The sequence below is a fragment of the Mixophyes fleayi genome, chromosome 4 (genome assembly GCF_038048845.1).
Source record: "Mixophyes fleayi isolate aMixFle1 chromosome 4, aMixFle1.hap1, whole genome shotgun sequence".
Classification (NCBI taxonomy): domain Eukaryota; kingdom Metazoa; phylum Chordata; class Amphibia; order Anura; family Limnodynastidae; genus Mixophyes; species Mixophyes fleayi.
The window spans coordinates 327317740-327461918 of NC_134405.1; the positions used below are offsets into that span (position 1 = coordinate 327317740).

Here is a 144179-nt window from a genome sequence, read left to right on the forward strand (position 1 = left end):
TCGGTAGATTTGCCACGTGGTTGAACAATTGTTTGATAGTTGATAGTTATTATATGCATAGTATAATTACTTGTGAAAGCCTCTGAGACATTATTACGGTTGTTGGGAACTTTCAATTTTCTGCGCAGAAAAGGTGTATAGTGTGCGATTTTGTAACGTAGATACACTGTTTATTATTCGTTGTGCTCAGTTGCTGTCTGACGAGGCGGATTGCCCAACTGAAGGACGGTATACAGGGCAGGTATACCGAATGCGAAAACCGGGTTTTCGCAAAGCGCTACCAATCGATCGCAAGGTTTGCTAATAATTAATATTGGTAGGCAGTGCGATCCGATCGCACCGTTAGTGCGAATTGGTGAAGCAGCTAGGAGGAATTATACTGGAAAGGCAGGTTGATTGTATTAACTTGCGCTCCCAGCGATAATAAACTCAGCAGATTTTTGTGGTTGAGCCAGGGTATCAAGGAGCTGATAGCCCTTGGGGCCCACAGTGATATTTCTGTATTAGGGATCCTCGCCAGGGGCGAGAAAAGCGAGTGAACGCGGCTAAAGGAAATACGTTCACCGAGCATTATAGATCTCTAGCGGTGAGTATAGCAACAGAGTTGAAATTATTTAGTGGAAAGAACAGAGCATTGCGGTGTGTCTGTATTTCACATTTGGCCGGAAGGAACAGAGCATTGCGGTGTGTCTGTGTTCCGGGTAGAAAGTATATTGTGCAACATGGGTGCTAGGCATACGCTAGAGATTGCCAATTTACTGCCTAAGGAAGGTCTTATTGAGTCAGCGAGATTTCTCATGTGTGCAAAATATGGTGCATACGCAACTGTGTATTGTGACACGTGGGTCGAAATAACCAAAGATTGTGATAGGCCTTTCCCAACAACAGGGAGTTTTAATGCAGAGGTGCTAAATACCGTAAAAGATAAAGTACGGTTGATTAAGTCAACGAAAGTGAGAAATGCACATAATCATTGTTTAAAATCGTGGCAAATGGAGGGTAACACGTGGCAGAGCAGCGAACGCACAGCGGAAGTGAGTGTAAGGAAAAACACGTGTTCAGCGGAAGTAAGCGTACCGGAAACAAGCATTCCGGAAGTGTGCGTTGCAAAGCGTGGCGAACTGAGCGCAAACACGCCCCCGATAAATTCGGTCGGGGCGGAAAGTACAGCCAATACCAAAAATGTAAAAACTGTAACTAGTAAGTTGTATGTTGTTTTAAGTAACGTTAAAAGTAATGTTTCAGGACAAAGAAGAGGAACGGTCCCACCAGCAGGGGCAGCTGCTGAAAGTGGTGAGAATAATGAAAAGGTTAACACAGGGGGAGACATCCATTGTACTGCAGCAGCAATTTCAGCAACTAGTTTCAGTGATTTGGTAGACTTACATCCTGTCTGCACAGCAGCAGTTCCCAATGGGAAAGCAGACAGGAATAATGATGTTCCCTTAAAACATGTAGCAAAGCATGATCCATGCACTAGGTCTGAAACATTTTCAATTTTGTCTGATTTCCCTGATCCTAGGAAAGATTTGACCAAATGTCAGCAGTTTATTAGATATTATGGTAATGTGTATGAGCCAACTAATAACGATTGGCGAGTATTATTGAAGGCCTGTCTTCCTCTCAATACTGATATACAAAAGTTCATTAATGATTGTATGTTGGAGGAGGATGAATCCTTAACCGAGGATGATAATCAGGACAATATTAGACATATAATCACACAGTTGGCTATATATTTCCCAGTGATAGTGGACTGGAGTAAAATTTTTAGTATCCGGCAAAAAGATAGTGAAAATGCAACAGACTATTTTTGCAGAGCTCTGATAGCAATGGGCAAATATACTGGGGTACCAGACATAAAAGATAATCCATATTACAGAGAGGTTGCTGTTAAAGTTCTAATGGATGGCCTCAGGGAAAACTTGAAAAGAAGGGTGCAAACTTCATTACCATACTGGAAAGGAACCACTGTAAGTGCTCTCAGGGAGTCAGCTATAGAACATGATAAAAGTATAAACAAACAGGAAGAGACACTAAGTGATAGGGTAATGATGATAAGTATCCCAGCACTAGAGGGACTGCACACACGACCACCAGAATACAACCCACATAACAGGAAACCCAGAATAGTGAGATGTTACAATTGCAGAGAAGAAGGACACATTAGGAAAGATTGTAAAAAGGAAGAGAAACAACACGAGTTGAGGAAGTGTTTTCAAGGCAATAAAATAGGACACCTAGCAAAACATTGTGCAGACATGACAGGGACGTGCTTCTACTGCCATAAGAAGGGACACATGAGTAGGAACTGTGTAGAGAGAATAATGAATACCTGGGTTGGAAATCACATAGACATCCACAAAGGAGGCGTACACTTCTCTCAGAGGTTCCCCTTTAATTGATTGCACACTCTGTAACAACTAATATTCTGGGGGAGAAATATAGCCGACTCTAGAGTTAAAATGTAGAAAGAAACTTATTTTTTTAAAAGTAATCTTTGTTGATTTTGTTTGTTCGTTTTATTTTGTCACATGCTTGTTTTCCTAAATCACTAGCCGACGGCAAAGAATAGAAATGTTTGTTTTGTTTGCTGTTTTAAGATAACTATCTTGTTTTTCTTTTCACAGATAAAGGGGACACAAAAGAAGTATAGACAAGTGTTTAAAAGGGGTGAGATAGAGAAATAGAAGAATTACTCTTGAAAGACTAATTAACAATAGACAATTGGAACACTCTTTTGTTTTAGGCTGCAGTGACTCATGATAATTTGTTTGGCTGAGAATCATTATCCAACAATGAAGTATGTACATACTTTGCTCCAAAATAACGTTTTATGTATTTCAGAGAAAATATGAGTCACTAAGAGTACATTTTTACATTTCTCTATTATAAGTTAGAAAAGTCCGTTGAAAAGGTATGTAGTCAATGAGATACCGAGTTCTTAATGAATAAATGACGGACGACACTGGATTGCACTGTTAAGAACCCCTAGTCAAGTATGGGGAGGGGTCATAGTTAGCAAATAGCTAAGGGGAACAGTGGAATGAATACAGCCATTTCCCCATAGAGTCAGAGTCCAATCCAGCTGTCATTTTGTTGTAAAAATCTCCCTTTCTACATGTATGTTTGTATTCAAACCTTTGTATTCCCATCATTCATTGCTTTCCTATTTCTCATTCTTTACACAAACGCTAGTCTCTCTCTCTCTCTCCCGCCCCCTCTCTCTCTCTCTACCTCTCTCTCTCTCTCTCTCCCGCTCTCTTTCTCTCTCTCTCCCTCTCCCTCTCTCTCTCTCTCCACCTCTCTCTCTCTCCCGCTCCCAGGGCCGCCGAGAGGGGGGGGGAGCGGGTACAGTTTACCCGGGCCCGGCCATGCCAGGGGGCCCGGGCCGGGCCCCCGCTGCTAATTAATTTTTTTTTTTTTCATTTTTCTGTCTTGCGCTTTTTTTTTAAACTCTTTTTTTTTTTTTTCCCGCGGGGGGGGGGGGGGTCTTGGGAGCTGGGAGGAAGAATAAATTAAAAAAAATAAAATAAAATAAATACTCACGTGATCGCGCGGCGCCGTGTCCCTCCTCTCCTCCATTCACACTGACTGTCGGGCGTGACGTCATCAAGTCACGCCTGTCAGTCAGTGAGGAGCGCCGCAGCCAGCAGGAAGAAAGAAGACAGAAGGGGAGACAGAAGAGCAGAAAAGAAAAGAAAGAAGTTGACAAAAGGTAAGTAAAGAAACGGAGAGGCAAGGGGAGGAAAACAGAGAGGGACAGTACTATAAAGAAAGGGGACAGAGAAACAGAGGAGGAAAAAAAGGAGAGAGCCACAGAGGAATAAAAAAAAATTGGGGAAAGAGGAACAGAGGAGGGGAAAAAAAGTGGGAGAGAGGAACAGAGGAGGGAAAAAAAGGAGAGAGCCACAGGGGAATAAAAAAAAAAGTGGGAGAGAGGAACAGAGGAGGAAAAAAAGGAGAGAGCCACAGAGGAATAAAAAAAAAATTGGGGAAAGAGGAACAGAGGAGGGGAAAAAAAGTGGGAGAGAGGAACAGAGGAGGGAAAAAAAGGAGAGAGCCACAGGGGAATAAAAAAAAAAGTGGGAGAGAGGAACAGAGGAGGAAAAAAAGGAGAGAGCCACAGAGGAATAAAAAAAAAATTGGGGAAAGAGGAACAGAGGAGGGGAAAAAAAGTGGGAGAGAGGAACAGAGGAGGGAAAAAAAGGAGAGAGCCACAGGGGAATAAAAAAAAAATTGGGGAAAGAGGAACAGAGGAGGGGAAAAAAAGTGGGAGAAAGGAACAGAGGAGGAAAAAAAGTGGGAGAGAGGCACAAAGTAAAAAAGAAGGGGGGAAAGCAGCATGGAGGTCGCAGTGTGAGCATAAGGGGGTACAGTGTAGTTGTGATGAAGGGGCACAGTATTGTGTGTGTAATGGCACAGGGGGCTTGTTGCAATGTAGTGTGTGTGAGGTAGGTGGCAGCTAATTAATGGGCGCTATTTTGTTTGTAGGGTGATGGTGAGGCAATTTAATAGTAGGGACTATTAATTTAAGATGGGGTGGTTTGGGGGCTATTGAATCTTGGGGTGAGTTTAGGGAGAATGAGGTCTATTTATTAAATGTGACTATGAATTATTTAATGGCAGTGATGGTTGCGGGAAATAGGTATTGCTGGGGCTGTTTGCAGGAAGGGATATAGGTTTATTTATTAAATGTGAATAGTATTATTTTAATGTTGGGGCTAATTATTAATCGTGGGTGCTATTGATTTAACGCTGGGGCTGGCTGTAATTTTCTAAATGTAGCCATTTTTTTTTCAAAATAGGTCCTTCAACATTTCTGGATCCGGACAAGCCACAACTAAAGAAAGCAGCAGCCACAGGTGGAGAAAGTGAGAAGAACAGGTAGGAGAGAGCAGCACAGTGTGTGAAATGTTGTGATTCTAGTAGGGACAATACCAATTTTTGGTGAATGTTGTGTCCAATGTAAGGTGTAGGCCAAGACTGAACTGTTTGTGTACACACTGCATTGTTTGTATACTACCCTGTGGTGGTAGATGTCCTGAAAGTCAGGAGTGCTTGAACATATGTGACGCTCCGGCGAATTGAGAGCCTAGTGGTTTTTATGTTAGCCACGCCCCAATGGCACGTTTGCCACGCCCCCAAATGCATGACCACACCTCCCAAAAATTTTGCACTGCCGTTTGGCTAGCCACGCCCCTGAATATATGACCATATACCTAATTTTTGGGGCTTACTTCACTATGAGGGGGGCCCCATGAATTTGTTGTACCCGGGCCCTGAATTCTTCTTGGCAGCCCTGCCCGCTCCCTCTCTCTCTCTCCCGCTCTCTCTCTCTCTCTCTCTCTCTACCTCTCTCTCTCTCTCTGCTCTGGTAGAGATAAAATCAGACACAGTCTCAACAATGGGGCTAAAACATATTTTTATGTTTTTACATAAGACAAATTCAGAGATACACACACTAGATTGACATAAGTTACAGAAACAGTCAGGGATTTTGTTTTCATGTGTATAGAAACTGCTGATTTTTTTTAAGCAGAAGGTTCTGTTGTGGAAATACGATTCATGTTTTATAGATTGCATATCTGTTTTGTTTTTTTGTTTTAGTTCGTGCCTCCTGTACAAAAATGTGCCTTTTTATGGATGCACAAAGGGTGGAGACAGGAGATTGCTTGAGGATAGGCATACAGATATGCATCTCTGTGTAGAACATTGGAGTAGGATTTTTACCACAAGATACGACATAATGTGAAACCCTAGAAAATGTAGAATTTTCATGTTTTATAATTTTCACTGTTAGACAGGCATGTACTGGATACTGTTATATTTGAAGAAAGTGTTATAAAAAGAGACCCCTTTGCCTTCCCCACTTAGTCAAGTAGCTGAATATGAGGTACTGAGAATGACATGTGAGTTGGCAGAGGGAAAAATCGATTGATATACATTGGTCTTTAGCATTTTTTCTAGTCTAGAGGGGGATGTTGAGGTGACTGAGAAATCGTTTTATAGCAATACCAGCACATGATTTGGACACTACATAGAGGACTTTATACAGTGACACAGTTACCAACTGAAGTAGCTGCTAGTAAAGTCCACACTTACACACACAACCATACATGGCTGTCACACCAGGGAGAACATAGCTGTCAAATAGACAGCAGGGTTTTATGTGACAGCTAACAAATCTATGTTTTGTTTGTCTTTCGTTGTATTGTTTTAGTTTTAAAAAGGTGAACACACACACACATGCACGCATACACATATTGGTTAATATAGGAAGATTTGTGTTACCCGAGGGATAAACTGTCTGGAAGGTGAAGAGATGTGGTGAGGAGTCTGGCGGACTCTGGAGAGATGGACAAGGTAGACCAATAGAGCCATCCCATATCCCTCCTGCTGATGGGTTTTCCTCCAGGTAAAACAAATACACGTCATCCAATTACCACCATGCAGGATCCTCAAGTATACACAGGTGTACCAATGAAAAATGTCTAGGTAGAGGTGTATTGAAATGTGTCTAATGTATTACTGTATCATACTCAAAGCTTTTGTTATTCAATGTGATAGTCCTAGAGTTATAATAGATGATAGGGGTATTCATGTTATTGATAATAGATGTATAATGTATGAGTAGGGGTAACAAATCACATACTTTCAATTAGCCATAAACCAGTGTGAACATAAAGTAGTGGAACTCGGTAGAATGAATTGAATAGAATAAGAGTTGGAACTTGATTGAAGTGCCACTAGTCCTTTCCCGCTACCAAGAGATCACCCCTGGGCAGACTCCTAACCTGTCAGTTTTTGAAATGTTCTTGACCCCTCGTGAGATGAGATTGTAACTGGGAGGCTAGGTTAGACCTTGAGAGAGGGTAAATAGTGAGACAGCAACCGAGAACGTCCAAAACACTGTTTCCTGAAAGGTCATACTAACTGTCATGATGTTGAATCAGGAGAGTAAGTTGTGGAGCAGTAATTTCTTAAGCTTAGGTTATTTGCCAGACAGGTACCAGGTGTAGGCTACCAGCCTCACGGCTTCAAGGGTAGCAGAGACACACTGGTGCCCATACCACCCACTGCAGAGGGGCCAACACTCAGAGAAGGGTCCAAGGGCACTCATGAGTCTGTACTGGAAGGCCTCGAATGCAGTTAGTAGCACCTGAGCCAAAGGCTAAGACTGTTGTCCAGCATGAAGTTGTAGTTTTTCCTGTTTTGTGTTCTCTCATTTCATTCTCTTCTCAGGGCGGTTAATTCTTTTAATTATTAGCAGGTGACAGAGACTGGTTCAGGTAATGATAAGGAGGTATTGGGGAGGAAGAAGTTAGTAGCATAATCAGTCCAGCCAATTACTCTAGTCAATTCAGGGGTAAAGGAAAATTTGGAAACCTTGGAGCTTGGAGAAAGTGCGAGGGGCTATTGTCTGAATAGCATTACGTCCGTGAGTATGGCGACCCCATGGTTAGAAAAGAGACACACCCAGCGATGCCAGTCCAGTAATATTCGGACTTGAGCTGGCATCCTTGAGAATGATTATCATTCTTGGGAGGGTAAGGTTTTAGACCAAACAAAGGGCTGGGCGTGCTCACACGTGCCTCAGTGATTATATCAAGTAGGATTAGTTCTCTTTCCACTAAATATTCTTGAGGTACCCGAACTATGGGTGGGAGGTCTAGGGGAAAAAGTAGGACACCTAGGTCCCTTAGTCTGAAGTCTCCCAATGCTTTGCAAGCCGATCACTGTTAAATCTGAGTATTGAGAGACTGGGAAGAACGAACAGACAATAGCCCGCCCACAAGTGTTGATGAAAAGAACTGGTGACATTATTAGATGTGTGTATATTAACGCAAGCTGAAGGAGATTGCATATGACATTATTGATAGACATAGGATGATGCTATTGATGAACATGAAATGTTTAAATGTATTCTGAGCTTAAAGACATGCGTTGGACAGAAGAACCTGTTAAACTTGAAGAACTGTAGTAGAGAATTCTGTATAGCTGATACACGTTCTACTGTACCATGTACCTTTCCAAATAATGTATTAAGTGTTTTATTGCACCCTTGAAGGGCATACAAAAGGTTATCTCCAAGCTCCAGAAGTGTACGGTTTATAGTAAAAGAAGAAGTTGTTTAGAAGATTAAGACTTTCTCTTATGATAACTTGTTTAGATCTACGAACAGCGTGGACATACACCAAGGGGGATTTGTATTACATAACAATGAAACGTGGTACTGAGATCCTGCTTATAACATCTTTAAGGTGATAGTTTATTGTACTATCAAAGGGTGGACTGTTGAAGTCGTATAATTGGATGAACGAAAGTATATTGGTTTAATATTGGTTTGCCGTGCGCATTGCGAAGCGTACGCCACGTGTTACGTGACGTGGTGCGTTCGCACGGTAAAATACGCACGCACACACTCGCATTACAACAGTTAGTTATTTATATAATTTCATATTGGTTCTGTTACACTGTAATTCAGGAGCAGATAGTATTCGGTTTATTATTAGTCTATATATATATATATATATATATATATATATATATATATATATAGAGATATATATATATATATATATATATATATATATATATATATATATATATATGTTGATTATATGTACATTGTAGTGTTATTAAAGGTTTAGGTAATAGGAAAGGTGTCATGCCTGATATCATATTGAAGCCCTAATCATCAGCAGCTGTCCGGTGCAGTCGGCGAAGAGATCGCACATTGCATACTTTAGTTATTGATATTAGAGAGTAAAACCTTTGTATGATACTGGCAATGAAAAGGAGCAGACCCCCTGGAGAGAAGACCCCCACCTTTGGATTCCTTAGATTGAATCAACCTATTACCTGTCTGGCCTGGACCCACCCAACGTCTGGACCTATAGAAACAATCTACGTCATCTCTATTGTTCACAATGAAACACTGACTGTATATATATTAGCTGCATCTCACTGGTGCCTCAGTCAACTCTGACACAATATTCTATACAGAATATTGTCCATCGGGTCCCGTGGGTGCGCATGCGAGCGCAAGCGATTGCATTGGTATGTACTTATCTTTTGGTATTGGCTGTGCTGTACTGTACTTTATCATAGCATAATAATGTAATGAAATTGTTGACTATTTACATCTGCTAAAATAAATCACTTTGTGCTTTGGACACACATTCAATTGATTGGGCAATGCTTATTTTAAAACGATAGAATTACTTTAATACCGTATTCATCAACTGAAGTGTCTTCAGATCCGCTCGTGCTGAATACGGATGTGAATATGCCCAATATATGTGCATTTTTTTTTAAAAAGACGCACAATATGTTCGTTTTGCATTCTTTAATGAATCAGGCACTCAATGTTCTCTATATGCATCTATAGCATCTATCAGGAACCCATTGTCACACCTCTGTCTTTTTCCAGGTAAGACATCTTCATGAAACAAAACGTGATATCAACAGCGAACTAAAATACATCTCTGAACTATTGGGGAGTTATCTTCACGTCAAATGTCAACTTAGGACAACTGTGAGGTCATCTGTACCATAATACATATACTCAAGAGAGTGAGATCACCTGCAATGCAATCTCCACCCACAGATACATGTGACCTGGATCCCATGTCATAGATATTTCCAAGACACAAGTTCTGTCATCTGCCTCTGATGGCAGCAGAGGAGGGAATCTTAGAGCAGATGATCAACCACAGGAGCAGGTAATTAATTACTGGTAACTTTCAGGCTAGACTCTGTATCTAGACCTGCAGAGGTGAGGTAATAGCTTCCTGGCATACTGTATATGGATAAATATAATTTATATTTGCTATGGCTACATATCAGGAAAGAGAGAAGGGGGAGCAGTAATAAGAATAAAAAAAAGGGTCAAGTAAATCAGGAAAGACAGATGAAGTTCCAGGTATCTGGAAAGACAGTATAGGAAGCAGGAATCGAGAATGACAGTAGGGAAAGCAGGGAATGGGAAAAAGTAGGAAGAGAATTCAGGAATTTGGAAGAACAGTAGGGGACACAGGAATCCAGAAAGACTGAAGGGCCACGCAGGAATCTGGAAGGACAGAAGGGGTTGCAGAAATCGAGTAAGACAGAAAAGGATACAGGTTGCAGGAATCGGGAAAGACACAAGGGAAAAACATATCATGAAAGACAGAAAGGCAATGCAGTACTCAGGAAAGGCAGGAATTGGGAAAGAAAGGGAAGCAGAAATAAAAAAAAAGTAAAAGGGCTCAAATAAATCATAAAACACAGATGAAGTTCCAGGTATCTGGATAGACATCAGGGGATGCAGGAATCGAGAATGACAATAGGGGATGCAGGAATTGAGACTGACAGTAGGGGAAGCAGGAACTGGGAAAAAGTAGGAAGAGAATTCAGATATCTGGAAGAACAGTATGGGACACAGGAATCAGGAAAGACTGAAGGGACATGCAGGAATCTGGAAGGACAGAAGGGGAAGCAGGAATCGAGTAAGACAGAAAAGGATACAGGCATTGGGAAAAATAGAAGGGGAAGTAGGCATCGGTAAAGAGAGAATAAATTCAGAGATCTGGAAAGATGAAAGGGAATGCAACAATAAGGAAAGACAGAAAGACCATGTAGGAATGTGGAAGGAGAGAAGAAAAACAGAAATAATGAAAGACAGAAAGGGGTGCAAGAGTTCACCGAAATCTGGACAAACACAAGAGGACACAGAAAAGTTGAAAGACAGAATGGGACACAAAATTCAGGAAAGACACAAGGGGATGCAGTAATCGGGAAAGACAGAAGGGGGACACAGAAATCAGAATACACAAAAGGGGACAAATAAATTTGAAAAGACTGAAGACAATGCAAAAAATGTGAAAGACAGATGGCTACACAGAAATCAGGAAATACATCAGGTGACCCAAAAATCAGGAAAGATGGAATGGGAAACAGGAATTTGGAATGACAGAAAGGGAAGCAGGAGTCAAAAGGGATGCAGACATTGAGAAAGACAGAAGGGTAGGCAGGAATCTGAAAAGACATAAGAGAACATAGAAAACAGGAAAGACATAAGGGGACACATGAATCAGGAAAGATATAAAAGGACACAGGTAATTTGAAAGAAAGAAAGGGACACAGTACCTAATAGATTATCATCATGCTTTATTCATACATACTTATTTACTGTTATATGTTAATTGCCATTCATCTCAAGTATCCAATCAGCTCGCCATGTAGGAGTATATTTGTGATTTTTGTGTGCAAATTTTATCACGTCAATTGCGCCCATTTCGCGTTCATCCCTCTATCAGGCCCAAAGTTCTATATATATATATATATATATATATATATCTATATCATATATCGGAACCTATTATCACACCTCTGTCTTTTTCCAGGTGAGACATCCTCATGAAGCAAAAAACGAGATCAACAGCCAACTAAACTACATCTCTGAACTATTGTGAGGTTATCTCAGGGCCTGATTTACCGGTAGGCAACCTAGGCACATGCCTAGGGCCTAGCGGCTCTCGGAGGGCCCAGCTGGGGGGGGGGCAAGAGAAAAAAAAAATTGCAGCCCCTCCCCTGACTCGCGGCACCCTGAGTCGCGGGGGGTGGCGGGAAAGTGATTGCCGTGAATCGGGGGAGGGGAGGGGGCGGGTGCCACGAGACGAGGGAGGGGCTAGTGTGGTGGCTGGTTTCCTTCCTCCCTCTTGTGTGTGGCCTGCTCTGTGTCACATGGGACGTGCACCACATGACAGGTGCCGTCCCATGTATGAAGGGGATGAAGACTGCACAGCTCCTAGATGAAAAAAGGTAAGTTGGGGAGGGGTAGGGTAGTATATTAAAAGTGTGTGTATTATGCATACTTGTCAACTCTCCCGGAATGTCCGGGAGACTCCCGCATTTTGTGAGAGTCTCACGGACTCCCAGGCGAGTGTGGCAATCTCCTGAATTCTGCCCACTTCACTAGGAAGTGCCCCACTTCCTAGTGAAGTGGGCAGAATTAGATCCCAAACGCCGCGATTCCCGGTGAATGACGCGATTTTGGCTGTCCCGCCCCCCTCACGCCCCCCTCCACTGGCTGGCTCCCAGAAGGGAGCTGAAGAAAGTCGGCAGGTATGGTCATATGTGTATGTGAGGGGCCACTGTGTGTGTGTATTATGTGTGTGTGAGGGGCCACTGTGTGTGTGTATTATGTGTGTGTGAGGGGCCACTGTGTGTGTATTATGTGTGTGTGAGGGGCCATTGTGTGTGTGTGCATTACCTGCGTGTGAGGGGCCACTGTGTGTGTGTGTGTGTGATTTATGTGTGTGTGAGGGGCCACTGTCTGTGTGTATTATGTGTGTGTGTGTGTGTGTGTGTGTATGTGTGTGTATTATGTGTGTGTGAGGGGCTACTGTGTGTATTATGTGTGTGTGAGGAGCCACTGTCTGTGTGTATTATGTGTGTGTGTGTGTGTGTGGGGCCACTGTGTGTGTATTATGTGTGTGTGTGTGTGTGTGTATTATGTGTGTGTGTGTGTGAGGGGCCACTGTGTGTGTATTATGCGTGTGTGTGTGTGTGAGGGGCCACTGTGTGTGTGTGTGTGTGTGTGTGTGTGTGAGGGGCCAGTGTATTTATATTATGTGTGTGTGTAAGGGGCTGTTTGTGGGAGGGAAATAGCTTTATTTTTTAAATGGTAACACTATTAATTTAATGTTTTGGTTGGAGGGAGGCCTACTTTTAAAATGTGGGTGCTATATTGATTTAACTGGTGCTGGTTGAAGTTCACTAAATTTCATGTACCCATTTTTTTTCCAAATAGGGTCTCCAACATTCCAGTATCCAGACAAGCAGCAAGTGATCTAAAGACACAGCAGCCACAAGTGATGAAAATGACGAGAACAGGTAGGAGAGAGCAGCACAGTCTGCCAACTATACTGAATCTGGTGGGATTTATATTATGAGGAGGTCTGACTTATTTAAATGTTGCACTATGGGATTCATGCAGAAGACTGACATATTAACATGATTATTACATTCCAGCACTTTTTCATGTATCTGTAGGTAGAGGGTTGCAGTCAGTAACTGTAGTGGCGGACGGTCTGTGACGTGGTAGTGATAGGAGACTGCTGTTTTTTCATTACTGGGCTTGCTAACCCTGAACTGCAGTTTCTTGACATGTTAATTATGATAAATACCTAAGTTTAGTTAAAGATAAAGTACAATTTGTGTGAATTGAAAGGTAAGCTGTGGTGGAAGTGGGGTGTATATGGTAGTAGGCCATACCGCTACTTCTCATACTGCCTTCATTGTAAAATAATAATATTCCATTACCTTGTTTACATTCCCATTACATTTTTCATACCGCCACTTCTAAACTTCCACTTCGACCACTGAGCTTAATATTCATCGTATGGAGTATATGATTAGTATAATTCAAAATTCTGCTAGATCCTTTGTCAAAATATGGGGTCCACGGTCTTTATTCTTTAACTGCTGGGACCACAGTGTGCTGTAGTGTAATGATAAAGGAGAGCACAGTGTGATGAGAGGGACAGTAATGAGGGGCCACAGTGTGATGCAGTGTAATGATAAAGGAGAGCACAGTGTGATGAGAGGGACAGTAATGAGGGGCCACAGTGTGATGCAGTGTAATCAGGGCTGCCAAGAGGAATTCAGGGTCCCGGTACAACAAATTCATGGGGCCCCCCTCATAGTTGAGTAAGCTAAAAAAAAATAATCAGGGTTGTGGTCATACAATTGGGGGTGTGGCAATGCACCATTGGGGCATGGCTAGCACATCAAAATCACTAGGTCCTGAATTCACCAGAGTGTGACACATGTCCCAGCACTCCTGACTTTCAAGACATCTAGCACCTACACTCACCAAAAATTGCCATTGTCCCTACTAGAATCACAACATTTCACACACTCTGCTGCTCTCTCCTTCCTGTTCTTCTCACTTTCACAACCTGTGGCTGCTGCTTTCTTTAGTTGTGGCTTGTCTGGATCCTGGAATGTTGAAGGACCTATTTGGAAAGAAAAATGGCTACATTTAGAAAATTACAGCTAGACCCAGTGTTAAATCAATAGCACCCACAATTAATAATTAGGCCTTCCTCCAGCCCCAACATTAAAATCATAGTATTCACATTTAATAAATAAACCTATATCCCTTCCTGCAAACAGCCTAGCAATACCTATTTCCCGCAACCATCACTGCCATTAAATAATTCATAGTCACATTTAGTAAATAGACCTCATTCTCCCCAAACTCACCCCCACATTCAATAGCCCCCAAACCACCCCATCTTAAATTAATAGTCCCCACTATTAAATTGCCTCACCATCACCCTACAAACAAAATAGCACCCATTAATTAGCCACCACCTACCTCACACACACTACATTGCAACAAGCCCCCTGTGCCATTACACACACATTACTGTGCCCCTTCATCACAACTACACTATGCCCCCTTATGCTCACACTGTGCCCTCCATGCTGCTCTGCCCTTCTTCACTCTGTGCCTCTCTGCCCCTTTTTTTTTTAACTCTGTGCCTCTCACCCCCTTTTTTTTAACTCTGTGCCTCTCACCCTTTTTTTTTTTACTCTGTGCCTCTTACCCCGTTCTTTTTACTCTATGCCTCTGACACCCTTTTTTTTCACTCTGTGCCTCTCACCCCCCTTTCTCCTTTCCTCCCCTTGCCTCTCCGTTTCTTTACTTACCTTTTGTTAGCTTCTTTCTTTTCTTTTCTTTTCTTCTGTCTTCTCTTCTTTCTTCATGCTTTGTCCTGGCTGCGGCGCTCCTCACTGACTGACGGGCGTGACTTGATGACGTCATGCCTGACAGTCAGTGTGAATGGAGAAGAGAGGAGAGGAGGGAGGCGGCGTCGCAAACACGTGAGTATGGATATTTTTTTTTTCAGCTTCCTCCACCAACGAACAAAACGGAAACATCCCCCCCACTTCCATACAATTGGTGGGCGTGGCAATGCACCATTGGGGCGTTTTCCCCTACAACACCACTATCCCCCCCTGTAATTCCATCTCCGCCACCTTCTAACTCATCAGACCCCCCCCAACATCTCCATCATACCCCTAACACTTCTCCCCATCATCCGTCCACCCATTTTCATACCTCCCAAATTTGAATCGCCAGGAATTGAGACAGGGGGTGTGATCTCCCTGCAATGGGATGGTCACACCCCCAGGGGCATTCCTAGTGCTTCTGTAGTATAAAACCTTTTCCAACACTTATTCATTACCACATGCCCCAGTGGCAGGCAAGCCATGTGACATACCTTTGAACTTTATGACCCATGAGACAAAGGTGTCCCGTCCCGGATGGTGGAATAGAGCCATAGAATCGAGACTGTCCTGCCTATATTGAGACAGCTGGGACGTATGAGTTTTTCATCATACCCTTCAATATATTTCATCATGACTACAGTTCCCCTGCTATTAATCATCCCCCCCATACACACACACCATCCCCAGAGCTAGTTTAATGCTGTGGGGGACTCAGAACACTTAATACAGGGGGGGTAGAGTAGAGGTTTTAACCATTCGAATCACGGAAAGGCTCTTTAACCCCGGGTTACAGTAGTCACTCTGCTGTCACAATCGCCAACTGGAATCCAGCAAATACTTTACGCGTTTCTCGGTGATCTGGCCGTTTCATCAGAGGTATATCATATAATGTTTTTTGAATATGTGCAATGGTCTATTTGTAATATTTATGAATATGTATGATTTTATATAATAAATTGAATTATTATTTTTAACTATTGGTTTACAGTTTTTGCGCTCTCATCCTCTCCTTTTTCTATGTTTTTATCTATGTTGAGTTTGTATGTTCTCCCTGTGTTTGCGTGGGTTTTCCTCCAGGTCCTCCGGTTTCCTCCCACACTCCAAATACATACTGGTAGGTTAATTGGCTGACTCTAGTCTGTGTGTCTCTGTGTGTATTAGGGAATTTAGACTGTAAGCTCCAATGAGATAGGGACTGATGCGAGTTCTCTGCGGAATCAGTGGCGCTATATAGATAAATGTTGATGATGATGACTGTCCCACCAGATTCAGGACAGTTAGCAGACTAATCTCTCCTACCTGTTCTTGCAGCTTTCACTACCTGTGTCTGCTGGGGACTTAAGCACAGTTGCTTGTCTGTGTCTTGTAACGTTGTGGCCCTATTTGGAAAAAAGACAGGTACATGAAATTTTAGAAAGTCCCAACCAGCCCTGGCATTAAATTAATAGCACCCATGTTTAAACTTAATATAGATGATCAATATGTCCTGGAAGTTGGATAAACTAATGCTTGTAGGCAGGCTGGGCTGGAGGGGGGCAGGGGGCATCTGTCCCTGGGCCGGTCCTATAGTGGGACTACCTTGGGCTGGGTCACCTCCATTTTTTTACCTTTAAAATGTTAGTAAAAGGCTGCTGAGTCGAGCCTTGCCCTCCGGGCTAAAATTTGCCATCCCTCCCCTGCTTGTAGGATAGTAAGGAGTTAACTAAATATAGCACATAAATTATAAAAGCTCAGATATTACTATTACTATATTGCAATATATTGTGCAATGTATCTTGTGATTTCTAAACATAAAGTTGCGGTAAGACCTAAAAGATGAAATATCCTGTTTTCATCGGTGAGTTCATAATGACTCATCATCTTGTAATCATTCTATTATAAAAGACACGAAGGATTAATCTGTCATTAGCGTTGCATCTTTTTGAGGTCTCCACAGCAATAATTAGGCCTCCCTCCTTGCAACCAGCCCCGCTATTAAATTAACGCACCCACGTGTAATAATTAAGCTTCCATCCCTGCAATCAGCCCAAAACATTAAGTTAATAGTAGTCCAATTTAATAAATAAAACTTTCAGAATTATTTCACTGTGAAAAGTCTGGTTGACAGATATGCACAACATTGAGGCCACTCATTGAGTCAATACGCTTATCATCCACTTTTCTGTCACTCAGGAACAAGATAGTAAGGCTTTTAAAAAAAAATGTTTTAATATATTTTATTACGATTGAGACAGTACATATGATGATGGTGAAGTCCCCACGCTCTTCCAAAGGACATACCAAAGTTACTGAGGATATGCTGGTGATATATTCCGGATTATGTATATGCCAATGAATCAGGGAAGAGATGGTCAGAGTTTCTGGATATTTCCAATCTGTTGCAATTTGGCAGCTCATGACGTGTAAAATTAAGATTAATTCTTGGCATGATAGTTGTTTGGACATGGGGTGAAGGATGTACTTTGGGTCATTAAGAGTAACATCTTTAATGAAATCACAACTCCAGTCTATAAATCTGTTGTTTTATTTAAGCAAATGTTTTATTGAAAATCTGTACATTAGTAAAAAAAAAGTTTAACAACATTAAACTAACGCTACACGCACGCAAAGGTACTAACAGTGTCATAAAATCAAATTACAATATATAAGCAGTGTAAATCAGAAAATATTGGTGGTTAAACATGCAATATAAGAATAAAGAAAACATTAAGAATTTTTTTTAATTCATTTTTTGTGAAGTGTCACAAAAAGTGGTCTTTATCATTTAAAAATAAGCATATATATTTATAATGTCCGAATATTAAAATATTAGTGGCTAGGCATCTGTACAGGGCATAGTACCATCCATTTCCCGCAGTCCCTCCGTTACATAAGAAAATCTCCACTGATACCAAGGGGTAAATGTATCAAGCTGAGAGAGTTTTGTGGCGGTTTTGAAAAACAAATCAGATTCTAGCTGTCATCTATTTAGCACATTCTACAAAATGACAGCTAGAATCCGATTGGTTGCTATAGGCAACATCTCCACTTTTCAAACCAGACGAAAAACTCTTAGCTTGATACATTTACCCCCAAATGTTCTCATATTTATTAGTCAAGTTACGACTAGTATACATAAACCGTTCATGTCCTACAGCATCATTTACAAGATCAATCCAGTCCTTTAGAATAGGGCCCTCCGGAGCCATCCATTTTCTGGGAATGATCACTTTACATAATATTAAAGTAATTCTATCGTTTTAAAATAAGCATTGCCCAATCAATTGAATGTGTGTCCAAAGCACAAAGTGATTTATTTTTTTTAACAGATGTAAATAGTCAATAATTTAATACATTATTATATCATGATAAAGTACAGTACAGCACAGCCAATACCAAAAGATAAGTACATACCAATGCAATCGCTTGCGCTCGCGTGCGCACCCACGGGACCCGATGGACAATATTCTGTATAGAATATTGTGTCAGAGTTGACTGAGCCCCAGTGAGATGCAGCTAATATATATACAGTCAGTGTTTCATTGTGAACAATAGAGATGACGTAGATTGTTTCTATAGGTCCAGACGTTGGGTGGGTCCAGGCCAGACAGGTAATAGGTTGATTCAATCTAAGGAATCCAAAGGTGGGGGTCTTCTCTCCAGGGGGTCTGCTCCTTTTCATAGCCAGTATCATACAAAGGTTTTACTCTCTAATATCAATAACTAAAGTATGCAATGTGCGATCTCTTCGCCGACTGCACCGGACAGCTGCTGATGATTAGGGCTTCAATATGATATCAGGCATGACACCTTTCCTATTACCTAAACCTTTAATAACACTACAATGTACATATAATCACTATATATATATATATATATATATATATATATATATATATATATATATATATATATATATATATATATATAGACTAATAATAAACCGAATACTATCTGCTCCTGAATTACAGTGTAACAGAACCAATATGAAATTATATAAATAACTAACTGTTGTAATGCGAGTGTGTGCGTGCGTATTTTACCGTGCGAACGCACCACGTCACGTAACACGTGGCGTACGCTTCGCAATACGCACGGCAAACCAATATTAAACCAATATACTTTCGCTCATCCAATTATACGACTTCAACAGTCCACCCTTTGATAGTACAATAAACTATCACCTTAAAGATGTTATAAGCAGGATCTCAGTACCACGTTTCATTGTTATGTAATACAAATCCCCTTTGGTGTATGTCCACACTGTTTGTAGATCTAAACAAGTTATCATAAGAGAGAGTCTTAATCCTCTAAACGACTTCTTCTTTTACTATAAACCGTACACTTCTGGAGCTTGGAGATAACCTTTTGTATGCCCTTCAAGGGTGCAATAAAACACTTAATACATTATTTGGAAAGGTACATGGTACAGTAGAATGTGTATCAGCTATAGAGAATTCTCTACTACAGTTCTTCAAGTTTAACAGGTTCTTCTGTCCAACGCATGTCTTTAAGCTCAGAATACATTTAAACACTTCATGTTCATCAATAGCATCATCCTATGTCTATCAATAATGTCATATGCAATCTCCTTCAGCTTGCGTTAATATACACACATCTAATAATGTCACCAGTTCTTTTCATCAACCCTTGTGGGCGGGCTATTGTCTGTTCGTTCTTCCCAGTCTCTCAATGCTCAGATTTAACAGTGATCGGCTTGCAAAGCATTGGGAGACTTCAGACTAAGGGACCTAGGTGTCCTATTTTTTCCCCTAGTGACCTCCCACCCATAGTTCAGGTACCTCAAGAATATTTAGTGGAAAGAGAACTAATCCTACTTGATATAATCACTGAGGCACGTGTGAGCACGCCCAGCACTTTGTTTGGTCTAAAACCTTACCCTCCCAAGAATGATAATCATTCTCAAGGATGCCTGCTCAAGTCCGAATATTACTGGACTGGCATCGCTGGGTGTGTCTCTTTTCTTTAGCATTACGTCCGTAAGTACGGGGTCGCCGTACTTACGGACGTAATGCTACTCAGACAATAGCCCCTCGCACTTTCTCCAAGCTCCAAGCTTTCCAAATTTTCCTTTACCCCTGAATTGAATAGAGTAATTGGCCGGACTGATTATGCTACTAACTTCTTCCTCCCCAACACCTCCTTATCATTACCTGAACCAGTCTCTGTCACCTGCTAATAATCAAAAGAATTAACCGTCCTGAGAAGAGAGTGAAATGGGAGAACACAAAAGAGGATAAACTACAACTTCATGCTGGACAACAGTCTTAGCCTTTGGCTCAGGTGCTACTAACTGCATTCGAGGCCTTTCAGTACAGACTCATGAGTGCCCTTGGACCCTTCTCTGAGTGTTGGCCCCTCTGCAGTGGGTGGTATGGGCACCAGTGTGTCTCTGCTACCCTTGAAGCCGTGAGGCTGGTAGCCTACACCTGGTACCTGTCTGGCAAATAACCTAAGCTTAAGAAATTACTGCTCCACGACTTACTCTCCTGATCCAACATCCTGACAGTTAGTGTGACCTTTCAGGAAACAGTGTTTTGGACGTTCTTGGTTAGTGTCTCACTATTTACCTTCTCTCAAGGTCTAACCTAGCCTCCCAGTTACAATCTCATCTCACGAGGGGTCAAGAACATTTCAAAAACTGACAGGTTAGGAGTCTGCCCAGGGGTGATCTCTTGGTAGCGGGAAAGGACTAGTGGCACTTCAATCAAGTTCCAACTCTTATTCTATTCAATTCATTCTACCGAGTACCACTACTTTATGTTCACACTGGTTTATGGCTAACTGAAAGTATGTGATTTGTTACCACTACTCATACATTATACATCTATTATCAATAACATGAATACCCCTATCATCTATTATAACTCTAGGACTATCACATTAAATAACAAAAGCTTTGAGTATGAAACAGTAATACATTAGACACATTTCAATACACCTCTACCTAGACATATTTCATTGGTACACCTGTGTATACTTGAGGATCCTGCATGGTGGTAATTGGATGACGTGTATTTGTTTTACCTGGAGGAAAACCCATCAGCAGGAGGGATATGGGATGGCTCTATTGGTCTACCTTGTCCATCTCTCCAGAGTCCACCAGACTCCTCACCACATCTCTTCACCTTCCAGACAGTTTATCCCTCGGGTAACACAAATCTTCCTATATTAACCAATATGTGTATGCGTGCATGTGTGTTCACCTTTTTAAAACTAAAACAATACAATGAAAAACAAAACATAGATTTGTTAGCTGTCACATAAAACCCTGTTGTCTATTTGACAGCTATGTTCTCCCTGGTGTGACAGCCCTGTATGGTTGTGCGTGTAAGTGTGGACCTTACTAGCAGCTACTTCAGTTGGTAACTGTGTCACTGTATAAAGTCCTCTATGTAGTGTCCTAATCATGTGCTGGTATTGCTATAAAACGATTTCTTAGTCACCTCAACATCGCCCTCTAGACTAGAAAAAAATGCTAAAGACCAATGTATATCAATCGATTTTCCCTCTGCCAACTCACATGTCATTCTCAGTACCTCATATTCAGCTACTTGACTAAGTGGGAAAGGCAAAGGGGTCTCTTTTTATAACACTTTCTTCAAATATAACAGTATCCAGTACATGCCTGTCTAACAGTGAAAATTATAAAACATGAAAATTCTACATTTTCTAGGGTTTCACATTATGTCGTATCTTGTGGTAAAAATCCTACTCCAATGTTCTACACAGAGATGCATATCTGTATGCCTATCCTCTAGCAATCTCCTGTCTCCACCCTTTGTGCATCCATAAAAAGGCACATTTTTGTACAGGAGGCACGAACCAAAACAACAACAAAAAAACAAAAAACAAAACAGATATGCAATCTATAAAACATGAATCGTATTTCCACAACAGAACCTTTCTGCTTAAAAATCAGCAGTTTCTATACACATGAAAACAAAACCCCTGACTGTTTCTGTAACTTATGTCAATCTAGTGTGTGTGTGTATCTCTGAATTTGTCTTATGTAAAAACATAAAAATATGTTTTAGCCCCATTGTTGAGACTGTGTCTGATTTTATCTCTACCAGAGCAGAGAGAGAGAGAGAGAGAGAGAGAGAGAAAGAGAGAGGGAGAGAGAGAGGTAGAGAGAGAGAGAGGGAGCGGGAGAGAGAGAGATAGGTAGAGAGAGAGATAGACTAGCGTTTGTGTAAAGAATGAGAAATAGGAAAGCAATGAATGATGGGAATACAAAGGTTTGAATACAAACATACATGTAGAAAGGGAGATTTTTTTTTTTACAACAAAATGACAGCTGGATTCGGCACTACGACTCTATGGGGAAATGGCTGTATTCATTCCACTGTTCCCCTTAGCTATTTGCTAACTATGACCCCTCCCCATACTTGACTAGGGGTTCTTAACAGTGCAATCCAGTGTCGTCCGTCATTTGTTCATTAAGAACTCGGTATCTCATTGACTACATACCTTTTCAACGGACTTTTCTAACTTATAATAGAGAAATGTGAAAATGTACTCTTAGTGACTCATATTTTCTCTGAAATACATAAAACGATATTTTGGAGCAAAGTATGTACATACTTCATTGTTGGATAATGATTCTCAGCCAAACAAATTATCATGAGTCACTGCAGCCTAAAACAAAAGAGGGTTCCAATTGTCTATTGTTAATTAGTCTTTCAAGAGTAATTCTTCTATTTCTCTATCTCACCCCTTTTAAACACTTGTCTATACTTATTTTGTGTCCCCTTTATCTGTGAAAAGAAAAACAAGATAGTTATCTTAAAACAGCAAACAAAACAAACATTTCTATTCTTTGCCGTCGGCTAGTGATTTAGGAAAACAAACATGTGACAACATAAAACGAACAAACAAAATCAACAAAGATTACTTTTTAAAAAAATAAGTTTCTTTCTACATTTTGCACCTTAATGCTCACCACAGATTAACTCTAGAGTCGGCTATATTTCTCCCCCAGGAATTGACTGCTATGAGGTGCACAGGAAACTGTTGAGAAGTCTCCGAGACTTGTGTGCGCCGTCTCTGTGGGTGTCTATGTGATTCCCCCTTAGATGGGCCAAGTCCCTTTGCTTCCGCTCTTGTCATTGTACAGTCCTGTGCTTGGTGTCCTATTTTAGTGCATCTAAAACACTTTCTCAACTCATGTTGTTTCTCTTCTTTTTTACAATCTCTTGCGAAATGGCCTTCTTCGTTACACTTAAAACACCTGATTTTTCTATGTTTCTTATTATGTGGGTTGTATGCTGGTGGTCGTGTGTGCAGTCCCTCTAGTGCTGGGATACTTACAATCATTACCCTATCACTTAGTGTCTCTTTCTGTTTATTCATACTTCTATCATGTTCTATAGCTGACTCCCTGTGAACACTTACAGTGGTTCCTTTCCAGTATGGTAATGAAGTTTGCACCCTTCTTTTCAAGTTTTCCCTGAGGCCATCCATTAGAACTTTAACAGCAACCTCTCTGTAATATGGATTATCTTTTATGTCTGGTACCCCAGTATATTTGACCATCTCCATCAGAGCCCTGCAAAAGTAGTCTGTTGCATTTTCACTATCTTTTTGCTGGATACTAAAAATTTTACTCCAGTCCACTATCACTGGGAAATATATGGCCAACTGTGTGATTATATTTCTAATATTGTCCTGATTATCATCCTCGGTTAAGGATTCATCCTCCTCCAACATACAATCATTAATGAACTTTTGTATATCAGTATTGAGAGGAAGACAGGCCTTCAATAATACTCGCCAATCTTTATTAGTTGGCTCATACACATTACCATAATATCTAATAAACTGCTGACATTTGGTCAAATATTTCCTAGGATCAGGGAAATCAGACAAAATTGAAAATGTTTCAGACCTAGTGCATGGATCATACTTTGCTACATGTTTTAAGGGAACATCACTATTCCTGTCTGCTTTCCCATTGGGAACTGCTGCTGTGCAGACAGGATGTAAGTCTACCAAATTACTGAAACTAGTTGCTGAAATTGCTGCTGCAGTAAAATGGATGTCTCCCCCTGTGTTAACCTTTTCATTACTCTCACCACTTTCAGCAGCTGCCCCTGCTGGTGGGACCGTTCCTCTTCTTTGTCCTGAAACATTACTTTTAACGTTACTTAAAACAACATACAAGTTACTAGTTACAGTTTTTACATTTTTGGTATTGGCTGTACTTCCCGCCCCGACCGAATTTATCGGGGGCGTGTTTGCGCTCAGTTCGCCACGCTTTGCAACGCACACTTCCGGAATGCTTGTTTCCGGTACGCTTACTTCCGCTGAACACGTGTTTTTCCTTACACTCACTTCCGCTGTGCGTTCGCTGCTCTGCCACGTGTTACCTTCCATTTGCCACGATTTTAAACAATGATTATGTGCATTTCTCACTTTCGTTGACTTAATCAACCGTACTTTATCTTTTACGGTATTTAGCACCTCTGCATTAAAACTCCCTGTTGTTGGGAAAGGCCTATCACATTCTTTGGTCATTTCGACCCACGTGTCACAATACACAGTTGCGTATGCACCATATTTTGCACACATGAGAAACCTCGCTGACTCAATAAGACCTTCCTTAGGCAGTAAACTGGCAATCTCTAGCGTATGCCTAGCACCCATGTTGCACAATATACTTTCTACCCGGAACACAGACACACCGCAATGCTCTGTTCCTTCCGGCCAAATGTGAAACACAGACACACCGCAATGCTCTGTTCTTTCCACCAAATAATTTCAACTCTGTTGCTATACTCACCGCTAGAGATCTATAATCCTCGGTGAACGTATTTCCTGTTAGCCGCGTTCACTCGCTTTTCTCGCCCTTGGCGAGGGTCCCTAATACAGAAATATCACTGTGGGCCCCAAGGGCTATCAGCTCCTCGATACCCTGGCTAAACCACAAAAATCTGCTGAGTTTATTATCGCTGGGAGCGCAAAGTCGATACAATCAACCTGCCTTTCCAGTATAATTCCTCCTAGCTGCTTCACCAATTCGCACTAACGGTGCGACCGGATCGCAAGGCCTACCAATACTAATTATTAGCAAACCTTGCGATCTATTTGTAGCGCTTTTGCGAAAACTTCGTTTTCGCATTCGGTATACCTGCCCTGTATACCGTCCTTCAGTTGGGCAATCCGCCTCGTCAGACAGCAACTGAGCACCTCAACAATAAAACAGTGTATCTACGTTACAACATCACACACTATACACCTTTTCTGCGCAGAAAATCAAAAGTTCCCAACAACAGTAATAATACCTCAGAGGCTTTCACAAGTAATTATACTATACACGTACAATAACTATCAAAACGATTGTTTAACCACGTGGCAAGTCTACCGGAAGTTCGCGTACGCACAGCAGGAAATACACATACGCTAAGCAATGCAATACAGTTAAAACGCACAATGACAGAAAAAAGAAACAGTTTTCTCTTTTGTCCCTAGGTTCTAGTTAGCGTGCCCTAGATAATGCAAAACGGACATTCGGTTTCACAACACAGAGTAAAATTCAGGTTTTGAACACAATGTGTTCTTACCCGTTTATGACGCGTCTCCACCCTTTGTTGAGGAACCGAAATCCGTTGGTCTTGCGTATCATCGGCAACGAAACCTCCAAAGCTCACGAGCCCCCATATTATTAAAGTAATTCTATCGTTTTAAAATAAGCATTGCCCAATCAATTGAATGTGTGTCCAAAGCACAAAGTGATTTATTTTTTTTAACAGATGTAAATAGTCAATAATTTAATACATTATTATATCATGATAAAGTACAGTACAGCACAGCCAATACCAAAAGATAAGTACATACCAATGCAATCGCTTGCGCTCGCGTGCGCACCCACGGGACCCGCTGGACAATATTCTGTATAGAATATTGTGTCAGAGTTGACTGAGCCCCAGTGAGATGCAGCTAATATATATATACAGTCAGTGTTTCATTGTGAACAATAGAGATGACGTAGATTGTTTCTATAGGTCCAGACGTTGGGTGGGTCCAGGCCAGACAGGTAATAGGTTGATTCAATCTAAGGAATCCAAAGGTGGGGGTCTTCTCTCCAGGGGGTCTGCTCCTTTTCATAGCCAGTATCATACAAAGGTTTTACTCTCTAATATCAATAACTAAAGTATGCAATGTGCGATCTCTTCGCCGACTGCACCGGACAGCTGCTGATGATTAGGGCTTCAATATGATATCAGGCATGACACCTTTCCTATTACCTAAACCTTTAATAACACTACAATGTACATATAATCACTATATATATATATATATATATATATATATAGACTAATAATAAACCGAATACTATCTGCTCCTGAATTACAGTGTAACAGAACCAATATGAAATTATATAAATAACTAACTGTTGTAATGCGAGTGTGTGCGTGCGTATTTTACCGTGCGAACGCACCACGTCACGTAACACGTGGCGTACGCTTCGCAATACGCACGGCAAACCAATATTAAACCAATATACTTTCGTTCATCCAATTATACGACTTCAACAATAAATAGGGTATTGACAAGTATAACCTAATGGATCTATGCGTGTTCTTATTAAGACCCAAGCCAAATAAACACAATCTCAGATTAATGAAGGATATTTCCACATTTAATTTTATTATACATTTTCCCAACTCTTGCCAGAAGGATAACACCATTGGGCAGCTCCATATTATGAGCCAAAAGTCCTCTCCTGCACTCCCACATCTGGGGCAAAGAACTATCTGTTTCCCACCAAATTTGGATAGTCGTGTGTAGGAAGAAAAATTGAGTTTAGCAAAAACTGGCAGAGGCAGTAACTTGATATGAACTTTCTAACATATTACCCCAAGCCTTATCACTAATCTCTCCTAGGTCAGCTTCCCATGCATGTCGCAATCTCTGAAGACCATCGGAGATTGAGTATATAGATGAGACTTGGTGCTTTATCTCCAGTCTTGCTAATTGTACCCGTAGCGGGTTTGCAAGAAGATCTGGACTAGTCCCCCTAAACTGTGAGATCAAGGCTTGTCTAAGTTGTATGTATCTAAAGAAATGACTTCCAGGTAATCTGTGCAATCTCTGAAGTTGTTCAAAGGAGTCTAATACCCCGTCTACATATAATTGTCCAAGGTGGAGGATATCATTTAAGCTCCAGCACTCATCTTCCCCCATTTTTACCAGCTCACCAAAATCTGAATTATACCACAAAGGTGTTTTAGGATCATGACCAGAATTATTTGTAATTTTAAGCGAAGACCGCCAAATTCTTAGAGCCTATGTTACCAGGGGAGAATCACTTATAGATCATCTACCAGCTAAAAGAAACTGCGCTCTGGAGTGCTGAGAGCCCATTTAGAAGATTAAAATATCAAGAAGGTTCGAGACTCCACAAGATTGCAGCCCCATGTGTCAATAGGTACTTGCTGGGAGGCTAAATAATAAATTCACAGATTTGGTAGGTCTAGTGCCCCGACTTCTGTGATATACATAAGGTAGTAAACTTGACACAAGCTCATTTATTCACCTACACTAATGAGGAAATAAAACTGTCAATGGTGCAAAAAACAGATTGGGGTATATAAACTGGCGATTGTTGCAATACAGAATATAGAAACAAAATCTAGAAACTTTGACTGAAGGATAATTTTTCCCAAATTAATCCGGCCCATAACTGTCAGTGACAACTGTCTCCAAGCAAGAATTCGGCTTTTGAGATAATCAATTTGAGGCTGAAGATTATATTGAACATAATGACTCATATCATTGGAGACCCATGTGGGGGTCCACTTTAAAGGAGTCTGTAAAACTAGGTCTGATGGGCAGGGTCCTTTGATCGGAGACACACAAGACTTATCCCAATTAATCAAGATTCCTGAATATATGCCAAAAGTTATAACCGCCTCCAAAAGCACGGGGCGGGAGCTACGAGGCTGAGACAAGAAAAGCAGCATATAATCAGCATATAGGGAGACTGTCTTAGGGTCTACCGTCAGCCCACAGATATTTCGAAGTGCTCTAATGACACGCGCCAATGGTTCAATGGCCAAAGCAAAAAGAGTAGGAGATAAGAGACAGCCTTGTCTTGTGCCTCTGCCCAGAACAAACTCATTATACACAAAGCCATTAACACATACGCCTGCTCTGGGACAGGAATAGAGCAGTTTCACCCATTGAATGAAGACTGGCCCAAAGCCAATAATACCGCCCATAAGTACCTCCACTCCACAGCATCAAAGGTCTTGGCAGAGTGAGACAGGTTCATTATCAGTATAGCATGTATCATAAATCGCTGATCGTGAGTGTGGGAGTAATTAGCTATTAGCATAATAACGGAAGGGTTCACAGTATAGTAGCCCCTAAAGCGGATTCCCTCATCAATATAAAGGAGTAATCCTATCTCCCATGTTACTACATAGACACTCTCAGCTTGACTGAAACATTGAGAACATGACAGCAGGCTCAATACAACGACCGTGTATATGATATTATCCCTGTTTGTAAAACTTGGACTAGTTAATTTAATGGCATGGTAACGAACAGACTTGTTATATAATCGCCCCTAAATCTGATTCCCTTATTGACCTAAGAAAGTATTGTGGTCTCCTAAATTTTGCACCAAATCTATTAGCTTGATAATGAGGTCATAACAACAGGCTCAGCGTGACGCCGACGCGCGTTTCGCTTTTGAGCTTTAACGAGGCAACCAGACGGACGGTTTCAATGAGCTTTATATAGGGGAGAGCCCGCCTCCACTATGACGTAAGTATATCAGCTGTAATTAGGAATTACATATTCCCCAGTATTGGCGTGTGCCGATAGATTCTTCACCACACGTGACCTATCATGTGCTAGATGACGTGGTTTGTTGATATTCTTGTACATAAGAAAAATTGCTGCAAAAGAATCATCCATTTTAGCCCGGACAGACACCCAACCACTTAGCATCCACATCAATACCTGTAGGAACAATACACCCCAACATTTAAAAATAAATGCATATAACAAGATCATGACACTGTACTTAATATTATGTAAACTAATCCTTGCAACCTTTACCAAACAACCCCCCATCCTGTATATCCACCACCAACCTAGATATAGCTGGATCCCTTTAAAACAAAAATCCATTCCCTTAAGCAACCTACACAATTATTTCTATATGTACAAGGGAGCACTAATCAATACTAAAAGAGGAGGGTAGGCCACAAGCCATTAAACAAGGGGCTCCCCAACCAAGGCATCTACAATACAATATATATCTCAGAAGTCCTCAAACAATGTATATAGAAAACTAGGAATAGCTAAACATAAGATTCCAGACTTTCCACCTCCAATGGATGGGAAAGCTCTATCTACATGAGCATGAAAATTTAAACATCATATCTTAAAATCTCTGCAATTATTTTCGTAATTATTCTTAAACTGTCTTCAAGAACAATACAAAATAAATTTGAAGAGGTAACTATATCCCCCAGGAATGTCTTCATTCCAAACAGGAGCCTTTAGGAGTATGGTTTATCCGGCCAGGAAGTCGCCTCATTTGGTGAGTCGAAAAAGAAGGTAGTTCCATGTGCGACAACCCGTAACGTAGCCGGAAAGAGCATAGCACGTGGTAGTTTAAATTCTCAGAGACGCCACTTTACCTGCATAAATTGGGCTGTACTGCAACTTTTTGGTTTTGGAACATTAAACTTCCATAAATTCTTTAGTCCTGGGACACAGATAAATCCTGTACTATATTCCCTTCCTTACCAATAATAGCACTTTGGTAGGTCTATTTAATGTGGAAACCTCTTTTAAACTCCTTCTCCATGTGCAGTGTCTCCCCAATAACCTCAAAAGGAGCAATCCACCCCATGGCCTTGGATTTAGAGGTGCTGATTATTAAACATGATTATCAAATAAAAATTATTATTAATATAACATTTGTAAAATGTCTCTGATAAGTGTCTGCAATGTGGTTTATATAAGCTTGACATGTTTGCAAATGCGTCCAGAAAGAAAGAGGAAAAGAACATTAATTTAATGGCCCATTCATTTCAATGGGGATTTAATATGTGCTCTACATGTAGAAATCAACTGAAATGAATGGGTCAAAGAAATGTAAGACAATGGTGTGCACATAAGTAATGTAAAATCAGGTAGTGTGCTCAAACAAATTCCTCAACCACGGCTCTGCTCTCAGACTCCCCCCCACTTCCAGAGACAACCAGCCACACAGTCAGAAGACTTCCTGGACCCCAGGCTATGAAGTGGCCCCAGCATAATAGTAAGTGGTCCCTAAGACTATACTAAAATAGTAAAAATTGTACAGAAAATGAACACACAATTGTTTAATGAATTTTCATTGAAATAAATACATCCCAAAATACCATCATTGAAATAAAAACATCCCCAAGTACCGTCATTCACCACTTTATTAATAAACAAATATAAATCTGGGAAACTCAATTCATTTTAATGGCCCATTCATTTTAATGGGGTTTCTACATGCAGCACAGACCCCCCCATTGAAATAAATGAGCCTTTGTAATAGGAAAAATATTGTATAACACTAGTGCACTATCATGGAGATGGATGGATTTTTTCAAGTGCTCCGAGATGCTTTGAATACACAAATATCTGAATCAGCACTGAGAATCATTTCAACTCTGCAGGCACTGTGTTTCTTCCTCCACCATAGAGATGTATTAAAGAAGAATTATATCTTCAATGTGTATTCCTTTAGTTAGGATACAATACAAACTTGAGACAGTAGATGGCAGTATTATTAGATGTAGTGCTATACACTGATAGAGTATTTACATCATAAATAAAAATAAATATGTACAAAGGTTTCTATCTCAGACTAATCTAAATAAATCCCTGAATTTTTGGGTTAACTTTTTCTAGGTATTTATTTAGGTCCGAGATAAAACCTTGATGTACATTTTTATTTTATGGCTCTACATTCAAACATGTTACATAGTAAAAGTTATGGAAGTTTAATTTATTTATTTATTCATACTATCCATCTTTTAAAATCAACCCTAGATTTATCTTTTCAATCTAGCTATTTAAATCAAATTAAACCATCTTTATGTCAGTTACCACTCTTCATTTTTCAGCACACTTTTTGGACTGTCGGACTTACTTTATCTCACCAGACAACGTGTTTAATTATTCCTTTTGCAAAGAATTCACAAATGACAAATCAATTAATAGTGTGATATCTAGTTTGCCATCATAACATTACGTGTAACTCCTAGACATCTGTCCTTATCACCACTTAGACTCAAGCTGAGCACAAGAAGTCTAAGGGGGGACATTCAATTGGCCGCTCTACTGTAAGAAGTAACGCAGCCTGCGCACCATTACCGTTATTACAGTAATAGTGCGCTTTAATACCGTTATTACGGTAATTTCAACGCTGGCCTTTTGCTAGCAGCTCCCTGAGCTGAAAGCTGGGTTGATTTTACCGTAATAACAGTAATAGTAGAGCTATTGCGGCGCTAATCTGGGGGGGGACTGAATTTCCCCCTAGGTGACTGCTGTTCCACAAATGTAAAACCACTACTTTGTAACATGTTAGCGATTGGGGGCTGTCTGTTTATTTACTATGATCAATGCCGAACTAAATACCTTATTCTGCCTGCCTATGTTTTGGGTTTTTTTCAGTTTGTGTACCATAAGGTTTTTTTTGCAGCTATGACGATAATTTAATACTTACTAGTGGGACCTGTTTGTCATAAATATGCAGACATGTAGAATAACCTTTTTATTTATAAACAAAGATTAAGCTTTTATTTATAAATGACATGCAAACGTACAAACTCACATGTATTTTTAATATGAATATCGTTGCAAACTTTGTTTAGTTTTTGTCTCTAAGGCCAAATTGCATTTTACCTGTAGGGCATTTAACAGAAACGTTTATCACAAGGTTCGCTGATGTCTGTGTCCACCGTGCAGGTAAAACGCTACTATTTCACCAAGCAGGTACAAACCCTCAACATAGAGGTCATAATCTCAGGTGTTCTCATCATCATATGTTCTAAAGACAATTTCACCATCTGTGATTGCACACTCCCATAATCCCCGGTGAGACATCCAGAACCCTCGGGTCTCCCACTGTTGTTGTACTTTTCAAAAGAAAATGACTGAAGTAATTAGGTAACACAGCAAGGCTAAGACATTAGCAGGGATTAGTTATGGATTATTCTTAGTAATAGAGGGTTTGTTACAGATATGTGTATTACATTAGAAAAATTGTGTATATTGTAGTGCAAATGTTTCAATTGTAATCTCCTGTCTATGAGCACAATACAGTACATCTAGTTAAGAGGTAGGCAGTCGCTGACTTGCCAGCTGAAGTGGAACTACAAGTACTAGCACACCCTGCCGGCCAGAGGCTTGTGTTATAGTAACAGTAGTAGTTAAAAATCAGGACAACACCGTACTTACTAAGAAGCGACTGTCTACAAAACTTCAAATAGTCAGCCTATGCTATTTATATTCTGATTATATATAGTGTGCATTGTTGTTATACACAGACAGCTCCTAAAAAGGAACAGAAACGCCACAACAGCTGGAAGATATTTGAAGTGACAGTTCACAGGGGTCTTGGTGTCACCATTAATAAACCGTCCAGGTCACTTGCTTGATCTTGTTTGGTCCCACCAGTTGCTCCAAGGCCACTCTTGAGCGGTCTAGAAAAGATGAAACACAAAACGAGAGAGCAAGAATGAGTTGTATTTATGGCAAATATATTTGCTGCCTTATAGTTCAAATAGTAGACCTATTTTTACTCTTTTTGACATCACTGGAGGTACTGATTCCTAGTGATTTGATTGGCTGCATTCTCATGAATAGTGACCTTAATACAACGATACTGAAGAATTTTTTTTTTATTTCTTTTTAACTTAACCTTAACGAAGATTTCTTATATACTAGAATTGTCCAGTCTTATCTTGTTGTTCTTAAACATTGAATTAAAATGATTTTCAATAAAATAATGTAGATCTGAAAATCTATTTATTCAACCCATGTCTTGGTATGTCGAGTATTACTTTTTTATTTTATTAAGCCTTTTTTAGAAATCAAGTTGAAAATCATGGAAAAGTAGGTCAGTAACCTACACACAGTGGGGGCAGCCATCTCTGTATTCATGGGAATACAACCCATAAAATCACTAGGAATCGGTAAAGCCACTGAGCCACTATTTTTACCTTTCTTTTCATCATAAATATGAAGAGTTCTCAACGGAAATAGAAACATTTGATGTACAGTCTGTTTTTCAGAACTAGCCACACTTGTCGTGTCAGATCTCATGGTATAAATCAGGCCTGTCCAACCTGTGGCCCTCCTGGTGTTGTGAAACTACAAGTCCCAGAATGCTTTGCCAGTAGACAACCAGTTGATAGCTGGAAAGGCATGCTGGGATTTGTAGTTTCACAACATCTGGAGGGCCGCAGGTTGGGCAGGCCTGGTATAAATAGAGGTGTTCATAAATGTGTTAACGGTTTCATCTCTCACACATTGCTATAGAATGATTCTCTGTTACAGGTCAATTCATTATTATTAACTCTCCTTTTACATATCAGAAGGTGCATTCTTTTATTCAATATATAGGTGGCGCTGTCTCTTTTGCTGGCTAGAGTTTTCATGCACTTCATTCAGCTTACAATCCAGATCTCCTCCTATTATCAGGACTTGTATGTATACATTAAAAATACAATTAAAGAAAAAATGCAGAGTCCATGGAGGGAGCATAATTAACATGATATACCATGATTGCAGTCTACAAGCTCATACAAGAGTTGCATTGAGAGCATTACCAACAGCAGAAGGAAACTATCTAACCAGTAAAAAGGGAAATGGCTTATTACTAAGAAACTTTGGAGATAATAAATAAAATGCCATCTAAATAGCATGATGAGATCATTTGTAACAAGTGCTCAAGTCCCGAGGTGCAAAAACATTGCTGCTTCTAAAAGACATGACGCTTAGAGATCCACACATAACTCCTTTTGTATAACATATTGTTAAACTCTTCTGACCGAAGTTCTCACTGTGGGCCTGATTCATTGAGGAAAGTTAAGCAAAAGTAAGTAAGGCAAAACCATGTTGCATTAGAAGGGGAGGTAAGTTTTAAATGTGATGGCAGGTCAACTTTAAATTTCAGTGTACAAATAAGTTATTAAGTATTTGTGTGCTACATGAAAAAACAAACAGTATTTTCCTTATGTGCAAAATAATAATTAATTTGCATCCCTTGCATTGCAACATGGTTTTGTCCAGAAAACTTGCGTAAGAAAACTTACGCAATTTTTTCCTTAACTTTTCTTAATGAATCAGGTCCACTGTCTGTATCTTATCTATATGGCAAAATATGGAAATATCTATAATGCTGTATGTAATTGTTATAATGGTCAGTATGTAAGCTCTCTTTCTGTTAAACTCCACAGGGCATGTTGGCACAATATAAATGTATAACGATAATATTACTAACAGTGCAAACGTAAGCCACAAACCCTTTTAAACTATAACTGCACTTTTCCAACTTGCCACTAGATGGAGATACTGGACAACATTTGAAGTATAGCTTACTATAGTGTCATGAAAAAAAGGTATGCGACTCATCTGGAGTAAAAGAAAAAAAAAATACATTACTATTGTGTTTGGATTTGTGTGCATGGTTGATGCACAAAGAGGCTTAGTAACATACAGTTTCATGTAGAAGTTTGGGTTCCCTGTTTAAATTGCATGTTTCAATGAATCTCTAAATGAAAATAGCTTAGCATCCTCTGCAGAGTTCTGTAATGTTTAATGACAATTACCTGTCATGCTAAAACTGGATAATGGACCCCAAATGGCTGGTAGCAAGGCAGGGTCCAAGAGCATGCACAACAGTAGTATCCCAACTGTCACGAACACCCAGCCTGTCCCAGATACAGCAATCTGAACAGCTGGCCGTGACTGGTGTCACCTTAGTCACTTGTCATCATCATCATCTAGTTATTTATATAGCGCCACGCATGACCCCAGTATTGTGAGGCAGAAGTGCTAACCACTAAACCACCGTGCTGCCCACTTAGCAATGAATACACCGTTTCTGCCACCACAAAGGATTTTCTATGGTGTCCTTACGTTCAGCAAAACCACTTAATAATATTTAAAACTTAAGTCACATACACAGGTAGCATGAGCCTCCCTGGGCTTCGTAAGTTCACAAAGAATCACGGAGAACATGCTAGATTAAATGTATTTCATCTGAAAAATGTTTCCAAGGCTTAGTTACAAAAAAAGTTAACTAGACATACAATAAGTTGCACAAATAAATTTCAGAAAATAAAAACAGGAAATAAAACCAGAGTCACTACTTACTAGTCAAGACTTGGCGTGTGGGAGGGAACACAATTGAGAAAAATGCAACATTTCAGTCTTGATAGACCCCCTCATAAAAATGCACAATGTAAATGTCTAAAGCAGAAGATTTTAAACCTTTTTCCACATAGCTCTCACTTCCCCCCTTTAGAGTTTAGCTGTCAATGAGGACAGATTGATCTCCCAAATGTCATAGGGCTTTCGAAGTGAGCTAGAGATGCCCTGAGATCTGGAATTTTCACAGGACCTAGCAGATCAGCACTAGAAATGGGGATAACACCCATCAGTAAACTGTATGGTAAGATGCTCAGAGAAGTGTCAAGGATTCATGTCTGGAAGTGGACTGTAACTGTGGTCATAAGCCAGGTAATCAGAACAGAATCAGGAACTCTGGCAATGTTACTGGTCACAGCAGTAGCAATTACAGTGCCTCTTAAGTTAATGGCAGAGATGGTAAACACTGCTACACAGCATAACATCGAGAACAAGTTTTAACTCTAGAGACAGTGACTGGCACACAATCTGGCAACCCGATGCTCATAGCGCCGGGCGCTGTAGATGATGCCAGCACCAGGGCTGTAAGAGGGCTTTCAATGTGCCTACACAATAGGTCAGACCAGACAATACCGCGTCTTCAGTCTTCCTGCATCTCATCCTACCAGACAGATACCAATACATATGTGAACCATACTTAATAGCAAGATGTTTAAAGCAACTGGCTTTAAGGGCAAAACCTACATGACTAGATCTGCCCGGGGGTTGAACCAAGATTGTTGTGGTGCGTGACAGGCACAAACTTACATTTTGCATAAATATATCAAGTTTATTTATTTTAATCTGTTACATTCAGCAAATAAATAGGGAAACAGTGAATGTGACATATACAAATGTTTGGGCACCCTGTTAGTCAGTGCTTAATAACACATCCTTTGGAAGAATTCACAACTTCTGAACACTAGATATCGTCTTAAGCAATTTCCCCCACTCTTTTCATCCAGCTCACACATATTCTTAAGTCTTCTTGCATGTGCTGCATGTTGGAGACCTCCCCACAGACTTTTAATGATATTCCAGTCTGGGGACTGTGAAGGACATTGTAATACCTTAATCTTTCATTACTGTAAGTTCTTCATGGTTGATTTTTGAGATTTTGAGATATCTTTTGGATGTCTTGCAGAAATATCCATCCCCATTTCAGCTTCTTCACCGATTCTGGGATATCAGATTCCAGGATTTCTTGGTATTTAACTGAATCCATTCTTCCTTCAAGCAGGACAATATTTCCCGTGCCCCTGGCTGCCACACAACCCCAAAGTATAATAGATTCACACCATACATTGGCATGAAGCTCTCTTCTTTTCTTCATATGGTTCAACCGTATCTCTCCTAATTTTATCTTTTGTGGTTGTGGCCATAATGTTCTACTTTTGATACATCATTCTACAGCACTTTGTACCAAAACATTTCTGTATTATCCAAGTACTGTTTTCCCTACTTCATACATTGACATGTGCAATGAGTTGCAGGAACGGTTTCCTTCTCAATTCTTTCATGAGATACATTCTGTGTAAGCAACGCTGTAGTGTGGACGAATACTTGGGTGCCACCATAAAACTTTCTGTAGGTCCTGTACCGTGATATGTGGGTTCTGCTTTCCATATCTGACCAGTTTATGAGCTGTTCTATCTGAGATCTTTCTGGATCTTCCAGATCGTGCCTTGACTTGAATAGTTGTTCTTAATTACCATTTCTTAATCATGTTTCTGACAGTAGAAATCTCAAGCTGGAAGTGCCTAGTCCAGGCCTGTCCAACCTGCGGCCCTCCAGATGTTGTGAAACTACAAGTCCCAGCATGCCCTTCCAGATATCAACTGGTTGTCTACTGGCAAAGCATGCTGGGGCTTGTAGTTTCACAACATCTGGAGGGCCGCAGGTTGGACAGGCCTGGCCTAGTCATTAATTTATATCCTTCCTCTGGTATGTCAAGTATCTTCTATTTTTAAGTTCTCATTCAGCTGTTTAGAAGAGTTCATGACTGTTTTATAGTAGACCCAACATCCCGAGAGGATAGATGGCTCAGAGTATTTATTCAATTCCAGAATTGTGTTGTGGAATACAATTTCCGAGAAAAGGGTTATTTAGCAATATCTTTGTATTTATTTAAAAAAAATAAATCATAGAAAATATAGATCTGTATATGCAAAAGTGTAAAATACAGAATTCTGCCTACAGTCGTTTCCCCAAGTGTTATGTGGCTAATGTTGAAACCTCACTCGTGACGAGTAATCCAGGCAGTCAATAATATCAATTCAAATAGCATAATTTCCATAAATTGTGACAAACTTTTACTTGCTGCAACAAACAAATGACTATTTTAAGCTAGCTGCAATGTGTGCCTACTGGAAATAACTTTATATCACAGTGTTCAGTAAAATCCTCTTCTTATAACGGAAATTACGTAGAATAAAACATTATTAACAGTTTCCTGCTCATCCTAGTACTATTTTGCAGCCTAGTCATAACGTTATAAGTAAGGTTTCTTTGTGGACCACTTCTCCGATGTCAGCTAAAACTTTCTGCAGGTCTTTTGCAGTAATATGGGGGTTTTGCTTTGCAAATCTGACCAGTTTACAAGTAGTTTTAACAGATATTTTTGTTTTTGTTTTTAATCCAACAGTTTCCCTTAACTTCCATTTTTTAATGAGGAAATTCCAAGCTGGAAGCATTTAAATTCTAAAAAAACAATTCTTAAAATCCAATGAACAGAGAGTCAATCACAGATATTGTACATACCATTTGAGAACATATGTCTAATTAGGTGGAAATAAAACAATTTGGTAATGTTCTGAAATAATAAGTGATCTTTAATACAGAAAGTATGTAATCAATGTGGTATACACTTTCGGAACAAATCTTGTCCCTACGATCAATTCTAGCCAGTGTTGTAGTTTCACCACACTTGAGGTATAAAAGTCTGTTTACACAAACTCTAGAGTGGGTGTGTATAATGACCAAAAGATGCACCAGCGGCAAAGTCCCAAGGATAAATCGGAGGTAGCTACAGCTTGACTGTGGGATCAGTGATAATTCTTGTGGGTGTCCTCAAGTTCATGCTCTCATTTGTGTTTTAACTTGGATCTCTGGTTACCAAGTTGTCCTCCAATAACCCAGTCTTTCTTTTGTCTTTGTATATGCATCTATGCAGTGTTAGAATGGCTCCACGCACATACATGAGGGTGTGGTTGTATGCAAATCCAGAATGGAGCCCTGGCTGTGAGTGCACACTGTGTTGGGAGATACTTGTGCAGTGAACTTACCATACACACTTGTGTATAGTAAGCGATAGTGAGCTTACTATACATGCATCCCACACCACGATGGGAAACTGGCATTAGGAAAAACATTAGAAATGGATGTAGACCTCAAATGAACAAATAGACTTCATTCAAAAAGCATTTAACTATTTCAAATACTAATATTACCTACAAACACAAGGGACAGCTATGGGTACTACGTCTGCCCACAGTATGACAAGCTTTATATAAACACATAGGAAGAAAATGCCAAATAAAACACCTAATACTCTGGAAACTTTACATAGATGATCTACTTCTCAAATGGAAAGGAACAGAAACCAAGCTCAACAAATTTAAACACATAAATCAGAAGAGACTGAACCTCAAATTGACTGAGGTACATAGCACAACCAGCATCAATTTCCTAGACCTAACAATATAAATAGAAAACCTCAAACATCCATTCCCAAACAGTCTATAACCTGTTGACAGAAACAATTATGGCAACCAGCGGGTCGGCGAGCCTTCACCTGTGACCCCAACAGGAGGCTGCTCCTGTGGGTAAATTTATGAAGCTGCTGGTTTGAAAAAGTAGAGATGTTGCCTATAGCAACCAATCAGATTCTAGCTGTCATTTTGTAAAAAGTACTAAATAAATAACTAAAATCTGATTGGTTGATATAGGCAACATCTCCACTTTTTCAAAACCGCAGCTTGATAAATTTATCCCTTGATCTTATTCTCTGCAGACTTCGGTGTCACATGACCTCCTCTGCACAGTGCAGGGAGGTTACGCAGCATATCCGGAGGAGGAGGACGGCTACAATGCACTCTCCCTCCTTCCTCTGCGCGGTCGTTTTGAAGGCTGTACGGCCACACCTAAAACTACATTCACCCCATACATTCAACACGACCCAAAAGAAGATTAAATCTGTTTCCTCAAACAATGTAACACACACAGCTTCAACTAGAAAAAGTACTAAAGAAACAACGGAAGATCTTTAAAAATAGCAAACTCCTAATCCCTCGGCTACCACACAGACCACACATTACACATAGAAAATCAAAAGACCTTCAGGGGCTACTGGTACTCAGTCACCTCAATACCAACAAAAACACAGATACAACTGAAAGCCTCAATACACTGACTGTACAGCAAGAACACAAGACACAAACATGCTAGACCATATGAACCACATTCAAAAATTCACAAAGTCGAAAACTTTAAAAACAGCAAAATCGGCAGCTTCTGTTGTGGAAAAACGTCACATTACTCTACAGACTCAGAACACATGAAATAACAAGCTGTCTTTATTATCCTGTACACGGGGATACTGGATGTAAAAAAAAACAGCAGACAGACAAAGAAAAATGAGAGTACATCTTACCACACAGAAAACTTATTACAATAAGATAACAAAAATTAATACAATTGGTTAAAAACACATTCATATGACTATTACAAGCAGTTACATTATACACCCCTTAGAAGAGGTTGGGCACGCTTCAACGGCGTGGAAAATTCTTAGTTACCTCCATACCGACGCTGTAGATCTCCGATAGCAGCAGAATGCTGACCGCAAGTTATTCCGACTAGTCAGGTGTCCGCCACTAGACTTTCACGTCATTGCGACCTCTCTCACTTTTAATTTAAAGCGGCAATGTCGGGTTAAGTGTTTAAACAATTAACCTGCGGGGTCCTGACATTGCCACTTTAAATTAAAAGTGAGAGAGGACGCAATGACGTGAAAGTCTAGTGACGGACACCTGACTAGTCGGAATAACATCCTGCTGACCTCACCGCTTCATAATTGTAACACCTATGCCACAAACTCATTCCATATATCCAAAATGCATCATAAAATCTATTTCAGAAAAGCACAATATTTCATTTATTCTGATTATTCTGTATATATTTCTATCTTCTGCCCTTTTGTGATAACAGAATAAAACACAAACGTGTTTCTTGTTCCCGAGTTCCATGTTAGACAATTAAGTAAACTAGTTTGTATATTTGTGCATAGAGATGTACATTTGTGTTTGACAGCTAGACTGAGTCATTGTGTATTAGGAAACAGATTTGTCCACTGCAATTACCTACCCCCAAGAGGTCACTGATATTTACATTAGGGATTCCAAGCAAAATACTTATTTACACATCAAAGCTAAACCAAAAGATAATTATGGATGAAAAGACATTCCACGTTTTATAGTACCCTCCGTACTTACCTTGGGGCAGATTGGTCCAAATTGTTTTCGGACACTCTGAAAAATAAGTCAGGCAAAGACTGGATGCAACACACAATGGGGAAATTCTAGTGAGGTATGGTATAAATATGGGACATTTTGAAGTAAGAGTCAGTTCAGTTTAGAGGGAAGCAGAGAGAAGGACCCCAAGACATCAACAAACAGGTGACTATTGAGAAAGTGGTAATGATCTCTCCATTAAAACATATAGGTTTACATAGGAAAAGCTGCAGTGAAAGACAATAATTAAAGTAAGAAATGCTTCAAGTGTAATCTGCTTAGCTACAAGAAATATAGAAGTGTTTGTGCTTCTCAAGGCGAAGGTTTTCTGAGAAACTCGATAACAGGATGTTCTTGGCAAAGATATGGGTGATTGACCAGGAAAGAGAGCCTGGAACAGATGGATTTACAGAACTGATAAACAACATAGTGTGGAATGTGCTAATTGTTGCAAAGATATGAAACCAGGTGTGAGCAAGATACGTCAAGAACGCACAATTATTCTGTATAAATAACTGTTTTGTGGGCTCAATAAACAGAATTGATTTTGACAGAGTACTGCTGTGTGACTTCTCAATTGCCCAAGTTTGTAAAATAGTTTTGTGTTTTTGCTATGTAAGTAGTTAAGGAAGGGTAAATAATTAGAAGACTTATTACCATCGTGTTTTCCTATCTTACATTTGTATGACCTAGAATAAATGAATTGCAAGTACAAGGTGGGACATCACAGCGCTGGGGTCATGAGTTCGATTCCCGACCATGGACTTATCTGTGTGGAGTTTGTATGTTCTCCCCGTGTTTGTGTGGGTTTCCTTCCACACTTCAAAAACATACTGTCACGATAATGACTCTTCAGGGTGTCACTGACTGATATTAGCGCAACTAAACATGGAGGCGCGGAGGTATGGCCTTGGCTGCGTGAAGTGCGTAGGTTGCGGTTCTCCCAGCTGGTTATCAGACCAGCGAGTAGAAAACAGAAATGGTCATGCAGTCCGGATCAGATACCAAACAATAGTGTAGTACACAGGGGTTGTTCAAAGGGAAGGTCAGAGGCAGGCTGAAGATCAGGATCCAGATAGCAGATAGTACCAAATCGCAGAACAAGAGAGTAGTCAGGACCAAGCCAGAAGTCAGGACCAAGGTAGCAAACAACAGGAACAAGGAAACTGGAGACAGGAACGCTGGAGCTGGTGAAACCAATACTCTGGCACCAGAATAATGGAAGGCGGTGCCTAAAGTACCATAATGTGGCCCCTGATTGGATGGTTGTGATTTTGGCGGTCAGATGCACCTGACCGCCGACATACAAGGGAGAGAAGCGTCCCGTTGCCCAACAGGACACGGACCTACTGCGGATGCGTGCGCAGCAAAAAAAACGGAAGTACCTCCCGTTGCTAGGCAACGGGCCGCGATTCGGCACAGGAGACAGTCGTCCGTCCCCGGCACGCATGAACAGTGCGGGGATGGCGCCTGACACATACAAGTAGGTTAATTGGCTGAGGACAAAATGAACCCTAGTCTCTGTGTGTCTATGTTAGTGAATTTAGACTGTAAGCTCCAATGGGGCAGGGACTGATGTCAATGACAAATATTCTCTGTACAGCGCTGTGGAATTGGTGGTGCTATATAAATAAATGGTGATGATGATTAGTAGTGCAAAAGAGCGGAGTTTTCATGCCTTGAACTTACTTTGAAATCACTATAGCTATAGATATATACAGTAAAACCACATATATGTAATTGTGTGTTAGGGAATTTAGACTGGAAGCCCCAATGGGGCAGGGACTGATGTGAGCGAGTTCTCTGTACAGCGCTGCGGAATTAGTGGCGCTATATAAATAAATGGTGATGATGATGACCAGGCTGCAAAGTTGGACACATATATTCCGCATAGTCAATGAGTCCTTACTTTGAAGGTGTATATTCATATTACGGCCTTCATAAATATAGCGATAGAAACAAACACAAACACATTTCAGGTTATTTTGAGCTAAAACGCCCAAAGTGTCAAAAAAAAGGGCCAATATTAGTGCAACTTGCTCTTCATTAATCAAACCTAATTGCAGTTGCTATGGTTACTGTACAGTCCAAGTTTGCATCTATATTTCAAAATAAGCCTCAAGAAATAAGGAAGAATCATAAAGATATTTTAAACAAGATGTACAATATATTTGAACTATGCAATTAACTAATATGTATAATCAATGACTGTAAAATGGAAGTTGAATAAACTGGCTATACTATAATGCTTAAGGTGCTTGAGAGTTAACAGTAAAAAGTGACAAATTAACAGGAATTTGCAAGACCAAGTCACTGGTGCAACGTCACAAATAGTTGACACTGGTATTCAAACCAGGGTCTCCAGTATGTTTGAGTATTGGTCAATGCTCTAAACCACTGAGCCACTCCTTTAATAACCATAAATAGCCAACAAATCTTCATATGGAAGTCGTCAGTGCACAAGTTCTGTGTCATACGAGCTGACCTGTGATTTGCGGGCACCCGTGGAAGAGCAGAATGTAGATGTTAGGGCAGCACGTGAGTATGGCCTCCACGGCTTCATCCTTCAGGTGTACACAGCGATCCATGTGGACTTCCTGCAGGGAGTGACAGAAAAAAACGAAATCAAATAAGCAACAAATAATTGCAATGCTACTCAAAATATGCAGAGTTGGAGGCACATTTAAGCTCCCTTTTGAAATTCAATTGTATAAAAAAATTACTGTCAAACATTTATTAATAATCTATAAAAGTTTGTGTTCCAAAGGTAATAGAAAAGACTCCCAAAAATGATTGTTCAGTCAACCTGGATCCTGAAATTTGTCCGGCTCTATTATTACTCATCACATAACTGAATTATATGACATAGGGGAACTGTTTAAGCAAAAAAAAAAAAAAGGTCCACAAATGAAAACAGATACTCCTTGCTGTCACTGTGTCACTAAATGGTTTACCATGACAAACCTGGGGCACACAGTCTAATTGGAACCCTGTGATCATGTCACAGATACTTAGGGCAGTGTTGAAAAAAGTATTTTTATTGAGATTTTTTTGGTTACATGATGATATAAATACATATCAAACATCCTATCTAATTAACACCTCTTTCTACCTATGTCGCTATAAACATTATACAGTGATGTTTTTATATTATATTATTATATTTTATTTTTATTACATTATAATAACTTTTATAAATTACACTTCATGTCAGACCTATTGAAGCTGCAAGGGCTGAGAGTTAACTACCCATCCGGTCACTCCCCAACCCCACCATATCATCCCGGTGAGGGTGGATAACATAACTTGATCCAACGCAGTGGTGTCATATCTTATGGTATTTATGCCCGGCTTTCCTACTTTCATACATGAATCTCTCATGCCTCCATACTTCAGCAACTAGACTGATCCAGTGAGGCACTCTCAGCCGCCATCCACCCCCTAGTTATAACAGCCTCCCTGGCTAAGGTTAAGGTAAATATATATTTGAAGAGTGGGTTACTCAAATTCTTTTCTATTGTAGTGCCAAACAGACAGATAGGGCATAACGAAGGGATCACAGGTAATGTAAAGTAACTGAGGCAAACAGTTAAAAAGAAGTTTTAATGTAAAATAAACAACAGAACTTGCAGACTTTGAAGTTTATTGAAAGCTGGCGACTATACATCTGTAACCTGTTCCTCTTTAGTTGTAACCATCAAAATGTGCCAAGAAACTGAATACCCACAATGTTGTAATGTTTTCTGTCCAATTATTATAAACTTTAGGCTCTATCCTGATAAATCATGTCTATATAAAAGTTATATGCAATCTGATAAAAGGGAGAAACCCCTTGCAGTGTCCACTGACTAGACGGACACTATAATAGAACTCTTCTGGCAGCTGAAGTGTTAAAATAAAGAAGCCGCTGATCATTTTGGCCCCTCTACACTTTTAACCAAGGACCTCCGCAACGTAAACTGGATGATACACAGGTGGCTGTTTCCAGGTCACACAACAGATACCACCTCTTATGGGTGACCACCAGATGCACCTTGCTGGGTTTGATAGGATGATTAAAAGAGGAGCATGGACTCCACATGCTTTAACTGAGGATCAGAGCCTTTACAATCAAGTAAAATAGTTTTCCACAAAAGATTCTGGACACCAGAATATGATTGACTTAATGACCGTCAATAAAAATCATTTGGTTTTAAATGAGGATATATGAAAGACAAATTGGTAAAGATGATGTTAGTTTGAGGAAAGGAAACAGCACTGCTTTGTTCCATGATTTTACACAGACCAAAGCAAATTTTAGAAAAGTCAACTTCAATTTAATATTCCCAGTTTTAAACCAAGGATGGCCTTACAGAATGAGCATAGAGTAGAATCTGGCAGTTTCATCCTAGTTCAAAGGCTAAATGTGGAAAGTTGTACTGTAAATACTCCCACTGTCACCTGCACCCTGCCCGAGATGTCCAAGGTCAGCTGAAGAAGAAGCCAAGTTCATCAAAAGAAATTTGAAATGCAAAGGAATTGTAGAGAAGATGATCAAAACCACTAAGTCTGCTAAGAAAGAAAGTGTATTGGTGGAGTAATGCACGTATGTATTGTGAGAGAATGTTCATAGAAGACGATTGACCTTGTTTTCCTTACAAGCAGAGATGCAATGTCTCTTAAATAATATTCCAAGATCTGATTCATTCATTGAATTGTGAGTGATATGAGTTAAATTTGACTGTGACAATGTAGGAGAAACTTTCATGGATGTAAAATGGGATACCTTGGAGGAAGTCTACCAAGATGTGGGTTTAGAGTTTACTGGAAGCAGGAAGGGACAAGCAGGGGAGCAGCTGAAGGGTAAAGTTTGAAGAATTTCCACAGAAGCCAAGTGCAAGAATTAACTTTAATCTTTCAAATCAAGAAGAACCCCAGGAAAGAATTTGGCTAAATTTCTTAAATAAGAGTATGTACCCAGGGCCGGTGCTAGGGTCCATGGCGCCCTAGGCATTTTGAAAAAATCAGCGCCCCCCCCCCCCCCCCCCCGCAAAAACGGCGCCCTCACCCCGTCTTTCCTTACCTCACCACCGCCGCCTCTCTGCTCCGTCTCCTCCCCTCCACTCACTGACACTAGTGAGTGGAGGGGAGGAGACGGAGCAGAGAGGCGGCGGTGGTGAGCAATAGCCTCTTCCCCCCCCTCCCCGTGCATCTGAATGCTGTGCGGCGGCCGTGACGGGTATGGTCAGCGGTCGCCGCACAGTTTTAAAGTAATTTTCATTCTGGAGGGCGCCTGGAGGGCCCGGCGCCCTAGGCAAGTGCCTAACCTTGCCTAATGGGAGCGCCGGGCCTGTATGTACCTGTATGTATTTGCAGAGTAGTGAGAAGTAGTGGCAAAACATGGTGCTCTTTATGCAGAATACCAGCTGGAATAGCGAAGGTAATGGGTTTAAAACGGCTACTGCTCCCAGGAATAACTCCCTCATCAACAGCACTAAGTACCAAAGATACTGTAGGAATTTTCGTGTGGTCATATTTGTTGAAATCCCAGATGCTCCAGTGTTAAAAAAATCTGTATACGGAAAGAATGTTTTGGCAAAAGAAACAGTGACAGAAGTAATCAGGTTCTATGTATCCTTATTTATTGAAGAAGAACTGATCTTCCCTAGCAAGGTTTCTAGGAGTTCAGCTAGGCATTCAAGGGTACATTGATCAATAGAGGGATCTTTGTTTCCACATAAAGACATAAGCCAAGCGTTCTCCTACAGGTGAGATCTTCTTCAACAAGAAGTATGGGTTGCTAGATGTTAGGAGTCTGTGCAGGCTTTTCAACATGATCAAAACAACCTTAATGCACAAGATAAGATCAAAAGTCACAAGCTAATACATCATAGCGAGAGAGAGAGTGTGCTTAAATAGAAAGCCTACTGACACCATGGGCACGACTCTGAACATGAGCTCACATCACCAAGAGCACCTCAGCATAAGCATCAACAAAGCCAAGATCATTAAAAGCATCTCTAGTGAGCCGCTGGGATGTGGTCACGCAGAAGACGCTCTACACCCAAAACAACACGAACTTAAGGCTTGCCAAAACAAAAGTGGATATATTGTGTTGTAGAACAGTTAAAAACAGATATTCAGAGATAATTCTGTGAATATACCTTCAAATTCTTTGAGCATCTGCCAGCTGCTAGTGCGATAACGCCATTATCCGTGACCTGCAGACAGTACAAAACACATTGTAAGTCACTTATAGTATAGACAACAGTGATCTGGAAGAGACAAACAGGACTGGATGAGGTACATTGATCTCTCTGAGCCTTTTGGAGTCATGCTGTTTCACGGAACTCTTGAATCTCAAGGAAAGCATGATAAAAGAAGGACTACAAACCAGAGATACAACACATTACTAAAATCTTGCTTATGAGGGCAAGTAAACACTACTGCAAGTAAGCCCAAATGGGGAAAAATAATGTTTATTTTAATTGGACACACAATTAGCAAGGTCTCAATGAATTGGCAGTGTACCCATTACCAACACACAGTGGAGGCAACCATTTTTTAAGCTGAACTAATCTTTATGATAATTTACTAGGACCTAGTTGCAGGAGGCACCCGATTCACTATTTTCTAGTGACTCCATTGGGGTATTTCAATGGGCACATTTAGGTTTACAGAAGCAGATTGTGCCCCAATCAAGTGGATTCTGGGACTTCCGAAAAAGAGTTACTGATGTTCACAAGACTGTAAAAGGTTCTGAAACTGTTGTGGCTATAATGTGTAGAGTACTAGAAATTATTACACCATTCCAAACTGCCCTACCAATATAGAGTACACAGCAAGAAACTCTGGTCACGTCGCCAATGACTCTCTGCCTAACACGTACCATTGTAGCAGAGAAGTCCACACTATGTAGAAGAGGGCAGTTCTGCCCCAGGGCCTCCAGAGAATGGTCAGTGATTCTGGAGCAGCCGCTCAAATTAAGTATCTGCAATAGGGGGCAATTCAGGGCAAGAGCTAAAATGCCAACGTCCGTTAGATTGCAGCATCTTTTCAGAGTCACTTCAAAGAGGTGTGGGCACGACTGAGCAACCACTGTAATGCCTGGAGATAGAGAAGTCAAAGAAGGTCATAAAGTCACACCACTCATGCAAATTCAAAGTTTATTATCTATTCCCAATTCCTATAGATCCATTTGTGATGCAAGTATGTTTATAGGTTATAGATTATATATAAAAATCCTTGGTTTGTTTGTCCGGTTATGTTTTCGGACACTGCCGATTGGAATGAAACCAACATAAGGTGGTCCAGTTGGATCCTGGCCAGGTTTTAGGGGGGTTAGGGTTCCGGTTGGACCTCCAGCTTGTGTACGCTGGGCAGAACTTTGACCTGGGGAGCTTGTTCTGAGCCTTCCACTGAATGGATTTTGACTAAAACAGAGTGGTAGCATTGGATCCCAGAAGACATACCAGTGAGTTGAGTGGCCAAAGCCCCAGCCTGTTCGTTATAAAAGAATCAGGCCTCTTTACATTGATTAATGCTACTATATTTACTATTCTGTATATTATCAATGAATTATATCACTATAGAGTGGGGATCTGTTTTTATTGATGCTGTAAATGCACGCTTGTTTGGGTGGGGTACGGAATAATGATGCTGACTATCCCAAGACTTACCCCAACGTCTCCTTCTCGATGAGGCTGCAGGACGACTGATGTGCCCACCGACTGCAAGCAATCGCGATGAATGAAGAAGCCGGCGCGACTTGATGACATCACTAGGAACCGCGACTCTGTTATCGGTGCTGTTAAGGGGGTAATGCAAGTATGCGGCCATGGAAAATGTACAACGCTTTGCAAAGTACATTGTCCATGACAGCATACTTGCATTACTCCCTTAACAGCATTGCAGTTCACAGTAATGTTATCAAGTCGCGCCGGCTTCTTCATTCATCGCGATTGCTTGCAGTCGGTGGGCACATCAGTCATCCTGCAGCCTCGTCGGGAAGGAGCCCTTTGGTGTGAAAACGTCGGGGTAAGTCATGTCGGTATGCTGACTACCATCGGCTTGTTTACACGTAGGATAACAATTTCTAACAATAAAACTGTTCTCTACATTTTTTTTTATATGAGTTATCAGTATTACTTCCACTGAAAGTGAATTACTTTTACTGAAGCTGTTAGTTCCGATAAAAGGTTTGTGTATTAACTACAGTTACTTTTTTTGTTTGTATCTATTTGTGACTAGCAGCCAAGATGAAACACTACTTTTTTATCTCACTGTCACAGCTGTAGAGATAAAGCACAAATAGATTACTGAAAAACCCAACATACTGCCTTTGTAACACAGGTTCACCTTCACTTTGTGACTAAGAACTTATTTTGCTTGCTTGGTTGATTTTTATTAAGTGATGTAGTGACTAAGGGGGAGGTGTATTGTATTTATAACAAGAAAAACACAACTCCCTAGTCGACAGAGGAAAATTTACAATATAGAAAAAAGAGAGACCAGTGTATATTGAGAGACAGTTATTTAAAATAGTCACTATCCTCTGTATTGAATTTACATATTTATAATAAGTAATCTGAATATGAAATATCCATTATATAGCTATCTGACTTCTTGAGATGCTACTACCAAATTTAAATAGTTACAAAAATTAAAAGGACAGGATTTGTTAAATGTAGTGTTCCTTTATTTTTCATAGTTACAATAGATTCTTAAAAACTAAATAACAAAAGTGAAATAGTGAGTTTAAAAACTGCTGAACATACTAATAAGTTCACGTGTACATTTTAATTCAATTCCTATATAAACCAAAGTTAGATTAAGGTTTTTATCTTTTATCCATTAAAGTTCTTTGAAGTGCTGTTTGTAATCTGTTGCTGCACCGAGTAAATATTGTACCACGATTGTTCAAATATTTGTGAAGGTAGATACATTTGTTGCACTTTGCTAGACTCAAACCAGAGAGCCAGATAAAATTCCTTTAAGGAGGTGATGTCTGTTATACTTTATATCTCTATTATGCGGAATTATTCATCACTGGCTCAATTCTCAGATAAGTAGTTGGCGACTTGCAATGATCCTCTCAAACTCGGGGCTGGTCGGAGCTAATTACTTTAGCTTGGCAGGGTTGATTCGTAAATCACCCTGCTGTGGTACTGAATCCTAGATTAAAAAGTGATTCTTTTTAATATAATTTTAGTGGACTTCTTAAGGAGTGTAATATATATGGGCAGCTCTGCCTCACAGCACTGGGGTCATGAGTTTGATTCCCGGCCATGGTCTTATCTGTGTGGAGTTTGTATGTTCTCCCCATGTTTGTGTGGGTTCCTACGAGTATTTTGGTTTCCTCCCACACTCCAAAAACATACCGGTAGGTTAATTGGCTGCTATTAAATTGACCCTAGTCTCTGTGTGTGTGTTAGGGAATTTAGACTGTATGTTCCCATGGGGCAGGGACTGATGTGAATGAATTTTCTCTGTACAGCGCTGCGGAATTAGTGGTGCTATATAAATAGCTGATGATGACGATGATATAGCACATTTGAAGTTTGGATTTAATAAGCTCAGCAGACGCCAACATGCGTTTCGCTGAAGTAGCTTTTTCAGGGCAAAATAGAGGAAGCTATGCCTACTGTGTATAAAACTTTCTTCTCTAGCAATCAGGTATAGTAGACTTTTATTACTTTGGAGATGCATCACTGACTGTCCAGCCTTCTTTTATATACATTTATTCTCCCTTCTTGGGCAAACAGTCCTACAAATCCAGCATAGTGTGAAACATTGTGGAACTGAAAGTAAGTATTCAGCCTAGAGATAGCAATTAATTGTTTTACTACCGACAATAAGTTCTAAGCACTGATAGAGGATGGTGCCCAGCATTTGCAAACACGGCAAGAAAGTACCTGGGAAGAAGTGATCCAGATGCTGGTAACACAACTCTACAAACATTGAGCACTGGGAAGACCTACTGATCAAAATACTGACATATATAACGGACATTACAACAGGGAAATTAAAGGCTTTCAGAAAAGATTTCACAGTCACAAGCATGAAATAAGTCATTAAATGAAAAAAGGGAAGAAAAATATTTTGAGTATCTGACATGCTGAATCATTTCTACCAGATGTCAAGTGTGTGATTCCTTAGACCCCACCGGCTAATGCAGTGATGGCCATTAGAGCCACCTGTGGCCCCCAGCTCCTTCCGGCTTTGTGCGTTTCCTATATTTTGTAACACTTTTTTTTTATAATGCGTGCGGATATGTTATTGCAGATAGGTGTCTCTTTCTTTGATTAAATGTATTATACTATCTTATTACTGAGATTATGGGTATTGTGTGGCCCTTTTGAAGGTTCGAGGGCTGCCCATATGGCCAATGAAATGTATCAAGATGCCTATCACTGCTCTAAAGCCTCTATATGGGTATCTGAATATAATTAACAGTTCCATTCAATGTACTCTATGTGCAGATTCATAGCAAAGCGACACATTAAAACTGAACGAGAACAGTTAGATCTAAAAATATAAACAATCACTTAGGCGGATTACAATAAAAAAGAGCTTTTCTAGTCTCTACTATTCACACATTTCTAAGGCATGAAGGAACATAGACAAAAAGTTGTAAAATAAAAGGATTCTGTGAAAGAAGTCTCTACAATAGTTTCTTTATATGAAACTGCAAAGGGCGGAATGTTGACAAGCATAGAAATTCTGCCATCATATACTACAGTCAGCAAGTTTACATACCTTCAGATTATAGAAGATGCATATAACTGCGCACGTGTGACCTAAAATCTTTAGTAGCAATATGTAAAATAAAACAATACAACATAACAATCTTTGAAGTTTGATTGTGGCTTTATACCAACTTAGTGGTATAAAAAAAAATGTAAAAGCAACAATCTCATTTAGAAGGTTTTTTTTTTTTCTTTCTTTAAATGGCAAATTGCTTTTAAGCAGGCATTGGACACTCATTTATGTTAGCTGTCCACCTACAAACAAAAGTAAGTATGGCTGCCAGACACACACAGACTGGGGGCTAGATTTACTAAGGATCCCATCGTTGGTGGTTTAGTGGTCCAAGCCACATTTACTATAGGGCGCCTTGAGGCTTCAATTTAAAATGACTTTCGATGTATGGCGGATTGAAGAATCTAAACCGCCGGCGGCTTGGATGAAACCGTGATCCAAAGACAGGACAGTTTTAATACCTACTTCAGAATGGCTGGATAGCTTAAATGTGCTGTCTGAACTATTTTTCAGAACATAAGAGTAGCACTATTGACATTTAAATCAGGTTGGCAATCTTTATTTATTGATTAGGGGGCAAAATAAATTAAATAATAATTTATGAGGGGAAAAAAAATCATTATGTTAAGGGGACAAAGTTATTTAATTATTATATTATTTGGACAATATGTAATGACAAATTGTGCAATATAAATAATTATATCCACCATAACAATCAGTTAATATTATATATTCACACTTCCCACATATTTAAATGCTATAAATGTCCCTTTAAAAAAATATTAAAAAAAATAAATTACCCCATAAGTTAATATTAAATTAATTTTGTCCCTTTATCAATAAATAATGGTTTTCCAAATATTTTAAATGTCAATGGTGCTTTCTCTTATGTTCTGAATGGCAAAATAAATCAAACAGCAGCTGTTTGATCAATCTCGCCATTCACAACCACCTCTTTTATTTTGGCCGTTTGGACGGCTGTTTTGAAAACCCCAGCTTAGTAAATCCAACTGTTTGTATGTTCATCACAGTTAAAATCAGGATGGCGGTTTGTAAAGTGGTGGTTTCAAAAAAAATAAATTAATTTTTGCCCATTTTGTCAAAGGTTTGGGCTGTAGTAAAAATAGCCAAAAAGTGGGGGTTTGAGCAAACCGCCGTTTAGTAAAATATAGCCCTTGAACTCTCAGCATGTCATCTGATGGCAGATATGGGGGAGGGGGGCAGTTACAGTGCATACAGAACTTAGAGGGGCATTCTAAATCCTCTCTTATTATTACATCATGTGCCATGTGACTGTGGTTGCCAGCGTAGTCACAAGACACTGTGGAGACTGAGCACAATTATAAATCATTAATAGCAACCTTGAAGAAACAAGCCAAGGGAATATAGTAATTGCCAGCCTTCTTCTTATAACCTGCCTGTAATATATACACATATATTTTTATTATATATATTTTTATATATATATATATATATATATAAATAATAACAACCAAACACAACTTATTTTTTCATGGGGTTGCTACCTTAACCAGTCCACAAAAGGTTGTATAATAAATAAAATAAAAAATGATGAGGGCCCTTTATCAAGACCCTCTTTATAATTCACATAAAATGTAACTGTGGCATGGAATTACGATCAAGTGACTACAAAACTCTCTTTGCTAAATACACATTTGAGAAAGGTGACATTGAAAAAAGCAATCTGGGTACAAAATACAGTCTAGAAGCCATAATACAATTATACATTTCTTTTCCTTTTTATGAAGGAAGTTTTGCAAGAGATGGATATGTTTATGTTCTTCATTCTTTTTGGAATGTGCTTATGCAAGGTTGTGTTGACTTCTGCCAGTGATTATATAGAAACATTGATAAGAGAATTAATGTCTCCATAAATCAGAGATAGCGCCTCTACTTGACATGTTGTGTTCAGGGAGACACATTCTTTGAGTGGAGGTGCACATAATTAATAGTTATTAAATCAGTATAAATGCCAAGGGATGCTAAGATTATTGCTTATAAAATTTTTGTGCAAATGTATAATCTTTACTTCCTGATGTAATTAGACTTGGTGGGCCATGTACACAACAGTCAATAAACTTGATTATGTTTCAAAATCAAAACATCTGGAGACTCAATCTTTTAAAGACACATTCTATTACAGAGCAAAGTTTGAGAATTTATTTGCTATTGGTTTGAGGATCTCTATCCCCCCAGCTTGTACAACTGAGGTTGAGACATGCTGGGGGGGGACACACAATTTGGTAGTACGCATACCCGCAGGAGCTGCACCGAACCCTCAACTCATAATGACAAAAGGAGGAGAAGGAGAAGTAAACTGGACTATGCTAATTTCTAGCAATTCCTTCCCATTGGTCTGTATAAGATTGTAGCATTGCATTGGCTCTATAAACATTCTTAAATGTACCACTTATATTGGGGCTAAAACACTTTCCTCAGAAGTTATTTCTTGTGTACGATTACAGCCCCAATATAAAGTTGACGTAACTGAATCGGTCAGAAGATTTGAGAATGAAATAGAGTCAAGTTTTTCCACTCACATGGACCAACCAGTCTAAGTAGATCAGAAGATATAAATACATTTTCACATATGTGTGATAGGCAACAATCTTGGCATGCCTGCGCAGAGGGGTGTTTAAAGACATTACACTGCTTGGATCATTATTAATTATGGGCATCTGCACATTAGAGAATGTGCATTCCCTGACAACAACAAGAGGCCCTATCTGTTATGTATGGAGACATACATTTTCTTATCAATGTTTTTATATAATCACTGGTGCCAGTCCGTGCCGGCCTTGCAAAAAGTACATTTCAGGAAGCATAAAGCATGAAGGACAAAAACCCATTTATCTCCTGCCAAACCTAGTTACATCGAAAAACAGAATGATAGAAGTACATGAAAGGCTGCTGGATTCCAATTTGTATCCCAGATTAATTATATTCATACAATTAAAAACAAATCTACCCCATTGCATTCCTGAATTGCGGTAGTCCCTGGCATGGGGAAACAATCTGTGTCTGGGCACATCTTATAACAATCTGGCAAATGTTTAGTTATCACAAACCCTTTCTCATTAAAAAAAGATGAAAGAGGATCTAGTGTAGTATAACAGCTTTTATATGAGGAATAAGAACTACATACTTTCTGAACAAATGGTAGGAATGCTTAGCAGAAAAATCTCTTGGATAATGGTATCCTCATTGGGAATCTTCCAATTAATGTCAAATGATGCAAACATTGTTTTACCTCATTTTGTTTTACAGTCATTTGACATTCATTGGAAGAAATCCAATAGCCAGGAGATTTTTTGCAGATAAGCATTCCTACTAATTGTTAAAAAAAAGTATGTAGTTATTATTCCTCATGTAAAAGAGTTGTTAAATACTACACTAGTCATACTCTCTCGTCTCTTTTTGTCTTCAATTATCTGCAGGTCTTCGCGGCTTCTCTTGCTTGGTTTTAAACCAGCAAAACACTTCCCCCATTTCTTAGCTCCTGGATTCGCCGCTTGACTTGGGTTATTTGGGCTCTGTTCTTTTAAATCTCAATAGCAAAGTCCAGGAAGACTGACACTACATGGTTTTCGTATTTGAGTGGTCCTTGAAGTAGTTTAGCTATGAAGGTGCACACTGGGGCCCCCGACTGAGGAGGCAGAGGTGGAAAACAGTGAGCCCGCTCGACTGCAAACTGGTGTTGTGAAGGCCTCCCTGTCAAACTCGCAGACAAGCCAGGTTTCCAGGAGTGTTTCAGGCGTTGGTAGCGACTATCCTGACTAGACTCAACCCGATGTGACTATACCGAAGGAGCTGGTTCCCGACCCTGCCCGATGACGACTCCTCTTCACCCCGACAGCAGCCAATGACGATGAAGCAAGAAGGCGGCTGCAGCTGATGACGTCATTAAGCTTGCCGACATTATCGCTGTAGTTAAGGGGGTGATGTAAGTATGCACCCATGTACAATGTATAATCCTTTCTAAAACATGGATGTATACTTACCTCACCCCCTTAACAACAGCGATAATGCCGTCGGCATGCTCAATGACGGCAGGGCAGGGTCGGGAACCAGCTCCATCGGAATAGTCACGGCGCGGTGAGTCTTGTCGTTCTTCCCGACATCAATATGCCGTACCACACCCATTTCAGGAGCGGATCCCTCCGCACGTTCAGGAAGGTCCACAAAACGAATGTTATTCCTACGGAGGCGGTCCTCCATATCGGACATTTTTTGTTTACAGATGTTAACTTGAGTTGCCAAGTCCATGATCTCTCCTCTCATGGGAGCAGTAACATCCTCCAATGAAGATATACGGTGCTCCTTTCTCCAACTCGCTCCCTCATTTTTTGTAGATCTTGGCAAATGAGAGAGAGAGATGTGACTGCACCTCACCAATACGATCTGTGACCCGCATTCAGAGGTGGTTATAGCGAGAAGAACCTGCTGGATGGAATTGCAGTCCCCTGTGGGTAGAGGAGGGGCAGCCCCTGCAGGTTCAGATGTCTTTGCAGAGCCAGACGCTTCGGCAGACTGAGCCGCTGAAGGGGCACGGGCATATTTCTCCAGTTTTACAGCTGTAGTGGCAGTACTGGTCCTGCCCATATTTAAGAAACAGGAGCAATTCAGGTGTGAAGGGGAGTATAGAACAAAGCACTTCAACCAGAGATTGACCACTCAAAATCGTGATAAAGGGGCAAAATATTAATTGCAATCACTTCCCAACAGCAGCGCTCCTCAGCACTTATCTTGTATAGCAACAGCAGCCTAACCCCTTCTCTGCGGAGGGACTCTCACATCACTGAAGTGTAACTATTCCAAGGTTTATAAAGCATCTACTGGGAAGGTTGACAGTGAATCAGGAAGAAATGACCACTTTCTGCCCCAGCCCTTTCTTAGATTAATATTGTTCAGGAAGACAAGCGAGCCAGCTTATAAAATCCCTCCACCGTGCCGTGTGGTATTAGCTGCACAATAACTATGGAGGACCTGGGCAATGACACAGTCACAAATGGGCGCTGAAAGAAGGGTGAGAGCTGCAAAATATTCTCTGTACTCACAACTGGATGTGACCTGTCAGGTCGAGAAACAGATTGTCAGCTCTGCCAACCCCTGCAACCAGCACATTCCTGCAGTGCTCCGGCCTCACGGGGATGATGCAATCCAAAATGGCCGCTTCGCGCCCTACCTACCGATGGAGTCGGACCGCACCACTGCCAGCAGATGAGACACCAAGAGGACCCGCTCCAACACCCCACATTTGCCAAAGAGGAGGAGCCAGGAGACTGCCGGACCATGCAGCTGAAGCCACAAGCCTGCAGGATAGGATCCGGGTAAGTACCAGGGGGACACTAGGAGTCCAGCAGGTGTTGGGGTGTTTTTTGGGGGGTAATTAGGTGCAGAGGTAACAGATAGTTTGTAGGATATATGCGGGAGAGGAAGCTCCGTGCGTCCTACACCATGTCCTGTCAAGCCATGCCCCCATCAGCTAGTTATATTTACAGCTATAGCTATTTATAATTCTGCAACGCTGTACAGAGAACTCACTCACACCAGTCCCTGCCCCATTGGAAATTACAGTCTAAATTCCCTAACATACACACAGACCTAGATAGAAAGACTAAGGTTAATTTGATAGCAGCCTATTAACCTACTAGTATGTTTTTGGAGTATGGGGGGAACCCGGAGAACCCGGAGGAAACTGTATGATCAGTCACTCATCAACATTGGTCAGAGGGTTGCTGTCTTGTGTTAGCTGTGTAGAGGGTGGTAATGGGGTAACCTAGTGAGATTAAGATGCTGGTTGAGGAATATTATAAGCTTGTCTGAATAGGTGGGTTTTCAGAGAACGCTTGAAGGTTTGAAGACTAGAGTAAAATCTTATTGTGCGAAGAAGGGAATTCCACAAAGTGGGTGCAGCCTGAACAAAGTCCCATAACCGAGAATGGGAGGATGTGATGAGATTGGAAGAGAGACGCAGATCTTGTGCAGAATGGAGGTGCCGAGTTGGGAGATATTTTGAGACAAATGAGGAGATGTATGTCAGTGCAATTTTGTTGATGGTCTTGTAAGTTAGATGAGTTTTATGTTGGATTAGTTGAAAAACAAGCAACCAATGTAGAGACTGGCAGAGTGGCTCAGCAAAGGAAGAACAATTTGCAAGAAAAATAAATCTAGCCGCTACATGCAAAATAGATTTTGGGGGTTTGAGTCTGATTTTGGAAAGACTAGTAAGGTGGGAGTTGCAATAGTCAATGTAGGAGATGATGAGTGTATACTAATTCGTTCCAGTGCAAGTTAACGCAAAATACGGCAAGTATCAGTATTTATGTTCCTTAATAAATAAGGCCTTCAATGAAATATATCGGGCTCAGGTGGTGAAATATATGGGCAGGGGGCTGCATTACCCCCTGCCTACACGTGTGCAGAAACTGTATAAAAAGAGTTATATTTTCTATTCCAACTGGTATTTCATCTGTGCTTCTGGATGATCACCAGAATCTCCAACTGCTGAGTAACGGTCCTTACAATGACTCTAACAGCAATAAACTATTATTGCTTTAAAGATTCTGTCTGATGCCTATTGCCTGCTGTATCCTTTGGAATCCAGGTGGAACCAGGTTCTTGGATATAAATGATTAATGAAAGTAAAACAAACACAGTTTAGCTTTAAACAGCTTTATTGCAAAGAAGAAGATTAAAATACAGTTATACTGAGCTGCGGTAATGAGCTAGTATACACGATCACTCAGATTGCTTCCAGGAGCCCCAACTCATCAAGCTGGAAAGTTGTTTAAGCAACAAGAACAAGTTTCTTTGACACTGCTGCAGACCATCTAAAAGGTGAGGCTGTCTTTTGTTACAAAGTTTTTGTAGCTCTTCGACTGGCACTCCAAGGACACAGTGTACATATAAGGTTATAATCATAATTAAGAAAATCTATTGTTTTTTTGGCAGATTCCAACAACTTATCTTTGAGACATGCTCAGTAAGCAATAGCCAACACCCTTAAGGAAGCAGGCTAAAGGTTATCTGGCTGTTGGCCAATTTACACTTCTGTAAACTGCACCGTACATAGAAAACCACTAGTGCAGTGAAATAGCATTGTAGACAACACTTTGCTATTACTATTACACTGTGACCAACAGATAACAGCTAACACTCTAATGCGTTCCCTGGCTGTTCTGTGTTGAACCAAGTGTCTCCAAGTTGATGCTCTGCCTGCTACCCAGCGATCCTGATCCATACTAAGCGGTCAAGAGGAACCAGAAAGGAGAAAACATGTTTAGAATAAATTTATGAAGCTTAACAAAATCGTTACATTTTTCCAGTCTCAGTCGCATTTTGTACGTACACACTAGCAATTGCCAATGAGCCGCAAATTTATACCGATTCAAAAAAGACAGACTGTAGGGAGCCCCTCTGCCCTTGGAGAGGCTATATCTCACTAGCTTCTGAGCTATGTCCAGTACCAGCACATTAATTCTGCCCACCCCCTCTGGAGATTAACCCTTTCTCTACCTCAGATCCATGCCAAAGTTCGTAGAGTCTACGGCAAGCACACAAAAGCTGTTCTGAACTACATTAGGTAATTAAGAATGTGTATGTATTGCTCTGGGTTTCAAGCATCAGATCTTGTTGAGTAGACTCAAGGATGGAGAATCACCATGCAGAAAAGAAGGTTTGGCACTGAAGCATCCAAATTATAACAGATTATTATGACAAGCTGATAGAGGAGAAAGTTGCAACCACTTATTACTGGCTTTTAAATTACATTTCTTCTGACTACTGTGAGAATCGTGCTCTACTTTATACCCACAATAACCCTTTAGTCTGTACATCATCAGTAAGTAGTAACAATGGGAGGAAAGAAACATATGAGTTCAGCATAAGCCCTGAGGATCACAAGTCACAAGTACATTCAAATTCCCTCTTTGTGCTTTATCTTTACCATAATATCTGGATAGAATATTGTTTGTAGCCTTGGGAGTCACCTACATTCTTCCCAGCTTCCATCCTGACATAGCTTAAACATGGTTTCCTGTTAACACTAAACACATAAACTTCCTGCAAACTCTAAGGTCAAGCAATCAGGTGGTAATCCTAGTATTTTTTTTATCAGGCTTAACGTCATGCATAAAACATTAACTTTTATTGAATCTAATAGCTGTACTTAAAGAAATATTTGGTTTTTAGAAGTGGTTTATACATTAAGTGAACCGAACATTTACAAGTCTTACCTAAAATGCCACAGGATTTTTTCACTTCTACGCACAAAGTAGGGAGGAAATTTGTTGAGAGTACTTACCTTCTGAAGTGATTGATGTTCGTTCCTCTCCTTTGCAAGAGTTTAAATTGATTTTATTGAGCTGTCTGCATTGAGATATTAACCTTAGAGCATTGTCAGACACATCACAATCACGGAGGTCCAATTTCTTTACAGATGGGTGCAGTACCTAAAAAGATCCAAAATGTCAGTAAAATGCATCTGTAGGTAAGAATTTCACTAGGAGATGCTTTTATTGTATTTATTTTGAAGCACATCACCATTCTGCCATTGTATTTTTATAAGACATTGTAAGGGTCAATCACAACTGTGGATTATTGGAGAGGTGCAGGATATAAGCCCTATTTTCCTGCTTTGTGATGTCAGGCACAAGTTTGTGGCAGGTTAAAACGGACACATGAATATGACACCAATTGTGGGAGGAGCTAACTTTCACCCCTATGATTGGAGGAGCTGAACTGACATAGAATGTTCAAGGCGCTGCAAAGTCTGTCAATAGTGCGTAAATTGCACCAAATTCTGCACATGAATGCCAAAAAAAAATATTGTTTTTCAGGATGAGAATTTACTGAGGCCAAGGGGTAGAGACTGAGCCCCTTTAAAGATGTTGCCTAGCAGGCAGGAGTCAGCAGAGCTCTTTAAGCCTTTCCTTTTATTCCATCAAGGCTCTATATATAGAGAAAGCAAATTGATATATCCATATAAACCAAAGCAAGTTTAACAAAACATGTACAATTATGACACTTAAAATAAATTCATCCACAATGTCCTCTTACAGGCATGAGTTAAAGGACAAGAAAACTATCATATCCACCCATGTTCCTTCTCCTACACTGTGTAGGGCTTCAGTAGGTAGCGCTGTTGAAGTAAATTGCTACATAAATTACATTTTATATGTCTTCAGATGTGCTAGATAAGCCCCCTGGATGTGGTCATGCCCCCATTGAGACAGGACTACAGCCCCTTTCATGGTCTGTCCCGATATGCAAAGTTGGGAGTGTAACCCACAGGCTATTTCCCTGCACTAACCAGCAGAGTGTACCCAGAGTTAACCGGTAAAGACTCAAACTAGTCAGCGCTTTACAGGCCTACCATCGCCTGCTTATAGTACAATGGACGTGGGGACATAATTTCACCTTTGGGCAAATAACTGAATAAGAATACTTAAGCTTATTCAACACAAATCACCAACACAGCTAACACACTTTTATGCAAGAATTAAATCAATCAAATTATAACAGTTGTACAAGATAATGGAATCCTTACAGCCAACCCCGGGAATGGGCGCCAAGCAAGACTGCTCTCCTGTTGCTGCCGACATGGCATGGGCTTCATGTGGACACACAGATCCACAAGTGCAGCTGGGAAGGTGTATGACGGAAGAAGACTTCTGGTCCTCACAGTCCTTCACTGTAACCTCCACTTCCTGTTCAGTCCAACAGGAACCCACCACTCACTTTGAGTACCATGGATATTGGAACATATTTTCACATAACTGAATACAGTCAGTCCTGAAAACCAGTTTCCACAATCTCACCACTGAAATCAACTGCGTCTCTCTCTAGTCAGCAGACACAGATTTTATGGAGTCTTCGGACTCCATACTTTAGGGAGGCGTTTTCTCTTCGGACTATGTATTGAAGGTTCTTATCTCCCAGGGCTGGATTGTGACTCAAACGGTGCCTAGCTCTATCTCAGCCCTCCTGCAGGCAGCAGCTCCAGATACTGGGTCCCCCCCCCCAATAAATCTCAACAAAGGAGCCTAATCACTGGAGATGTAATTGGCAATGGCATGATCCATGGATTAACCCTTTCATTGCTTATCTGCAGACTTTCAAGTTTGGCTGGCTGGTTCTTCCAAGATTCTGGCCAGTCCTCTGGAGGCGTAGCCCTGCTACCCGCAGTGGCAGGAGCCAGCACTTAGCGCACGTATGGAGCAGGATAGGTCTTTCACCAGGGTGGCTATAGCTCTTTGACATTTATGGAGACTCAGTTTAAACACAGTATTCTTAACATATTCACACAGGGAAAAACTTCTGAAGGAGAGTGCAACTCAATGGGCTTAACCTTAATTTGTACATGCCAGGAACCAGTATCTCCTTAAACCAAGGGAACATAAGGAGTAAAAAGTATCCTGACCACAGTAAAATCTCTGTAAAAAATGAGATGCATTAACAGTGGGGCAAAGCTAACGCCTTGTGTCATCACAGAGAAGTACATTAAGGACAGTTGCAATGAGAACATTTCAGATGTTAGAGTTAATTTCCTCTGTCTCCCTGATGCTTCACAGGCACACCCTGCTGGGTTCAGTAGCGCCACAGCATTTCTGCAACCAAAACTTCTCTATTTTCTCATTGGTGGTTCAGTGGTAGAATTCTCGCCTGCCATGCAAGAGGTCCTGGAATCAAATCCCGGACGAGCCCCCAGTGAGAAAGTAATAATTGATGATGAGCAGTCCCGTTTCCAATATATTTCTTTTTAATACATTCAGCCCTTAACTGAGCGATACCAGTTTTTCACTCAGGGTTAGAAAGCGAACATTAGTTTCAATACAGAGCTTTTATACATACTTCCCCCTTATGATAAACATTAATCAATCATTAATGTTCTGACCTTTATCCACCCTATTATGGAACAACACATAACATACATCCTGTTTTTCACTGTCTGTCCTGATTCTCTCCACTCTGTGACACATGTCCATTTTTCTTATAACAGCAAAATACATGAATATAGTTTCTTATTAGCAACATAGGTTTTGTTAATTATTACTATTTAAATATTACGTTCACAGCTCCCAAAAGCAGGCTCCTAACGTGATTTATAGTTTCACGTATTCTCCTCTCTGGGGGACTAAGATTGAACACAACTCTTAGCAGTCACTCTCCCTCTGGGCAGTCTCTCTGGGATACATGGTTGTCAAATTCTCTTGTGGCTATTCAGCCAAAGGCTGAGTTCCTCTTTCAGGAACTCTGAGCTGATCCTCCGCACGCAGTGGCATTCACTCTCCCAGAGCATGAAAATCCCCAGTCCTTATATCCCCATGTACTGGCCGAGCAGAACGCTGAGGAGCTTCCACTCAGCCACGGAGTGTGGCCACACGCCATATCGCTACTGAAAGGGGGTGTTACATAAATGGTGTAAAAGCTGAGCCAGAGTTCATCACATGCACTATCCAACCAACCAGTCCCAACTCTCATATGTCTCGTTCCTTCTAAGAAGCGCAAATCTGGATTGTACAGCTGAAGTCAAGACAATTGTAAGATATGGTTAATACATCACTTGGTAATTTTTCCAATAAAATTATGACAAACAGTAGATGGCAGTAAGGCTACATCTAGCACAATGTAAAAGTTACGTTTCATATATTATGCAGGTTATTGGTTATTTATTACTATGGTCTGTGTTTTATCTGTCTTATCTCTACAGTTGGAAAGTTGGCTAAGATTTAGTACTGACCAGCTCATGAAAAATCTTTCCTTACAAATGAAATATCCATTACAAGCACAACATAACAGTTACAAAACCAATTAATATTCCTTAGTCTCATGTATAGGTTTTTCTACCAAATGATGTGGAAACCAACCTGATTGATACAATATTGGCTGTTTGTAGTTAATATTAATTAAACAATACAGTGTACTTGCATTTTAGTGAGGTTTATAAGTGGGTCCAATTATGTTCTCTTCAGAATTCAGCTGAAAGGATTCAAAAGTTGACATGGTCTGAACAGATGCACTACCGACAGCAGGACAAATGTATTTACCTTTAGTTTTAAGAAAGGTCAAGCAAAATAAGGTAAAGTGAGATTTACCATACCACCACATACGCTTTAAACAATGATGATGTATGTTGTCATTTTCCTCAAGATAGCCAATGTGAGTTAGAAATGTGTTTACCATTTAAGAAAACTGTGATTAAGAGTAAAGATCATTACACTGTGTAACAGATGTTGTTAAAAAGTATAAAAGCTTGTATTTATCTGCACAAGGACACTTCTCTTTGCTTGAGAAGTGTCCACATTGTTACGGCCATCAGTAAGATCATAAACTTGTAGAGCAAGGGGAAGAGGTCTTCACCTATAGCAGCCACCTTTCCCGTAGAGCTAGACGCGCTCACAGGTACTCGGATGCTCCCAGGTCTTATATACAGAGGATATCAAGTTTATGAAACGTACCGTAGCGCTGAGTAGCAAGAGATGGAAGGTGCATAATCAGGAAGCAGGCAGAGGTCTTAGGTTCGAGGCAGATACCGTGGTCAGGAACAGGCAAGATATCAGGGCTGGCAGCAAGCAAGGAATGTCCGGAAACGTAGCAGAGATCAGAGGGCATAGGCAAAGAATAAAGGTCCAGGAAATGAAGCCAAGGGTCAAATACGGGAGTCCAATAATAAAGATACAGGGCACAGGTGCTGGTCAGGAACAGAAACTGCAGACTATAACCGGCAAGGAGGCCAAGCCCTCCCTGCCTTTTATACACAGGAGAGTCAATGGGAATACAGCCCCCACACCAGCCAGAATCAGCCCAGCAGGCTGTTAATTAATGGGCCCCCTGTTGCGCATGCACCCGGCTGTCAGATTTGAAGGCCCGCAGCGATGAAAGAGAAAAGCATCCCGGCTGTTGTCCTGCCAACCGCTGGGACGTGCGGGTGGAAGTGACATCCCAGTCATCATAGTGACGTCCGGTACGCCAGAGACGGACAGGAGCGAGCCGCGGCAGGCAGAAGAGACGCGGCTCGTGACATACCTCTTATGTGAATGGAATAAAGACTTCATACTTACTTCAGAAGACTTTGTAAGATTTTGTGCCTTATAACAATGTAAACAGAATATGTGTTTCCATCAGAATAAAAAAGCATATATTGTATTATATTGTATTATATTGTAATACATATAAATAAATATAATTGCTACAATTAATAGTTACAATATAATTGCTATAGTTACTATGGTAATAGTGTGGTCTATTACCGTTACTAAAGTAATTTTTAATGCTGATTTTTGCTCACAATTACCAATTTAACGGTAATAGAACGCAGGCCACGTTGCTTTTGGGAGAAACAAGGCCAATTGAATTCCCCCCAGATAGTTAAGTATAAATACTTTAGGTATTCCAGGTATATTTTTCAGCTCAGAAATAAAACAAATTGATACATGATAGATAAACAGTGGTTTTATTTGATTTTTTTTTTTTTTTAATTCTATTCTCAGTTGACTCCGATATTACAGTGTACCAGATGGAAAAACCATCACAAAACTAGTAGAGTGTTCTGATTTCAATAAAAACAAATTCAGAATGCATCAAAACGGTGAAAGGAAGGTTACCAAAGCTTAACAGAGCACCTGATTGATTGTACCAGGTGGTGGTGCGCGACGAGGCAAACAGCATTTATACATACAGACGTGGACAAATTTGTTGGCATCTTTCCACGAAAATAGAAGAACAAATCATTTTCACTGAAATTGACAAAATTGGCACCTTTGTTTATTTCATATTCAATAGATATCAGACTTTGCATTTGAATTCGAGGAAATATTTTAATTAATAAAACAAATGAAAATGGCATGGACAAAAAATGATGTGACCCTTAACCTAATATTTTGTTGCACAACCTTTAGCGGCAACAACTGCAATCGAGCGATTGCTGTAGCTCTTAATGAGACTTCTGCATCTGTTCAACAGGTAGTCTGACGCACTCTTCCTGAGCAAACTGCTCCCAGCTGTCTCAGGTTTGATGGGTGCCTTCTCCAGACTGCATTTCTCAGCTCTTTCCGGTAGGATTCAGAGCAGGGCTCATAGAAGGTCACTTCAGTCCAATGTTTTGTTCTTCCCCATTCTTGGGTACATTTAGCTGTGTGTTTTGGATCCTTATCCTGCGACTAAGACAGAGCTTCCTGACACTGAAGACCACAAGTTTTTCTTGTGGTCTCTTTACGTGATGCCGGCTTCTCAGTGAGAGATGTGAATTCCCCTTGTGTGGTGTACCGGAGCTGCTAGCACCCTTGAAGCACTTGCCAACTTACATTGTTTTTAACTAACTGTTCATTGTGCATTTTGGACGGATACTTGCTATTCACAGTCAATGAGACTACAATACCCATTGTTGTTTGGGCCTTATACACATGGCGAATTTTTAATTGTTTTCAGACTTGGCAACCACTTTCTATTAGAAGAGTATCAAACAGACGGTTGTCTGTCTTTTGGAACTTTTATGCATACCAGCAGGATTGCTGAATGTTAATTGTGCTTGTTTTAATATTATTGCAGCACTAGAAGGTGAAAGTTTATGCCTCTACTTCACCATTGTGTTTATGTTTCATTAAATACTCATTAACTCATCCACTACCATTGTTTGTATGTACAGGCGCCTGGGGACTACCCCAAGTTTTTCTTGTGGTCTCTTTACAGTTCAACCAGGGAGGAGGGTTCCCCCCCCCCCCGTTTACACTGTCCCCATTTTGGCAGCCATCACCGATATTAACTGGTGTTTGCGCAGATATTAATTATTTTTCTGTATGGCTTTTTTATGTTGTTCTTTCAAAAGTGGAGTCCTCCTGGGTCTTCTTCCATGGAGCCCACAGTCGCTAAAAAAGTGTTGGATGGTGCGATCAGACACGGATGTTCCTTGACCTTGGAAAGATTTCCTTGGCTCTTTTTGTACCATTCCCACTATCCTTCTGTTTAATCTGGCGTCGATTTTTCCCTTGCAGCCGCAGCCAGGGAGGTTGGCTACAGTCCCAAGGACTTTAAACTTATTAATAATATTTACAACTGTAGTCAAAGGAACAGCCAGCTGCTTGGAGATAGTCTTATAGCCTTTACCTTTAACATGCTTGTCTATCATTTTCTTTCTGATCTGCTCAGACAAGTCTTTCCTTTGCTTTTTATGTTCAGTGCGGTACACACAATGATACCAAACAGAAGTCTGCTGTTCCAAATGCTTTACACGCAAACATGGGTAAACTTGGCTTTTAAGATAAGAAATTTGTTGTATTTGGTCACTGAACATCTGTTTTCTTCATGCATCTTTTTGAATATAAAAACTGCCATTATTGTATTTATCAGTTTTGCATTATTTTGAAACTGCAAGCCCCCGTGTACACGTGAAATAAAAGTCTGACATTGAAAAGACTTCATCGTTTCTAGAATTAATCCATAACGTGGGTGAACGATGGCCTTTTGCATGAAAATTTCCCTTCCATGCTAGTACACACTCCATGTGATCTGGGGTATGTTCCTGGCAACAAAGCAACTTTCAACTATTGTAATACGTTTCATTTACTTAAAAGATTCAAACATTGTCTGTCTATAACATAAGCATTTGATCAGTGTTAAACCCATTTATCACCCTATATCAAATATTTCATGATACAGAAGCATACCTCACAGTGAGAGATGCTTGAAATTTATGAACCAGTTCAGTAACCCCAAACAGGTTCATGGTACAACTGGATGTGGACCCCGATTGGAACTTAACGTTTGAAATTTGTGTTGTTTGCGGTTCACCTTGGCGCTAAAGTTACTTTAAAAAAAGTTAAACCCAATCAACATGGTTTTAATAGAACAGTATTTAAAAAAAAAATAACAAACAATTAGTAAACACCAACATTTTTCAAATGTAACCTGTACACCGTAGAGCAGACAAGCAGAAAGTCCAACCTTTCTCGATTTTTTTAACCGCTTCTAAAATTTGAGAAACTTTAGCAAATGTTTGCAGCACGGTGGCTTAGTGGTTAGCACTTCTGCCTCACAGCACTGAAGTCCTGACCATGGCCTTATCTATGTGGAGTTTGTATGATCTCGCCGTGTTTGTGTGGGTTTCCTCCGGATGCTCCGATTGCCACCCACACTTCAAAAGAGTGTGTGTGTGTGTGTGTGTGTGTGTGTGTGTTAGGGCATTTACACTGTGGTGAGGTTACCAGAGGGTGGTTGAGGATTATTTTAAGCTTGCCTGAAGCGGTAGGTTTTCAGAGAGCGCTTAAAAGTTTGTAGACCAGAGGAGAGTCTTATTGTGCGAGGGAGGGAATTGAACAGAGAGTGGGTGCAGCTCTAAAAAAAAGTCCTGTAACCGGGAATGGGAGAATTTAATGAGAATGGATGACAGACGCAGATCTTCTGCAGAACGGAGGTGTCGAGTTGGGAGATATTGTGAGACAAGTGAGGCGATGTATGTTGGTGCAGTTTTGTTGATGGCCTTGTAGATTAAGTATTTTATATTGGATTTGAGGTATAGCTAGTTTTGTTTCAGTTCTGCATGCAGAAAAGTCAAGGCGTATACAGAAGCAAAGATATGTATGACCTTTATTTCAATATTTATTACGAAACACAGACAATTGCAAGAAACATGAACACATCTTTACACACCGATTAATTTCTAGCCTTACCTGTCCAATGTTTGAATCTGTGAGAAGTCCCTGGACACACAGAAGCTTTATCAGTTTGTCTTTTAGATTTGGAGGTAGAGGTTCTATCTCCGATTCATATCTCGATATATTTCTTGACAAGCAAATTAGACACCTGTAAATACAAAATGTATCTTGAGAAGCATAATAATGTTTTCAGTGGGTAGGAGGTGAAATTAACCCAAACACCCAACAATACACACATTATGTATAAATGAGGTCAGCACACCCTGAAGAGCCCCTTAAAGGGATACCATATTCGTAGTTATGGATGCATATTCAATTTCAATTAAATTAAATAAATGGCTTTTTCTGGCTGCTTTCTTGGTCACCAAAGTCTTTATATCAATCAGGCAGCGTTGTTCAGTTTTGTTGCCCTTAAAATGAACTGCTTTGTAGATAGGATTACATTTGAGATAGAAAACTGTATACTTTGTAGAACTCTTGTTTCTGTATTTCTGTGCCAGCCAGGGATGGTGCATTCCTTTCCAGACCTTGTGAACTATTTGTTTAAGATAAAATGCGGATTCTGTGAGGTTGTTCTCTTAGTTCTAACGGGTGTATAATGTAACGGCTTGTGATAATAATATGAACGTGTCTTTATCCAATTTGATTCATTTTTATTATTTTATTCTAATATGTTTTCTGTGTTGTAAGATGAATTATAAATACCCCTGTACTCTCATAATTTTTTTTCTTATTATTATTACTACTATTATCATCATGGTAAGCTATAGACTGTTGGCTTGAGAGAAGGGCCTTATTACCTCTTGGTCTCTCTGTAATACCCAGTTTTGTTTTATTACTGTTTGTTCCCAATTGTAAAGTGCTACAGTCTATGCTGGCGATATATAACCTGCCTGAAGACAATCTCAGCATGCCCGCATCATAACAAAATGCCACCGCATGCTCAGATCCCCCACAAGCCTTCAAAACCCACATGTACTCCAAAATACCACATGACCCTTACATGCCTCTAGCGCCTCCTCCACATGCCTCCTGCGCCTCCTCCACATGCCTCCTGCGCCACCTCCACATGACTCCTGCCCCTCCTCCACATGACTCCTGCCCCTCCTCCACATGACTCCTGCCCCTCCTCCACATGACTCCTGCCCCTCCTCCACATGACTCCTGCCCCTCCTCCACATGCCTCCTGATAAACAGCCCACGGCACATTTAGAGTTTATAAGACATCAGATACTGCCTCTAATATAGACATATATTGTCATGTGAAGCAGAGGCATGCTCGGGGGGGGGGGGGGGTCCTTAGACAGATGGAGACAAAGGCCTGCTTTATTCTACAGTGCTAAATAAGATGCCATAGCCCAGGGGCTTCCTGGTTGTCTACAGCTGTAGCTGCAGAAGTTGTGCTTGTTGACAAAACTGACGGTATTGTACAGAGATCACCCTTGTACATTTATGTACCACATGCTGAAGCGTCTCTTTAACGCAAAGCAAAAATACAACACAAAACTTTAAAAAGAACTACTTGAGCGCTACAGTGTTCTCTCAAATCTATCTTATAAATAAATAATATGAAAAAAATACTTATAGGTATAATCTGGAGAGAATCTTCTTTTTATCTTCCCAGCATCATGTTCATATTTATGAAAAAGAAAAAAAAGTTACATAATATAGTGTAATATTAACAATCTAATACCTAATATCTAATACTAATATCTAACAATCATATATGCAAAATAAATTGTGATAAGTGAAATAAAAAGACAGACAAAACCGAGGTGTTCAGTGTATCTCTTCTTAACACAACACTTGTGTTCAACCTCTGTACTTTCCAAAAACCTGCCAGAGGTAATAAGTTTCATCAGCCTTGAACAAGTCTCTTCTCCTCAAACTGTTTTTATCTTGTCAAAGATCTTTATTTTCTCATTGTCAATAATATGAGAAAGAGAAAAACGACAACTGGCATAATGTTGTTTAAAACTCTGATATATTTTATTCAAACATTCTCAAAAAATAAAAAAAAAATAATGAAAAAACACTTTGGTCCAAAAAAAGGACAATAATAACATAAATAATACTGCAAGTAAAGATACAAGTGCTTCTACCAGATGTTCTGGATCAAATTTGCAGTGTCTCAAAAGATCTTATATGTTCCCGGCATGATGGTGGAAACTGACTTTTCAGTCCAGTTGGAATAGAGCAATACAATAAATTCACTTGGATGTCATTCAGGGCTCTTTACATATTCTGGGACGGAGCATAGATGCTCCGTCCCAGCACCCAGAAGTGCTTAGAGTCGAAAACGAGGATTGATGCTGTAAGGGAATAATGTGTGTGTTGAAATATACGTATTCAGATATACGACTCCTTATAAGTATGCACAGATATATTTAAGACCTTTGATAACATCTACCCCTGCGGTGAAGACGCGAGATCAGGCATATGGCAGATGTTCTAGCTGTTCTAACCACACATGGCAGATGTTTCCACTTAGAAGTGATAAACAACTCTATATATGGACATTTTATACAATAAGTGTTTTTGCAGTAATCAGCAGAATCTTTTTTGCTTTGTTGTCTGCCTATAAAAGGCTCCCTAAACAAAGGAGCAATAGCTCAGTTTATCTTGACCTCAATTGTGTATGTCATGATTTCTGGACTCCTGATCGATCAGTAAAGAATGCATACGATATCTGAAGGTAGTTGATTTCAAGGACAAGAATTGCCTTAACAATGCCCTCTAGCAAAATCTCTATAGGCACCTAAATGAGGCTTGGCACGCAATTTATTTGTCGGGAAATAACACGGATTACAGACATATGATAGAAGACCTCGCAATAAGAATAAAAATTAAAATGTACAACCCTAATATAAATAAAATGTATAACTTCAATGCAAGTTGATCAATTATTATATGGAAATTAAAACGAATAACTGTATTGGTTTGCTGTGAATCACAATTGTACTGATTGGACAGAATAAGCATAAATGAATATTGTGCAGTTTAGCTGTCATCCACCTTGATAAAGACCAGACACAAGGTTAAAACGTGTTGGAGGATGTCAACTACACTATTCAACAAATTAATTTATTGTATTGCCCTATTCCAACTGGACTGAAAATTCAGTTTCCACCATCATCCCGGGAATATAAAAGATCTTATGAGACACTGCTAATTTGATCCAGGACATCTGGTAGAAGCACTTGCATCTTCACTTGCATTATTATTATGTTATTGTTGTCCTTTTCTAGACTAAAATATTGTCATTCATTTTATATTTTTTTATAATGTTTGAATAAAATATATAAGAGTTTTAAACAACATTATGCCAGTTGCCGTTTTTCTCTCTATCATATTATTGACAATGAGAAAATAAATATCTTTGGGAAGAGGAAAACAGTTTGAGGAGAAGAGACTTGTTCAAGGCTGATGAAACTTACTTTATTTCACTTATCACAATTTATTTTGCATATATGATTGTTAGATACAGTATTACATTGTATTTTGTATTTTTTTCTTTTTCATAAATATGAAGATGATGCTGGAAAGATAAAAAGATTCTTTCCAGATTATGCCTATAAGTATTTTTTTCATCTTATTTATTATCAAGTAGTTCTTTTGAAAGTTTTGTGCTTATATTTGTTTGGAACTAGTGTGTGGTTACACAACAAGTTACTGAGTTGCATGAGCAGAAGAAGCGCTAAACAATTCTTAACATTTTATTTGCTTATGGTTACAAGCAAATTGCTTTCCCGAGGACCCAGGGTGTCTAGAGACATCCAACGGGAAGGCCGGTGGATCAAAAATGCTTTCTTCCTTTTCTGGCTGTGTGTCCCATGGATTTGAATATGTCAGTATGGAAGGGATGATATCTAAACCTATTAGAGGATTTTGTACATAGATTTGGCACTGCCTGCCGTTATCACCTGACCAAAGAAAACACGTTACAGGACAAGTAATGAAAAAGTTTTTGCAAGGCTTTAACATTGAGGGTGAGAGGGAGTGTGAAACTGTTGTTCAGTCAAGTGCAAAGCAGAAAGAGTAAATGCCACAATGAAGAACAAAATTGGCAAACTATGAGCAGAGGGCAGACTTAAATGGTCAGATTATTTGCGTTTAACTTTAATGGTCAGGAGATATAATCTCTGTAGGTTTACAGGACTATCCCCACATGCGATACTCAAGGGGAGAATCTGTGCTCTCACCCAATCTGTGCTCCTTCAAGCGGGCACTTAAAACTCACCTGTTCCTTAAGGCCTACCAACCATCTACTTAACCTCTCATCTCTTCTGTCTCTCCCTTGGCCCCTTTTTCTCTCCCCTTTGCTTCACTGGCTCCCTTCTGTGCCTGATTTTGTCTACCCTCCCTTAGGATGTAAGCTCGTATGAGCAGGGCCCCTCTCTCCTCCTGTCTCCAGACCTGTTCTTCCGCTCCGGCTTTACAGTATTTGCCTGCCTGGAGTTTCTGAAGTTCTGGTACTTTGTGTTTATTGTTCTGCATTGTTTTACCCTGTATAGTCTACTGTTTGTACCATGTACGGCGCTGCGGATACCTTGTGGCGCCTAACAAATAAACAACAATAATAATAATAATAATGGCTTTACTTGTAGCAAGCACACCCAACTCTCATTCTAACAGATGAATATCTGCAGAAATATAGTCAAAGACTGATGTGAATGTCTTCTTATTACTGTAAAGAAGCAAAGTCTGCCCAGCCACGAAGCCCTGGAGAACCATGTTACAAGCTGCTTCCATTAAGCCAGAGAAAAAGCTTAAACCAAAGTGGATACAAAGTATTGCTGGCCACAGATTCTGAAGGAAATTGTTAAGGGAAGTAGGCGTGGATACCCACCCCTAACAAGCCGGAGAACAGGTCTCTGCAGACCTAGCTGCCCAGGAACCAGATTCTTCAAACCAAAGATTTCCTGTTGCCTCTTCAAACTCTCTCTATATCAGGTATTTAAACTGATAACACTAAGCTCAAGGCAGCTAAACACTATATAAAACTGACTAATAATACAAACTCTTGGGAACATTCCGGTCCATTCAGATAGGGGGATCTACTATTATAGCCATACCCTACACCCCCACATTAGGTTCTACAACCGAGATTATTGTAGACAGAGATTGGGATCTCAACTTGGTCGTCATCGTCATCTGAAGCGCAGGACAATCATTATACATGAGTACAGCAAGCGGGAACAGAAGCAGAAATAGAACTAGGCATAACAACAAATACATGACGACAGTTGTGCAAACCAGCGTCAGATACAAATAGCGAGTGAGCGATATACGAACAAAACAGATACAGACACAAATTCACTGCATGTGTGGATACAAATAGCATACAAGGTAGTGGACAGCGGATGAACATGACACACAAGGTAGAGAGAGGTTCTCGATTTGGACAAACGTAGAAATCAACCAAACGTAGTAAAGAAATGAGATTAAATGACAATCACAAATCACTGGTATTCTCTGCCAAAGGGATCATATGCTTCAAAAGCAATAGTACTAAACACCTTGGCAATGCAACTGTGATTGCAATGGCGTCAGGATGAGGGCCTAAATAAAATATTAAATGCCAGGGTTCAAATAAAATATTAAACTGATAAATAGGAATACAAATGATTTCCCCTTAGTTAAATGTCTTTGAAACATATGGTCAGTCAGTGGGAGGTAATTAGATAAAGCAGACATTCCTTCAGGAAGCAAACTTAACATATACACATCAAAGCCCGACATCACCTTTTATCCTGCATGCCCTTTTCCTGCTTAGAGTAAGCGGTCTAATTAAGGCATTATAAAAACAAAGTAGCCCTCTAGGTGGGAACTGTGCAAAAGATAACGGCAACCTATGCAGGTATATAACAAATACTAACTTCAAAGAACATGCTTTCATATTTTGGAATATCAGTGTGCCACTCAGTACTTAGGGGCAGAAACCGCACAATGTTTATGAATTATAGATACCAACTGCATAGGCAAACCACAGTAGTCACAAATCTTTGGAAATGATATTTGATATTGTTGTAATTCCATCATATTTGATAGGTAAATGTGTTGGAGATTATGACTGGTTTATTGAAGGGGGAGTTATGTCTCGAGGGAATGTCTTAGAAAAGTTATGGAAGGTCAAAACTTTCTGGATGATTTTTGGTCAAACCAAAATTAACACCCAGGGGACATTTCCTCCCACACATTAGCATATACACTGTACCTCTAAATGCTGTCCCATTTCAGCCTACTTAAAAACCCTGTGTGGGAGAGAGCAGATTGTTAGCTCTTGGGGCTCATTCTAATTGAAGGACCTTTGAATTCTGTCTTGCCCCAGACATACAGACTATGATGCGTAAGTACCTTTGTAAATGCCCTGTCCTTGATACTCTAACAAATCCATTAGCCTTTTATGAAGAATATTGCTTGACCATGTTAACACTCTGAATGCTGGTGTGTGAATTGTTCACGCATTTGACTAACAAGCAGTGAAAGCCCAGATGCACTGAATATCCGCCAATCAAGTAGTATTAGTGGAATTTAGAGCTTTAATATTACAAACTCTCTCTGGTTAGTCATTTAGGAGAATGCATATGCCCATATGAAGTTATTGTTTCCAAGTTGTGAGTATTAAGCAGATATTTCTTGCCAAATATCTATGATTTCTGTTGTCGCTAAAGGGCAGCAATTTTCTCTTTCAAACGGCTGCAGTGATTTAGTTATATTAACAGGTAATATTTTACCAAATCACCGGACGTTGTAAATAATATATATTCTTTAAATACTCCCCACTTATAAGATAAGAGTGTTGTAGCTACGTTCTGGACAAGGAAGACGAAATAGTGCATGACATCGAAGGTATAAGTAGAAACAAGACCGCAAGCTGCAAATGCCAACCGGTGGGACCTATCTTCCTAAGGAAGTCAATGAAGAAACATGTTGCGTGTGGCCCAGAATAAGCGGCCGTTCTGCATGGAAACTTGTGTTTCCTTGTTGTTGGTGAATCAGGTGAAGTTGAATGGTTGAGCAGCGGGAATGCTGTGATATGCTTTAAGCACAGTACATTTAATTTTAATATTTTAAATAAAACAATTATGACTTCTACCGCATGGAAGCTCCACCAGTTAACATAGTTGATGAGGTTGAAAAAAGACACCAGTCCATCAAGTTCAACCCATGGACTGCTGTCTGTCTTATTTAGATTGATTCTTCTCCTGTGGAGATGGGGTAATTGAAAAGGGGAAGCAGCGGAGGATATATCCAGCTGCTGTGACTATTAGGAGGATATTTATAAAGAAGTTTGGACTGCTTTGAAACTGTGGTGATTAGCACACGAATATCTGATATATATATATACACACACACACACACACACACACACACACAAGTTAACCCGTGCATGATACTCATGCATTCTAGTCAAATCAAGCTACTTAAGGTCTTAAAAAGGTTCTTGTCATGCATTTGGGCCTAGCCCAGGCCTCCTCAGGGGAAGATCGTTACTTCCCGACGCAAGCGCCCTTTTTAAATGTGTGTTCATGAGGTAAAATTACCTCACGAAAATGAGTTTGACCCCCTCAACTCGTAAACTTAGCCTTTACTACCCCTCCCACTGGGGGAAGGGGGGATGATGGAAGTTAACGGACTTGACTATTCTAATTTTTTTGTCAAATAATGTCAGTATACCAAATTTCAGGTCAATTGGATGAGCCCTTTCTGAGAAAATAGTTTTTTCCACACACACACACACACACACACACACACACTAACGCTTGCCTCTACACATGTGTGTTCATGAGGTATAATTACCTCACGAAAATGAGTTTGAGCCCTACCAAATTTCAGCCCTTTTTGAATTTTTTTCCCCACACACACTAAGAATTTAGTAGGTCAGTGTATAACTCTGCCCAGCAGGTGGCGCTGCAACTTGTTTTGTTTTTTTTCACACACACACAGACAGACGCCACTAAGCATTGATATATCAGAAATATATATATATATATATATATATATATATATATATATATATATATATATATATATATATATATATTTACACAAATATGATGATGAATCATAAAAGAAGTGTTTAGAATGGTAGCCTGGGAACAGGAAGCTCCTGCCCTTATAAGATCAGGCCTTTCACATATAACCTACAGAGAAGATATAGGGGTAAATTTATCAAACTGCGGGTTTCAAACAGTGGAGATATTGCCTATAACAACCAATCAGATTCTAGCTGTCATTTTGTAGAATGTATTGAATAAATGATAACTAGAATCCGATTGGTTGCTATAGGCAACATCTCCACTTTTTCAGACCCACAACTTGATAAATTTACAGCATAAAGTGAGATTGGGGTGTGGCATTTTCTGAATATGCAAATTCATTTAAGGAGAGTATTACGGTCATTTTTATTGCAAAATATCTGATATATAATGAATTATGAAAGTTTTAAAGTAGATCATCCATTGCAACAACTCTGCGGCTTGTTTACAGCCTAGTGATCAAAAAGTACTCTTTGCAAACACAGACAGTCCATTTGTCAAAAGGACCAGAAAAAGCTGATGCAATAGTCACGAAAGTGTAAAGTGGGTGAAAGGTCCATCTTTCAAGTAAAAAAAGATAAAACACACAAGACATTTTGCATTTGCCCACAGTATATTATTTAAAGAGTTTGTTCTAGCATTTAAAATGCAAGAAACTCTTTCCACGAAATATCACACCTGTACAGAAAGTGCTAATATAAAAAAAAAATAACATTGTCCATATCTAAACATATCCAATTATATATACCATATGCACAGCATTTTGTAATGTTTTAACTGCCAGTACTAAGACATAAACACCTATGCTCTTATTGAATAATTTAAAACAAAAACTGTAACAAATGCACAGTAATTTGGCAGCACAAACATTGTACCGGGGCAATTTTCTATGAAAAAAGAGGAAAGAGTACTGAAAAAAATCAAGGAATAGGCCCAATGATTTATTTATTTTTTTACTTTTTGTCTAATTACGTTTCTAAAACATACGTAAATAGGACACTATTGTTCATAGCATTAGCCTATCCATTGGTCTGTTTACTTGTGTTGCATTCCATTACCATTCTTTCAGGAACACAAGGTGCCTGAGTCATTAAGGAAAGTAAGGCCTCGATTATTGTAACCTCCTCACCGGCCTCCCACACTCACGTCTCTCCCCCCTCCGTTCTATACTCAATGCGGCTGCAAGACTCATCTACCTCTCACGCCGCTCCTCCTCTGCCTCGCCTTACACTGGCTCCCCTTCCCCTACAGAATTCTTTTCAAACTCTTCACCACCACTTACAAGACGCTCTCCCACTCTACTGCCCCTCATATCTCTAACTTCCTCTCCATCCACATTCCCGCCCGCTCCCTGCGCTCGGCCAATGACCGCCGCCTCTCCTCCACTCTTATCACCTCTTCCCATTCCAGAATCCAAGACTTTTCCCATGCAGCACCCATTCACTGGAATGACCTCCCTCGCTCCATCAGTCTCTCTCCTACTTTGTGCTCCTTCAAACGTGCACTCAAAACTCACCTCTTCCTCAAAGCCTACCAACCATCCACTTAACCCCCATCTCCTCCACTTTTTCTCCACTCTCTCCCATTGCCTCAACTGGCTCCTCTTGTGCCTGGTCTGTTTAACCCTCCCTTAGGATGTAAGCTCGCATGAGCAGGGCCCCCTCCTGTCTCCTTACCTGTTCTTCTGCTCCGTGTTTATTGCATCAGCCTGACTGGAGTTTCTGAAGTATTAGTACTTTTTGTTTATTGTTCTGTACTGTTATACCCTGTATAGTCAACTGTTTGTACTATGTGCAGCGCTGCGGAAGCCTTGTGGCGCCTAACAAATAAAGGATGATGATAATAATAATAATAATAAGGCAAAAAATGAGCAAGTTTTCTTCTGGACAAGACCATGTTACAATGCAAGGGGTGCATATTAGTTTATTATTTTACACAAAAGTTAAATGCTGGCTGTTTTTTATACTGTATGTGTATACTTTGTGCACAGTAATAGTTTACAAACCAGTATAAACTTTTCACTTTACACAATTATTATTCAATAAATAATTCAAACACCTATGTATAAGCTATGTATACTCAGGGAGAACACACTTACCCATCTACTCATTGCCCTGGGATTCCATACACAGATAACGTAAGCTCTGCACACTGGCAAACGCGCTCTGCATACCAATCCAGTGTGTGATAGATAGCAGTGGCAGATCCAGGGAAAGGAGGGGGGTGTAATCGGGGCAATCACCCCTCCCTAGCAGCAGTGGCAGCTCACTATACCAATGTACCCGGCGGCTGACAGACAGGCAGAGAATCCTGTCTGGCCGCCAAGCTGCACTGTCTGCTTAACTGTCGGGAACATCGGTACAGTGAGCTGCCGCTGGATGCCCCGTGCTTCTATTAAGGAAAAAGGAGCGGGGCACAAACTGCCTCCCCTAAAAAAATTCTAGGTCTGCCCCTGATAGACATATATACATACATATATCGTGGTCAAAGTATGAGTGTATTTGTATACCGTCACCTCTCCTACTGCCCTTATTGCAAAACTATCATATATTGTCAGACCATCACTTTTAAAACTCCATATTGTGTATGCATGCATGTATGTATAATATATATATATATATATATATATATATATATATATATATATATATATATATGGAATATGTAATGGAAATATAAGTGTATAGAACAATAAAGGCAGAATGCAAAGTGGTGGTATGGCATGCCACTGTATACAAACACTTTGAGCACTGTGTGTGTATTTGTGTATTTATGTATGTATGTATGTATGTATGTATGTATGTATGTATGTATGTAGATAGATAAATCTCACTGGATGCACATGGGTTTCAATGCAAGATTCATCAACAGGGCTGTTTACCAACAACCTTGGTGCACATTTACCCACTCATTGCACAGGAAGTATTTTACAAACATCCCCCTCCCCCATCAGCAGCTGTCATGGAAAGAGCTGGGGGAATAGGATAGGACAGCCCTCTTTCTATATATTCTCCTGGGGCATAGTCCAGGCTCCTCTCCACCTACAGCCCCCCCAGGCCTCTCTCACCTGTCCAGCAGGGGGTCTACCCGGCTGCAGCTCATGACCACAGACTCAGAAGTTACCAACAACAGCTCCAGCGCCAGGGATGGTGTACAAAGAGCGCACACGCGTGGACCGACTGACATACACCGTGCCCCCGTCACACGCGTTCTTTCTACATTACCTATGACTTGGATCTCTATATCTACTGTTACTTCACTTAACAAGACGGTAACATTAACCCCTACTTATTCTGGAATAGCAAACGTCTACATACGCCAGGGATACTTTGCATACGGTCCCTTAAAATGGATGGCTTCTGGGAGTTGTAGTTTTGTCATGTTCTGACTCTGAGTAAGAGAGAAATCCTGCTGGCTCTTCTCTGCAGAAACTGAAGTTAATCCAACACTGAAAGGGATAAAGTCTGGATCAGTCTGAGATTACAAAGCAGCCCTGTCTAGCAGAGTTGGTGACACTTCTGGGCACAACTGCTTTCTGATGTTTGGGGAGTATACGGTACCCTAAATTAGTAATGTGCAGATGGTTATGCACAAAGTTTATAGCCCTGAAGCATGGATGTGCACATGCAAAAAGGTAAAACAGTCAGTCAGTGGGACTTATGTTGAGTTGGGCGCACGCCCCCGTTTGCTAATCGTAAAATATGCTTTTGGATTACGGTTTACGTAAGTATGCGGATTTGGTCGTATCTGACACTTGAGCAGCGAGGCTGAAGTTATCTTCTTATTCTGCTAGTATCTTATTCGCTTCTTATTCATGCTCCAGTTTCTTATTCTGATAAGCTTATTTTTAAAGAATTCAATCAAACTGGATCACTGATTTCACATCAGATTAACACTAAAGGGGTGCCTTATACAAACTGCAATAGTATTTAGCCTGACCCAGCAAGGTTTTGGGCATGAAATCAGGGGGCAAAGTCACCATAATTTTATCATTTTGAATAAGTAGCTGCAGTTTTGCAAGGATTAAATGCTGTTACATATAAAACACATGTCTTTTGCCTGGCCCAACACTGTTTTGGGCATGCAATCAGGTGGCAAAGTGGGCACAGATAGCATTTTGAGCATGTTGAATAAGTAGCTGCAGTTTTGCAAGGATTAAATGCTGTTACATATAAAACACATGTCTTTTGCCTGGCCCAACACTGTTTTGGGCATGCAATCAGGTGGCAAAGTGGGCACAGATAGCATTTTGAGCATGTTGAATAAGTAGCTGCAGTTTTGCAAGGGTTAAATGCCGTTGGGCCACCAATTTGACAGTGGGAATCAGCACAGGGCGGTCAGTTGCATATAAAACACCTGTCTTTTGCCTGGCCCGACACTGTATTTGGGCATGCAATGAGGTGGCAAATTGGGCACAGATAGCATTCTGAGCATTTTGAATAAGTAGCTGCAGTTTTGCAAAGGTTGATATTGTTTTTAACTAAAAATGTTAACAAAAATAAATCCCAAATCACTTTTTAAAAAATAAAATAGACTATATACAACATTAAGGCAATTCTTATCCTTGAAATCAACTACCTTCAGATATCATATGCGTTCTTTACTGATCGATCAAGAATCCAGAAATCATGACATACACAATTGAGGTCAAGATAAACTGAGCTACCGCTCGAATATTTAGGGAGCCTGTTATAGGCAGACAACAAAGCAAAAATGATTCTGCTGATTATTGCAAAAGCACTTATTGTATAAAATGTCCATATATAGAGTTGTTTATCACTTCTGAGTGGAAACATCTGCCATGTGTGGTTGGAACATCTGCCATATGTCTGATCTCGCATCTTGACCGCAGCGTTAGATATTATCACCTTCCGGGCTTGTTCTTGTCACAAAGGTCTTTCTTGCACATATCTGTATTTTTCCACTTAAATATATCTGTGCCTACTTATAAGGATATATCTGAATACATATATTTCAACACACACGTTATTCCCTTACAACATCAAGGGCTAAAATGGACCAATAGGAACGAAACTTCACATGATCATAGCACCCAATTCTCCAATCCCTCCACAAAAACTACTGCATCACTTCACAAATGAGAATTATATACATCAAAGACACATAACATCTTCTAACACAATTCTCTGCATTACACCCCGTGACCAATCTATATTACCACCCATACACCCTTTACAGTCAGAAAATGAAAACAAACTTTTAATGTATGTAAACCTTACTAAAAAAAATTGATTTTCACAAAATCTAACATTGAAAGAACAGGATAGGTAGTGAAGAATCGAGAGACTGCCAGATGTTGGCTACCACTTAAGGATGTCTCAACGTTTGCCAGAATCTACCCCAGCTCGCAGCATCCATGCGGCCCCTCTCCATTGACGGGGTTGTTGAAATGCAAAGTAATTTATTAGAGGATGTCGCGTTTCTTTGATGCATATAATTCTCATTTGTGAAGTGATGCAGTAGTTTTTATGGAGGGATTAGAGGAGAATTGGGTGTTATGATCATGTGAAGTTTCATTCCTATTGGTTCATTTTATCCCTTGATGTTGTATATAGTCTATTTTATTTTTGAAAAAGTGATTTGGGATTTATTTTTGTTGAAATGTTTAATTAAAAAAAAATCAACGCTTGCAAAACTGCTCAAAATATTATCTGTGCCCACTTTGCCACCTGATTCCGGGCCCAAAACAGTGTTGGGCCAGGCAAAAGACAGGTGTTTTATGTGTAACTGCCCACCCTGTGTTGATTCCCACTGTCAAATTGGTGGCCCAATGGCATTTAAGCCTTGCAAAACTGCAGCTACTTATTGAAAATGATAAAATATGGTGACTTTGCCCCTGATTTCATGCGCAAAACCTTGTTGGGTCCAGCTAAATACTATTGCAGTTTGTATAAGGGACCCCCTTTAGTGTTAATCTGATGTGAAATCAGTGATCCAGTTTGATTTAATCCTTTAAAAATAAGCTTTTCTGAATAAGAAGCTGGAACATGAATAAGAAGCGAATAAGAAGCTAACTTCAGCCTCGTCACTTGAGCCTCCTTACGGCTGGAGATTTGGAGCATGGGAGACTTCTTGAAAATTTGCGGGGTTTTTTTCCACCATGAGCACCTCCGTGGCCCCCGTGAGTATCCTCATTTCCGTGGCAGCTACCTGGCAGACAGAAAGTGAAGTCCACAAGGAAAAGAAACCACAGATATCAGAGAGCTCCAGGTGAGCACTAGTGTCAACTGTATTTGTAGAGGGACAGAGGAGGCCATTCCCCTTCCACCTCACAAGTAGAAGGATAGAACCAGAACGCATCAGGCACAAGGAAAAAAGGAGTGCAGATCCAAGGATACCATTCAGTAAGAGACATCCTAAGTGTAAAGGGTCTATTTACTATTGGTGGTCGGTGGACTGCGCTAGGTAATATTCTGTAATGCAGCATAACGCAGCGATGCATCTTGTTACATCGAAGGTATTTACCAACACTTACCTTGTATGTGATGCAATGCAAAAGAGGATATCTATCTGCGATAGAGGATAGGCCTTCATTGCTCCTTAAACAGAGTGGATGGTCCTACCTGGTGGTTCTTCTTTCTTCTTACTTCCTGCTGATCTTCTGTACATGCGATAGTAAAATATTTGAGCATGCGCAGTTCATGAATGTGGAAGGCTCCAGCCTGGATAAAGGTAAGTCTATAGGGAGTCACTGCACGATCGGGTGTCTAACACCATCCTGAACTTTTCACAGCTTTGTAAATTCCTCAACCACCCTCTTAACCTCACTGCATTACCCTATTACCACCTGTTATACAATTACCTCTTGACCAACATTGTTGTGTGACGGGATCATTTAGCTTATGAGTCACTTTTACCTTTGCAGTCTGGCTGGGCCGACTGCAAATGTAGACTTAACCTCATGTGTCAAACTCCCATTGTCCAATAGATTGTAAGCTTGCGAGCAGGGCCTTCTCACCTATTGTCTGTTTTACCCAGTTTGTTTATTAGTTTACTATGTTTGTCCCCAATTGTAAAGCGCTACGGAATATGTTGGCGCTATATAAATAAATGATGATGATGATGATAGCTTAGCAGTCCCCATATTAATATATGGGGTCTGTGTGCAGCATTGTTAAATGGATTATACAGGAGACATCTATGATTTCTGACACTTAAAGGTTTTCTCCTCTGAACCCTTTGTAAATAATGCAATGAGATATGAGAATATTTTATGGAGAAAGTTGCTGTTTTCTCCGCTGTATGACTCATGACATCTTTTTAAATAGACCCCTAGGGGGAAGATTTAATTGGCTATGATGTTCCTCCGTATTTTGTACCTGTAAAAAACACTTTGCGCAATTTGTTTTACAATTGAACCTACCCCTAAGTCTCTTATTCCTTCATTATCTTGGTTCTATATTGTTCTAATCATAATGCAAACGAAAATTATAATAGCACAAGAGACTATAACAGTTATGAAACTACTAAAGACTGTATATTTGCAGTATTGTAATAACATAAGAGACTGGCACAATCTCTATATGAAATGCGTTTGTACCGATTTCACTAATAATTCTCAATGACTGTGTAAGAAGACTTATTAATAGCCCTGAGCGGCTAATAGCACTGAGGGGCAAATAGCGAGGCAAATTTGATAATGAACATTTAATAACCATCTCATCAGTTAACCACTTGCAAAGGTACATTCCAGTTTAAGCAAGAAATACCATTTATTTTGTGATCTAAATTAACTCTGTGTTAAACGTTTGTATCACTATATGCTATTCACATACTTACCATAGCAAACTTACAATCATATACAGGAGTTGAAATTGGTTGCATAGCAAAAATGAACCTGCATTATATGGTATTAAAAAGATGTTATAATTTTGTTTCTCACTTGTAACGTGTTGTGGCTTCCCCCACGTTTATGACACACGTCTAGAACTTTGAATTCTAAGAAATGTAAGCCCTGAAATTGTAGTTTGATACCCTTTGACGTATGTAACTTTGACTTTGAAAGAACTATCTGTAATGTTACACTGACTTGTCTCTGTTGCATTCAATAAACATGTAAAACCCTCTGTCACGTCTGATTGTCTGCATGGTGGTGGTTCATTCTGACCTTAGGACTTGACCTCTGACCAAACAGTACATATTAATTTGTTTCAAGCCACTTACACACAGATTCTGCTTTACATTCATAGATAACTATATATGCTTAGATACACCTTACACCATCATATGGACAATGATATTTGTATCAGGAAAAATTGCACACAGATGCATCTTCATTTGAGATGTTATATATATTCTTGTTAACATAACAATCTCATAAGAGAAGAATAAACTACTGCTCTATATCCCTTTATTATAATAGAATTCTTTTGTTAACGCCTTTATATCGGTATTGCGTTCTTTTGTCTAATGCGGGGCTACTACTTAACTTTCTTTAGTTGAGAACAAGTGAGACCAAAGAGTTAATCAGTGTAGTGCACTAATAAGTTAATTGAAATTATGTCTCATATTCGTCTTCCATACAATTTTTTATAGTTTAAAATCTTAATATTTAGTGTATATATCTCTTAAAATAGTGAACACTATTGTGTCACAGTGGCCCCATCCGCAGTTGTGCAAAGCCTCAAATTGTGGCACCGAACTGCTGGGTCATGATGGCGGGAATTATGTCATTAAACCACCCCCCTTCTTCTTGGATCCAAGAGGGTATCTGCTCTTCCGGGAGTCCAGGGGGATTCCCCAAAATTTAGGGGCTTCCCAGATATTCCAGGAGAGTACTAAAGTATATCATAAAACTATGATGCTATCAAAACTGGTGCATGCATTGTTTGTTTTGTTTTTTTTAAAAAAAAAACACCTCACATGACCTTTACGACACCGCTGGGCAATGGAATCATTCATCAGTATCAATGACACAAACTTGCACGACCTTTGTGACACTGCTGGACAAAGGAGACATCTGGGTAATAAATCGACCTGTGAGAATATATGGGTACGAATTTCCAACGTTAGAAATGCCAACGTAAGTATTACCGATACGAGGCTAAATAGGGAGTTGAGGTCCACAAAGAAAAAAGGCGGCCCCCCTCCCTAGGGGTACCCAGCCCTGTGCTGACAGCTCTTCCCACTGCCCTGGGCGGTGGGTGTGGGGTAATAAATGGTTAAAAAAAAAAAACCGTAGTGCTGGTTGAAGGAAAATCCGGGGGGACGGGGACAAACAGCATAGGGTCCTCCCTATTTTCCTCCAACCAGCCCTAGGCTTAGCTAGCCGGGGCTGGTGGCATCGTAACAGGTGAACCCACAGTAGGGAGTCTCCCTGCCCTGATGCCACCAGCCCCAGGCTGGTCAGGTTTATTTTTTTTGTTCCAGCTGGATTATTTTGGGAATCAAGCTGCCAGACAACATTTTTTGTTTTGTTTTTTTTCAAAGACACTTGGCTTATTTCTTTGAGGTTTTTTTTACTAACTCAATTTGGATTAAAAGCTTACAAGACTGGATCCTAGAATCAATTTTAGAGTATTAAAGTATATGCTGAATATTTTGTTTGGAAATCAAAACTTTAAACAAATAGTAAAATACACTTCAGACTTTTCTGACAATATTGTATCTGTCAGTTTAAAGTCTGGCCAACAGCCTTATTTTTTTTTTCTCAGGACAGTCCCGATTTCAGAAATAACATATCGATGCGGCCTTGTAAATGTAACACCTTGGGGTAAATGTATCAAGCTGAGAGTTTTCTGGCGGGTTTGAAAATCCAATCAGATTCTAGCTACCATTTATTTACTACATTCTATAAAATGACAGTTAGAATCTGATTGATTGGTTGCTATAGGCAACATCTCCACTTTTCAAACCCGCCAGAAACTCCCATCTTGATACATTTACTCCCTGCTGTCATAGGCAAGCTACTTACTAGTCATATAAAACTGCAAATAGGTATTTGTGATTTAACTCATAGTGTTAGCTTGGTGTGGCTTACACAAACTATGCTTCCAATCATGGGTTAAAACCTGTGATAAACTATATTTTTGGCATAATAATAATGAGTTGGATGAAATTATGAATAGTTTAGAGAAATATAATGGGTTAAAATAAAATTGTGTCTTTAGCTGTTTGAATGGATGTCTGTACTTTTAGGAATTTAAACCGATGTCAGATGCTTTAGCAGGACATAGGATTAACAGGATGTAAAGTTCAACATATGCTTTTTGACCTTAGGATATAAGATTTGTGTTTTTTGTTTTTTTTTAAATATATCAAGTATTTATGCTTGAGTATATGTCATCCAGTATACAATATTACATAGAAGTATTGTATGATTAATGACGTCTGTAAGAGGACTGAATTTCAGAGAATAAATATAGTATTATATATAGAGTATATTTGAATTGGAATTCAGTCTCATGCAAACCTGTCATGAGATTCTTTGTGTGTGCACACATACAATAAATGACATAAGCTTTTCACACTTGTGGGTAAAAGTATGAAGTTCGATTTCTGCAAGTTGCCGGAAATCGTTGGGTTTGCAGGGGAAATTTAAAGCGGCAATGGCTTGTAAAGGCAAACTTGCTAATTAAGTCTTTTCATCTTAGAGTGACCCACACATCTTTTTAGCCTGAATACACAGGAGGGGATCATTACTTTTTTTTTTATCCTGTGCTGCCTGTGTCTTAAACAGATAGGGGAACTATCTGAATAATGCAACAGCAAGTAATTTGATAAATCACATATTAAGGTAAATTTTGTTTTCCGTTTAAATTTTGTTAAATCCAGGTTTAGAGACTATATTGCATCCTGATTCTAAATATTGAATGTAATATCTCAGACATTGTGTTGCCAGATATAGGTAGGGGGCTGGATTACCCCTTGCCAACATGTGTCTCAGAAACAGTATATAAAGTGCTGTATTTTGTATTTCAGCTAGTATACTATCTGTACTTCGGGATGATCAGTAGTACCTTTAACTCTTGTGTAAACAAGACATTAACGCTTTACATTTCCCCTGCAAAGTTGCCGATTTCCGGTGACTTGCAGAAATTGGAATTTGATGCATTTACCCCCAGGTGGTTGTTTTTTTATTATCTCTTTTTCACACACATGTCATGCAGGCTCAGGTGAGTGCTGGATCATGACACCTGGTCACAGCAGAGGAGCAGAGATAGTGGGATGTAGAGTTGAGGGCCTCGAGAGGTCATTTCTGTCTGCACCAAAGTCTACATCCTCCCAACATGCCAGAGATGCTGGGGATAAATAGCGCTGAGAGAATGTGGTTTGGTGTAAAAGGAGGGAGGAGAATCGCAGGAGTGCAGCCGGAGGAGATGCGGTCATGGAGGAGAGTGCCACCGTGTAAGGTGGTCCAGGTATAGAGGAGAGTACTGCCAAAAGGAGAGAGCACGGTTACTGAGGAGGGAACTGTCATAGAGGACAGTGCTGCTCAAGGAAAGAATGTGGTTATAGAGGAGAAAACTACCATAGAGGAGAGCACTGCCATTGAAGGGAGTGTGGCTATACAGTAGAGAGCTACTATAGAGGAGAGCACAGCCAGAGTGGAGAGTTCTGCCATGTAGAAGAGTGCTATTACAGAAGAGAGTTGCTATAGATGAGAGGAGACACTGCAGGTCGCAGAGTGGATGACTTACCAACCCAGAGGTCCAGCGGTTTCCAGAGGGAACCCAGATGTGGTCCAGATGTCCATAGGGAGTTCCGATCTGGTTCATGTGTCCAGAGAGAGTCCAGGGGGTATATTTGCTAAACTGCAGGTTAGAAAAATTGGAGATGTTGCCTATAGCAACCAATCAGATTCTAGCTCTCATTTATTTAGTACATTTTACAAAATGACAGCTAGAATCTGATTGGTTGCTATAGGCAATATCTCCACATTTTAGTAAATATACCCCCAGATCCTGTCCAGGTCTCCAGAGGGAGTCTAGCTCTGCTCCAGGTGTCAAGAGAGAGACAATATCCTGTCAAGGTGGTTAGTGGTGTCCAGGTGCCCACCCTCGCTACACTGCCAACTATTTGGATGCACAAGGAGAGTTCATATCCATTCCGCCTACCCACTGGAGAGATGGACAATGCTAAATTGCACAGCATGAGAATCACCAATTGCACAGAGCTAGGGACTAGCACTGTACCGGTAAATATCAACTGCCCTGAGCCATGAACTAGCACACTGCCTGTATTCACTAACTTCCCAAAGCCAGAATCTAGTACTGGACATGTAATAACAAACTGCCTAGAGCCAGAAGCTAGTGCTGCACCTGTAATCGCAAACTGACCAGAGCCAGTGTGGCTGGATCACATAGAAATAATTTCTTGTAGAAATGTATTTCAACTAGTCAATATCCTGCCAAGGCACCAATTTACTTCATTGCAAATGTACTTATTTTTTTATATTGTTATGTGTTTGTATGGAAATGTATTGATTTGAGAGCCAATATGTCATGTTTGGGTTTTGTAACTTTTCCGTAGGAAGTCCCAAGTAAGCATCTAAGTGGAGGGGATGTGTTTTTGCAACTTTCTAGAAACAGGTAATCTCATGTTAATTAGACCTTTTCATCGCTGAATGACCAACACGTCTGTTGAGCCTGAAAGCACAGTGGGGGTAATTAAACTGGCTGGTAGACTTCCTATGTGTGTGTAAAACTCAGGATGCAAGTGATCACAGATTAATGTGAATTTTGCAAGTTAAATTGCGTTAAAAGCAAGATGGGAGAAAATGTTATACCCTTATAGTAAACATTCAATGTAAAAAGGTGTTAAACCCCTCCAGGCTGAGTTATGTACAGGCTGCATGAAGCACCTGGATTGGTTAGAGGCTGGAGGCTGGATTACCTCCTGTCAAGGTATATGGGTAAATCTGTATAAAAAGCAGACTGTTTGACCATGTGATGTATGATTATTCCATCTGTACTTCTGGAGATCACTAGTACCTTAATCTTGTGTAAGTAACTTACCTTATTAGGACACTTGAGCTAATAAAACATCACTTCTTCAAGATTCTGCTTTGTCGACTACTTATCTGTGCTGTAATTCCTGTGATTTACAGATTAGACCAATCTAATCCGTTATCTGGCCAGAAACTAGTGTTGCAACTGTTGTCACAAACTGCACTGGAGTCTGAAACTAGTGTTGCACCTGTAACCACAGACTGCCTAGAGCTAGGAATTACACTGTACTTGTCGTTATCAACAGTCTGCAGCTAGTCAGTTGTGCTGTACATGTAATCACCATGATCCCCTCAATGTACAGACCTATATAATATGTTAGCTCTTTATAAATAAAGGGTAATAACAATTATAGTGTTCAATTATAATTTGATAGAACAAAATATATATATCAAATATTTCTTTACCTAAGCCTGATCATGCTTCCACCAAAATATTTGGAAACAATTAATTCTGTTATTGTTAAATGTACTTTTGCATAAGAAACAGCCAGTGTTCCATTATGTTTGGGTGGTGTGTCTACCAGCAGAGTTTTACTGATCTTACTCTTGTTAGTATCATATTTAATCTTTTCATCTTCACAGGAAACAGCTGCAGAAAGAATTTGTCCGGAAGGAAGTCATGTGAGGAAATAACACAAACACAAATGAATTACAGAAATAAGCTCAACAATTACTTTCCACCTCTATGTTCTGTTCATTTATTAAGAGGAGGAATGGGCAGTAACTACTTTTCTATATTTCTATATATTTTATAGCAAAAATATATTTTTGACATGAAATAATGACAGGGCATGAAGCAATTCAACATACAACAATATGTTAGAAAGTTAACAATTTGCATATCAACTCCTATAATTTCCCCTGCACTACAACCTTTACCTCTCATTAAGTGCCTATAGATGAGGTACCTCTGGCACTCTAATTTATCTAGCTGGTTTGATTGAACAACAGCCTGCAGCAGGACTTCCCTTAGCAGTTTAACATTTTACACCTGTTATGCACTAATTTCACAGTATTTTACACACTTCTCAACACACTGTACCACACACAAACCCTGTAAACATGTAAATGCACAATAATACTTTAGCTTTCTTGTTGGTGCGCGCTGGTGGTCTGTAATCCTTCACACTCTATGCATATGCCCAAACTAGGCAGATAATCCTTGGACATAATACTGTACACAGGCGCCTTTGAATAGGGATCTCTTACATCCTTGGTGATTCAGTTATCACTCTTTCCAAGAAACAATAGCACAGTTGAAGACTCTCACTCTATACAGGTGAGAAACTTGAATTCAAGCAGAGTCACTTGAATAAATGATGTTTAATCACACACACTGGGTAAAAATACAAATTTCAATAGCAAAGAGCACAACTTTCTCTGTAATCTCAAAATGGCTGCTCCTCATGGGCTGAATTGTATTCACACAAAATGGTGGGTAGCAAACTCACTTGATGCAGGTCAAACTCAGTCTCTCAAACCTAACCACTCTCTCTCCCTAATCTCTATTGCCCTTGCTAAAGATACATTAGTCCAGCACAAGCAAAAGGGCATAACACAAATCCACATCTTCAGGACTCCCCACACTATCCATATACTCTTCAGTCAGTCCACCAACAAATACGTAATATAACCAGCTATACTTATTGGATTTTCCTCCACTCCAAAGCTCCTTGTTTGAACTCAACTTTTATTGCTGCTGTCTTCCACTGTGTCCCAAACAGCAGCTTCAGGCTTCTGTAATTTACTCTCTTCACAATACCTCTCTCATTGCTTTGCTGCTGTCTCTCTCTGCTTCATCTCTGTTTTCTCTCCTTCACAAACTTGTCTTTCTCCCTCAGGTTATCGGTCTTCACAGACTCCTCTCTGAAAATTTTCCTCACAAACTAACTCTGCCCCCCCTGAATTGGCACCCTTTTCTCTTCCATTTAACAAACATATACATTGAGTTGGCTTATGTCCCCCTCTGGCCTCTCCAGCAGCTGTAGTGCTTGCTGGGAGATGCAGTTTTTCTCCTATCCTGGTGCATGTGAAGTTCCACAATGGCGCCTGCATCACATACGTAGTACTGACACTAGCACTGACAACTAAAAAATAATTGTTTTAATATCCAGAGGTTGTTTAGGCTGAAGTAGAACTGAGAGTGTAAAATGTGGGTAGAGTGTGCTCTGCCAATGATAGTGATGGGGAAAGTTGTCATCAAACCTGCTCTTGTGTCACCTCCATAGCTGAGTTAAGGTGGAGCAGTCCATTTACAGGATGCAAGCGGCCGCAATACATACAAGATCGCTGAAACGGAACTGCTGTGCATTCCCAGTACATAGTATCCCTCTGTATATTGGGTGCACACCTTAATGAAATGTGCTGCGTACCCCTATGATCACTAGCTTTGTCAAAAATGGGTGGATACGGTGGCTTTTATTTGCAACTTATTTAAATAAGCTTGTTGTCCATATTCTCTCCATGATGGTACCAGCACCATCAAATTTATTTGTTTTTTTTAAATGCAAGGTCTGTACTGATGATCACCATCATCAGCACAGACTTTGCCCAAGGGGGAAAGAAGTAATAATAGATACACCTCATAGTGGAGTATCTGTGGCTGCTTCCTATTCTACATTATTATTATTATTATTATCATTTATTTGTTAGGTGCCACAAGGTATCCGCAGCGCCGCACACAGTACTAACAGTAGACTATACAGGGTGAAACCATACAGAACAATAAACAAAAGTACCAATACTTCAGAAACTCCGGCTAGTCATATGCAGTAAAGACGGAGCGGAAGAACAGGTATGGAGACAGGAGAGGAGGGGTCCTGCTCATACGAGCTTACATCCTAAGGGAGGGTAAACAGACCAGGCACAAGAGGAGCCAGTTGAGGCAAGAGGAGAGAAGGGAGGACGAGCTAAAGGGAGGAGATGGGGGTTAAGTAGATGGTTGGTAGGCTTTGAGGAAGAGGTGAGTTTTGAGTGCACGTTTGAAGGAGCACATTGAAGGAGAGAGACGGATGGAACGAGGGAGGTCGTTCCAGAGAAGGGGTGCTGCATGGGAAAAGTCTTGGATTCTGGAGTGGGAAGAGGTGATAAGAGTGGAGGAGAAGCGGCGGTCATTGGCCGAGCGCAGGGAGCGGGCAGGAGTGTGAATGGAGAGGAGGTTAGAGATATAAGGGGCAGTAGAGTTGGAGAGAGCCTTGTAGGTGGTGGTGAGGAGTTTGAAAAGGATTCTGTAGGGGAAGGGGAGCCAGTGTTAGGCAAGGCAGAGAGGGATAGCAGAGGAGGAGCGGCGTGAGAGGAAGATGAGTCTTGCGGCCGCATTGAGTATAGAGCGGATGGGGGAGAGACGGGAGTGGGGGAAGCCTGTGAGGAGGAGGTTACAATAATTGAGGCGGGAGATGAGTGCGTGGATAGTACGCAAGGAGCGTTAACACACCATTATTGTAGCTAGCCTACACCTTCCCTCCCCCGTTCTTAGAGAGGCACCCCAAGAAGATACTCCTCAGTCACAGACATAATCTTTACACCTGCGCATGTGCAGTAAGTAAAAATGCATCACACTTACAACTGACTCCACATGAACCTCGCAGAGTTCAACTGTCATTGCTGTTGCCATCTTTGTTACTCCTTTGGTGATCTCTGCAGCCTCCCTGATATGGGCCACAACTTCTGTGAATATTGGGTACAAGTGCTCAGGTTCCTTATCCAGCAGCAACCCTGATGCCAAACAAATATACTGGGCATAATACTACTCCAAGTGAGCAGATAACCAAAAGCGTGAAAGCCTTCTCCAGAGCCAGAAAAGGAAGTAGATTTAGTTAAGATATATGATGAAGGACAGTCATTGTTGTCTTATGAGTTTTACAATCACCAGTTAATCAGTCATGTCTCTACCCCCTACTGTCTCCTCTCATTCCTACTGTATTGATAATTATTCTTCCTTATGTTACGGAAGTTTTCAGGAATAATTCAAAGACAAAGTCTCTTCACTATATGCTCGGTTTATTCTTGTATGTGCAATACAGGCCATTCAATTCAATCAGAACAATGGTGATTACATATTAACTCTGCAAGCCTTTTAAGCCCTATAACCACAAACTAATACGTAGATAGAACATCATATAAGAATTTAAACCAATAATATCACCCCATTTGAAAGGACCACTCAACATCACCCAACATCCCCCCAGATAAATCCAAGTAGACTTTGCCACATCTTATCTGGTATAGACTTACAACACCACAACTTCCCCGTCATGAACATGGGAAGGAACATTTCATTTACGTTATGTAAAATATTTTAGACATGTTTCCTCATATATCTTGAGCAACACTGTCCAAGAAGCAGAAAAACAACTTAATTTGTCAATATATGCACTGTAGCTTTGTTAACTTTTATGTGTCCTACTGATATTTTATAACCAGCTTTAATTCAACTTCCATTTGTGTGAACTGATTATCCATATTACCTTGCAGTAGCCATATACACATTCCCCACCACTAGCTACAATTGTTATTCCTTTACTTTATATATCAAGCGTTTCCCACATCTCTTAGATTGGAAGCTCATTTGCACAGGGACCATCTTTATCTTTTTATCTTTTTTATGTTAGTTATTTGCAGCACAATCCCTTCAATGTACAGCACTGAGTAGTATCTTGGTCGCTTTATAACTAATGAATAATAATATTTCTAATAAAAACATGGTCTGCAGTATAGCCCAAAGGTTGAAGGGGGCCTTTGGTGACAGTGTATTTAATCCAGCCAGGATTTGCAAGAGAAAACTGCTTTGCAAAGATTGACGGGTGTGAAGCTGATCCATTTCTTTATGTTGGGCAGCACGTTGGCTTAGTGGTTAGCACTTCTGACTCACAGCACTGGGGTCATGAGTTCAATTCCCGACCATGGCCTTATCTGTGTGGAGTTTGTATCTTCTCCCCTTGTTTGCGTGGGTTTACTACGGGTGCTGTGGAATTTAGACTGTAAGCCCCAATGGGGCAGGGACTGATGTGAATGAGTTCTCTGTACAGCGCTGCGGAATTAGTGGCGCTATATAAATAAATGGTGATGATGATGTTGGATCCTACATTGACCTGAGCAATAAGGTCATATGTCACTGCGCACTGGGATAACAGGTAAGTTAGATTTTATTTTCCTGCCGTCCTCGCTGCCTAGGTTACATTATACAGGCAGCGGGTCAGGCTATTGCCGCTTTAAAAGCGTCAATCTGTCCATTGTAAATGATGTAATTGAAGCTGGAGACATTTTAGAAAGTTGTGATTTACATCGGGCGGCAATTAAGGGTCTGGGAAATCTGGTATGTATGCTATACGGTAAGTCACTATTATATCCTTGTAGGCATTATAGTAATCAGAATTTTTACGTTGGCCTAACTGTTGTCAACATTATTATTAAATCTACCACACCCAGGGGGAAATAGGTATATTTATTATATGTGTATTGTATTAAATTAATATCAGGGCTGGTTGGAGAAAATAATTCTATAAATGTGAATATTATTACTTTTTAATGTCAGGACTGATTGAAGGTAAATATGATTATTTATCAAGTGTTAATACTATTAATTTAATGTTGGATATGGTTGGAGGGAGGGAGGCCTAATAATTAAACGTGGGTGCTATTGATTTAATGCCGGGGCTGGTTGGAGTCTTCCAGATTTCATGTAACTGTCTTTTTTCCATATAGGGAAACAACATTCCAAGATCCAGACAAGAAGCAACTGAGTTAAAGCCACCAGCAGCCACAGGTAGTGTAAGCTGCAAAAACAGGTAGGAGAGAGCAGCACAGTCCGCCAACTTAATCTGGTGGGACAGCCCCGAATTTGAGTGGCTGTCCCATTTAGTTAGTATTTGGTCCGATTACAAGGATAGTTGAGAGGTATTCCCCGCGTCACACTGTTCTGCTCATGAAGGGAGAGCTGTGTGCACCTAACAGTAGTGCAAACAGTATTGCCCTTGAATTTGTCTAAAGTGATAGCCATATTAGGCCATAGGGACCCTGCTTTCTCATGTGCCCCGGGCAACCCCAGAGTCTTAATCCAGCTCTGGGGCAGGGTCCTATACCTTATGTCTCATGTCTGTACCCTATGTCTCATGTCTGCCCAATCTCCGTCCTCCTCAATTCTCTGTTTTGTCTTATACTGAATTGTTTTTGTATGCCATGCAATTTATTCTGTTAATTGCATCCATGAATGTATTATATTGTCTATCTGTACCCATTGTGCTTATCTGTATATATTTATGTCATTTTGAAATTTTTTTTTTGTTCTAACCCACTACGTATGGCATCGCAGTAGCCTTGTGGCGCCTTATAAATAAAAGATAATAATAGTAATGTTCCACTCTGTATCAGGTTATCAAAATTACAATTCTGAAGTACTAGAAGAAAGGAAGAGTGACAATTGACACAAAATGTGCGTGTGTGTATGGCAGTAACACTATTTCTAAGGCTTATATCATAAACATATATTGCTTATGTATTCTAAAACAATAGAACAATGTATAGTCTTAGGCAGAGTCATAGTTAGTATTTCTAACAGGTTAATATGTAATTTCTACCTAATTTATGACTACATCATTGTTTAAGAATTTGCTAACCTTGACGTATCTCATATCTGTTGTCTGAGTTGTAGAGTGTTAACAATACATATATTCATACATTCATAGTTACGATGACAACATATCAATTTATACATACAGTGCCTTATGTAGAGCTGGAGCCAATTTGCGTAAATTGTGTCCCTTAGTTTACTCAGTATTAAGAGCCGCATGTATCTTAATATACGCGCAACTTTGAATAGTATGCAAGATGCATACATTTTAGTAAGATACGTTTTAAGTGTGTCCTATGTTAAAAGCGTATAATATGCTTTAACCCTATCATATGCACCAGTCTTAGGGCCAAAAATGTATCTTTTTTTTTTTTTTTTTAAAGCGCCCCCCTTCCCACCCTGGAAAAAAAAATTCAAACCAGCCTAGACTGGTACTAGCAAAATCATGGGAACAAAATTGTGGAGTCCCCCCAAAATTACCAAACCACCCCTAGGCTATATTAGTGACAATCAGCCATAGGCTGGTCTGCACATGGGGCTTTATTTTCTAGGGGGTCTCCTTTCACAAGGATTAACCAGTCCTGTGCTGAATGACACTAGATATATTCCCACACCCCTGGACCAGTGGGCGTGGGTTAATCTAGTAAAATGTAATGACTATCAGCAGCACTTACATATTTATTGGCATGAAGCAACCAAGATCCACTCCTCCCTGTAAAACCAATGTAGTTGCAGTGGACTGAAGCGCCATATACAGGACACTGGGTTATTGGAAAAATATTGCCTTGTCTCATGAAACCTATTTACTGCAGTTACCAACTGATGGGAGGCTCAGGCTATGGTGAAAACCCCAGGAGACAATGGGTCTGTTCTGCCATGGGTCAGCAACGCGGGCCCTCATTGGTAGTATAATGTAGTGTGTTGTTTTACACACACTGGGCTCCTACATACATGTAGAGCAATGTTTAAATGCCACAGGATATCTGAACATTGTTTTGTACATTCCTTCAGGACAGCAGTGTATATACTTAAAAATAATCTTTTTCAGCAAGCCAATGCTTCAATACTAGGAAAGTCTTGGAAGGCTTCCAGGAACAGAACAGTGAATTCAGCTTTACGTTATTATGTGCCCACAGGCACTCTGCTGACATTGTGAGAGTATAGTTGCTGCCAAAGAATGTTGACTGGGCATTGTGTATATTTATGAGTGCAATGTTGTGCGGAGAGGGTGGGATGTGAAACTCTTGATAACATCTTTATGCCAAAAATACCTCATTTAAAAAAAAAAAAAAATGTATGTCACTGTTACACTTAATGTCTCTATTGTTACTGTTCTGTAATTTAGAATATGAATGTGATGCAGTGTCAAGTTACCTTAACTAAATTTAGCCAGGGCTGGCAGAACACTGTAAGCCTGGTAAGCATGGCAGGTGCTCACACTGTTTACACTGTGTCAGGCCGGCACGCCTATGGTGATAGAAAAAATTGTGGGGGCACGGCGATATGGCGACTTAACATCCCTGCTCTATCTGGAGTATGGGCAGGGCCGTCTTTCCCATTGCAGTGCATGTCGGGCGTAACGTCATCATGCCCACCCGACATCCATTGCGGAGCGCGACGGAGGAGGAGACCATGGAGGGAGCCGGATCGCCAGCTGACCGCAAGGTAAGTATTGTCTTCTTTTTCTTCAGGTTTTGTTGTTTTTTTTTTCTGCCTCCGACGGGCCCCCCTGGGCTGCAGGGTCCCCGGGCACCTGCCCATTGTGCCCAATGGCAAGACGGGCCTGCCCATACTCCAGATAGAGCAGGGATGTTAAGACGGCATATCGCCGTGCCCCCACAATTTTTTCTATCACCATAGGCGTGCCGGCCTGACACAGTCATGGGCTGGAGGGCCCATATATATAATATATATATTTTTTTTTATATATATATATGTATATATAGGGGTCCCGGTGCACTGCTTTGCCCAGGGGCCCAAAATGTTGATAAGATGGCCCTGAGTATGGGGGAGCAGTGCACGCAAAGTGAAGTCCCAAAGGGGCATCACATGGTTCAGGAGCACTAACCCCTGCAGTGCTGTCCCCCATGAATAGCCTCTAGAAGGGAAGGTTCAAACGAACGCCGACTATGCCACATGCAACCTTTTTTGTTTTTCACTAGAAGAAGTGGAACACCATCAAAAGAACTATGGGGGGAATTCAATTGACATTACTGTCAAAAGTAAAGCAGCCTGCGCACTATTACTGATACTGCGGTAATAGTGCGCATAATTACCATTACGGTAATTTCAACGTTGGATTTTTTGCTTGCAGCACCGTGAGCCGCAAGCAGAAATCTGAGTTAAATTTACCGTATTAACGGTAAAAGGGTTAGTGCGGCGGTATTCTCAGGGTAATTGAATTCCCCCCCCTAAAGCACACACAAAAAAACTCCCTTGATTCTTTTCATCATCATCTATTTCCAACAACAGAGCCGCTGCATATTATTTATAAGGTGGCCAATTTTTGAAACACCTAGGACGCTGTCAAAGTCACTTAAATCTTTGGTCTTGCCCATACTCCCTCTAAATTGCGTGCACAGACATGCATGGTCAGTTGCTACCTGCCTGCCTACTTTAATAAGCATTTTTTGCACATATGCCTGAGCTGTCGGTAACATGGGAGAGGTAGGTGTTCCTAATACATTGGACCCTATGAAAACTGTTATTGCATAAAAAAGATAAGTGTACAGTACATCTCTCAGAGATGCTTTGTACTAGATCATTTCCAGATAACTCAGTTTAGTAAAAAATGGAGAAAGGTGGGTGACAAAGTTCTCCATCGTCAGTTCCAGAATGCTTTACATAGAAACCAAGTGTTCACAGTACACTCTCCAGTAGCTGTAAATGTGTAGCCAGGGCTGTATTCAGACTTCATGATGCTAATGTAAACAATGACTAATGATATATCATTAGCTGAAAGGAAATCCTGTACATGTACAGGTTTCTTATCTAAAATTACAGTAATTTTAAATTGTATGCATGAGCAGTGATCCTCACAAACACTATGAGCACCAATTATTTAGTACTTATTGACCTGTCCGTAACACATTAGCAGTTAGTAAATTAAAGCAGTTTCCACCCAGTCACTAGACCATGTAGTGTCTGTATAATATGAGCCAATAAATCTCTCTTGAATCCTTCTTTGAGGTAAAGAAACTGCAGCCACACATAATATTATGGTATAACAACCTATATCTGCAAACCAATGATGTTCCAGAATCCTTGCCAGCAACAGCAGAGGCGTTTTTAACCCCCTTCTACAACCCAAGTCGACACTTGTACACAGTGACCCCCATCCCCCCACACACGTTACTCTAATGACTTACTGTAGGTGCAACGCAGTGAGAGGCGTAGGGGCAGGAGAAGTATATTTTCTTTCGATTTCCTGTCCATTCTATAACCACCTTCCTTGCTCCAGGTTTGTATAGGGTGACATCACCTTAGACAAGGTTCTTATTTTGCCTCATGAGAAGAATGGCCTTGGGTAACATTTATATTCTCATAACAATGTTCATTGCTCTAGATACCTTTCTGCACTCTTGTGCAAGGAGTACTGATTGGATGGTGCAGTTGTCCAATCAGTGCCTAAGACATAAGAGGTGTTGAAAGCACTGAAAATCACAATTCTTCTCCAGCAGAAGAATGACTGCTACTAAATCACCAGAGCTTAGTACCTTCCCCTGATATGCTAGCTGGGGGGATGGAGGTTTTACTTTTATGTATGGTTCTGGTTATTGCCAGAACAGGTCCAGTATTTATTTTACTCTTCTGGTCACTTTCTGTCCTGCACAAATGTATCACTTTATAGTCACAGAATGTTTTGTGCCTGGGCTGACTTACTCAAAAGTATCATGCGTCACCAAAAAATTAGTTGATAGGTCAGTAGTTGTGGTCAGAAATAATCTTACGCGGTCTCTCACTACTGGCCATATTGTCCCTTAAACATCACACAGTAGGTACTTGTAGAATTTGTATTAAACACCTTCCTGGCTAAACTTTCCAAAATGCTTATAATTTGCCTGGAATGGGACAGAGTTGGGCAGATTGCAATAGAGAGTAATGTGGTCCCTCCATGGATCAATGCAGTCATCATCATCAGCATTTATTTATATAGCGCCACTGATTCTGCAATGCTGTACAGGGAACTCATTCACCTCAGTCCCTGCCCCATTGGAGCTTACAGTCTAAATTTCCTAATATACCCACAGAGAGAGAGAGAGAGACTAGGGTCAATTTTGATAGCAGCCAATTAACCTACCAGTATGTTTTTGGAGTGTGGGAGGAAACCGGAGCACCCACGCAAACACGGGGAGAACTTACAAACTCCACACAGATAAGGCCATGGTCGGGAATTGAACTCATGACCCCAGCGCTGGGAGGCAGAAGGGAAAACCACTTAGCCACCGTGCTGCCCCTAGTCCTATTCTCTTTGCTCAAACTTAGGCTGGGTAAACACTACAGAAAATTTCTCCCAATGCAATCTCATTAATGATTTTTATCAAAGACTGAAAGTCCCGATCAGCATGCTGATTCCTATACACACTATTGAAGTTTTATATGATTTACCATCAGATCTTTGCTCTTCTGCACACTCCATAGAGATCTGCCTACGCTGCTGGTCGTGAGTGCATACACACAGAATTGGAACAACATTGTTCCATCGTTGACTGAGATTTTTAGTCCATTTATAAAACAATAAGGTGCTTTGGAACGAAAATTGCTCATCATTGGAGCGTACACACTAACGCGATGTCGGACCATACAGTCGTTTATCATTTGAGTGGCCCAATAATCGACTGAAAAACCTATAGTGTGTACCCAGTCTTAGATTCAGTGCTGCATTTATCACAACACCACTTTACTTAGCATTGCAAGGGGCTTTCAACAGAATGCGGTAATATTATTATTTTAGCTCTGATTTCTGCAGAGCCAACATACTCCTCTGTCCCAATTTACCATGCAATAACATTATCACAGTACAAGTGCTGGTGAAATCTTTCCGAATTTGACTGAGTAAACTTTTCACATGGTATGTTCTTATTTTTTGTTTCACTTGCCTATTTGGTGTGATTTATTTTTGGTTACAAGAAGAGGTTTATTTCTCTGTCTGTCTACCCCACCCCTTAGATTGTACGCTTCTTTGAGCAGGGTCACCCTCTCCTCCTGTCTTCACCACTTTTAACTCTGCTCTCCAGCTACCTTGCCCTCCTCCTCTAGGACCCTCTTCCCCCCTCCCGTGCCCTCTCACTTCCTCCTCTCCCCCTGGGGGTCTCCCTGTCATCCGTGCCTTCCTTCTTGGGCTCTGTCGTATGCGGACCTTCCCCTCTCCCCTCCCCCACCCCTAGCTGTGCTTTGAGCTCTCTGAGTTATTGTGCTTATTGTTTACTGTACTGTGCTGTCTCTCCTCGTATTGTAATTTCGTTTGTCCCTGTATGGTGCTACGGACACCTAGTAGCGCCCTATAAATAAAAATTAATAATAATAAAAATTAATAATAAGGAGATGTATTTTTAGAGTAGGATCTTTCGATGATAAAATAAGATGAGGGATGACCTGACAATTTCCCATCCACAAAAGGAACTTGACTTTTGCACCAAGCTCAGAGCTGGTGGTCTTCAGACCTTTTCCTATACTTTTAATAAGATCAATGGTTCGTATGTTGTACTTTGGCAAAGAGGCGCATTTTCATAGGCATCCTCCAAGCAAATTAAGAGAACATTTTACGTACACAAAATTACCACACGTAACAAAGACTGTCCCAATGTCCCCTTACTCTCATGTTTAATTAAAGCCATAAATTAAGCTAATCTAATCAGTATTTTAGGTGAAAACTAAATTATTGTATTCATTGGAAGGGCTGGCACTATTTCGTAGGAGGTTGGGCTTTGTTGTGACATTTAAAGTATTGCACAGGGCGCTATTTTCGATTTGTATTTGTATTTTTATCTCTCTGCACACCTAGGAGCGCTTCCAATTTATGGAGATATCTAAATAGGCCAGAAGATAGAGCACATTGAAGAGCACTGGGTGGACTATCCAGGTGCAGTGGTGAAAAACCAAAACTTTTTGCCATTTACATCAGCTTCTTAAATGACCACTATATTCAAAAGTCATTATTAATTATTAATCGTATCAAAGTATTTTAACATTTTCAGAGTTATTTTGATTTTGGACAGCAGTGTGCTATTGTTTCCTATAATTGATTCATTTTTGTAGTTCTGCACAGCAAATAGTATTTTAATTGTAACTTGGCAGACTAAATAATGTGGCAGTTCTTAAAAAATACAACAATGCAAAGAAATAAAGCTCTATACAGAATAATTTATGTCCATGTGTTTCTAAATGTTCATATTCATATAAAGTCAAATTAAATGTTATTTATAAACAGAATACATTTTCCGTTGAAAGTTGTCGTGCAATACAGAGAAAACAGATTTGTAAATATACTAAAACCTATTATCCTTATCAAAACTACTAAATGTCCAACATATCAGCTAAGACAGCATCAAGGCTGCACACCACATATTACATTTTAGAGCACAGACTGCAGTTGTAGGACAAGAAAATCAACAATATATCGTCAACTTCCAACTTGCTTTTTCTGTTAGCAAAATTGGATTATTACACTTTATGCAAAAGTTTGCTGTTCTTTATAACCTACTTTTCTGCTCCTTTTTTCACTCAATGGATTTCATTGACATCTTGAAAAGTATATGCTGTGTGGCCCATATAAACATATTGGCTAAATAGTGAAAAACCAATATATTATAATTTTAAAACTGTCAGTAATGAAGAGGCCTTTTTGGTGTGAATTTGAGTGTGAGAGTTTCTGATTTTCTTGTTTTTAGTGAAACAGTCTCAGTAGCAATACTGTATTGATGACTTCTTGTAAAAGAGGGTAGATTTATCAAACTTCTTAAAAGGAAAAGTGGAGGTGTTGTCCATAGCAGTCAATCAAATGCTAGCTATCATTCTAGAAAACAATAGCTAAAATTTGGTTGGTTGCTATAGGCAACACCTCCACTTTTCCTTTTTAGAATATTTGATACATCTAGCACTCTGACTTAAGCTATAACGCAACAGTTGGTTGGATGAATGAGGCAGGGGTTGGAAAATTGATGATGGGTCACACCTTACTGCACTTCATGCAGAGCACTAAGGGTTCAGATGTGTTAGCATAATTTAATTGCACTTTGTTTGTTTTTATTTTTGTCCTGTATGCCATAAACTGTTTCATCCTATGCTTTCTGTGCAGCGCTGCGGACCTTATGTGACATCTTGTAAATAAAAGATAATAATAATATCACCTTTAGGGCTACATTTACTAAGCTGCGGGTTTGAAAAAGTGGGGATGTTGCCTATAGCAACCAATCAGATTCTAGCTTTCATTAATTTAGTACTTTCTACAAAATGACAGCTAGAATATGATTGGTTGCTATAGGCAACATCCCCACTTTTTCAAACCCGCAGCTTAGTAAATCTAGCCCTTAATCTCCGATTCACTTTAATGGAAAAAAAGTGGGCAAGTGAGTTAAATTCTTCAATAGCGACCCATTCATCTGTACCTTTAGTAGTAGGGGGTAGTCATTTTAGAAAAGCTAACACTCTTATTACATCTGACATAAGCAAATTGTTGTATATATGTCACGTGATCACAAATACATATTTATTAAAAAAATGTAAAAGAACAGTTTACTCCACCTTCACTAGCTGAACAGCGTGAAGCAATACAAGAGTATCCTGCCTATCCTGACTGTGCCGGACATTCCCCCAATATCGAGACTGCCCTACTAGAATCAGGAGAGCAGGCAACTGTATTGCTCTCTCCTACCTGTTCTTTCATTGGATTACCTGCTTCTGCAGATGTCTTAATCTCTGTTTCTGCTTGGCCAGATCCTGGAATGTTGGTGGCTTGTTTGGAATAGGAATAGGTACTATTCAACTGCTGGAATTTTGAGCAACAAGTGAATGCTCTAGATCCTTACATTAAATCAATAACACCTACATTAAATAAGTGGGCTTCCCTCCTCCCAACCAAGCTCAACAATTTTCCATTTAATGAATAGCCTCCATTTTTAGCCTCATCATTAATTTTTTGCCCACATTGAATACAGAAAACATTATACATTATTGGTCCCTACAATGTATTAATAGCCCAAAAAGCCCCACATTACATTAATATCTCCCGCATTTCATAAACAGAGACCCAATTTTAATGGAGCAGCCCCCTGGGATTACTATGTATGGGATAACCCTGCATTTCAACCTGGCCTGTCTATCAAACATTGGAATGAAAATGCAAGGGAATCTCCACTATTAGAGATATGTTTGACCGGGTGGATCCTTGTATTATTTTCAATAGCTTTCTCAAAAGCATTCATTAGATAATAAGCAATTCAACATGTAATTGCAGGTTCGCTATTTCATTGTAACTATGACACTTAATAAGTCTAAATGGCCAGTTGGGACCAGATCATTAATGGCACTCACTGCCCAGTGTCCCTAGACACCTCATATATGGTTTGTTGTATTCTCCCACTTTTAGAAATGGGGTTTGTGCCAGTATAGACAGATGCAGTGTAGATTTTGATTTTGGATAAGTTGTTTAGAAGCTGCCGTTTTGATAGTCTGGTTTATTGAAGTTGTATTTGGATGTCTGTGGACATATTTTAGCAAATACTTTATGATGAATTGCTAAAAGAATATAACACATAATAAAATAAATATTTTAAAATATATAGTAGAAAAATATACTATACATAAAATTAATAAATAAATATTGGGCAATCATATATAGATATTGTGGATGTTCTTTTAAAAATTAGTGATGAGCGGTGTTTTATTCATTACAGCCCTTAACCTGAGTGCGTTACAGATCACTCAGGACTATATAGAGTACAGCTTATTATTTTCAGTACAGACAAATACTGCTTGTCTTTGCCAAACCAGACCCTACCTGATAATCTATTATATTAACTTCTCAAGCTTTTCATTAATCCTTATCAGACATTATGGTGCTGACTATTTCCATTCTTTTATCAAACATTATTAATTTTATTATGCTGACGTGACTTCTATATTTATTCTTAGCATCATACTGTCATTTAGTTTATGTCATGTATCATTCATTTTCTGACCTTTGTCCATCTTGCTATTCAATTTATGACACTGGCATGTTGATATTTATTGCAATGATTTTCATTCTCTGTCACATAGACCTTTCTCTTAAAAGTAGTTAGCACAGCATTAATTATGTGTTTGGAGGATGCAGATTATTCCTGTTTTTTGTCTATACAATGTGGGCAACCCCCTCTTGCACCCCAGTCTGTACATGGAGAGTGCAGAGGATCTATGTCTTTTTTTGGCTTTTATGAATATAAATTTCCATCTATCTTGCACCCCATTCTTTACATTAATTAATTCCAACTTGTGTCAGGTGAGTCATGTGCCATGGCTGCTTAGTGCTTGGGAAAGACTTGCCTTTAAAAGCTGTGTGCAGCTAAGCTTTTAGCCCAGATAAAAAAAACATAGCATTTGATCATGTTAGGACTGACCATAATGGGAACACTTTGGCGTGAGTTGGTCAGCTTAACATATATTGCAATATGTGGAACTTTCTATTTCTTCTTAAAGTGCAAGTACATGAATATTGCTAATTATTGGTTTTCATTATTGTTAATATATAAGTAATATAGATTTTTGTCAATTATCACTTACACAATATATTTGATAAATCTTGCTCAAGAATATAAATATGAATAATGATGCCTATACATTGCTGATGTATTTTTTTCTACAAATATTGTTATTTGCAGATACATATGGTTTAATAATTATATTAGCTATTTATTTTTTGCATTTCATCATCATCATCATCATCATTTATTTATATGGTGCCACTAATTCCGCAGCGCTGTACAGAGAACTCATTCACATCAGTCCCTGCCCCATTGGGGCTTACAGTCTAAATTCCCTAACATACACACACAGAGACTAGGGTCAATTTGTTAGCAGCCAATTAACCTACCAGTATGTTTTTGGAGTGTGGGAGGAAACCGGAGCACCCGGAGGAAACCTGCGCAAACACGGGGAGAACATACAAATGCCACACAGATAAGGCCATGGTCATGAATTGAACTCATGACCCCAGTGCTGTAAGGCAGAAGTGCTAACCACTGAGCCACCGTTATAATTTTGAATTTTTAACTTTGGTTATTATATATAATAAATCACAACCTTGATGGGAGTTTTTTTGATAGAAAACATCATAAAAGAATATAGCAACATTTTGTTAACATGTAGAGATTTAATCAGAAAGAATACATTGATGCAGGATTTGTCACTTCTCCTTTAATTAACTTGTTAATAAAACACAGATGTAGATATCCACATAAACTACTCTGATTGGTTTGAAGCCTCTGAGGGGCCTATATATTATTGCTTTTTTTTTTTTTATTAAACCGACGCACATTTAAATAATGTGCACATTTGTTAACAGTACATCACAACAGATATTGTAGATATATGCAGCTTTGGATTTTTTTTTTTCAAAATCCAGAGCAGTTCCCATAGATGCTTATGGAGACCGCTATATACTGTAATTTAATAAGTTTCAAAAAGGCAATTACACCATACTAGCTGTGGTGAAACGAGGTATTAATTCATCTCAACCTTTCTCACAAACTGTGAACTATAAAAACATATACTTTTTCTAGCCCTCTGGTTCCCAATATTTCTCAGTCACATTTATACTTGTATATATTCTATTTTGTAAGTAGTTAAAAATGTCTGTCAGCATGGTTTCCTTATCTTGCAAACTAGTCCATTGTCTCAGCCTAGGCAAAAGGATTATTGTTCACCTGTCTTGTATGAATGTACATCACACCAGGAGGTCTCATGTATTAAGACAGGGAGAAGACCCACAGACAGAGCTCTATGTTTAATTACAGAGAACTGCATTGGGTATTTAAATGTAAATGTGTCTGGATTGCGATCTCTCCTGTTTAAACAAACTCTGCTGTATAGCCACAGAACAAAACTTGTCCCTAATTAAATCAGGAGTGGCTCATCTGCTATTCCTTTGTCTGTATGTTTACCTGTGAAAAGGTAAACACAGAAAAGGACCAATCAAGCAGGTCCTGAAATTGCTGATGAGGTAATATTTGGGCTTAAAAGAGAGCTCCAGAAGGGAGCAAATTGGCATTCACTACCCAGTGATAGCTGAAGTCAGGCAGGCATTGAGATCTAGATCTCTGCCCCTGACAGGAAAGGGATAATCGGTTCCTGGAGTACTGACTTTGCCCTGATCTACCTCTCCAGGTCTTGGGCAGCTGTGTGTCCACCAAAATCATGGTGACAATGACTCAGGGCCACTACCTTTGCTAGTAGCCTTAAAGGAGAGAGGTGGAGAAGCTTGAATGGATAGACAGCAGGCACTGAGAGTGACTAGGATACTGGTGATGTGCTTCATTATACCCTGTATGTTGTTTGTGCCAGACTGTAGTGTTTCGAGTTATTATTTAAATATGTTTATTGCTGTTTGGTGCTACCATTTTGTTAATTAAACTTATTTATTTTATTTCAGATATTTGCCTGGGTGATTTTGAACCTTGGGTAGGTACCATGTAAGCCAGCTGTGCAGCACAGAGGGTTACGTTATCCTCACACTAGCCAACATTGTAAATTCTTCTTCTGGGGGATAGATGGGCGTGTGAGGGCAAGGCTCTGAGATTTGTGCCATTTGGGTCACGATGACTCGGGAATCGCGTCAGTAAGACCCGCCCCCTCTCCATTCAACTTATGAACTGGCTGGGATCTGGGAGGTTGCCCTGCTCTCCCAGGAGTCCGGGAGGACTCCCAGAAATTCTGGAGTCTCCCGGACGTTCTAGGAGAGTAGGCAACTATGAATTACACATACAGTAATGTACGCCAGCTCAGGCTGGCGTACATTGCCATATGTGTAATTTTTCAGCTCTGCTTTATGGGAGAGCATTGCGGTAGAGGGATCTTCAGATCCATCACCGCATCTTACTGCTCTCCCCTCCATTCACTAATGCAAAGGTGCCCACTTTGTAATAGTACCATAGAGGACATAGGAGACAGGTATTCGCAGGAACAGCAGATTTTCTTGACTTAAAGGGCCCTAAATACTAAGGGTGTGCACCGGGCACTTTTAGTGTTTTGGGTTTTGGGTTCTGATTAGCTTGAGGTTTTGGGTTCTGGTTTGTTTTGGCAAAACACCTGACGAAAGGTTTTGGTTCTGATTTAGGGTTTTGGGTTCTGATTTATTTTTAAAAAAGCATAAAAAGTGCTAAAATCTAGTTTTTTGTTTTTCACTCCTACACTATTATTAACTTCAATAACATTCAATAACAATAATTTCCACTAATTTCCAGTGTATTTGGAACACCTCACACCTCACAATATTGTTTTTAGTCCAAAACGTTGGACCGAGGTAGCTTTCTGGACTGCGTAGTGGAGTGTCCCCGGTACCCATTTTGGTACCGGGGCCACAATAAAAAAACCTTAACTGGTCTCAATTCCACTGCACAGCTATCTGGACTGCGTAGTGTAGTGTCCCCGGTACCCAATTTGGTACCGGGGCCACAATAAAAAAACCTTAACTGGTCTCAATTCCACTGCACAGCTATCTGGACTGCGTAGTGTAGTGGCCCCGGTACCCAATTTGGTACCGGGGCCACAATATAAAACCCTCAACTGGTCTGAATACCACTGCACAGATGGCGGACACCGGAAGCACGTCTAACACCAACATAGCAGTTAAGGCCGCAGTTATTTTTTTTTGGAACTACAAAAAAAATAAAACATAGCAATAGAAATGGCAGTTCCTCCTTTTTGTAAATACAGAAAGAAAGAAAGAAAGTAGTAATAGAAATGGCAGTTCCTCATTTTTGGAAATACAGAAAGAAAGAAAGAAAGTAGTAATAGAAATGGCAGTTCCTCTTTTTGGGAACTTAACAAGAATTAGAGCTTTTTTTTTATTTAGAAATGATGAGTCTCTCTATTAGAGTGTAATGCCCCTTAAAACTCCTTTAAATAAAATAGTACATATTCTAGGAGACCCTGTTTATATATTTAAATTGGTTCTGCAAAAATATGCCTGATGATCACTGTACAGAGATCTGTAATAGAGCAGCAATTAAAGTGGCCTGATTAAAGGTCATGTAAGATCTTAAAGCACTCACAATTATATAGATACTGTATTCTCGTTAAAGACGCTGCCTAACGTGTATAAAAGTTGGCACTTATATAGCGCTTGCTTCACTGGGTGATGTGAGCAAGCGGAGTGTGTTAATATGTAGAGACCCTATCTAAACATTAATATGATAGAACAAATAGCAGCGCTGTATACGCTGTGTGTAGGTAAGGTAGGGATCTCAAATACCATGACACTCTGTTTAGCCTAATCCCTGACAATGTAATATCACGGAAAGCCTATTTGCTTATCAAGGGCAATGGCTAGCTTCTGCTAAATCAGACAGAGTATGCAGCGCACGTCTAACACAAACATAGCTGTGTCGGTGACATGGCCTGCAGGAATATCTCTGATGGAGATAGAACTAGGCCCCAAAGAGCACATAATGCCAAAAAAAGAGTTGCAACATGGTATTGTCCTTGGGCCCTCCCACCCACCCTGATGTTGTTGAAATAGGACATGCACACTTTAACAAACCAATCATTTCAGCGACAGGGCCTACCAAACTACTGTGGCTGAAATGATAGGATGTGCCTAGGTGGCCAAGATCCTTACCCCTGCTTATTTGAGCTTTACATAAGCTACATATGGTCATACATTTGTTGTCCGGATTCGGATAAAAATAACTCCAGACAGAAGAGGTGGATTTTTTGGGCTTCTGACCAGGCATGACGTTGGGCTTTTTCATCCCATTGACAACAACTGTTTCCCCCCCTGGTGCCTCATTTATGATAACCACATCAGCATCCTCCTCGTCAAGTTCCTCCACAACGCCAGCTACATCAATAGCCTCCTTGACACCTTGATTATCCAAATCTGGATCTACACTGCGGGTCATCCTTCCAGCATATGCAGAGGGTGTGCTGCAAATGGTGGATGGAGTCACCTCTACCCGTACAGTGATGGGAAGGTCAGGCTTATCAACCACCAACACCCTTGGACTCGCCTTGGGGATTTGTGATGTCATCTGTTTAGAAGGCAGAGTTGTTTGCTGTGTTGTTGCTGACAGCATAACTCTTTTAAGTTTTTGGGAGGGGGAGGAGGAGGAGGGCTTAGATCCTTGGGTGAAGCTGAACCACTAGTCCTGAACACGGGCCAGGGACTAAGCCGTTCCTTGCCACTCCGTGTCATAATTGGCATATTGGCAAGTTTACGTTTCTCCTCAGATGTTTTCAATTTTCTTTTTTTGCTAATTTTAGTGAACTTTGGTTTTTTGGATTTTACATGCCCTCTAGGAGATTGGGCATCGCCCTTGCCAGACGACGTTGATGGTATTTCATCGTCTATGTCAGGACTAGTGGCAGCAGCTTCAGCATTAGGAGGAGGAAGTGGGTGTTGATCTTTCCCTACTTATCCTCTAAATTTTTGTACTCCATTATATGCATCACAAGAGAGCGTACCCCTAAACCACACACACTCGGCAAAGCCTTTACAAATTATCTGCGGCACAGGAGAGTACCACTGGACTGGAGTTATACAGCAGTACCTAGTATTTTAAAAATATTTTTTTTATATTTTTTTACAATTATTTTTGTATAATTTTTTTTATAATTTTTTAATTTATTTTCTTTTTTTTTTATAATTTTTGCATAACTTTTTAATTTAGTTTTTAGCAGAACAGAGCACAGGACACAGGCAGCACCACTGGACTCAGCAGGACAGAGCACAGGACACAGGCAGCAGCACTGGACTCAGCAGGACAGAGCACAGGACACAGCAGCACTGGACTCAGCAGGACAGAGCACTGGACAAAGCACCACTAGACTCAGCAGAACAGAGCACTGGACAAAGCACAGAAGTACCACTAAGAGTAAAACAAGGACAGGAGCTCCCTAACTGCAACCTCTCTCATGAGTGATCGCAGCCAGAATGAAGATGGCGGCCGCTAGCGCTGAATTTATGACATCCGAGTCTCGCGAGATCCGACGCGAGACTTGGATGTCATAGCCTCGGTTTGGCTCCGTTTGGCGCCCAGAAGTTCCCGAACAGTGCTCGGATCCCGTCGGATCCGCACTGTTCGGGTGGGATCGGATTTCGGAAATCCGAGCCCGCTCATCCCTACTAAATACATGGGTTTTTTTCCTGGATCCTACCTTATGATGAAAGTGCTGTTATTTGTACAGAAACGCATCAAGGATTCACTTTACGTCTTATACACTGACTGCTACAAAAGAGCTCTGTACATGAGAGGTGTTCTAATTACTCACTGAAATATCAGTGAGCAACTCATCTGACAGCTTCAGAGCTGTATGCAGATATGATCTGTTTTGTGATACCAAAGAATTTGTTTATCTTAACTAAGTCTGTTGTCCTATATGGAGAGCAGCACAAACCATCTGCTACACCAAACAGCTAAAACGAAAGCCAGAAGCCGGCTAATGAGCTGCATATGTTGGAACTGACAATAAGCTGAACTACAGAACTATCGCTAGGGATCCATCTAAACTAAAGGTATTTACTGAGGAACTTAAACTGTTGAACTATCGTTAACATTATCTTGAATCAGGATAAATTTCTCCTTGTACTATTGGAATTTTGACTGCTTCAGAGGAGCTTACAAACTTTAAACTGCATGTTTGACTCTGAGCCATGAAAATGGTAATTACTGGATCCTACACAATAACATTTGAATGAACAAGCTTTTATGGAGATTGGGACAATTGTATGAATAATTTATAGCCTCTCTAATTTAACAGAGTGCAGTCACTGAGACATATTTATCACCAATACTAACTAGTATTTTAAACTGGATTTTTATGTTATATGCTTGGTAATTGTTTTAACAATATAAGAAAACCATTTATATAATAAAATTGTTATTTTTTTCTATAAAGGAGTGGTGACAATTTATGTTCTTTTAATTATTTGCTAATAACAACATATGCCTATTTAAGGGATATAATATAGATCCCACCAGAGCAGTTTTCAGAATTAAACCTCATGTCTTTGCACTTATGTGGGGTTATTCACTAATCTCTGAAGACAGCTGCTCATTGTAGGTTTAATTTATTTAATAATATTGATAATTTTTTATTAAGCACCTAGTGATTAAATCTACCTTTAATGTAAAGTGGATAATTTTACAGTGTCCCTTAGAATTTTAGGCTGATTTACATACTATTAAATAAATCTCATGTCTGCTGTGAATTGAGAATTTGTTTAACTCTCTAATTATAGATAGTTGGTCCTCTTGCACTACCTACCTGAGGTGATGCACGTATTATATTATCTTGCCTTGTGATTGTGTTATAATGTCTTAGGGCCTGATTCATTAAGGATCTTAACTTCAGAAACTTCTTATTTCAGTCTCCTGTACAAAACCATGTTACAATGCAAAGGGTGAAAATTAGTATTCTGTTTTGCACATAAGTTAAATACTCACTGTTTTATCATGTAGCACACAAATACTTGATAGCTTATTTGTACACTGAAATTTAAAGTTGATATTTGTGTGCTACATGAAAAAACAGTCAGTATTTAACTTATGTGCAAAACAGAATACTAATTTTCACCCCTTGCATTGTAACATGGTTTTATCCAGGAGACTGAAATAAGAAATTTCTGAAGTTAAGATCCTTAATGAATCAGGCCCTTAGTTTTGTTTTGTGTTATGTTTCTGTCTGACAACATGTAAATGTTTTCCAAATGGTGATACTTTAAACCATTCTGTTTGTTCTCAGATTCTCGTATATATGATTTCTATATATCTCTTTGCTGAAAACCTTTCTTGTTCATTATGTAATGTCTTATCTGAGAACTGTGTGCTGAATGTTGACTGTGTCTCTCATGTTTGTTTTTTTTGTAAAATATTTTATTTGCATTTTCAGAGACCCCATTTTAAATTAGTTGAGTCTACCAGCTGCTATGTTGCATGAACAGTTCTCATATAACATTAATTATGTCACACGTCGGACCCTCTGGCTCACTTGTCGGGTCCGGTGCGTAAAGTGGGTCTTCTTCGTCGGACCTCTCTCCAGCAGTGACAGTTTCACTTCCAATGGCAGCCACCGTCTTGTATTTCACATCTGCACATGCACAGACCCGTCTTTTATGCTTTTCGCTGTTCAGCCAATGGGTGATAGTTTATCACGCCCTTTCATCCTCCAGACGATATAAATCACCTGTTCTGGCAGTATGGTGCCAGATCTTCATGTTCTGTAACCTGCTAAACTGCTAGATCGTTTGGCTCCTATGTAATCCTGGAATCCTATATCCGTTCCTATTCATTTGGTCCTGGTATCCAGCGTTGTATGCGTCTCAGCTGATCCTGGTATCCTGTATCTGTGCCTATTCATCTGGTCCTGGTATTTAGCGCTGTATCCTTCTCAGCTCATCCTGGTATCCAGCGTTATATGCTTCACAGCTAATCTTGGTATCCTGTTCTATTCTGGTCTCCTGTTGGCTGATAACATCTTCTCCTGTTAATCTTGCCTGGTACCCATCCGGAGGACTGCGACGTGCGGGGCGAAGCCCAAACCTCCTTGTGGGGTTCAGTGTTGAAAACCTTCATCTTGTTAGGCTCCGTGGTGGGTGTAATCAAACCAGACAGACTGTCCCTGTGAATTATAATATAAAGTACCCCATACAGCCTCCACATTATAGTAATACCCCACATTACATTAATACCCTCACTACATTACATTAATATCCCCATTAGAATACATTAATCAGACTCTCCTCACTAGATATGTGTAAAGCACGCATCTATGTGCTACCTATTTGACTATGTGTCGGAGATAATAAAGCCCCTACAACCTCTTCATGAGGTATTCATCTATAGCAGCCCCCTTTCCAAGGAGCGCAATGTATTCCAGAGTACTTGTTCTCCCCCCAGTCTTAACTTGTGGAAGTAAGGGCCTTTTAAATGACACAGAAAGAAGCAGTTGGTGACTAAAGTAATACAGGCTGAAGTCAGAAATGTAGATGAATAACCAGGGCAAAGCTCAATACACAGGCTGAAGTTAGGGCGGACAGAGATCAATAGTGATAACAGTAATCAGGCTGACGTCAGGGCTGGCAGATATCAATATCAAGTCCGGCAATCAGGCCAATGTCAGGGCAGGCAGAGCGAACGAATCCAAAAATAAAGTCAAGGGCAGCAAAGTCCAATACACGGTCTGGGCCACAACAGCAGATCAATACAGAATAAGCAGACACGGCACACTGGTTCAGACTGAACTATCGCCAGCAAAGGAAGGGGTTTATAAATGCTGGACCACCAATGAGAGGGAGCCTAGATAATTTTCACACATGTGTAAAGAAAGTTATTAATGAATGAAAACTTGCTAGCTGCTGCCTAGCAATCGTCTAGACGCCTGCAGCACACAGAAGAGACTGCTGTGGATTGGCAACCAGCTCAGATTGGCGCAGGATGCCAGGTGCTGGGCCTACCGCTGATACTAAAAGCTATATTTACGGTTGCATGTATCATAGTACGCACCTTACTCAAAGTACAGACGTGAAAATGCAAGTGTGCAGATGTACATTGACTTATGCATATAAAGACTACTTTTGCATCCAACTTTAAAATACCCTTTCTGAGTTCTCTGATGCTATTTTGTAGCCTAATCTGTTATTGACTGTAGAGGACATTTATCATCATCATCATCAGTTATTTATATAGCGCTACTAATTCCGTAGCACTGGACAGGGAACTCATTCACATCAGTCCCTGCCCCATTGGAGCTTATAGTCTGAATTCCCTAACATAGACACACACACACAGATCAAGAGAGAGACTAGGGTCAATTTTGATAGAGGCCAATAAACCTACCAGTATGTTTTTGGAGTGTGGGAGGAAACCCACGCAAATACAGGGAGAACATACAAACTCCACACAGATAAGGCCATGGTCGGGAATTGAACATTTATAAAGTGCAAATCCATTTTTCTAAGGACCAGAGTTTTGTAGTAGCTCAGGACTGGCGGTTTTTTGAGCCTCATCCTATATTTAATGGGACCCTTTCTGTCCCTCTATCGACGCAGATTTGCAGACGCTGTGTAATGTAATAAAAAAAGTTCAAACACACAAAATTGGCTCATGAAATAAAGGCAGTCCCCATATCAAACTTTAAAAAAATTATTATCATTTCATAACTGAATAATGTAAGATAGCTTTATTGGGGGCTTTTGAGAAGGAAACCATTTCAGCAGAAAAATAGGCCACACAAATGTTTGCTAGTCCCTATCTTGCCAATTTGCGTGTGAATGTAGATGGTCAAATTTAAACAAAATAAATTTCAGAGACTTTTTGCTGCTGATTAGGTGTCTCAGTGCACAGTACTGTGAGGGTCTATGAACACTTAATAATAAATAACAAAACATTTACACAGAATTTGGAGCACGTGAAATTGACATAACCTTCTTTGTGGTTTGCAGTAGTCTACAGACTTATTCTAATATGCAAACTTGGCAGAACAAGCTAAATGGAATATAACTTTGATGTATTTAGAAAATAAGCCTACACCCATGTACGGCACTAGAACAAATATAACAGAATAATAAGTAAAGCTTATGGAAATATCACACCTTTTTCAGACATATAACTTAAATATATCTTTGGAAATAACTTTATGCTTTGTATGCAATATTGTTAAATCTCAAATATGAGTTGTTGATAATTTCTATACCCAGGGCCGGTGCCAGGGTTCTCAGCGCCCTAGGCAAAATTTCGCAGCCCACCCCCCCGACGAACACACTAAATAAAAAAATAATTAGATTTTATTTACCTCACTCTTTTTTCTCCTGAAGCCTGGTCAGTAGATGCAGGGGGGGCTCTTCAGACCTCCTCTCTTTTCTTCTCTTCACTTCTCTTCTCTTTTCTTTTTTTTCTATGGCTGCTCCTCGCCTTCTTCACACAGCAGGCGGAGCGATGCATGCTGGGAGGGGAGTGGGGCGTCGGGAAAGAACTTTATTCACACTGTCTGTCACTGACAGACAGTGTGATATTTCACCGAGGCGGCCGGCGTACAGACTGTCACATGATCACTGATGTCAGTGATCATGTGTGAGATGCGCCACGGACACTGAAAAACAGTGACGGCACCCCGCCGCCGCTGCACTTCTCTCCCGAGCCGCTGAGCCACTGACTAGATTAGAAAATCAAGTCAGCGGCGCCCTGCAGGTCCCGGCGCCCTAGGCAACTGCCTACGGTTGCCTAATGGGAGCGCCGGGCCTGTCTATACCCCTTATAAGAATTTTCCTATCAATAAACACGCCAATATTTCTCTAATCAGAACGGAATCATAGCTTCTTTGGCTTCATTTATCATCATCGTCTATTTATATAGCGCCACTAATTCCGCAGCACTGTACAGAGAACTCGCTCACATCAACCCCTGCCCCTTTGGAGCTTACAGTCTAAATTCCCTAACACACACACAGATGGAGATGTTGTCTCTCTCCGTTCTCCAGTTAACTGATGACTGATATCTGAATGGTCAACATTGAAGGTGATTATTAGAAGTATTGGTGTACCCCAATACCCCAACAGTACTGTCTAAATGGACCTGCATCAACTACAATCAGGAGTCAACAAGCTGGTGTGGTGGCCCTAACCAGACCATTATAGCCACACCATGGCTCACTTTATTAAATATTATCTTGATAATTTAAATAAGAATTTTCAGGTATGTTGTGGTCTATTTTAATTGGCAACCCTAAAAATTAGAATATATAATTTAGCAGTGTTGGCAACTGTTTTTCTTTTATTGACTGCTGTAGATGGGGTTCATTTAGGAGTCAGACCTCTATGTCCAACTATTTTTCTTGTATTATGCAATAGGAGACTTTGTTCTCATTTATCGCCTTCGGTTGTCTTCCAAAATAAACAGTCTGTCCTAGAAAACTATTTTTGTATTGCTAAATCTCTGTATTCCTTTATAAGCCAGCTATATATATTGGCAAAGCATGCTGGGACTTATAGTTTCACAACACCTGGAGTGTCACAGGTTAGCCAACACTGATCTAGGACATGCCCTATCCCAGATATAAATCTGTCCCCACATTTTAAATTTATCTCACCTTCCAATGCAACATGGTTTTGCCAAGGAGCAAAGTTACTCCTTTTTTTTTGCTTTGCTCTCCTTTATAACTCAGGCCCAGTGTCCATATAGTAATTTAAATGGCGAGGAACTGGTATACCCCTGATTATCAAACATTAGATGTGGCAGGTAGTGCTCCCAGTCTCCCTTCTCTGGAGTCACAAATACCCATAATATGCTCGAGAGTCCCACTGAATTGCTCGCGCAGTCCAATAGCCTGTGGGTGGAGAGGGTCAGCACAGAGTTGCCCTTCCCTGTATTTTTCCCAAAGACATTAGCACAGTTCACTCGCAAACTGCGTTCCCTGATTGGTTAGGATATCACTGTGGAATCTTACTCAGCTCAAAAAATGATGAAGTGATAGAGGACAGAACCACAGTCCCAGGGTAATTTGTGGCATAATCTACCATGGTGACAATGTATCTCTTCCCAATCCTAATGAGTATAGTAAGGGGATATTATGCCCAGCCTGCCGAAAAGGTAACCCCAAGGCAAGGACCTTATAGGAGTGCCCAAGCTGCTGGCAAGCGTTACAGGACTTACAGTCTTAAGCTCATTCCTACCCACTTGCGAGCACCTATGAGGATGGTAATGAAGGATGCAAGAAGCCAGAGAAAGCGGATGAAATATGGTCTCCCAATAACACAGTAGTCATATATCCAACTTTGTTCATACTAGCACAGCTATTTTTCCAGCACTGATTGAGCAGAGTACAGACACTGCAGACCTTGACATTACAGTTCCATGCAGCTGTTCTCAATTCCTATTTCCATTGGAGGAGGACATAAAAGGGTGGTTGACCTGGGTAATTTTTAATTTGCCTGGAGAACCCTTTCATATGTATACATACACAAGGAGGAGCTGTCACAAGTGTTCAGTTCTGGTGCGTGGAAAATTCATCCACTCACTTTCTGTGCTTTAACAAAAATGCAGTTTTTTTCGGAAGCCAATGTAGTGTTAAATGCTGAGATTTGTTCTGAACGTAGGATGTAGATGACATAGGGAACGGTTCAATTAAGCTATTTGATGTAGTGCCAGTGTGCCTAGAGAATTGGATAAGCTTCCCAGAAGAGATGCTATCTTTAGACATTATCTTGCAGTATAAAATACAAGATAAGAGGATATGTCAGTGTTAGGAATAGCCACCTCTAGTCACTCTCTGGTTTAATATCTTACCATATATTCACACAATTGTATTTTGTCACGAAACCTCTCCTAACTACCGTTACCAGTCACAAACCGCACTCTGCGCACTCGCGGCTTGGAAGTGTTTACTGTATGAGGTTACACGTTATTCCAGCACTGAATCTTCCTCTCACCTATCGCACAGGTCACAGATTTGCCAAATCGTGCCCAAATAGTGTTCACACAACCACACCCACTTTGGTCTGCCCACCACATATTGAATAAGGGCAATAAGGGCAATAGGACCCCAATATACTGTCTCACACTGGCACACATTGAGCACTCTATATTTATAGTAGTATATATTTTATCTTTGTTGTACTAATACATAGTTTGTTGACAGGTGCCACTTATCTACATTTGCAACACTTGAAACTTACTATTCCTCACGGAGCAATATTTTTTTGTGCAAAATTTGCCTAAACTAGTTGAAATACTAGTCAATCTGCATTTTTGATTAGACCAATTAGTGTAGAATCCTAAACATTGCTATGACCATCAGTTCTTAAAATTCCAAATCCCACTTATACGGGCAGAACAAAGACAATGATGTGGAAATACCTTGTTAAGAGTGGTGGACAGTTACTGGCAGAGTTTCGTAAATATGAATGCAGAATTCTTGCAGTAATTGCAATCTAGTTTCCTACAGGGCAAAAAAGTTACTGTTATTTAATAATCATTTGACCACTATACTAGCATAACTAAGGCAAATCCAAACTTTTTAATTTGTGTATTAGCAATAAGTTGCAAATCATTTTCACCCCCAATGTTTCAACTGTTTTATAGTAGAAACAAGCACGCACTAATCTTACTTCTTTAGTATCTACTGGTGTGAATTAGAATCCAGGTGATCTTTATCAAGTGAGCTAGATCAGACTGTAGTACGGGCTTTCCCAGCGCCCCCACCCACCCCTCTATTCTTTTCTTTATAACCTATTTTAAACCTTACAGGTGCCTTTCAAAACGAGCACAGATGCTCAGACGCCTCACCTCACATCCAGCAGCAGCACTGTGCGCGCTATCCGGCGGACGGATCATCAGTGACTGCCGTCTATGTGAGCATTGACATGGGACAGCACCACGTGACAGGTGCCGTCTCATGTGATTGCTCGCGTAGGCGGCAGTCACTGATGATCCGTCCGCCGGACAGCGCGCACAGTGCTGCTGCTCGGCGGGCGTGCGGACCGGCCCATCTGGCCATCGGCCCTTCTGGCATTTGCCAAAAGTGCCAGATGGCCAGTCCGGCCCTGCTTACTGCTCATCTTTCCAGAAGATGAATAGCAACTATCTTTTCCAGACAGAGCCCCAACACTCCAGGATATGGACAAGCAGCAACTGAGCTTAAGCAGCCAGCAACAGCACCAGGTAAGTACAGGTACGAAAGCACTGCACAGGGTTAGAGAACAGTCTGGCGCTTGTAAAGGCCTAGGTACGCCCTCATCATTAGTGGCACACCAGAAATCTCTCTTGACCAGGGCACTAAAATGTCTATTTACATTACTGGTAATGTCTAGTTATAACTCACCATTAATGAATAGGAATTAGTGAATTGTAGTTACAACTTATTAGTCCAGTTGTGCTGTTGCATAAAGTTTTGTATTGCAGTATATTGTGATTTATTTATTTTTTAGTTTTTATTTTCAACAAACACAAGTAACAGTTACAAAATAATATATAATGATAAAATAACATACAACACAAGATCCATTTTTGGTCAAAATATAAACAAGGACAGGAGGGGAGGGAAAAGAGAATTAGGTAGGAAGGGGTAAGGAGGGGGCAGACATCACGGTTAGTTAGCGGATGACTCTGGCTAAAGGAACCAGAGCAAGGAGAGTCCTGGGGATATATTTACTAAACTGCAGGTTTGAAAATGTTGAGATGTTGCCTATAGCAACCAATCAGATTTTAGTTATCATTTATTTATCTACAAAATGACAACTAGAATCTGATTTGTTCCTATAGGCAACATCTCCACATTTTCAAACCTGCAGTTTAATAAACATACCCCCTGGTCTCCAAATTAAGGGCTTTAGCTAAATTGGATGAAAAGGGTGAGACATGGGCCACTCAATGGGAGGTGATGGGTGTGAGAAGGGCACTCCTATCTTCCCTAAAAGCCATGGGGCCCATACATTTGTAAAAAGATCATGAAGGTAATATGTGATCATATTATTGTGTCATACCAAACACATTTTTTTAAATGTTTAAATGGAAGGAGCGTCCAATTGTTTCCAGTGGGAAGCAATAGATGATTTGTCTACATCTAAAATATGCAAAACTAATTTTTGTGGAATGTATAGAAAGATTTGTATTAGAAAGATTCCTTTACAGGTTTCCTCTCCATCGACAGTTCTTTTGGTTTTGTGGTGCCAGTGCGTATAATGATTACCAGCAGGTGGGATAGGTAATTGTGTCTTCGCCAAGGTAGCCCCCTTGTAAAGTATCACTAACACCCTTCAAGGTCACCCTCACAACAATAATGATAGATAGATATTTTATAGTGAAAGGAGAGACATAGTATACAAATGTAGGGGTAGGAATTTATCAGAAAGGTTAGAGGAATACACTCAGTATACGGATAAAATAGTTAATGAAAAACAAACTATGCATTGAGGGAAATAAATGAAGAAATGGCCCAGATACATAAAGTAGCCTTGCAGAACAGGCTTGGCTTAGATCAGGTGCTAGCCTCAGAAGTAGGCATATGTGCGTTGAAAGGGCAAGTATGTTGCACCTTTATTTCTGACCATGAGAATACCATAGAAGGACATATTAATGCAAGATAAGGTTTGGAAAATAGGAGGATAGGCTTGGAATGCATTCGTGTTCTTAGGTGATGGAATATCAGCACTATTGTCAGGATTGATGCAATATGCTGATATATGTGGAATTGTGTTACTAGTCATATATCTTTCATTAAAAGGTGTGCCAAAATGTTTTAATGCCATATTATGTAAGAAAAGATTTGGGGTTAGAGTTGGTCCATCTACAACCAGTTTTCGTGCACCTATGTCCCAATGAAAGAGCAAATCCTATATATAACAGGGTCTTGCTAAATGAGCATTTTTCCGCACATGACATGAGGATGGGCTCTACACGAATGTTAACTTAAGAGATATCCTTCACTAAACATGAACAGTGAATTCAAGTGAGGTGCCTAGCTGATCTGTGCGGAATGTTGTGACAAGTAAATTGTCAAAGGGTGGATTGTGAAGGAAAAAGTAGATAATGGAACGTGAATGAAAATAAAAAATAGATACCTGAAGCTAAAGCTAATGCATAAAATAGATTCTTATAATATCCTCATATATAAATATACTACATATACGATGAACTTTATGATAGTGTCCCTTTAAGAAGTTCAATGTTGAAATAGTCAAACATATGCTTCTTCCTGTATGTATTGTGATTAGCTATTAATGTCGTTCATGCTCGATGGGAAGAAACTCTGGTCCTGAAGGGTATTAGCAAAGGGCAGTTCATCTACCTCATAGATGTAACGGATTACTGGATAACACTACTAATCTTGATTAGCACTGGCTTACCTGAGGTGCGGAGTCTAACGATCTCCCCGGTATTCACCAAAAACCGCCGCAAGGCGGGATGGGCTTTGCTGCCAGGAGTCGCATATCGCGGTCCTCAGGTTTGCCCCAAGATGTATTACAGTGGAATAGGAGCAGGATGAGAGTAGTCAGACGGGCCGGGTCGGTTCATGGGAAGGCAATGCAGACAGAATCAGAAGGCAATCTCGGATTCAATCAAACCAGGTCGGTACACGGGTCACCAGAATAGATGCGTAGTCAGCTAGCCGGGTCGGTACACAGGAATGGCAGATAAACGCGTAGAGTGAGGAACATGAGACAATCCAAGTCAGGAGCACAGGCAATCAGGGTGGTCAGCAAGTCGGGTCAGTACACAGGAGAAACGGAATTCAGAAGGGTCAGCAAGCCGGGTCAGTACACAGGAGGTCAAACACACAGGGAGCAGGCACAAAGAGGAACAGAAATCAGGAGCCAGGAACTGGTAAGTTGCTCTGACACTCCTAAAGTGTCTGAGCGCTGTTTATATAGAGAGCCCCTGTTTGAATTCCCTGCCCTTAGGTCTGCGGTCACGTGACCGCCGAACCCGGAAGCCGACGGAGCGGCGGGGGAGCGAGGAAAGGTAAGTATCGTTACAATAGATGCTCTATGTATAAGCTATGTATTAATTTGAATAGGTTAAGATTGTGGAAGGTTCACTGTGATATTTAAGTATATTTTGACTCTAGATATGATACTTAGAATAGTCAAGAGATGTCCTATATCCAGAAAAAGTATTTATGAATAGGCAATAATAGTCAATTATTTTGTAATCCTAGAACTGATATGTTCCTGAGTGCAAGTTTACCATCTTGTACCAATGTTTTGTTCACTATATAACTTACATTCTTTTGGATAAGTGCCAGTTCAATGGACTATATAAACTGAAATGTATGTGCATATTACTATGTCTATTCTAGTAACATCTAGACATCCGTGTATGCACGCAATAAAGAAGGATTTTTCATCTGACCCTACATCCAGAAATATTATTTTCCTTATTAGTTATTAATAACATGGGACTGAGCGTTGATGTAGAATGTGATGAGTTCAATTTTTTTTAATCATATTTCAACTTGGAACCAAACCACAATAAAATGTGTTTTAAATGTTGCAGAGGAGGATGAGCTGTCTAATTTTTCTTGAATGTCAAAAACGTTCAGAAAATCAAAAATTGCTCCCTGAATGATGCCAAATTTATTTGTTGTATATTTCCATTGCTTCTGCATTTGACAGTTTCTGAAACTATAACTCAAACTATAATCTATGCAGTCAACTTATTATCTTTTAACATCTGTGCAAAATAAAGGTAGAAAACAGTGAACATGGTTTTTGTACAAAAAAACAGGATGTACTGACGGCCGCAAAAATGTAAAAACGGAACTACCTAAAAGCAGAAAAGAGGAAGTATTGTTAAGAAAACAGGATGTCCTTGCTTTTTCTGTATGTCTGTGTTTCAGTGTATCATTGTCATCATCATCAGCTATTTATTTAGCACCACTGATTCCACAGCGCTGTACAGAGCACTCACCCACATCAGTTCCTGCCCCATTGGAGCTTACAGTCTAAATTCCATAACATACACACACAGGCCGAGAGAGACTAAGGTCAATTTAATAGCAGCCAATGAACCTACCAGTATGTTTTTGGAGTTTGCGAGGAAATCAGAGCAACAAGGAAGAGAAACCCACGTAAACATGGAGAGAACATACAAACTCCACACAGATAAGGCCATGGTCGGGAATCGAACTCATGTGTGGCAGAAGTGCTAACCTATAAGCCATTGTTATCATTAAATGCTTGTAGCTCTCTTGTAGGGTTCTCCTGAGTAGAAAGTTGCCATCAGTGGTGGGCTGGGCTGGGCTGTACCTCTATTGAGTGCTTTGAGATGGCCAACTGGTTAGTATTTGATGCAGCCTTGGGCAGCCTATGCCATGGCATCATTCACTGACACAGCATTGAGCCTGGTGGCTGAAAGAAAGAGCTTTTTGTCCTTTGATAAATCAGTCCCTGTGTTCTATACTGTTAAGGGTGGGTCATGGGTCATGGGCCAGTGTTGTGTACTTGTCCCCAAGCTAAAATTTGCTAGCCAGCACCTGCTTCTAATATTCTTGTTTGAGGTAAGGTACCCTGTCTGAGACAAAACCCCAATAAATCTACTCTTTTAAGGTGGAAGATTTTTATTAAGGAAAAATAGTGATACAAAAAGAGGGGAATATTATTTAGACTGTTTAATAGGACAGTCACAAAAGGTAACAGGCTTGTATTAAACACAGATGCCTAAATACAATATTTGTCCAACAATTACTTTAAATTGCACTAAAATGCCTCTAGTATCTGCCCTATGTATAATATTCATAGTCGGTATCAGCTTTTTTCATATAATACAGTTTGTATCAACTATATTAACCATCTAATAAAAGTAAGTTCTATTCTCTAGTTTTGTCGGGTATCAAGTAGTCCCAGGGTATATGATGGTCACACGGATTTGTTATGTAAGAAATGATATAGGCTCCATTTTAATTAGCCCAAGATAAATCTGTTCATAAATTTTATACATCAGACTACAGATATGTGCCTGAATTAATGCTGTGACTTGACTATACAAAAGGTCCCAAGTCACCTGACCAGGACCTACTGTACATATGACCCTCATAGTTTGTGAGTATCTGACAGCCTCCTGCTCCAGTATCTGGTCCTCTGTGGTCCCATATTTTTGCCGCTCCATGAAAGTCCAGACTGGTCCTGGTAAGTCTACCGATCACTACGCACTTCTCTGCACTCTCTCCCTTCTCTCTTCTACTCTCCTTACTGCTTTTATTGATCTCACTAATAGTCTATACTTCTCCAACTTCTGGCCTCTGTCCGTCTGTCAGTCACCCACCTTCTTTCTTCCTGTCAGATCCCTAGTTTGCTCGCTTCCTTTTTCTTCTCGTATCATTGCCTAATATTACCTGTCTATAAACTCTCTCTCACACCTCTGTAATTAACACTGATTCCTATTTTTTGTTTCTAAGCCTGTTTGCTGCTCCCCTGCAGCTCCCTTGTCAATCCTCTATCTGTATGACAGTCTAACTTCCAACTTTTATCTGTCTTCTGCTCCTCTTCTAATTATACCATTGTTTCTGTCTCTGTTTCTCTATATCTGCTGTTATCTGTCTTCTGCTCCCCTTCTTATTATACCACTGTTTATATCTCTGTTTCTCTATATCTGCTGTTATCTGTCTGCTGCTCCCCTTCTTATTATACCGCTGTTTATGTATCTGTATCTCTATCTCTGCTGTTATCTGTCTGCTGCTCCCCTTCTTATTATACCATTGTTTCTGTCTCTGTTTCTCCATATCTGCTGTTATCTGTCTGCTGCTCCCCTTCTTTTTATACCACTGTTTATGTCTCTGTTTCTCTATATCTGCTGTTATCTGTCTGCTGCTCCCCTTCTTATTATACCACTGTTTATGTATCTCTATCTCTGCTGTTATCTGTCTGCTGCTCCCCTTCTTATTATACCGCTGTTTATGTATCTGTATCTCTATCTCTGCTGTTATCTGTCTGCTGCTCCCCTTCTTATTATACCATTGTTTCTGTCTCTGTTTCTCCATATCTGCTGTTATCTGTCTGCTGCTCCCCTTCTTATTATACCATTGTTTCTGTCTCTGTTTCTCCATATCTGCTGTTATCTGTCTGCTGCTCCCCTTCTTATTATCGCAGTGTGTCTGTCACTGTTTCTCTATCTCTGCTGCTTTCTTTCTGCTGCTCCACTTATTATCCCATTGTTTCTGTCACTGTTTCACTCTCTCTGCTGTTATCTGTCTGCCTCTCTCTTCTATTGATCACAGTGTGTCTGTCACCGTTTTCTTATCTCTGCTGCTACCACAACAGCCTCTCTATTTACACAGCCTGCCCACGCTTGTACATCCACTAACACACATGCATGAGTCTGCTTCCTTCACCTGCTCTATGGTGATTGTACTCTGTATGGTGATTGTAATATGTTATTAATAACATGAGACTGACGGTTGATGGGACAAGTTATACTACTCCAATAGTCCTAATTGTTCCATCATAATTGAGCATGGAACCAATTCACATTAAAATGTGTTTAAACATTAAAATAAACACATTTTACCTACATGGTGCCAAATTTACGAGTAGTTTAATGTCATTGCTTTAATATTTGACATAGCTTTGCTGTGGTCTTTGCAGTCTCTGACCTTTAACTCTGCAGGCGGGTTGACGTCCTCTTTATCTTTTAACATTTGTGCCAAATAAAACTAGGAAATTGACACGTTACAAAAAAACAAAACAGATATGCTAGTGGTTAATGTGTTGTGCAGTAATATAAAGATAACTTACTGAGAGGCAGGAAAGAAGAGTAAAACGTAAAGTAAAATGTTGTTTCTGAATGTCTGTGTAACAGAAGAACAGGGATAATTAATGATTTATGTATCTGCAAAAATAAAGCTTTAATATTAATATTTTTAAACCTGTAGAAAAAAATGCCTCCAATTCAAACCAAGCTAAGGGGGTAAATGTATGAATCTCCGGATTCTTCATCTCCGGCGTGTTCAGCCTCTTCAGCGCTTAAATTTAAAGCGGCGCTGCATTGTAAAGGGAAACTTCCCTTTACAATGCAGCGCCGCTTTAAATTTAAGCGCTGAAGAGACTGAACACGCCGGAGATGAAGAATCCGGAGATTCATACATTTACCCCAAGGTGTGAATTGCACACATTGTATCTTTGTTATATGCATTTGATATTTATATATTTGTCTGTTTATGTATATTATGTATGGTGAAGATGGCATTGGTTGATTGAGTTTGTCGAAGTAATACAAAATGAACAAAAATACATATAAGCTCATATATTACTAATAAAGAACTAATCTATGTTTATGTGCCTGTGCTTTTAAGAGGAAAAGTGCTGACATTTATTTTCCATATTACACAACAGAGGACGAGAGACACACTTTTTGTAATCTCCCTTACTTCACAATGACCAGACAAAGCCAAGGACATGTTTGCTCAAAATAAGGTCAAAAAGACCCTTCCAAAATACCCCTCCAAGAACATGTCACTTTAATGATGAAATGTAAGCTTTGACCTGGGTCACAAGGTTTGGTTTGGAAAGGACAAGCAATGTTTTTGGCAATGATAAGTAACATTTTCTATCAAAGAATGACTTTTCAATTATAGATTGTCAATTGGCAGTTGAGATCCTGGGCATGTGTCTGCTTCGTCCAGTAATGGCTGTATCTATACATAATATCTTTTAATAAAGAACAGAAATGTTATATTTCCTATATATATATAACCTGCTCATCTCAATTATTATTTAAAGAGAAGATGAGAAAAATCTTATACAAGCTTCATTTTATATAGAAACACATTGCATGCCTTTTGTTGCAGTTTATATTGAGGTTACTTGTCAGCTTTGTTTTTCTTACTGTTCTAAAGCATTCATCATCACCTTTGTTAATTTATAAGGCGTCTTTGGCTACAAACTTACTATTTTGCAAAAAAAGAACTTGGCAGACCTGCAGCTCGCTATAGTCATCAACAATAATGATATTGCAGTTCCTTGTCTATCTTGCTGGAAAGTTTCTCATGCTAAACACCCTTTTGTTATAAAATGACCCCTCCCCTAGATTTGGAATTAAACAATGCGCTTGCTAATAAAATCTAATGTTGGTCATTTAGTTTTTGGTGCTCTATGGCTATGAGGTTGGTATCTTGTAATAAAGTCACAGCAAAATGCTTTCTGTTAAAAAGTGTGACTATCTGTTTCTAGTATATAGGAGAGGGAACACCAATGCAGTGGTGGATCCAGGGGGGGGGTGATCGGGGCGATCGCCTTCCCCCCCTAGCAGGGGCTTGCTGGCGACAGCTACGCACACTGTGCAGGTCCGTTCAGCAGTGACAGAGTGCTGCCCGGCTGCTCCGATTGTGTTTTAAACATAATCAGAGCAGCGGGACAGCACACTGCCACTGCCGAGCGGACCTGCACATAGTGTGCAGCCGCCGGCAGCCTTAGAAATCAAAAGGGGGGCGGGGCCTAAATCGCCCCCCCCTAAAATCGCCCCGGGTATATCAAGAGTCTAGATCCGCCCCTGCATCAATGTTCCAGGAAGCAATCTTCAATAAGGACATTTGTACTTAAAATCACAATGATGTGTTGTTAGATATCATCAGTGAACATTGATCTGAAAAATGGATTGGTAATGAATCTCCACCAAAATATAAATTATCCAACATTCTGAGGCATTTTCTGTAACTTGATTCTAATTGAACAGACATTAAAAGCACGATACACTGAAATAAGTATAACATCATCAGGGGCAAACGCAGGATTTGTAGAGGGGGGTTTCCACACCACGCCACCAGTGGGCGTGACCAGCATGCATGGAGGCGTAGCTATAATTTTAGACAGTGCTTGGCTGCTCCCAAACTCTTCCTATCCCCATAATATACATGGGCAATGCTGCGTGCACTACTGTTAGGTGCACACAGCTCTCCCTTTTCAAGCATAGCTGTGTGAAGTAGGAACAGGGTCCAGCCACCCCAATTATACAGTGTCCCAGGCTTGGAGGGGGATTTCCAGGCATTAGGAACCCCCCCTTCCCCACTCTTGATTTGCCTATGATCATAATATAAGCATTGAGAAATGGGTACAATAAAAAATAAAGGTAGAGCAAATAAAAAAGGAAAACGGACACTATTGAACCCCAAATTGATTGTAAAGTAGCCCTAACATGAAACACACACAGGCTGTAACAGATCTACAAGTTTACAATACTAAAATAATATCCCAAAGATAGAATGACAATCTGACACAAAAGATGTATATGAAAATGATTCACTTAAGTTCTGTAAAGGTTAGCATACAAAAATAATTTCTCAAGTCAGCATGGGGATCTCATCAACTCTGCAGCACTCAGGTTGAATGAGGCATCACTTTCAACAATCTTCATTAAGGAGACTGGAGCACAATGTTTCGTCATTCACCGGAGAGATTCCAAAGAAATTCCAAGTCTGTAATCTTGACATACTTTCTAGAACCCTAAAGAATATAATATAATCCTCCTCCAGTCTTAAAAGAGATAAATATAATGTAATATTAACGTTAGTGAGTATGTGGCAGTTACACTCTATCTAATTATAAACATACAACAATTGTTCACACAATAGCATATAAATAGTGTAAAGATAGCATAGAGATGTAGCCTGTGTCGGTAGCAAATGCTAAATTAATATTACCCTATTTGTACTCAATATATAATGGAATGAAGTGTCATATAAACAAGAGAGAATATTGGCTTGACAGTTGAAATATAATCAAATGCAAACATAAAATAGATATATACAAATTAAATTAAACTCAGCAGCATGGTGGCATAGTGGTTAGCACGTCTGCCTTACAGCACTGGGGTCATGAGTTCAATTCCCGTCCATGGCCTTATCTGTGTGGAGTTTGTATGTTCTCCCCATGTTTGTGTGGGTTTCCTCCGGGTGCTCCAGTTTCCTCCCACACTCCAAAAACATACTGGTAGGTTAGTTGGCTGCTAACAAATTGACCCTAGTCTCTCTCTCTCTGTCTGTGTGTATATGTATGTTAGGGAATTTAGACTGTAAGCCCCAATGGGGGAGGGACCGATGTGAGCGAGTTCTCTGTACAGCGCTGCGGAATCAGTGGCGCTATATAAAAAAAAATGGTGATGATGATGATCATGATGAAAATCTCCCCCTTTAAAATCAACTGCCAATCTTATTTCCTGCAGTAGTCCAAATGTAAATGTCAATTGCCCTTAAAGGTGAAACAGTCCAGTTAAGCAGCAAGTGATCAGCTGTGATTATGTCACTATTTCTTAATGAGAACATTACACTTAGTTAAAGAAAGCTATCAAAATTGGGAAATATGCATAGGCTAGAACATAAAGCTTTTTAGCTGTTATGTCATGTGCTATAGTTGTATTTATGAAGCTTACTATGCTGACCATCCCGCTTAATATGTTTCTGCTCTTCCTGCCCTGTAATATTCCCAAAAATAAATGAGTGAAGAAAAAAATGAAAAACTTGAACGTTATCTAGGCACAGAGATCAAAGATATAAGGTATCGTTCCTGCAGGTATCTTGCTTCCTTGGGTCTGATTTTCACCAGTGTCCTCAGTCAGGAATCTTTGGGCATCACTGACAGTCAGGAAAACCTCAAATCCATATCTGTAGATTTTCAGGCTGATAATTAATGCAAATTTACACTCTTCTTGTCTTCATTAAATCTGTCAGGAAAGTCTTAGGATAAAAAAAATAAGAAACCAACATTATCCCTTTCCATTGGTTTGCTCAATGTTTCTTATAAGCTTACCATAAAGCAGTTCTGTGAGCAAAATTAGCTTATTCAAAGATAACCACGCATAGTCTTTCAAAGGGACCATCTGAACCAAGTATATGGAGAATTTGTGGTAAATGTTTAGGAAGTAGTGTTCATACAAATAGTACAATAGTACAGCAAGAACTGTCACCTTCAATACATATAAATATACAATAACCGGGTTACATAGTTATAAGTTATTATTAAAATACCTTGAATGAGTCTGTAGGGATATTTTAGAGATCCCCTAACTGGGTGAGTATCATCATAATCTATTTATTTATATATATAGTGCCACTAATTCCGCAGCGCTGCACAGAGAACTGATTCACATCAGTCCCTGCCCCATTGGAGCTTACAATCTAAATCCCTTAACATACACACAGACTGAGAGATACTAAGGACAATTTAATAGCAGCCAATTAACCTACCAGTATGTTTTTGGAGTATGGGAGGAAACCGGAGCACCTGGAGGAAACCCTCGCAAACACGGGAAGAACGTACAAACTCCACACAGGTAAGGCCATGGTCGGGAATCGAACTCATCACCCCAGCGCTGTGAGGCAGAAGTGCTAACCACTGAGCCACCGTGAGGATGAAAGGAGGTTATCTCGCTGTGGTCTCAGGTGGGAGTTTGGTGCGTGGAAGCACAGCCCACCACTCTGTGCGCACTTTTCTTTACAGCACTTTCATACTTGTGTTTGGTAATTTGATGCTATAAATGGAACTTTCACATGGGAACCCACTCGTCCTCATAGCAGCTGCACCCGCTGATCTGCTTTCTGGAATAAATGTGGAAGCTTATGTCACAGCTGATGCCCTCCCAGTGAACCTGCTCTCTAAGGACATGTAAACTCTGAACACTACAAACATTTAAACATGTGCTGAGTTAGGATTGAAATATTTAAATTTATTGACTTTATTATATAAATAGGATGCAGTGGGATTAGCCATAACGTATCATGTACAGGGGGGGGGGGGGGCACTCAAAATGTTGCTTTACTGTAGAGCCCACAAAGGTTTTAGTGTCACTTACCCTTAAAAAATTAGTGCAGAAAAGAGCATATTTTCACCCATATGTGGAGCAATATACATCTCGTACATATCTCGAGATGCGTCAGTCTCTGCATCAACAGCATATGTGTCTGGTTTGCCATAAGTCATCATCATCAGTGTGTACTTGCATCTGCCCTGTAGAAAGTGCAAAAGATACACCTCCTTACAGGCATATTGTTACGAGCCGCGGCGGTGCCCAGCCGCCGCGACTCACTCACCTGCGTCCCGGCCGTCGCTATGGCGACCGGGACGTCACTTCCTCTCATGTCCCGGCTGTTGCCGGGGCAACGACTAGATGCTCCAGCGCTGCGTCCCGGCATTGAGAAGCCGGGCGCATGCGCTCTACAGAATTACTAGCCTGCGGGTTAATGAAGTTAGGGGGCTGGTTTCTATCTGAGCCAGGCCCTGATTGGCTGTCTCAAGTATTTAAGGCAATGAGGTCTGCCACCTCATTGCCGGTTATAGCTTCTGTGCTCCAGTCTGCTGACCTGCTTGTTCCAGTTCCTGTTCCTATATCTACGTTTTGACTTCCCGTGTATGACCCTTGGCTTCGTATTTGACTTCGCTTGTGTTTCCTGTGACCCTGATCCTTGGCTCGTTTACCCGTTCTGCTACTTTGCCTGTGACCTCTGACCTCAGCTTGTTCATTGTTACTGTTACCTGCTGCCGACCTTTTGACCTCTGCGTGGACCTGACTCTTCTTGCCTGGGTTCTCCCCAGCCGGTACACACTTCACAACCCTCTGTCAGTCTGCAGCCCAGTCTGTCCCCACCATCAGGGGCTCCAGTGAACACCTGACTGGCAGAGTAGACTCCGGCTTGTGTTGTGCCGGCTGGAGGGGTTCCTAACACATATATGCATGTTTTCTGCAGATCTGCATGAGCCTCGTTTTCGTTTTTTTAAAGTAATTTTTATTAGGGTTTTTTTCAAAACAAAACAATGTGTTTGAAACATACCAAGAGAATGTATAAACATACTGTATACATATGAAGCTCAAATAATTACACACAATAGTAAGAAAGACTTAGATAAATTATCTAAAATCCGGTATGTTATTCATGGAAAAGAAAAATGTTGTTTGTTTTTATTTTTCAGGGGGAGGGGGGAGACGAACAATGGGGGAAGGAAAGGTTTTAGGGATGGGGAGGGGAACAGGAAAATATTCTACTCATTGTTTTATGCATCAGAATATAGGAAAGAGGAGCGTTAACCCGAGTGGTTACACGGAGATCAAATTAGTTTAGGATTTTCTAAAACTTATAGGCGTAGTGATCCTTCTTAAACCTGACGAGGGTACATATCAAAACAACAGAGACTTGTCAAACGGTTGTCAAGGGAGGCTCAGCATCATAGTAACTCGTCCAGGAAGACCATGTGTTTTTGAAATTCACTGGTTTGTCTTTGAGAAGAGCTGTGATGCTTTCCATCCTATAGATTGACCAAACTTTATTGATAGTGGCTGAGAGCGAGGGGGGAGAGGTGTTTTTCCATAGAGCGGCAATTAAACATTTAGAGGCATTCAATATATGATTGATAAGTTTTTGTGTGGAGCGAATAGTGCCCAGGAGCGGTCTAGGAAGAAGTGAGTATAGGGGTGACTCGGGCATTTTAACCAGTGTAATATCCTTGATGAGATTATGAATTTGTTGCCAATAAGGTCGTGGTTTAGGGCACCACCACCAAACGTGCAACAGGGTACCTCGTAGACCGCACCCTCTCCAACATCGGTCGCTAGTAGTCGGAAGGATAGAGTGGAGACGAGAGGGGACCAAATACCATCTGTAGAAAATTTTGCAAGAGTTTTCCTTTATCCTAACTGATATAGATGACTTAGCTATATTAGTTCTCACCTTTGACCATTCTTTAAGAGTCAGGGTCTCCCCGGTGTCCCTCTCCCAGGCAAGCTCATGAGGGTCTTTTTCGGGCTGGCCAAAGTTGTTAATCAATTGATACAAAGTGGAAATTAAGCCTCTAGTAGTCGGGGAACAGCGACATAAAGATTCTAAAGTAGAACATCGAACCGAGGGGGCAGGCGCGTTTAAGGATCGATAGAGGTGCTTAAGTTGAAGATATTGATAAAAGATTATTTGGGGCAAATGTAATCTTCTCTGTAAGTCTGAGAATGTAGGAAAAACCCCGGCCGGAACCAGATCCCAAATGAAGAGCAAATTATGTGCGGACCAGTAATGAAACATTTTATGATCTAACCCTGGCTCAAAGTTTTTATTGTTCCAAAGTGGGACAAGGAGTGGGTAATTAGATCGCAACTTGTAAAATCTGGTCACTTGATCCCATAATGAGACAGAAAAACGAGCAGTTGGAAGCTGGGCTAAACGCCTAGTCCTATGCTGGGATGGTATCCAGAGTAAAGAATATGGAGAATATAATTGCAATATGTCTGCCTCAATCTGCGTCCACACTCTATACTGTGGGGGTGAGTGCCATAAGATACATTGTGACATATGCGTAGCTCTATAATACTTTATTATGTTTGGGAGACCCAGTCCTCCAGAGGTTTGATGTTTAGTGAGTATTCGCATACGCACTCTAGGCTTACGCCCTGCCCATACAAATTTAGATACATGAGCCTCATTTTCATGAACACACCGTTAGTGTACTCTGCCTGTGTTTGCGGGGGAACACCGCCAGAGCATTAAGAACATGTGAATACGTAGTAGAATGGTGTAATGATGGATCACGTGATTTCAGTTCGAGGTGGCGGGCCTGGACAATGGCAAATCCTCATTGGTGCACACCTGGCCTAGGTGCTGATGTCGGTGAAGGGACAGAAGACACTTTCCACAATAGACTGCCCTTCAACTCACCTGGAACAGCAAGTCCTGTGGCATTTATTACACTTTATATTAAAGTGAGCACATAGTGAATCATAGTACCGCAGAGCACCAGTCATGAACCTCATCATATCTCAAAGCTGCCCTCCCTGCCACACAGCCATCTTTATGAAGCCCTGGGGTGCTGCAGACATTCCCTGCCAATTCCCTTTTCATGCTTCACTCATTTTAAACCTCAGCCCCCCTCTGGGCCCTCAGCACTACTTGCAACAGGAAGAGGACACAATGGCTGCGATACATCGAGATCCACAAAACCTGGTGTTATCATCTCCATTATTTAAATTAAGTATGTTACAGATAACATTTCTATAGTATTTTCTGAATTGCAATCCCATTTGTATGTAAGGTGATACCAATGGAACACTCATAAGTAACTATTTATGGACTGTAACATTTATGGGCTTACTTTCACCCTTTAGATTAGCAGTCAGGGAACTTTTATACCTTTTACCCCCAAATATATTTAGACACGCCGATGTTACCCCCTTGATTTGAAAGGAAGGAAATCATATATTATTAATTATTGGAATTCAACATTTTATTGAATGCTTTCAAAGTTTCTTTGAAAGCTTCAACTTCAAAACTTCAGGTTTTGGAGAAATGATGTTGCTTCATTTTTGATACGAGAGCATCAATATTGGGGCATTTTGAAGTCAGAGCAATTTGGATACTGTCTTCAGCGTAAATATCGATTTCTCTGCTTTGTTTTTATGTTCATTAGAGAGGAAAATCCTTGTTCGCAAAGGTAGGTTGTTGCAAGAGGCAGCAACTTTTTGACTGCCTCCTCATGTGCAATTTTGATGCCTTTGCAGCTGTTGACATCCAAAAATATGACAGATCTGCTTTGTTTTCAAATGCAATACGTTATTGCATCGAAGCTCAAGAAGTGCCTCTGCCAACCCTTGAGGCTCTTCTGGTACAACAGCAATTTCACATTTAAAGGGGTCTACAATCCAACTGACAGCATGTGAATCGGCAGCATGACCCCCAGAAATTTCATTTTTACCTCATTTGGGTTAATTTTATGGGTGTGCACCGGCCACTTTTGGTGTTTTGGGTTATGGGTTTTGGATTTTGATTAGCTTGAGGTTTTGGGTTCTGATTTGTTTTGCCAAAACACCCCACGAAAGGTTTTGGTTCTGATTTTGGTTTTTGGGTTCTGATTTTTTTTTTAAAAAAGCATAAAAAGTGCTAAAATCTATATTTATTTATTTTTTTTTCACTCCTACACTATTATTAACCTCAATAACATTCATTTCCACTAATTCTATTCTGAACACCTCACACCTCACAATATTGTTTTTAGTCCAAAAGGTTGCACCAAGGTAGCTGGATGTCTAAGCTAAGCGACACAAGTGGGCGGCACAAACACGTGGCCCATCTAGGAGTGGCACTGCAGTGGCAGACAGGATGGCAGTTTGCAAGAGTTTGCTAGAGGTGCAAGTTGGAATTGTCCTTGGGCCCTCCCAGCCACCCTGATGTTGTTGAAATAAGACATTCACACTTTAACAAATCAATCAGGAACAGTGAACGTAGTTTAATCTCTGGTACTAATATTTATGGACTGCAGGAACAGTGAACGTAGTTTAATCTCTGGTACTAATATTTCTGGACTGCAGGAACAGTGAACGTAGTTTAATCTCTGGTACTAATATTTCTGGACTGCAGGAACAGTGAACGTAGTTTAATCTCTGGTACTAATATTTCTAGACTGCAGGAACAGTGAACGTAGTTTAATCTCTGAAACTAACATTTCTGGACTGCAGGAACAGTGAACATAGTTTAATCTCTGGTACTAATATTTCTGGACTGCAGGAACAGTGAACGTAGTTTAATCTCTGGTACTAATATTTCTAGACTGCAGGAACAGTGAACGTAGTTTAATCTCTGGTACTAACATTTCTGGACTGCAGGAACAGTGAACATAGTTTAATCTCTGGTACTAATATTTCTGGACTGCAGGAACAGTGAACATAGTTTAATCTCTGGTACTAATATTTCTAGACTGCAGGAACAGTGAACGTAGTTTAATTTCTGGTACTAATATTTCTGGACTGCAGGAACAGTGAACGTAGTTTAATCTCTGGTACTAATATTTCTGGACTGCAGGAACAGTGAACGTAGTTTAATCTCTGGTACTAACATTTCTGGACTGCAGGAACAGTGAACGTAGTTTAATCTCTGGTACTAATATTTCTGGACTGCAGGAACAGTGAACGTAGTTTAATCTCTGGTACTAGTATTTCTAGACTGCAGGAACAGTGAACGTAGTTTAATTTCTGGTACTAATATTTCTGGACTGCAGGAACAGTGAACATAGTTTAATCTCTGGTACTAATATTTCTGGACTGCAGGAACAGTGAACGTAGTTTAATCTCTGGTACTAATATTTCTAGACTGCAGGAACAGTGAACGTAGTTTAATCTCTGGTACTAACATTTCTGGACTGCAGGAACAGTGAACATAGTTTAATCTCTGGTACTAATATTTCTGGACTGCAGGAACAGTGAACATAGTTTAATCTCTGGTACTAATATTTCTAGACTGCAGGAACAGTGAACGTAGTTTAATTTCTGGTACTAATATTTCTGGACTGCAGGAACAGTGAACGTAGTTTAATCTCTGGTACTAATATTTCTGGACTGCAGGAACAGTGAACGTAGTTTAATCTCTGGTACTAACATTTCTGGACTGCAGGAACAGTGAACGTAGTTTAATCTCTGGTACTAATATTTCTGGACTGCAGGAACAGTGAACGTAGTTTAATCTCTGGTACTAACATTTCTGGACTGCAGGAACAGTGAACGTAGTTTAATCTCTGGTACTAATATTTCTGGACTGCAGGACTATCTCTGATCGAGATCGTGGAGGAAATTGACGAGGAGGATGTTGCTGGTGTGGATACAACAGGACCAAGGGATTTAGGTGTCCCTGGACTGCTGACGGTCCTAGCCACAGGTCCTGAACTAAACACTGAATTATGAAGGTTCTTCAGGTGGACAAGATCCTTACCCCTGCTTATTTGAGCTTTACATAAGGTACATATGGCCATACATTTGTTGTCCGGATTGGGATAGAAATAACTCCAGACCGAAGAGGTGCATTTTTTGGTCTTCTGCCCAGGCATGACGATGGGCTTTTTCATCCCATGGACAACAACTGTTTCCCCCCCTGGTGCCTCATTTAAGATAACCACATCAGCATCCTCCTCGTCAAGTTCCTCCTCAGCGCCAGCTACATCAATAGCCTCCTCCCAAGCCACCTCTTCCCGTACAGTGATGGGAAGGTCAGGCTTGACAACCACCAACACCCTTGGACTCGCCTTGGGGATTTGTGATGTCATCTGTTTAGAAGGCAGAGTTGTTTGCTGTGTTGTTGATGACAGCTTAACTCTCTTAAATTTTTCGGAGGGGGGGGAGGAGGAGGGCTTAGATCCTTGGGTGAAGCTGAATCACTAGTCCTGAACACAGGCCAGGGCCTAAGCCGTTCCTTGCCACTCCGTGTCGAAAATGGCATATTGGCAAGTTTACGTTTCTCCTCAGATGTTTTTAATTTCCTTTTTTTGCTAATTTTAGTGAACTTTGGGTTTTTGGATTTTACATGCCCTCTACTAGGAGATTGGGCATTGGCCTTGGCAGACGACATTGATGGCATTTCATCGTCTATGTCATGACTAGTGGCAGCAGCTTCAGCATTAGGAGGAAGTGGGTGTTGATCTTTCCCTACTTTATCCTCCAAATTTTGGTACTCCATTATATGCAGCACAAGAGAGCATACCCCTAAACCACACACACTCGGCAAAGCCTTTACAAATTATCTGCGGCACAGGAGAGTACCACTGGACTGGAGTTATACAGCAGTACCTATTTTTTGGTACAGCAGCAACAGTGACCATAGTTTGACTTTGAAATAGCAGTACCTATTTTTTGGTACAGCAGCAACAGTGAACTTAGTTTATATAAACTATATAATGTATTTTTATATATTGCAGTACTAATATTTCTTGACTGCAGGAACAATGAACCTATTCATATATTGCAGTAGAAATTTTTAGAGACTTTTTTTATAATTTTTTATATATTTTCTTTAATTATTTTTGCATAAGTTTTTTTAAATTTTTTTATATTTTTTTCTAATTATTTTTGTATAAGTTTTTTATAAAAAATTTTTTATTTTTTTATAACTTTTTAATAATTTTGAAATAACAATGCCCTTAGCAGGACAGAGCACAGGACACAGGCAGAACCACTGGACTCAGCAGGACAGAGCACAGGACAACGCACCACTGGACTCAGCAGGACAGAGCACTGGACAAAGCACCACTAAACTGATCAGCAGGACAGAGCACAGGATCTCAAAGGAAACCACTGAAAAGCAGGACAGGAGCTCCCTAACTACAACCTCCCTCACGAGTGATCGCAGCCAGAATGAAGATGGCGGCCGCGAGCGGTGAATTTATGATATTCGAGTCTCGCGAGATCCGACGCGAGACTTGGATGTCATAGCCTCGTTTTGGATTTATTTTGCGGGCGGAAATACCCGAACAATGCTCGGATCCCGTCGGATCCGCACTGTTCGGGTGGGCTCGGATTAGCGAAATCCGAGCCCGCTCATCACTAGTTAATTTACCCCTGTTCCCTGACCACTGCTTTAGATGAACAGTTGTTTGGGTTCTATGCTCACCAGTTTTATCTTGTTAGAGTAAGTTTGTTGTATTTTGGTTAGTAAAGCAGCCGTAAGTATAATTTCTACATACACGGGTTCATGTAGAGGTTGTACTGTGTAATTTGTCTGTTACCCAGTGTGACATTAACTTGCTTAAATAGGGTTGCGCTGGAATAATCAATAAGGGCCACACTTTTCTCTACAGCTAAAGCTGTGTTGTCGTTGCATACAGTGTTGGAAGTGGTAGTGTATATGGTGGTATGTCACACTGCCCCTTCTATGTCTTCATTGTAATACTGCCAAATTCAATTTACTTACATTCCCATTACATTTTTCATACCACCACTTCTATATTTCCACTTTGACCATCATCATCATCATCATCATCATCATTTATTTATATAGCGCCACTAATTCCGCAGCGCTGTACAGAGAACTCATTCACATCAGTCCCTGCCCCATTGGAGCTTACAGTCTAAATTCCCTAATATATACACACACTCACACAAAGACAGACAGAGAGGGAGACAGACAGAGACTAGGGTCAATTTTTTTTTTTTTTTTTTTTTTATTGCAGCCAATTAACCTACCAGTATGTTTTTGGAGTGTGGGAGGAAACCGGAGCACCCGGAGGAAACCCACGCAAACACAGGGAGAACATACAAACTCCACACAGATAAGGCCATGGTCGGGAATCGAACTCATGACCCCAGTGCTGTGAGGCAGACGTGCTAACCACTAGGCCACTGTGCTGCCCAGACCACTGCCCTATACAGAACAGGATGACATGGGGTAATGCATCTAAGAAAAGGCATGGCTGAAAGAAAACCAGAAGGGCATATCGTGTTTATAATGTGGGGTATTTCAAGTTTAAACAAAAAGGTCAGATTGTGGAACTTAAAGAAGAAGTGGAAAATGTTGCGATGCAGAGTCAACAATATCTTTTAAACCTTTTAGACACATGGTCTAAGTATACAGAATATACCCCAACTTCCACCACCGGTATGGGGGGTTTATTCATAAAGGCTGTTGAAACATGCCCCGATTTATGTGCAAACATTGCTCACATGGGGCTATATTTACTAAACTGCGGGTTTGAAAAAGTGGAGATGTTGCCTATAGCAACCAGTCAGATTCAAGCTGTCATTCTGTAGAATGCACTAAATAAATGATAACTAGAATCTGATTGGATGCTATAGGCAACACCTCCACTATTTCAAACCCACTGTTTAGTAAATATACCCCATGGGGTGTAACTATGTCTAGACCTCTTCATAAAAGGGAATGGCTTGACTGAACAGATATTGAAAATTAATTTGTAACAGCTGCTATTTTTGACCGTTTAATAATTTGTCATCGCTGTGTAAAGTGTAGATTTACAACCTTATTCTCGAACTTGAATACAATATTTTCTTTTCACTGTTTTTTGTTTCAATTGCTATTGTGTTAACATGTGTATGTGATTGGGTTTGATATAATGTACACCATGCAGCTTAGGGCTGTGTTGATAACAGTGATCAGAGTCGATGAACGCTATCCTAATACCCCACCTTAAAGTACGTGAAGTCACATCCCATCCTACACCATTTTGACACATGATTTACAATCACAATTAGCCAATATATCCCAAGTTTGCGGATGTTGCATTTCTGTAGGGACCATGCGGCAATCTCTGTTTAAGTCAATAGCCTTTGCCAATTTCATTGTGACATTAGATATCCGATTTTATGGAAAGTAATCTTTATTATATTTTGCAACTGACTTGACTACAGCGCTCCTCTCCCCCCCCCCCCCCAATCTTGTTTTTTTAGGTCCATAAATTCTATCATAGTTTTTCATAATCCTTTGCAACTCTTCATGATAAAAACTTCCTTTTAATCTGACCATACAAGAACTTCAATGTATAAAGTGTCTTAAACGCCCTTGTGTTTACGCTGTGTAATCGAACAGCCCTTGTTGGCGTATGTTCTGGTTAAATGTCATTTCAAACATACCTTTATATCTTGAGATACGCATATGATTGGCTGTTGCTAAACGAAACGTAAAGTTTTACAGTAATTGCCGACATTAGGTTGCCGCAGTAATTGATTTTATAATTCAAATTATATTTGTTATCACATCTGTATTTGAGCTCTTCTGTTACATCTATATATCTGAAGGTATTATGAGCTTTGAAACAGTACCCCATGTGTGTATTTAGTAACATAGAGAAATGCTCTATGACAGATGCTTTCACATGATTAGTGGTTGTGAAATAATGAATTCCATAGCACTCTAAGGGGAGATTTTAATTCCCCGGGATGTGCCACATTTTTTTTCCAGAATAGACGTGAAATCACTCTGCTGTGATGTAACGTCACAGATTTTCCCATCAACAACACTGCAGCCTAGCGCGGGCTGGGAGAGGGAAGCCTGGGGGGCACACAGGCGGCCGCATCACAAGAAACGGGAATGCGGCCGCGTCATTGATGACGGGGCCGCATCCCCTGTCCCCTGTGCGCTGACGCGGTCGCATCTGATGTCATCAGATGCAGCCGTGGTGCAAATAGCCTATATTGTATCCGGGGGTACCCCCCTGCCCTAATAGCGGTCTGACTGAGCGCCCCCCCATGGGCCAGTCTGCCCCTGACTGCACCAACAGAACAAAAACAGCAATTACCTGCTTTTCCTAACACAAACTCCCATTGTCCTATAGATTGTAAGCTTGCAAGCAGGGCCCACTTACTTCTCTGTCTGTCTGTATTACGCAGTATTGTTTTATTACGGTATTTGTTTCCAATTGTAAAAAGCGCTACGGAATTTGTGGGCACAAGATAAATAATTGTTGATTATGCTGTTTATGATGATCTTAGCAAAAGGGGTGAATACCTGACAAAGGGAGTTGTTTGCTACAGTCCTCTAAGGGAGGAATAAGCTATTCAGCTGACAGTCTGCATGTAAAAGGCTGCAGACAGACTTACATACAGGTATAGCAGTGCACCTGGGTTCAGAGACATGCAGGTCTGAGACATATTTGAAAAACTAAAAGTATAAAGTATGATTTAACTTACGTGCTTTGAAAGTGTCTTTCACAGCTACAGCAGAATGACAGCGTGTGTCTGCAGAGAAGTAACTACAGAACACCTGTGAGGAACGGCTTTGTAAAGGCAAGGTGGGATTGTCGCCTGTCCGTCAATCCATGGCTGTGGGAGAAGTCTCAACTATAAAAAAAAATATATTGAGCACTTGTGCATTGCGACCACTGTCAGTTAGTGGCCGGTGTCCAGAGAGGGAAACTGGGACTAGTCGGTGATAGGTTGCCTGGTGTCGTCCTGACGAAATGTATGCTGAATTATTGTGAAGGAACAATAAAAGCACTATTTATACAACAAGAAGTTGTCTGTGTGACTGATGTCTGTAGGATGCCCGTGTCACAATAAGGGTGTTCTTGCCACACTATATAATATTATTCCTGAATAAAACCATTTTTATTCCATGTTGTAAAAAAAAATTACATGAATAGAAAAAAAAACATTTTTATGAGTGATTGTCATATGCAAGCTACTAATTCACCATGTAAAACTGCAAATAGGTATTTATGAATTAATCCATCGTATTAGCTTGGTGTAGCCTACAAGAACTCTCTTTCCAATCATGAGTTAAAACCTGAGACTAAATTATATTGTTATCTCTTTGACTTTCTTTAAATTCTTTCGCTTTACCCATGAACTATTTATAGATAGACAGAACCAGAAGCATAGCTACAGATGTGTGCCCAGAACCAATTTATATAGCACAAGTCGAACAGCTAAAACATCTTGGAGTCTCTCTATAAGGTTATATCAATATATCAAATAATATCCCAAAAACAGACCCCTCACATTCTTTGTGGTTCTGTGATATCTGAGGACATCTCAACTGAGTGACAGGAGGCTGAGCAGCTGTGATACGTTTGAATGAAGGGAAATAAGGACGCAGCAAAATGTAATATTTTCTCAAATACCATTCTTAAAGGAGTCATGTCTGATATGTAAATGAAGGGACACTTATTTTTTGTGGAGGTAATATCATCTTTGTAGAACATCCTGGTAAGAATTCAGGTCAGTGTAAAGAAACTGACTTGAAAGGTGTCTGAGATATTAAAGTAATTCTATCGTTTTCAAATAAGCATTGCCCAATCGATTGTATTGTGTTTCTAACGCACAAAGTGATTTATTTTAGCAGATGTAAAAATCTAACAATTTAATACATGATTGTAATATAATACAGTACAGTACAGCCAATACCAAAAGATACATACATACCGCTGCGCTTTGCATTCGCTTTGCTGCGCTTCCACGGGTCCCAGTGAACAGTATATCTGCTTAGAATACTGTGGTCAGAGCATGACTGAGGCTGGTGGGGGTGCAGCTATGATTATACATACAGTCAGTGTTGCAGAGTGAACAATAGAGATGACATGGCTTGCTTCTATAGGTCCAGACATCAGATGGGTCCAGGGTAAACAGGTCATCGGCTGATTCAATCTAAGGAATCCAAAGGTGGGGGTCGTCTCTCCAGGGGATGAGCTCCTTTCTTCCCGCCAATGTTCCAGAGTCCATTAACATTTCATAACCAGCATCATACAAAGGTTTATTCCCTAACATCAATAACTAGAGTATGCAATATGCGATCTCTTCGGCGATGGAACCGGACAGCTGCTGATGAATAGGGTTTTAATATGATACTAGACATGACACCTTTCCTATAAGCTGAACCTTAAATATCACTGAAGTGTACATATAATTATATTATATAAACTAATAATAAACCAAATACTATCTGCTCATAAATTACAGTGTAACGGACTAGCATGAATATGAATTATATAAATAACTAAATGTTGTAATGCGAGTGTGTACGTGCGTATTTTACCGTGCGATCGCACCACGCGCTGTGTTAGGTGACGTACGGATCGGTGTTACGTGGCGTACGAATCGCGATCGCACGGCACAACAATATAAATCAATGTACTTTCGTTCATCCAATTATACAACTTCGACAGAGAAGACGGGCATAAAAAGCTAATTTGCATTTACACAGACTTTCAAGTTCTGACATCACACACTTGGTGATGAAGACTCCCATTTCATTTTTAAAATGGTAAACAACAGATGTGGGGGTGTTATACTGTAGAGCAGTACTGTGCCGATACTTGTATTAGAATATATCCATCCCATGTAAGATAAAGTACAGGCCATGAAATAAATAGGTTGCAACAGAACTCAGCACCATTGATTGCAAAAAGATGTACTCACTATCGGATCAGCAATTACTGGCAACGAAGTGGACGAGCTGGAACATTTTCAGCATTAACACCTGTGAGTGAGCTGGACTCAAAGAACCAAAATTGCAAATATAAAGGGAGAAGCTGATGAGTGATGAGCTAATGCAGTACAACACCGACACTGCAGTAGGATGCACAGCAGCAACCACGTAGTGAAGACAGGA

General features: G+C 40.2%; 1 protein-coding gene across 2 annotated transcripts; it reads right to left on the bottom strand.

Moving 5' to 3' along the window:
• Positions 1–31551: 31551 nt before the first annotated feature.
• AMN1 (antagonist of mitotic exit network 1 homolog) lies at positions 31552–79392 on the bottom strand. Of its 2 annotated transcripts, XM_075210306.1 has the most exons (7): positions 79238–79385; positions 68144–68276; positions 59782–59929; positions 47584–47801; positions 46859–46915; positions 43201–43312; positions 31552–32495 (listed from the first exon to the last, which is right to left on the bottom strand). In XM_075210306.1, the coding sequence occupies exons 1-7, from the start codon at positions 79354–79356 to the stop codon at positions 32422–32424; spliced, it is 861 nt and encodes a 286-aa protein (XP_075066407.1). In that variant the 5' UTR covers positions 79357–79385; the 3' UTR covers positions 31552–32421. The 2 variants fall into 2 exon arrangements, with proteins under 2 accessions (XP_075066407.1, XP_075066408.1); XM_075210307.1 differs by lacking the exon at positions 43201–43312 and having other exon boundaries at positions 79238–79392.
• Positions 79393–144179: the final 64787 nt, after the last annotated feature.

Coding starts and splice junctions, on each gene's coding strand:
- AMN1 (XM_075210306.1), bottom strand. CDS start 79,356: ATGTCAGTCGGTCCACGCGTGTGCGCTCTTTGTACACCATCCCTGGCG. Junction 68,277..79,237: donor GTAGACCCCCTGCTGGACAG/GTGAGAGAGGCC, acceptor TTGTATTTACAG/GTGTCTAATTTGCTTGTCAA. Junction 46,916..47,583: donor TGGACTTCTCTGCTACAATG/GTACGTGTTAGG, acceptor TACTGTCTGCAG/GTCACGGATAATGGCGTTAT.